This window comes from Paramormyrops kingsleyae, chromosome 16 (assembly GCF_048594095.1).
Source record: "Paramormyrops kingsleyae isolate MSU_618 chromosome 16, PKINGS_0.4, whole genome shotgun sequence".
Lineage (NCBI taxonomy): Eukaryota > Metazoa > Chordata > Actinopteri > Osteoglossiformes > Mormyridae > Paramormyrops > Paramormyrops kingsleyae.
The window spans coordinates 11569665-11696479 of NC_132812.1; the positions used below are offsets into that span (position 1 = coordinate 11569665).

At 43.4% G+C, this 126815-nt stretch overlaps 9 protein-coding genes and 3 long non-coding RNA genes across 15 annotated transcripts in view; 4 read left to right on the forward strand and 8 right to left on the reverse strand.

Moving 5' to 3' along the window:
- Nucleotides 1-4507, forward strand: part of wdr75 (WD repeat domain 75) — a 12410-nt gene extending 7903 nt beyond the window's left edge. Inside the window, exons 15-21 of the mRNA XM_072700572.1 lie at nt 1211-1305; nt 1413-1508; nt 2607-2776; nt 2937-2996; nt 3684-3830; nt 3938-4029; nt 4192-4507. Coding sequence (XP_072556673.1) covers nt 1211-1305; nt 1413-1508; nt 2607-2776; nt 2937-2996; nt 3684-3830; nt 3938-4029; nt 4192-4411 — 880 coding nt within the window. The 3' untranslated portion in view covers nt 4412-4507. The remainder of the gene's footprint in view (nt 1-1210; nt 1306-1412; nt 1509-2606; nt 2777-2936; nt 2997-3683; nt 3831-3937; nt 4030-4191) is intronic.
- A 3368-nt stretch (nt 4508-7875) lies between these two features.
- On the reverse strand, nt 7876-14323 carry slc40a1 (solute carrier family 40 member 1). Its single transcript, XM_023814846.2, has 8 exons — nt 14001-14323; nt 13832-13899; nt 13005-13164; nt 12754-12869; nt 12116-12242; nt 11268-11513; nt 10390-11043; nt 7876-10155 (listed from the first exon to the last, which is right to left on the reverse strand). The coding sequence occupies exons 1-8, from the start codon at nt 14032-14034 to the stop codon at nt 9842-9844; spliced, it is 1719 nt and encodes a 572-aa protein (XP_023670614.1). The 5' UTR covers nt 14035-14323; the 3' UTR covers nt 7876-9841.
- Nucleotides 14324-21956: 7633 nt separating this feature from the next.
- On the forward strand, nt 21957-30295 carry asnsd1 (asparagine synthetase domain containing 1). 3 transcript variants are annotated; one of them, XM_023814829.2, is made up of 7 exons: nt 21957-22254; nt 24084-24158; nt 24331-24384; nt 24564-24639; nt 24788-26284; nt 26422-26603; nt 27242-30295. In XM_023814829.2, exons 5-7 carry the CDS (start codon nt 24881-24883, stop codon nt 27486-27488), a joined length of 1833 nt encoding a protein of 610 aa, XP_023670597.1. In that variant the 5' UTR covers nt 21957-22254; nt 24084-24158; nt 24331-24384; nt 24564-24639; nt 24788-24880; the 3' UTR covers nt 27489-30295. The 3 variants fall into 3 exon arrangements, 2 of the variants coding, with proteins under 2 accessions (XP_023670597.1, XP_023670598.1); XM_023814830.2 differs by lacking the exon at nt 21957-22254 and adding an exon at nt 23465-23558; XR_011982858.1 differs by lacking the exon at nt 21957-22254 and having other exon boundaries at nt 24002-24158; nt 27242-28695; nt 29186-30295.
- On the reverse strand, nt 27051-32348 carry LOC111845419 (uncharacterized). Its single transcript, XM_023814833.2, has 8 exons — nt 31965-32348; nt 31459-31548; nt 31268-31347; nt 31053-31168; nt 30603-30700; nt 28156-28224; nt 28015-28073; nt 27051-27933 (listed from the first exon to the last, which is right to left on the reverse strand). The coding sequence occupies exons 1-8, from the start codon at nt 32196-32198 to the stop codon at nt 27813-27815; spliced, it is 867 nt and encodes a 288-aa protein (XP_023670601.2). The 5' UTR covers nt 32199-32348; the 3' UTR covers nt 27051-27812.
- adat3 (adenosine deaminase tRNA specific 3) lies at nt 32324-34531 on the forward strand. Its single transcript, XM_023814831.2, has one exon. It carries the CDS (start codon nt 33184-33186, stop codon nt 34240-34242), a length of 1059 nt encoding a protein of 352 aa, XP_023670599.1. The 5' UTR covers nt 32324-33183; the 3' UTR covers nt 34243-34531.
- On the reverse strand, nt 34495-38749 carry LOC111845420 (ORM1-like protein 1). The gene is made up of 4 exons (XM_023814834.2): nt 38613-38749; nt 37336-37517; nt 36381-36532; nt 34495-36082 (listed from the first exon to the last, which is right to left on the reverse strand). Exons 2-4 carry the CDS (start codon nt 37507-37509, stop codon nt 35947-35949), a joined length of 462 nt encoding a protein of 153 aa, XP_023670602.1. The 5' UTR covers nt 37510-37517; nt 38613-38749; the 3' UTR covers nt 34495-35946.
- Nucleotides 38750-51235: 12486 nt separating this feature from the next.
- LOC111845444 (uncharacterized) lies at nt 51236-57515 on the reverse strand. The gene is made up of 2 exons (XR_002838611.2): nt 57092-57515; nt 51236-51372 (listed from the first exon to the last, which is right to left on the reverse strand). It is a non-coding gene; the product is annotated as an uncharacterized lncRNA (long non-coding RNA).
- Nucleotides 57516-60789: 3274 nt separating this feature from the next.
- On the reverse strand, nt 60790-64194 carry mstnb (myostatin b). Its single transcript, XM_023814847.2, has 3 exons — nt 63700-64194; nt 62698-63068; nt 60790-62055 (listed from the first exon to the last, which is right to left on the reverse strand). Exons 1-3 carry the CDS (start codon nt 64064-64066, stop codon nt 61675-61677), a joined length of 1119 nt encoding a protein of 372 aa, XP_023670615.1. The 5' UTR covers nt 64067-64194; the 3' UTR covers nt 60790-61674.
- Nucleotides 64195-64222: 28 nt separating this feature from the next.
- c16h2orf88 (chromosome 16 C2orf88 homolog) lies at nt 64223-69232 on the forward strand. Its single transcript, XM_072700967.1, has one exon. It carries the CDS (start codon nt 68917-68919, stop codon nt 69187-69189), a length of 273 nt encoding a protein of 90 aa, XP_072557068.1. The 5' UTR covers nt 64223-68916; the 3' UTR covers nt 69190-69232.
- Nucleotides 69233-75122: 5890 nt separating this feature from the next.
- Nucleotides 75123-100820, reverse strand: hibch (3-hydroxyisobutyryl-CoA hydrolase). The gene is made up of 14 exons (XM_023814848.2): nt 100673-100820; nt 100258-100300; nt 99659-99790; nt 99471-99555; nt 99244-99324; nt 98694-98746; nt 91407-91485; nt 86249-86394; nt 84860-84946; nt 84028-84086; nt 81460-81541; nt 76352-76471; nt 76156-76189; nt 75123-75822 (listed from the first exon to the last, which is right to left on the reverse strand). The coding sequence occupies exons 1-14, from the start codon at nt 100699-100701 to the stop codon at nt 75707-75709; spliced, it is 1146 nt and encodes a 381-aa protein (XP_023670616.1). The 5' UTR covers nt 100702-100820; the 3' UTR covers nt 75123-75706.
- Nucleotides 100821-102880: 2060 nt separating this feature from the next.
- LOC111845393 (uncharacterized) lies at nt 102881-104817 on the reverse strand. Of its 2 annotated transcripts, none has more exons than XR_011982877.1 (4): nt 104737-104817; nt 103963-103996; nt 103426-103853; nt 102881-103334 (listed from the first exon to the last, which is right to left on the reverse strand). It is a non-coding gene; the product is annotated as an uncharacterized lncRNA (long non-coding RNA). The 2 variants fall into 2 exon arrangements; XR_011982876.1 differs by having other exon boundaries at nt 103426-103829; nt 104737-104807.
- A 10155-nt stretch (nt 104818-114972) lies between these two features.
- Nucleotides 114973-116439, reverse strand: LOC111845433 (uncharacterized). Its single transcript, XR_002838607.2, has 4 exons — nt 116368-116439; nt 115616-115649; nt 115237-115508; nt 114973-115145 (listed from the first exon to the last, which is right to left on the reverse strand). It is a non-coding gene; the product is annotated as an uncharacterized lncRNA (long non-coding RNA).
- Nucleotides 116440-126815: the final 10376 nt, after the last annotated feature.

Here is a 126815-nt window from a genome sequence, read left to right on the forward strand (position 1 = left end):
TGTGGGTTCTGAGCCCAGGGTTGCCTGTCATTTTAGGGGTTAGAGAGTCTTGTTCAAGCACCCAAAGGGAAGGTGGCATTTTCTGTCATGGATGGTGTTTCGATCACAGCTGCAGAGGCCTTGTCTGCTGAGCTCAAGCCTAATTACCAAAAATTTGGGGCTAACTTAAGTAATAGCTACAGTTTGAAATGAAACTGTAACAAAAGTTCTTTGTTTTTGTACTACTTAAAGGAGAGCAAGACTCACTTTTCTTGTTTAGCTCGCGGAGTTCCACAGTATTATTTTTCTGGTGTTGTTGCAACATGCCTCCCTTCGGGGCTATCTGAAATGAACTTTTGAAGGACTGTTTTACTAACATTAAGTGCACTTATGCTTTGGGCTGGTTCTCGCTCGATGCCTTTTGTGAGCCTGTCCGCATTTCCACCAATTTCAGAAAAGACCGGAACAGAAATGTTACGTAGGCGAAAGTGAAAGTAAAGGTTAATCTGTGTTTCGTTTTTTGTCTCCTTAAAGGCTCCCCATCTGAATGTGTGAGTCAGTTTATTCTCGCTTGCTGTTTATCACTGTCCTTTTAAGGATCGCGCAATAAAAGTCTGCTAAAAACTAAACTTTGCAGTCCGCCCCATGATCTCTTTGCCGCTCGAATGCCACAATATTTTATTTATTCAACCTGAGACATATTTATTCTTTATTATTAAATCTGGCCCGCAGATCAATCTCTCGTTTTTCACGGCATAAATAAAACGATGTAACATTATTACGCTAATAAGCTGGCAAGTTGTTTCACTGCTGCCACCGGTGATATCAGACAAAAACTATCTGCTATGGATTGAATTTTCATGCTGTGCAGAAGGTATGGAGGCAGTAGCCTGTCCCACTTTGCTGATGTTACGGTTTCAAATTCTGAGCCCAGCTTTTCTGTGGCGCTGCGCTCAAGCCGTTTCTTCTGGCCCAGGGCCATTTTTTTGCTGTGGAAATTAATGGAACCAGTGCTGCATTGGTGGAAACGCGGCGTTGAGGATTGGGGCTGAATCTTTAGAACATTACCTACACTTGCTTAAACATCTTGGGTGTTTATGTATGGCAGTCACAGGAGAGGGTTAGGTTATGCCACTTAAGTTCCTGGAATTTCGTGCACAGATCAGGTCCCCTGTACTAATCCTGCAAGATATGTCGCAAACACATGAAAACGTCTCCCTCAATCTCATAGGGACCTTTGCTTCGGAAGACTTGGCTGTTCAAAGTTCCTGCTCGGAACCACCACTGAAGGTGTCCTTTGCTGCTGGAACCTCCTCACCTGCTCTGGTAGGACCCCCCCCCCCCCTTTCCTGGCTCTGGCTGCTCAGCGGGGCTTGTGCAGACCCCTGTCCAGAAGGGCTGTCTCACATCAGTCCACCCGTTCTATTTCACAGTGGAGTGGAGCACCGCTCTAGACGTGATCCTTCTACAGTCTGACCCGCTGTCTGACAACATGGCTGCCTTCTCTGCCGCAGCAGGGAGCACAGACCGTGAGTCGGGGGGGTGGGGTCTTCTGCTTCTGCTTCTGCTTGCCTGGACGTCCAACACAGACCAGGATTCAGTTACCCTATTGGAATCGGCTGATTAAAACTCAAGATGTCGGCATCGGTCCGATGTGTCGATCTTGCTCAATAGTGCTGGCTGATATTTGAACTAGTTAATATTCAGCACCAGTTAACAGCACCAGAGCTGACGACATAACTGCTGAAATACTTGGGAAGCCTGCATTGGACGATCAGCCGGTTTCCGTAGCGGAGGATGGGGGATTCGCTCATTCCCCATCTAGAACCTCGCTACCGTCTCCCAAGTCGGCACTGCTTTGCTGATGAATAACTGACTGTGTTACATGATGTGGTCGCGACACACATGCATGAGATCCTGAGGAGTATATTTACTTTAATTTAACGAATTACGTTGTTTAAAAGCACTTTTACCAAAAGTAACAGAGTTGAGAGAGCAGGGTGAGATTGGGGGTTAAGGGCCTTGCTCCCGGACCCCTGCTCTGCCAACTCTGTTACTTCCATGTATGACCCGCTGCCTGCCTTCTGGTTGCCTGGTGATTGGAGGGAGCATTGGCACCGGCTTGTCATCTCCCCCCTGCTCCCCGTTTGTGTCTGAAATTTTACTGTATTTGACTCTCCCTGCCGGCCCCTGGAGGATGGGCTCCCCCTTTTGAGTCTGGTCCCTCCCAAGGTTTCTTCCTTCTGGGGAGTTTTTCCTTGCCACTGTCGCCTATGGCTTACTCACTGGGGGCTTTGGGTGGGGATGCTGTAAAGCGCTTTGAGACGATGTAATGTTGTGATAATGCGCTATACAAAAATAAATTTGTTGTTTGTAGCAGTGAAATCAGTCTGCCGACACTGGGATTTGAAACGGTGACCTTCCGATTACAGGCATAGGGTCCTGCCCTGCCCCACTCAGTAATGTCACCAGCATCTGTTTCACTGCAGATTTGTGGAGCTCAGAGGCCGACTGGGTGTCGGTATCTTTTCTTATTGGTTCCTCAACACATTGTATGTTTGTTTGTCCTACATGTGGTGTGTGAACCTTGATCGTTAATCGTTTAACCCCCCCCTCCCCCCAAACAGTGTTTGTGTTCAAGCCCAGCGAGCCACGCCCCCTGTATTCCCAGAAGGCCGTGAGCTCGGGGGTGGTGCGCCGCGCCGTCTTTGCCCCCCGCCAGGAGGCGCTGCAGAGCTGCGAGGAGAGTGCCCAGTGGCTGAACCGTTCAAGGCTGTACTTTCTCTCAGATAACATGGTGAGTCCGGATCGGGCCGGATCGGGCCGGGCTCGTGCTGCTCACACGTGCCCGATAATTGGTGTGGAACCGCAGAGGGAGCCTCTTCCGAAGAGGAACCGATGATTCCTCATTGTTTGTCACCAGGAGGGTAGTAACAGTTTCTTTTCTTCTATTTTAGGATCTGATGACATTCAGCATCAAGTCAGAGGAGGACAGAATCCTGGCATCAAGTAAACAGGTATCGCAAGTGCCTTTTCGCAGAAATGTCTTAAATAAAATGTTAATAATGACGATGCAATGCAGTTCAACTATAGCCTACTCCAGCCCAGTCCTTGCAGTCCTCAGACAGTCCATGTTTTTGCTCCCCCTCCTCTTCCTACCAGACGGGTCCTAACCTGGTCCTTAGAGACCTCCAGACAGTCTGAAAGGGTCTCCAAGGACTGGCTTAGGAAACACTGACCTACTCAACGCAAACATGCACAGCTTGCATATGAAAAAACTGGCTTTATTAATTTTTTATTCAAGTCTTTGCACTGCCGCCTGTCACTTCACCGCATATCGCACTCTGTTCATGGATATTTATGATTATGGTTCAATGTTTGTCATACCACGGCAGTGTTGTCTCTGATCTAATTGGTCAGAAGACCAATATCATCAGCCGTGCGTTTTAAAAACTTATGATGCACAGCTTGTTGTGCATTAACCTTTACTTGTTTGTTTTATCTCTCTATGCTTATGATTCCATTCCGCAGTCTTGAAGCTAGGCAACCAAGCATTTCACTGCACAGAGTATAGCTGTTTGACAAAACATTGATTGATTAATTGATTGATTGTGACCATCGGTGTTTGTTTGAGAGTGTGCTGATTAAACTTTTGGGTTTTCTCCATGTTCACTACCTACCCTGTTGCCCCTTACCATCTCCAGCTCGTCGTCGACGATAGCGTTGCCCTGACGCCCTTCTGCCTGTTGCTGGGGAAACACAGACAGGCACAGCGAAACGAGCAGGACCCCCTTTGCGAGCAGGTGGCAGCGAGGACCCAGCTGCCTCAGAGGTCGACGGCTGTCCGAGAGGTGCCTGTTTTATTTATTTATTTATTTTTTTTATCGTGACGTTGATGTTTTAAGCTTGTTTTAGGGGTCAGGCTGGGTTGCTGAGGCCACACTCTCTATCCTTTCAGCTCCTGCACACTCCTGCCCATGTCCTGCCGCCTGCCTCCCATCTCTGCACCATGTTTGTGAATTCCCTTCTCATTTCGAAACCCGGGGTCAGGTAAGCAACGGACGCCCATGTGGAATCGGCAGGGTGACAGCGTGTGCGGCCTCGATATCACATGCCTGGCCGCAACTCGTGCCCCGCCAGGCCACGTCCCTCAGCATGCTCCCTCAGCGTGTTCCGTACCAAAATATTTCTCACGGTCGTGTTGTTTGTCAGGGGGGCCCAGGAGTCCGAAGAAGAGGATATGGAGAGTGAGAAAGAGGAAGAGATGGGGGAGTCGGAGGAAGAGATGGAGTCGCGTGACGCTGCAGGTCGCCCCGCGATCCAGAACGAGGCGGCCGACGGGACGGCATCACTGTCCAAGAGCCAGGAGCGGGAGCTGCGGCAGATACGGAAAGCGGACTTTAGCTGGGTCAGCGCTGCACTGGACTGCTGAAAGTCAGGGGGGTGGAGGGGGGGTGTCTGTGTGTGTGTCTGTGTTTTTTATTGATTAGTGCCATGTAATAAAATATAACCTTCAGTTTTTTCCCCATCTGTTGTTGAATTCTCTGGACAGGGAATAACTGTGTCACCGCCAAAGATGCTTTCTCATTAACGTGATGATTTAAAAAGTATTTCACAGACTTTGCAGGCATGTTATATGGGGGAATATCTGGAACTGATCAAACTTTGGGACAAATTGCACCAATATGGAAGCAGTGCTGCCTTGTGATAGCACAGACAAGGCCAGTTTTGACTCCTGGTAGCACAGTAACTCAAAGTAATTGAAGGATCTTTTTCATTCTGTGCAGACGTACTCTATTGGCGACAAACTGCAAATTATCAAATTTTGGGATGAATTGCATCAAAATAGAAGCAGCATCACATAGTGATGGCAAAGAAAAGTGTCTCCTCGGACATTTATCCCGTTAGCGTGATAATTATTTGGGATCTGATGACATTCAGCATCAAGTCAAAGAAGCGCAATATCCTGGTGTCGAGTAAACGGGCATTTCCCTCATTACGAGTGCCGTTTCGCAAATGTCTTAAAATGTTAATCATGCGAGTCAAATCCTTAATGTGGACTTTCTAGGACTTGTGTGTGATCAGTGTTCCACTTCAGTGTTCCCCAGCCTGGCCGTTGGAAGCCCTTGTGGAGACTGTCAGTATTAATCAGATGTTTTCCAAGCTTAATACAGCTTCACAAATAAACATCACATGGATGATGAGCTACACCTGATTTTAAGGTCATCCTCTCCCCCAGCGTGACTGATGCCAGAGTTTCACCATTGAACATTGCATCAGGGGAAAAAACTGAAAAACAATCTTACATTTTGGGTGTAGGTTGGGGTACCATCTCTGGTATATTTGTACACTGCAGATTTTGTGATGTTTTTTTGCTGGGGGGATGGGGAGGGGGGGTGAAACAGGAAGCTGGTTTGTGTTGGTTCTCTCGCTGTGAAGCTGTTGGGAATCTGCAGCATGACTCAGCAGCATGACTCGGCATCCTTTTAAAGTGGGGATTTGATCTCTGCAGGACAGTAAATATTTTAACGTGGGAAGCAGCTTCCTGAAATCCTACCTTTATGTGTTCAAAATTTTATCTCGTGGAAGTTAGTCTTGGTGACCTGCATTTTGATAGGCTGATATTACACCCTCAGCTTGTAAGACTAGGTTCTGAAATGCTAGCCCTGTAATTATTACTTACAGGAAACAAATGGACAGGCCTTGGCTGGTCAATAGAGCTTAAGGGATTAATTAAATTCAATTCAGTTTGTTTTTATATTGCACCTTTCACAACACAGTAGCCCCAAGGCATTTGGCAAGAGTGTGTGGCAATACATTACTACACCATTTATGCAAAATGATGCACGTTAGTATTGAAATGAAAGTGCTCTTCTGTGATTTTCTTACATATTTTTTTTCAGTTTTAAGATTTAATGTTTGCTATACCAACATTGTGTGCCTGTGCATGCAAATCTTTTCAAAATTGACAGGAATGTCACTGGTATGTCAGCCTTAGACTTATCTGTCAGGCATGTAGAGCTGCCTCTGTTTTAGTGTGTCAAAGGTCACTCGACTGTGATTGGTCAGGGTGGCTCTCAGGCCTGGCTGCTGTTCGTTTAACCCCTAAATTGCAGGTGAGCCTGAAGCAGCCATTTCAGAGCTGAGCAACTTCAGCTAAATTATTTTTCGCATTAATTCAAAACCTTTAGGCTAGTGATCCCCAATTCAGTCCTCGGGGACCATGTTTTTGCTCCCTGCGAGCCACCTGGCAGATGGTCCATATTTTTGCTCCTTCCCAGCTCCCTACAGTGGCCTGTCTGTGGGTCCCCAAGGACTGGATTGGGAAATACAGCATTTATGGACTGAAACTAGCTTTTCAGTCTGATAAAGGTGAGTAATAAATCCCTATAAAAGATGGTAGGGTTTAAAAAGCCAAGTTTGTTTAGCTGTTCATTTACATTTTATTTAACAGATGCTTCTGCCCAAAGTGACCTACTTTTTTTTTTTTTTTTTTTAGAAAGCAGGGTCAAGGCAGTTTGTGGGGAAACTGGGGGTTAAGGGCCTTACCCAGGAGCCCAAAGATGGAATCTCACTGCTGACTACAGGACTTGAACTACTGACCTTCTGATCACAGGCCCGGCATCCTAACCCGCTGATCTGCATGCCTCCCCCCGGGGGAGTGGTCATGGTGGTTTGCATTACGCTATGTAACGGTCTGCCCCACCCGAATGGTTTGATGCATTTAATGTGATTCTCATATCCAACAGTAGCAGTATGAACCAAGTAACTAAAGCAAGGTTTTCCCCAATTCAGATCTATATGCATCAATCCAGTTGGCACAGAAGCCTCTAGTGGACCCATGTGGGTTGAAATGGACCAGGCACACGTACGCCTGGTGTGTGACAGCAGTCCTCTTTTTGCGCCCCTTTCCGGGTGTCTGGGTGGTTTTTCAAAAACCAACGGCTTGGCCTGGTTTAGCACTGCAACCTGTATGACCCAGTGTTGCAAGTTACAGTGAAGGAGCAGGCACCAGTTTTCAATATACAGCAGCCAGTCAATATCATTACAGCGTTTGCAAGGCTTGGGCACATGTTTACATGATATGCACAGCCCTATGTGTCACGCTGCTCACAAACTTCCGGAGATCGGCACATTGATACTTTATTTTTGTTTTCGTGCGAACGGTGAATCACGCCGTTTGCTTGAAGTTAAACAAACTTTAGCTTAACGTTTTGCAACTTTTGTTAAAAATGGCTTGTATACACATATATTGTGTCATCTGTATGTAGATTGCAAAGCAAGAATTAACTGAAGGGTTACCATTCGTCCAGGTTTCCCCGGACGTGAATTTTCATTTTACAGGGTGGTTAGGAAAAATGTATTAATATTAAGAGAAGTGCTATCTGATTGGTCAGTGAACAAAAAAACTCATTAATATTCTTATCCCTGAATACATTCTCTTTTTCATCTCACCAAATATGGGAACCCTAAGGGTGACCTGTTTATATAAAGGGTTATCCCACCACGCAGGGCTTAAGGTATAGGCTGTCCTAGGTTAAAGCCCTGGACCCCTAGAAAAAATCAGGGCCCCGCCACTGGAAGAATGAGAAAGTTATTAAAGGGGCTGCAGATTTATCTAATGGCACCCCATCGTTGCGTTGTTTTTTTAGCCTTTTTTGTTTCTCTTTTGGCTCATAAAATAGCTCCAGTGGCCCCTGGGTTAGTTAAATCGGCAACACCTGAGTGTCCATGCTGATATCAGTGTCAGCCTAGGGCCCTCGGATAAGCTCACCCACCCCTGCCACTGGGAGACGGTGTTGTGTACAGCAGTGGACCCGAACCTGGGACGTAAACCTAGGACCATCTGGTACCCACTGACAGAAACAGAACTTAACAGAACTTCTGCCACAACCGTTATAGCAGTTTATATCTTTATTACTTCACATAGAAAAAAAACATAGAAAAAAACATGCAGTAACTGTATATTCCCCAGTTCCTGTGGAGTGCTGGCAATCGTATATTGCAAAACATCATCAGTTACAATATAATGTTGTTACTATATAACGAACATTATATCCACCGGAACATAATTGCAGTTTTTCCTTACAGCTTTTTTTAAGATCATCATTGGCTTTTGGGTTTCAGACATTTATACTTACCAGTTTTACGAACACCACAAAACTAAACATGATGCTTTGAAATGAGAAACATATTTTAAGTTTTCAGCAATACAATTCCAATATATAAAAAGTTGTTCAAAATACAAATGTTTTCCTTAATCCTAAAACAAAAACTGATACCCACAGTTTTAGCACATTTACAGGTATAGTAAATTGTATTCGCTGGCTGAGTTTTGCTGGATTTAATGCATTATAAAAAAACACAGAGTGTCTCAATTAAAAGTGAGCTTGTCCCTGAACCACTCCAAGTGGAAAATTTTTGCATTCTGAAACCTTCTCTGGAGAATTTGCTTACTTTAATGCTGGTGTTTAACCATGACACACATTTCTGTGGGATCTGGATGAGGAATCTGAGGCATCAGCACAATTGCAAAGGGCAACCTGTTTAAATCCACGATCCAATGTAAACCCAACAGACTGGCAACCAGCTGTGAAGAAAAATATCACCTCTTGGCAATAAGACCTTCACATGCACTGTGAGTTGAGGCCAATACTAATAATGCTCTAACAAAATGCCACACACTGTGGGCCATGTCTCTCTAGCAGATGGGATGCCGAGGCCGCATTTTAAAGAGGACGTGTGTGTTTGTCGTAAGACCTTTGCTGGCCACAGCATGATGCACCTGAGCGCAGGCTGATGGGCTAAGTGCGTGTAGGTAGCTGTGAAAACCTCTAGCCTCATCCATTTTCTTTGGGGGGGGGAGCAGCCTTTTTCAGTGCAAAAATGGCTTTCTGCTTAACACAGTGCTGTGTGCGCATTTGGTGAATTTTGAATATGCACGGACCTAGAGTTGAAGCAGACAGTTAGCGACTACTAGCGCATATGCTGCGTATGCCTCAAGGTGACCCGCAATAGGGTACAACCACCTAAAGTGCTAGCTGAACAATCACAGGAGATTCACGAGCATTCTTGGAAGCACTGAACATCTGAGGAGTACGTCGAGACATATAACATTGCTTCTCACACACAGACTTCTGGAATGAATGCTTAGACAACATGTTGCTGGCTATTTTACAGAGGAATCCCACTTTGGTAACATAAAGAGCCTCTTGCATAGCTTTTCTGACAAATGTTTTTAACATGTACTTACTATAGAGCTAGACGATACAGGGACAATACTGATTATGAGTTCACAGCACATGTAGACACCTACAGATACATTTTTGTATATTTGCGTATAAACCCTAACAGCAGCTTATAAAAACGAGAACTTCTACTATGCTTATCTAGCGCAAACAAGTCTTGTAATGACACTAAAGCTTGTACTGAGACAGCTAAATAGCAAATAACCCAACGAGCTTCATAAACTGTTGCTACACGAATGACATAGTGGCTTGGGAAATGTCCTGTGGGGGCTCTTTGAAAAGCAGCTGATCTGATGAACATGGTGATGTGGTGTGAGTGGTAGTGAATTGCAGTGTTTCAGCTCCGAGCACCTTGACTAAGATCAACAGAAACGTCTGAGGGGGGTACAGAGCCGATCTGTGCACACCTGAGACTCCTCCATTTTTGTTTCGCGAGTTATGTGTCCATCCTCACGCCTGATACCGGCACACACACAATAGTAAGTGATAAAAGGCCAAGTGATTCATGAAGCGCCTATATTAAATGTACTCAGAGTAGCGAAGGCATCACTAAGAGCAGGTTTGGTAGGCTTGCTACACATCCTACGTCCGAGGCGCACCGTCAACTTGCCGGGCTACACCACAGAGGAAAGCGAAGGAATGTCTGCCTCTTTTTTCTGCTCCGCAGAGCACCGGAGGAAGAGCTGAGGGCCCAGGTTCTTGTAGGCAAACCAGAAGTACATCATGTGGCCCATGGCGACGAAGGAGAAGGAGATGATGACCAACAGGCCGAAAGCTTCTGGGTTCGGCGCCAGGATGACCATGATGAAGTGCAGCAGGTCGAGGAGGTAGTTCATGGAGTTCTGCACCCCGTTGATGATTCCTCGTTCGGACTCAATCACGTTTTCTTGGATCAGCTGGGTCACAGTTAGGTCAAAAGCCCAAAGACCTAAGGAAGGAGAATTAATGAGAAATTGTCCGTGATTCTTTTCAGCAGAAAGAATGCTTAGCTTCAACCATCTCGGCCATTAGTGGGAAAGACTTTTATTAGTGCCCCCCTAGAATTAATATAAAGATATCTCAAGTAACATTGATGAAACATATTTACACATGCTTCCCAAAATCTGTGCAAGCTATTACCTATTTTAAAGCTGCAATTGTTGAAACTTATCAAAATGCTTACCAACTCTAGCAGCAATGACCCCAGCAAAGAGAAGGCTGACAGACAAGTAGGACTCCACCTGCACCATCTCCTCCATTTCATGGACTGTGGTGGAGCCATTAGTCAGGCTCTGCATGCTGGTGGAGAGCATGGCCAGCGGGGTGGGGTTAGCCTCAGGCAAGGCACCCCCGTCCCCCATGAGTTGGCGGACCATCTCCTGGAATGGTGAGACGGTCAGGTCGAGGGGGCTTCCCGGCACGAACACAGAGACCACGCAGAGCAGGAGGCAGGAGAGCTGGGCCAAGCCTGAGAAGAAGCCTGTGCGGATCAGGCCGCACCACTTCCGGATCCAGGTGAAGGCCACCGTGCCGAAGATCCCGGAGATGGCAGATGCTCCCATCAGCAGGCTGAGTATGGCGCCATTGAGCCCCTGGGTGTAGGCATAGCCGGTAGTGATGCAGTCGAAGCCCAGGACAGTCATGTAGAGGAACGCCAGGGACATGCCAGCGAAGAAGATGGACTGGTTGTAGTAGGCCACCCAGCCATCCCGGAAAGTGCGGAAGGGCTCTGATATTTGGTATAAGCAGCCAGTTTTCTTTGTGGGATCCTTCTCAACCGCAGCTGTTTCAGTCATCAGCTGCGAGTCCTCAGACGGCTTCTGCCCACTGAGAGGATCTGTGAAAAGAAGAGGCCACTGTGAGCTCATAAACTGTATAAACACTCAATGCTCTACTGCATGTCGGCTGCTCAATGGCTGGGGAGTTCAGCCTGTAGGGGTCCTAAATTGACTTGAACTTATTTGTTCAACAAGCATCGTAGATTACAGAACTTTTCTGGCATGCCGTCTCTGGTTTCCTCGCCTTGCAAAGGAACGTATTTGGCGAGAGAGGTTGGGGTACCTTGCTGGTCCTGAAGGTGTTTAAGTTCCTGAGCCTCTTCTTTATGTCCCCCCTTCACAGCCAGCGCTGGGGTCTTCTGATAGACCTTCCAGAGCACAGTGTATTCAAGGCACATGGAGCAGAGGTTCCAACCAGAGATGAACCCGCAGCCGATGAAGTGGGACCCAAACGCCATGATCTGTCCCACAACCATGGGGGCCAGGATGTTGGTCAGTTGGTCGATGATCCTCACTGTGGCATTCATGTCTGAAAAAGGGAACCGTTCCATTTAAATGACATCCTCATTTTTGCAAACAAAAAAAGTATTTAATCAAGTAGAGGTTACTGTGCTCCACTCATATTAATAAACTGCTATTTGGTTTCTGGTTTGTGCTTATTTTTAGTAAATTTCACAGTGAAAATGCTCAGCTTCTCAACATTTTTGAGAGGCTCTATGTTTAACACAGTATTTGACCTCCAGGGTCAGAGGTGAATCCCCTGTGGGGTCAAATTCCCTCTCAGCTGAATATGGAAAGAAAAAATGGAAAGAGGCCAGAAACTGTCACTGCTCAGCTTTGCATATTTATTTACTTGTTTGCTTGTTGGTTTATTTTACATTTTCTGGGTAAGATTCCACACTTTCAAGGCAGATTATAAAATTTAAATCCTGTCAGTACCTTGAAGTATTACTGGAGATTATGACGGTTTAAATGGTTACCCTCAGAATTTACAAGTGTACATCTACAAATGTACTCTACTAGTTTACAGATGTAAACCTTTTCTTGCCCACTAGATCCCCATATCAGCCTACGGGCCCCCAGAGAAATTAATCCATCCTTGACAACACAAGAGAAATGATGGACGCTTACCTGCCAGTCTGCTCCGGTCCTCACCGGCCACCACCACCACCCAGTCTCTCTGGATCGTGATGGACATGGCCGTGCTAGCCAGGTTAGCTATATTGGCAATGGTGATGACCATGATATAGCACATTGTCTGTAAACATAGGTAAAGTGGGTTAAAAAGTGCATGTGCAACATTTAAAACATTATTTTGGATATCTGTGTATTTAAACATAATTTATTACCAATAACCCTTGGTATTGGCGGTTATCTGGAAAAACCACGACCACTTTCGAGCAACCACCTCTTAGTGAACTGTGACACATTTTACTTAGAAGCAGAACTACATCCCCCTCACTCACGTGACGGCCAGCGGCCGCGAATCTCGCTGACTTTGCGGATAAATACATCACTGAGGCTCACTCCTCGGTGTCCAAGGGAAAAACAAACTTTCACTAAAAGCTTCAGTGCAAGCTTGTGTTTTTTTTTCCCAAAACCCCTTTCTGCTGCTTGCTGATAATCACGTGTAGCGCGCAGCATGCAAACTAACGTCCGCGTGTGCTGGAAAGACTTTGTAACACTCCAGCACCTATACACATCAATCTGCGACAACACGTAGATTTCCATGGTGAAAAGATACAATTAAAAAAAAAAAAAAAACTTACAAGCAGCCAGCCATGGTACATTTGTCTGAGATCTTCTTTAAACTGGAACACCACCATCAAGAGAATGCCGCACAGAATTACGGAAGAGTTCTGGACGATAAGAGAAGTCTGGGCAACTGTCGGGAATTAAGAGAAATTTAACACGGATTAGCCAATTATCATACGCAATAGAACGCATATTAGAATATAGCTGCAAATATTAAGTTTATACAAACAGCGAGCCCATGAAGTGCGGCTATACAGTAACGGACCTTTGAGTCTGGGGTTCTTGTCCACCCAGTCACCGATAATGGCTCCGAGCAGCAATACGGATCCAGCCACAACCAGGCCGTAGACGGCCGTGAGAAGCAGGCTGTTACCGTACAGCTCAACCAAGAAGACAGCCACAGCAAAGTTCCACATACGGTCCCCCTAAAAGACAATAAGACCACCTTAAATATGATGCACATGATATTCTTTATTCAATATTTACTTATACTGTCATAGCCAGTTTTTGAAAAGATGTTACTCGGTATATGAGCTGCCTGTAGCATAATGGATATTACTAATTTTCCCCTCCAAATAATACAGCAGCAGCAGACAAATGCACAATGTGCGGAAATGGTGTGATAAAACGATAACGCGCATTTATCCAAACAAATTACACTTTGATTTGTCATTGTTTCATTGGGGCGTGTTAACATTGGTAGAAACCAAATCAACCCCGAGCCCACCGCCCCCGTAAACATACACGGTATTAACACGGCAATAAAAGCTGAAACCACATTTAAAGGTACAGTGTAGATAAACAATCCCAATCCCCCGCTAATACTGAACCGACAAAATTGTTAACACGGCGCATTCGACACAGTTTTACTGCATTCACACACAAGGTATATTCATGCAATTTCCATGCAATTACCGTTTCGAAAGATCCTACAGCTATACAGACAATGACAGCTCCTCCCTCCAATATTGATCGCAATAAAAATGCCAAAGCCATTAAGTCCGTTCTCAATACCCATTTGAAAAAGGTGAATAAAATGTATATTTTTATTTTATATCGAATTAAATGTTCGTTTACATTGTATCTACTTACCCATGTGGAAAGAGCGTGTCCGAGGTATATAAGAAACTTCGCCGAAGTAAAGAATTTGGCAGCTGATTCTGCCAAAGGCAAACACACCGATGAGACACTTCAAAAGAAAGATTTTAGATATTATTTATTAAAAAGACAACATCGTGTTTGTCTATAAGGTCATGCTTACCATAACTGCGTTTCTTTGATCCAGCGTTTTCCATATTTTTAAAATAATAACCTTAAGAATATTGTTTCTTTTTTTTTTTATCTGACGGCGGTTTTTCCCAGCGGACGTGCAAGCACTGATAATGTTTTCTGCAAATAAAAAACTAAAAAGACCTTCTCCTCCTTTCCAAACTTAGCTATCACTGTAGCTGAAGTTGGAAAGCAATATTTATTGAAAAAGGACTTTTTAGTCTTAATGCAAAGCAATAAAAATCCTGCTTGCGCAGGTCTACGCTCCCCGGCCCGACTACACTGTCGGCGGTATTTACGCCTTGTGGGGGTTTAGAGAGCTTCGGGAGGGGTTTTGGGTCACATGACTACGAATATTATAAGCATAGTGCATGTTTAACAAAGCCTTATTCCCAGTTAATATCGAGAATTGTACTACAAAAAAACACATTACGTCACATCTAAGTTTTGAAAAGGTGACCAGGATTACATTTGCAAGTGTGAACAGACGTATGATAGTAGTAAAATGTACGGTAAATAACAATGGAATCCAGTCTCCCTCATACTGTAATTACATAAAATGTAGCGCTTATATGGATTTGCATATGACACTGACTATTGAAAGACACAATTCATGAAATTATGTATAGTTTTAGTTACAACAGCAATCCCTTATAAATGAGTGAAATCGCCATTTATTACCCTATAATTAAGTATAATTCACTTAACATAATCCAGCAGCTGCTGTCCAGGAGATTTGAGTGATATAGTACTCATCATTTATAATCTTAAACACAGGTGGATCGGAGTTTACTTATTTTCAAGTCTCGTGAAGCCGCAGTAATGGTCCCGGAAGGCGGTGTTTAAATGAAACGAAGATTTTTTTTTTGCTGAGTAATGCAGTTGATGGTGCCACAGCAAACTTGTTAAATGATTCGTGCATGTAATTTTTCCTTTTGGGGTCCAAAAAATACACTGAATACACATATCCAATGTGTACTTTATACAGTGAAGTATGATTTTAGTACTGGTACCTAAGTTTCTCAATTTATTCTTTTAACTACGGCAAAAAATCTTTATCTTTTTTTCCCGCAAGTATCAAGGAAGGGACAAGAAGTTATTACTCGTACTAATTAAATGTGATGGATGGTAACACCAGTATCGTTCAGATAATAGCAAATGCACAATAAAGAACCAATATGTTAAAATAAGAAAAAAAAATAAAATAAATAAAATAAATAAATAAATAAATAAAGTCCGTGGACCTATAGGCGGGGTAAAATGGATTTCTTACATATCAATATGTTTGGCCGTCTGCTTTATAAACATTTCCACGAACGACCATGTGTCCATTCGTACATCCAGCTTTCAACCGCCTATCCTGATCAGAATCACGTGAATGACCACAAGTGTCTCTGGCAAATGTATAATGACAATAGGGTCACGGTTTATAAATATATCATAATTGTTGACATCCGTTTTGAAGTAGATGCGGTCAATCACAGCTACTATAATACATACTTTCTCTCAGGCAATCGTGATAGATCGATCTGTATGATGCAACAAAAGGTAGCCTAATGTTTAAGAAAATGAAAAAAAATTCACATTATTATTCTGACTGCTGAGATTGGGCTGGAGGGGTCTCTTTTGGCAGCTGCGGGTTTCTGAATCCCCCACGGGTCTCCGGGTTACTTTGAAAGAATTTCTTTTTTTTTCAGACATGAATGACTGTCGTTCGGGAGGAGGACAGCTCCCAGAATTTGTGGGCCAGTATCCAGCGATAGCATCCACCCCCATTCTTCTCCGTCGTTTATTGATTTTGCACTTGAAACAGCCAGGGGCAGCTTATCTGCAGTAGCGAAAACGGCAAGTGCATCGAAGCCAAAGAGCAGCTGCCCCAGACTCTTGGTTCACTGCAAGAATCCCGTTTGGCTTCAGAAACAGTGCAAATTCATTCAAATACAAGTGCAAATTCATTCAGACCTGGCGTAAAGCTCATTCATGATTTTTTTCTTCTCAAAATGAAGTTAAAAATAAAATATGCTTCAATAAAATCTCAGTTTCTGAAACACCAAACACTAGCCGAACCCAATATATTTTTTTTACGTTTTTACGTCTTTTAGCATCTCTTCTGCTTTTATTCTGTTGTATTGACCTTGTATTGATTTGTATTGATAGTCTGATCCCTTTGCCAAGCAGGAAACAGACCAGGCTATACCTCGGGAATCTGCGGCCACTTTTCCTTCTCTCCAAGCTCGCAAAGCCGGTGTGGCTGAGGCAGTTATCTCGGTGTAATCATCAGCGGTGTCTCACACCGGTCAATAACGCACAAAACACACGGTGTTTTGTGAAGCCTTGAGTAACAGCCGCATCCTGGCTGTTTTCTGTCAACACGCTTAAGTCATCCTATAATTAAAGGACTGTACTGATTTGTTTGGCTTGCTACTGTATTTTCACCAGATTAAGTATCATAACATGGATTTGTACATGCTTTTTTTCTGTGTTGGGTTTCGTACATAAAAGGCGCATTGTAAAGAAATACATCATTGATTACAATAGAATATAACATCTTTATTGTCGTTGCACAAGTACAACGAGATTCAGTTTGCAGCTTCCATACTCGATGCTATTAAAGACAATCAATTAAATAAAAAATAACAAAATAAGGCAAAATATCAGTAAAGTAGTAAATGATAAAACACAGCACCAGAACCAGTACAGTAGTGAAAATAGGAATTAAATAGAGTCTGAACGGTATGCACAGTACAAACAATATAAACAGTAAATAACAGAAGAACAGTGTAATGTACAGTATCACATGCAGTACTGAATGGTGCAAACAACATGTAAAGAAAGTATTAGTCCTTGTGCACTGAGGTTATTAGTTGCAGCAGTTGTCTGTCAGGCAGATTATGTGGGGAGCTCGGTGAGCTGATTCATGGCCTTTATAGGTCTCGGGAAAAAGTTATTCCTCAGTCTGGTGGTGCAGTTTAAAAAGTCTTTTAATGCCTGCCAGATGAAGGAGGTTGGAACAAATGATAGCAAAGGTGCGTGGAGACTTTACAGATGCTAAAAGCTTTCTTGAGGCATTGTGAGTTGTAGATGTCATCCAGGTCTCCCAATGGTCACCTGTGTGCTGGAGATGACCTGCTGAAGAGCATTCCTATCAGGTGCTGTGCAGTTATGGTACCACACAGAGATGCAGTTAGGATGTTCTCTGTGGAGCATCGGTAGAAAGTCACCAGTATCTGTCAAGGCAAACCAGCTTTCTTAAGTGTCCTCAGCAAAAACAACCATTACTGTGGTTTCTTGAGTGAAGTGGACTTAGTGAGGTCCTCCGAAATGTACTCGTCCTCCCGTGATCTTCCGAAGTTAATGATTAGCCCCTTGGTCTTTGCTGTGTTAAGGGACAGGTTGTTCTCTGAGCACCGGGTTCTGCACCTTTACTCTGCAGGCTGTTGGAGATCAGCCCTATCACCATTCTGTCATCTGCAAAATTAAGTTGCTGTTATTGGCAAATGCAGGGACACAATCGTGTGTGAAGAGGGAGCAGGAGGCTCAGTACATATCCTTGTGGTGTGCCAGTGCTTGGGGGGCAGTCTCACTACCTGAAGATGCTTTGACAGGAAGCTCAGGATCCAGTTGCACAGTGGTGAGCTGAGGCCTAACTGGTGCAGTGTGAAGGTGAGCTTGATGGGCATGACTATTAAAAACAGAGCCGTAGTCTAGAAATAGTATACCCACATTTGTGCCCTGTTTCCAGGTGAGTCAGGACAGTGTGAAGAGCCAGAGAGATGACATCCTCTGTGCAACTGTTAGCTCTGTTAGCAAACTGGTGTGAGTCCAGTGAGGCAGGGATGATGAGGAACGATCTTTCAAAGCACTTCATTATCGTTGGTGTGAGGACAACTGCACAACAGACATTCAGATTGCCAGTGGTAGTTGTTTTGGGCACTGGCCCTGTGATGGCTGACTTCAGGTCCTTGAGGACTGTTTCTAGAGATAGAGACAGGCTGAAGATCTTCGTAAATAGCTGTTCAGCACGATATTTAAGAAACCATCCTTTAACTAAGTACGGGCCTACAGGTTTGCCTTTTGTTCAGGGCGCGCTGTACATCCTGTGTGAGAACCGGCTCATCCTCTGTGGCTGGGATTCTTGCGCTCATCACTTAATCACATTGTTGTCCATCTGATTTAACAGAATACACACATTCAGATGGAGGATTTGAATCAGAAAATAATAAATCAATGCAGATTTATACGCCCTGATAAAATTAGGGAAATTGCATTAATTTCTAGTATCCTAGTAATTTGTAGTATAATTTTCTAATCACATTCACATTAAAGTGTATGTATTGTTTTTTTAACAAAAGATGTTTTGTTATTTTCCATTCTAAAAGTATTATAAAATAAGTGTATATTTTGAACTTCAAACTGATGTCTGCATAAAGTTTTGATTGTTTCTTTTTTGTTGTTTTTCTCTCCAGTTCTGTTAAAGCACTTTTGCCTCATTCTGCTTAGTCATTGAATTAAAGTATGTTGCTGAAATCAAGCTACATTTAAATCAGATATTAAGGCTCATCACTAACACAAAATTCCCAAACACAGGTAACAGACTGCGCTGTCATAGTCTGAAATAAATCATGCTGCTATTGTATGTGGTGAGTAATTCATCACAGCAAAAGGCTACTCATGTTTTAATCTCACAGGAGATACCTTTAAAAAAGTTTATGGAGTTCTGCATGTTACAATATAACACATAAAGTGCTCTGACTACTGGTCTTCATTTCTCTGTTATGTTGGCCTGAACTTGCTGGTTGTAATGGCATCACCTGCAGATGAACTTTAACTCATAACCACTTCGAGGATGAGTAACAAACGGTCTGTTGTCCTTGTCATAAATAAATTAATTGTTACTTAGGGAACAAATGCTGCCTTTTGCAGTCCTGAGTTCATGCTGTTGACACATTCTGTCTATGTCGAGGGCATATTATGCAAGAATATGGAGTGTGTGAACTGAAATCCCAAATCACGCGCCGATGAAATCCGTTCTTTAATAGATAGTAATCATTTTCACTATAAAATAACTTCCACCCATAATTAATTACGTCGGTAATATGCAAGCTGCCTCATCTGTCATATAGGTAGCTGTTTTTAATATCATAATGTTATGCTTGCTTGTTTTAGTCATTGCAATGCACTAAACAGAAAATAAAAGCACTTTGTGCAGCCCTTTGTAAAGCAGTAAGTTTGACTTTCTATTTATGCATGATTATTCATTGCTCTTTTGTACTGTGGTTCGGCTCTCTATTTTTATCCTATTTGTGGAAAATGGCAGCTACACTGTTGAGGGCCTTAGTATAATCCCTAGGTTACAGGAGCCGTAAAAACAGACTAGCAGCAGCTATTAGCGGCCTGTTTTTATCCAGATGGGGCTGCGTGTTCTAAGTCATGTGATTATGCCGGTGTCATATTTCTGCTGTGTCATGCATGCAGTCAGCTAACCAGTATTGAGGCCGCTTCCCCAGTAAGCTCCACTTACTTATATCTACATTAACCTCAAAATAATATGATATCATTTTCATAGCAGAAGTAGTCTTTCTATTCTACAACCTACCCTAATAATATAAAATACTACGCCTAATAATTTAATCACCATTCTTCACCTCATAAAGGACCAACTCTTTTATTCTGTGTGGGCAAAAAACAGTGAACTGTTTCAATAACGATAAATAATTTTCATTGCAATAATAAAAAAATGCCAGTTATTATCCTCCAGATTTGCATAGCTTCATAGCCGGTGCTAAGTACCAGTCAGCAGGGGTAAACAAGTGCCATGTGACAGTGGATTATCTTTTGAGGGACCGAGACAAACCGCAGGTGTGTTAAAGTCAATATGGACCCCTTGCACAGCTGAACTACAGTAAACACAGCTGGCTTGGAGCTGCTCCCAGGCCAGGTGAAGGACACAGCATCGGGCTGCATTGACCAGGAGCCACGTCTGAGCACTACGGACAGGAAGTACAGATATGGGGGGGTCATTCCTGCTGCACGCTGCATTTTCCTGTCCCCCATCAAACAGCTCAGCCTTGGTGTCCATTTACTGGATTTGTATTTTTCTTGATAAAAGAAAACTAATTTGGTTTCCAATTCTTAGAATTTAAGAATTTTACATTTTGCCAACATATTAAGACAGGAAACAGTCCAACATAGTAGGAAAGACCAGATGCAAGCTATACTGGGTAACAAGAGTCTCCATGTACGGTAAAAATTGTATCACAGTGGCATATATACAAAGGATTCCTTATTATGTGCAAGTTTTGCACTCAGTCAGGTGATTATACTTTTCCATTTTTTTTGGCAAGTAGAAGGGAAAAATCAACATTTGAAACAGTAGTTTAAGTGCCAAAGTCCCTGTATGTTGTAACTGTATAAACTACTGCCTTCAGGGCACCGGCATTTTGGTCGCACCTGTGCAAATGCAAAGCAGAACTTTTCACAGCAATGAAATGACCTTTATGAAACATCCACTGTTTGCAAGCAAGGTGCAGCCTAGAAGAACAGGCCCTGGTGATTAAGAGGCCTTCTGGAATTACAGGTGCTTGTGGTGCAGATCTTTCCTGCAGACATCACTGTCAGTGCAGTTGTAGCAGTTTTTAATCCCTGATAAGGCTGTAAACTGCTCTAGAAACAGTTCATTGCAATTGTTCCATCGAGGAATCTGGCTCAATTAATAATTTTGAAAATACTAAAAAGAAAGTCATGACAGAAGTTGAATTAAATGTTTCTTTAAAAGTTAAACTAAATAAATAAATAGTAATAAACTTTACCAGACTGTTGGGAAAGTTTATTACTATTTATTTATTTAGTTTAAATAAATCTGTACCCTAACTCTCAACTGATATTTGGAAAGAAATGTTCTGTTTGAAAACAATGAATGTTGGTTTTGTGGGTAGCTGTGGGTAAAATGACCTTCCGTGAGCAGAAATGTTTGACCATTAGCTGCTTTGAAACAACTGGCATGTAAATAATGGACCATCAGCAGAACAGTTCAGGTTTTGTTGTGCATTTTGGGAAAAATTAAACCGAGAGAGATGAACCCGAGGCTGGGATGTAAATACTCAAACCCCGCCCCCCCCCCCCCCACACACACAAACACTCAGCCCAAAGTTATGCCCCAAGGTTATAGTTGCTCTGTTTTCCCGCCACAAATCTGACATTTTTACATGCTTACATGCACAGTATATTTACACTATGCACAGTATATTTATTTATTCATTATTATCATGTGCATTTCACTAGTCATATTATGTGTAAGACTCTTTTTGGAGTCTCAGAAAAACATTATTTTGTTTCATTGTATGCCTGCATGTTTTGAAATGAAAATAAAGTTTGATTTGTCTTGACATGTTATTTTGGATCATATACTCAAAACATCATTAGTATGCTATACGTCATCCTGGTTATAGGAGGTCAGCAAAGAGTTCATTACTGTCACTTAAAATGGCTTCATGAACAAATAACAATATGGTTATTGACAATTGCATGTTTGTTTCTTTGAATTCCATTTGTTTGTAATTTTATTTTTTTTACTCTATGACAAAAGAAGTGATTTTTAAATATTATATATTACAGTTTCTTTAAATTTCTAAACAAAATGTAATTATCTAGTTGGAAAAAGTGTTTTATCTCTGAAGTGGTATTCAGTAGAACTAGTTTTACTAAGTGACTATTTAAAAACAATGGAGGCTACAGTATACATAAGGGTTAAACTTTATCTTTTCTGGTGGCTATGGATGGCTACAGGTAATCCATGATGTACGTAAACTGCCCTGTCAAACTTTGCATAAATCAAAATTTGCATAAACAGCAGAGCCCTGTTTTACAGTGCTCTGGATCCCCACGTGGTGGTCTGCTGCTGTGACGTCTGTTTGACCACGACAGACCACACCGTTCTGGAGAGGCCATGACACTTCGGATGGGACCATGACTGACGGAGCAGCCGGCTTGCTGAGCACCAGCCCCTCACAGCATTTCTTACTGCTTCTGTTTGGAAAATGAGTGCGACCCACACATGGAAGAAGCTGAAAGAGCAGAAAAAGCACCACCTTATAAGACAGCTGTGGAAAAATGACATGAAGAGATTTACCTCCAGCTTCATATCTCAAGCAGGCTGGTGCAAGAATACCCAATGAATACTGAATAAATACTGAATAATACCAAATGAATACCGAATGAATACCAAATGATATGTGGTCACCTGGTTGGTGAGTTTTATGCTTCATGCATTGACAATACAACTTGAGTCGCAATGGCTATGGTATAATGATTCTATGCTTGTAAATGTTCCTAAATAGTGTGACTAAACAACTGTATTTTTAATAAAAATTTAACAGAGTAGCATTATTTATTGCTATGAAGACCTCTATATCATATTGTATGTTAGTAATGTGATACTGAAACATGCAATGTCATTCCAACTGAATGAATATTTTATATTCCTTAATGTAGTTAACCTCCACGATTACAATTTTTTAAAATTCCCTTTGTATGCTCAAACAGAATCAGCATTAACTGTGACACACTTCAGTTTAATGGTGCCCTAAAGGGAGTGGAATATAATCTCAATCACCCTTATTCCAGCCAGTGATTTCAGGACTTTTCTGTTGTGCAGAGGGATTGTCATTTAAGCAGGCCGGCATGTCATGGACGCTCTCCTGCTTGTCATGTAGACAATAATGCTCAGTGACAGATGTATTGTACGTCGTTTGTACATAGAAGTAACTTTGGGCAGCGGAGGAGGGGCACTAGGAACTGTGTCGGATAGGAGTGAAGAGGTTTGTTGTGCCCCAGAGATCTGACTAAGGTCTAAGTAATGTAGTTCAACAGGCTGATGATGCTACAACTAGTTACAGCTGGTTAAATGGTGGGGCGGACACCATCTTGCTTTAAGTAATTCACTCATACATCTCACATACCTGAAACACTCCATACACCGGTGGTGATGGCTCTGCACGGCACTGTGAAATACAGCCACTTTCAGATGAAAGGAGAGTTTGTTCTATTTTCACTCCATCCAATGGTTGTAAACCAACTTTATTTATTTCTATTAGTTTCCCTTTGATGCTCTGCAAATGGTTTAGGAAGTTAGTAGCTTTAATGTTAAAGACTAAAATGGGTCATTTGCAGACTGCAGGAAGGATTTGGGGTAACACTAATAATCAGCTGTTATGCCCCATTCCCCATATTTTATGATTACTGGGCAAGAATTACATTTGTAGGAATGTGACAGATTACATAATATTACTTAACAATGACAGTGATAACTATTGGTGGTATAGAGACGATGACATTTATTTTAAATTTTAGACATATCATTGTGTCCAAGAACTGATGCAAAGTGCTGCCCTTTGCCTGCACAGGGTAAACGTTTGCTGATTGATTTTGTACAGTCTCATTTTCAGATACCTCCTATCTAGATGAACAAAACTGTGGGTCTTTGCCAGATGCTCATGACCAGCTCTACACTACTCTCTAGGAATGACGATCGGTTCTGCTCACCCCATTTCTTGTGAGCTATTCTGAGCCATATCTTGTTTTTGCCTTTCTTATTATTTATACTTCTTCTGTTATATTAGTGTTTACTCTCTTAAAGTATTCATACTTTTGAAGCTGGAGTTTTTCTATTTTCAATTTCTGTCAACCTAAAGCAGTATGTCAGCTTATAGATAGAGGGCATTGTCTGCACTTATCGTTTTCATTTAATTTCATTTCATTTTCATACCATGACGCCATCTAGTGGCAAAATGTAGTAAACTTATTTCTCCTATCAAAATCAGTATATCAAAATTACATTAAAATATTGCGAACACTTTTAAATTTCAGTGGCTATTCCAAAAACGTTTATATGGGGTTTCATACCGTACACCTGGCACTTCATAATAACGGCTTAATCGATTGATGCATATCTAGATTATACAAATATTCGCATTATTTCGAATAGCCGAGAGATGCAGGAAGTACGTCATCGGCAGGCGACAATTTGTTCAATTTGTTCACATTCAAACTGAACTGGCGTCTTTTATGTTTTTCCCAGGAGAAAATGTCTGCGAATCAACAAGAGAAAGATCTTTCTGCAAAGGGAGACTTAAAAGACGAACTTAATAAAAAGGTAAAATAGTACTGTGTTTAACATACCGAGACAAATTAAAACATACAAGGAAATGAATTTATGTTGTCATGCAAAGGACATTTCCTAACGTGTTTTCACTATCAGCACTGACGGAGTTATTATTTTTCACGATGTGTGCGAAGGAACTTGGCAAATCATGTTTTCTTTTTAGATTAAGGAACAGAAGGTCGTGGTTGATGAACTCTGCAATCTGAAGAAAAACAGGGTAATGATCACATTTTAGTTGTCTTTTTACTTAAAAACACTTATAAAAAGTAATTATGTTATTCGCAGATGAATCATTTGAAAGCGAAGTAAACTGCAGCAATGACGTTTATATGTTGTGTACGGTTATATAGGTGGGTATCGGGAGCCATAATGATTTGTTGTTCTTATGGTTCATAGAGGGTTTATGTACAGCAGCCCAACAGTAACATCTTCTTTTTGGCTGACAAAGCGGAGACACTAAGTACTTGCAGAAGTAAGTGAGACTGTTAAGTCTTAAAGCTGTTTTAACATTGCATCTTGTTAACATTTTTTAAACTTATTTTTTGTAGTTACATTTCAGCATTTAAATCAGTTTCGGTTTCCATTTATTGATGTAAACACTGCATGTTTTCCCTTTCCAGAAACACTGGACAATATGAAGAAAGAGTTCCAGGATTTATAAAAACATACAAAGTGGACCAAGACTAGTTAAGAGGAATGTAACGAATTTTAAAATGTGTGGTATTTGCTGTGCCGTGAACTTTTCCTCCTCTCATGTGTTAGAATCGAGACTGCTTCAGAATTTGACAAAGAGAGGGCCTCACTCAAGTAAGGAAGTAAGGAAAAGAGTGGGAGATGTGAGCTGTGAGTGCCTTTTCTCTGCTCATGTTCTTCACATGAGAGGCAAACTGACTCCTCAACCACTGGAAGATACAGACGGAAATGTCTTTCTCTGGAACGGAGAGGTGTTTGGTGGTCTGGACTTGGGATTTGAAGACAACGACACCGAATGTCTCTTCCATCATCTCTCCAGCTGTTCCAGCCCTGGAGATATTTTGTCTCTTCTGTCTAATGTACGAGGGCCATGGGCTTTTATTTACTACCAGGCAGCTAAACACTGCCTCTGGTTTGGCAGAGACTACTTTGGCCGGCGGAGTCTGCTTTGGCGATTTGGTCCGCGGGAGAAATTTGTGATTATAACATCTGTTGCGGCTTCTCTCAATGGGGCCAGTGATTCGCCGTGGCAGGAGGTTCCAGCATTTGGGGTTTACAAACTTGATTTAGGTGAAAATTCTCAACTGAGTTCTTTGAGGTTAGAGTTGTATCCGTGGATTTACCCAGGTGAAAAAACACCTTCAGTTGATGAGCTTAACTGGGAGAGTCTTGACAACTGTGTGTCTTTAGTGATGAATGATTCTGGGCTTTGTCTTGCTTCCCCCATAAGTCCAATGAACATGTCTGTGAGTCAGACCATCAGTGCTAATACGAACACCTTTGGCTCTCAGCCAACCATTGAAGACCTGGATGCATTCTTGACATGTGATCAGATGAAGAAGGTGGCTAGCCAGCTCATAGATGTTTTGAGCCGAGCTGTACAGTGGCGTGTGCAGTATCTTCCTTACGAAGATCCAGCTACATTGATGCCCAACGACAAAGCTGACGTCGCTATCCTCTTTTCCGGTGGAATCGACTCCATGATTCTGGCTTTGTTAGCCCATCGCCATGTCCCAAGTGGAAAACCAATCGATCTTTTGAATGTGGCTTTCAGACTCCAGGAGCCAAAGAGACAGAAAGGACCAACCAAGAAAATGAAGAACAAGAAGATGACACCGGATCAGGCCAATGATCTCGGCGAGCCCCTTCCGTCTGCGAGGTTCGACGTGCCTGACAGAATCACCGGCAGAGCTGGCCTGCAGGAGCTGTGTGCCCTAAGCTCAGACCGGAAGTGGAACTTTGTAGAAATCAATGTAACCCAGGAAGAGCTTCAAGACATGCGACAGAAACACATCTGTCACTTGGTGCATCCTTTGGAGACAGTGCTGGATGACAGCATTGGCTGCGCAGTGTGGTTTGCAGCCAGGGGGATTGGCTTCGTAAAGGACGGGATAGAGTACAGACCATTCACCTCCTCTGCAAAGGTATGTCATGGTGTCCACATATCTTGGTTCCTCTTTATTGTAGACCGATGTATAGTCGCAACATTTTGATACCGGTACATTGTGCCCACCAGTGTTCATACTCCTCTTAAGGATGCTATAAAACTGCTCTCCACTAGGTGGTTCTGACTGGTATCGGAGCAGACGAACAGCTGGCAGGGTACTCGCGACACCGGGTCCGATACAAGGCTGCTGGGCTTGAGGGCCTGGTCCAAGAGCTAGCTATGGAGCTTGGCAGAATATCATCCCGGAACCTTGGCAGGGACGACAGGATCATCGGGGACCACGGAAAGGAGGCCAGGTGAGTGCAAATGAAAGAAATAACATTGCTGCAATCAGGCACAATGCTTGTTGGAAAATAACATCATAAAACACTGTCTAGCCAGTTTGAATGTATTTGTCTTTTTGTCTCCTGTCACATGTTATTCTGTTATTCACAGAAAATAACATTTGCACACAATAGAGCCATATCTTCTGCTTTAGCAATTTCTTCTATTTTTTAATTATCCCATAAATACGTACCTCTGCAATTCCTAGTCATGTCTGCTTTGCTGTTCATGAGTGCATTTGTCTTTGTGTTGCCTTATTCTGTTAGGGGTTATATGTTGTTGACTGGACAGTGTGAATAAGAGATCCTATGTCAGTATTTGAACTGTTCTGCCAGGGCCCCCCTAGGTCCAGTGTATTTGTCCTGATACCCCCACACCAACGCAAACACACATACACACACAGACCTGGTGATTGTTGATTTTAGTTAAATTATTTTAATTTATTAGAGTTATATATTGTATGCAGGAATATAATATATTTTTAATATCTCTAAAGGTAGCAATTTCAAAATAGGTACTGGGGGGTACCTTCTCACCCCACTGGGAGGGAACCACACCCCACAGACATTTGAATCCTGTGTTGAGGGTGGTGAATGTCCTTTGGTTTCAGGTTCCCCTATCTGGATGAGGAGGTGGTCTCCTTCCTGAATGGCCTACCAGTGTGGGAGAAGGCAGAGCTCTCGCTCCCCCGGGGGCTGGGGGAGAAGCTGCTGCTGAGGCTGGCAGCCCGGCAGCTGGGGCTGTGTGCCTCAGCCATGCTGCCCAAGAGGGCCATGCAGTTCGGCTCCCGCATCGCCAAGCTAGAGAACAGCCACGAGAAGGCGTCCGACAAATGCAGTAGACTCTGTGCTACATGAGTCATTCCCTGGATACTTCACATTCAGAAACCTTTCATCATCAAATCGGTACCTATATTTTACTGATACGAGGGGGGGAAATGTTTTATGCTCGATTACTTTCCATTCATTATACCATTATGAATTTTCCTTTTGTTTCATCGATCATTAAAATAATTTTAAAATCGTGTACAATCATTTAAAGAAACGCAGCACGAACAGTTCAGCATCGCCACTTTGTAGGTTAGTGTAAAAGAGGCACAGAGTCTGTCCATCTTGCTGAACTGCGAAGCCTGTAGTGATCTGTGTACTACCTCAGTATCACGCCTGCTCTATGTGACGGCACTACTTCATGTATGACTTAACGTGAGAAAGCTTCTCTCTGAAAAAGGTGTCGCACTCCATGTAGGATGACAAGTTTCCCACGTCGAAGCGGCCAGATATATGATGGACCAAGACGGGTTTCCTGGAAAGATATGGGAGATCAAACTGTCAGGCAGGAAAAAGTTCCGCTGTAATAAGGAGTGTCATATTACAAAGTGCACACCTTAATAATAGCCATGACAGAAAGTTCCCCGGGGCGTCTTTTTCTTCAATAGGTGCCATCTGGTGAGCGAAACTGAGAATTACACTCCGTAACAAAGAGGGTAACATATCTGTAGTTGATAGACGTTTTAACACAGTTCACCTCCTTTTCGTGAAGGAACACGTCCAAAAGGGGAATGCTGGTCTTCGAGAACAAATAGAAGCAGGGACACTGCAGGGACAGTAAGGACAGTGTGGTTAAAAATACAATCACAAATGCATGCAGTATGTTGCTGTATCGAAGCATTACCACAGAAGCCCTGGTTTATAGCAGAAGTCTACACCAGGCTAAAGCCAGGGGATGTGGGCTTCAGGGCAGGTGCCCTTGTGGCCCTAAGGACAGCTAGATCTGCTCCGGGACAGACCGTCAGAACCACTGAAAGTGTTCTCTCTCACACACACACACAAAAATACATCCGTTTCCATGACAGTAAAAACAGTGTATGCCAAGACATACAGGCCCTTACAAATTACTGCCTATCTCACATACCACAGAGTGTAATACATCGCTCCTTGACAGGCTCAAGCAGGTCTTCGCCCAGTCTTATCTGTCAACAAGTCAGAGAAGACCACCTCTCCCAGCAGTGAACAAGCACTCCACCTGTCCACAGCATAAGTGAGGAACACTGTAAAGTGAACCCAGGTAAGGCTGCTGGTCCTGATAATATTCCAGGGTGGGATTTCAGGAACTCTGATCATGAGCTTGCAGTAACCAGAAAGAGCTCAACAAAGACCTCCCTGAATAATGGCATCTCAGTAGCGGTAACCATAAAAGATTACACTGATCCAAGGCATGTCAATTGCATCCACAATGTGAACTCAATACACATTTAGCATAGACCACAAATAACATTACAGGGAGGGGCAAATTCCAAAAGAATTTAAGACAAGTTCTTACTTATTAATCAGGCTTGTAAAGACAGTATTCAAAGGAAAAAACACTACACAGAATTACAAGAAAATATACAACAGTATAAAAGGAGTGGCAAAAAGATACACTTAGAGCTAATTTTTCACCAACAACCAACTTGCAAACAAACAACCAATTAAGGATCACTTTAAAATAATAATAAATACTACTGCCACATGCAGAAATACTCTGATGATACAGCTATTGTGGCATGTATCAAAAGTGGACAGGAGCAGGAATACAGGGACCTTGTGGAGGCCTTCAGGAACTGGTGCAGTAGAAGCTGCCTCCAGCTTAACACCAAAACCAAGGAGATGGTGGTGGATTTTAGAAGATCTAGGCCACCTCATCAGCCAGTTTCCATACAGGGGCAGGACATCGAGGTGGTGACCTCCTACAAATACCTGGGGGTCATATTGGACGATAAACTGGAATGGTCCCTAAATACAGATTTCCTTTACAAGAAGGGGCAGAGCTGCTGCTTCTTTCTGCGGAAGCTGAGGTCCTTTGACGTGTGTGATGACATGTTGCACATGTTTTATCACTCAATGGTAGCCACTGCCCTCCTTTATGCTGCTACATGTTGGGGGTAAAGACTGACAGATAAAAACACCAAGAGGCTGAACAAGCTGGTGAACAATGCCGGCTCAGTGCTGGGCAGGAGGCTGGACTCACTTAGAACAGTGGAAGAAAGGGCCACATTGAACAGATTGAAAGGTATAATGGACAACAGTGGACACCCCCTTCACAGCCTCATGGTTGGGCAGAGGAGCAGCAGTGGTAGTCGGCTCCTCTCACTGCGCTACAGAACTGAGCGGTTTAGGAGGTCCTTTGTCCCCATTGCAATTAGACTTTTTAATAGTGCTCTCTGACCTCATCCTCCCATTCCACCCCCTGTCGTTTATCTATTATAACTGTATTGTAACTAAAAGACTGTGTTATGTGTAATATGGATGTATTTTAGTATGTACTTTTTTTATTATTTTTGGAGGGGCTACTGGACATGTACATTTCCCCCTTGGGGATAAATAAAGTTTCTTTCTGTCTGTCTGTCTGTCTATCTATCTACCAGACAGCCAATAGGGCCCCCCTATCACTTTGGGCCCCCAGGATTCTGCCTAGGCATGTCTGTTCATTAATCCCATCCTGATTATGTTAATATATCTCAATACTTATATTTGGGTCATTCTGGTTTCATTGAACAAAAAGTTAAAAAATGTAACAGTAAAAAAATTATAGATCATAAGAAAATACTAGCATTTTTGCTATCCAGGGTGTTGAAATGGCACTATATATCAAAAAGGATTTTTTAAATAAAAACATTTCTGAGTTATGGTGAAATGCGTAATTTAGGTTCCAAATTTCATCAAAATCAAAAATGGTGATGCAAAAACTTTTCTGGAAATGTGTTGAATTATTATTGAATTATTGCTTTCTCGTTTGCATCATGACTGAAGAAAACAACCTTTCACCTCAGTGTATCACCCTGTGTATCTTATATCTGATGCTGACAAAAACATATTTTGGATTTGATAATTCATGTGGGAGACCTTACAGTCTATTTCTCAGCCGTTCACATTGGCCATGGACAAACCCATGATCAGCACTATGTGCCAAAATTTTATGTGGGAGAGACTTACGGCTCTGCGCGACTTAGTCTGGGACGGGAGCGGCTTCTCCTTCATATGACAAACCCGCTGGTCTCCATCCAGCTCCAGAATGCCATATTTGGTGGTTTCTGAGGGAAACAGGGCACCCTTTCTTACCAGGTATCTAAATTTAGTGTTAGTTATACACAACTATAAACTTGCATAAGCATTTACTGCTGCACTGACAATACAGTACCGATAAAATCACTGGTTGGCTGTACAAAGCATATCCAAAGTATAAAAATGTTTTACCAATGGTGGATGTCTTCAATCATCTGCTTTCCATATGCTAAATATGAACTGGAACTGAAATTACTAGCAAACCCTGTGATCCTGACCAAGTTCAAGGTTTTATTTGTTACCATGTTATTCGACCAGGATAAGCAATGTGAAATGACTTCTGATTGATCTGAAGTCATATTTTCCCGTTTTACTGCTCACCATCGTCTCTGCATGGATATGAAAGCACCAGATTACTGTCACTGCATCTCGCCTTCAGCCTTTTAAACTTGGTAGTGACCTCTAAAAGACTGAAGTCCTCCTTGAACAAAGTGTCCCTTAAAAAAAGAGAAAGACAGTCTTATGCATCACAAACGTATCTAACATCTAACAATTTCCGTCAAACAAAGTAACTTTTCATTAGCGTAAATACAAACCCTCCTATAACTAAAACGTCGTCTTCTATTTTGAAATGCTTGATCGCGAGTTGAAGGCAGGAAACGGCGCCAAGACGTTCCTGAAAAAGTCCAATATAAGGAGTAAAAATAACATAAGTCAACTGAAATGATTGTACTATACCCACAAATTATGCCGGCACGCACGTTTATGACTCCCATACAAGACTGACCTCGTTGTTTTCAGTCCCATCACTGAGGATCTTGACATTTGGAAAATTCCCTCTCCAGTCCTCAAATGTGTTATAGTAAAGGCTGTTAGTCTGTTGGAGTGAAGTGTGAAATATCCCCGTCAAAACGTGCATGCATTTTCCATGAATAAAATTTAAATGAAATGAAAACATCCATGCACGTCAACATTCTGCCATTGCAATGACACCACTGCTGGTGACTTAAACTGGAAACTAACGGGAAGACTTAATGCGTGGTGAAATGTATTCGGGGAACTTAATTTCTTATGAAATTCTTGGTGGGGGAGGGATAAGACAAACTACCATTCAATACTGGATATGTGCAATGTAAGAATAAAAATACGTGATAGGCTAAATCGTGAACAAGTAGTACAATATGGGAATGAAGTAGTTTTGTCGGACATTAGAATAAAAACAGTACAGTATGAAATATTGTAAAAGTGTAGGAAGTACATTGACTAGTAACGCGGATAGTAAAAGAGACTCACAACGACCACGATGGCGTCCACACAGCCAGACTCATTTAAAGCTTTAATCCAGTGTGATATTAAAGCAGCGTGTCCGATTGGAAGCAGAGGCTTGGGGATGCCAATGAGATGCTGGAACTTCCCAGTTGTATCATTTTCAATGTCTCTCTGTAGCCTTGTCCCGTACCCTGCAGCCAGGATAACAGCCTTCATACTAGCATTACAAAGAATGGCATCAACTCCACAGCAGATCATTAAAATATCTTCTAAAATATTCAATAAACAAAATACTCGTACAGGGAACTATACCCCGACTGCATTTCCTAACAATCGGGAAAGAATACACCCTCTATACTCTCTATAAACAAGGACTTTGGATACGTTATCTTTTTACGCATGCGCTATACTGCAAGCCCGAGACGTGACCAATTCGATGCAATGCCGCCACCTTATGTGTTGAACATGTGAAACGTCGGGGTGGAAGAATACTGATCTGAGATAAATATTCTGGTATATCATAAATTAGTAATATTTCTAAAGTGGGACATTTCGCGTACATTTGCATGAAAAAAACAGTAGTGTTCATTTAACATTCGCTTCACAGACTTTATATGACATGCTTTGGTCTTGTTGACTTGTCTGTTACACATAAACAACGCCCCAAATAAACTGGTAAACCTAAAACTAGTTCCGAATAGATTTCATAAATACGGGAAGGCTACTTGGTGTGTCTTTTATCTTAATCAGAATGCATATTATCGAGAATACATATAATTGTTATCATATTACTTTTACTAAATGTAGCGTAAGAAGAAAACGAGGGCAGAACTATCTGTATAATCGTTTGTTCATGCCGGAACTTCCTAATCGACGGAACCGAGTTGATGGCTTGGGAGTCGGATTCGGTTTAAGTAATTTCTGAGTAATATTTTCCCTCATCGTTAGTCTCAAGATTCCGTTATTTACCGTGTATGTAATGAACGACGTTGTTTGTTGGTCGTTTGTATAAATATAAAATTTACGTTTTACATTTCAAAGAACCGATAGTTTCCCATCTCGGTGTGATACCTGCTGGTAGTATTTTAATCGGTTAGTAACGTTCTTGTAAAGATCTGGGTTGCACTTTGTTACAGTTAAGCACGCGATTTTAAATTCCGTATTTTCCTCAGAATTGCTTTTTGAAACTTTGGAAAAGTCAGATCGGAATTTTATTATTGTTTTTTAAATTTGATTCACTTTAATGGAACCACAGTGCAAACGTAGAAAGGCAACGCAGGATGAACCCGTGTCTTGGGAAGTTTTGCCAGTCCTTTCAGACGAGCAGTCCCAGGATACGCAGTTGTTGGATGCTTACGCTGCGCCCATCATTAACAAGAGAGAAACATCTCGCCTCGTTAAGGAGCTGGCCACGATTTATCCCTTGACTGGTCTTCAGCACATCAAACGAGTGAGAGCATGTAAAGACAGTAGCACCCCACACCCTTTGGAGATTATTGTCTGTTTGGTAAGTGACTTACAAGAAAGCCACGGAGAGGTATCCATTTCAGATTTATCTTCTGGCAAATTTGATAGAAATGGTTTGGGGGAGCTGTTCTTGGTGAAAATACCAGCATGTCCTCCACTTACACGGCCTCAGTTTGAACTGGCCAGCAAACACTGGCCGACTTCCTTCCATGAAGATAAGCAAGTCACTGTGGCTCTTAAGGGACAGCTGTTTACTGCTGACCAAAAAGCAAAAATGCAGGAGTACATGCTAACTGCTATCACGGCAGCGAAAGCAGGACAGGCAGCAGGGATGGATTCTGTCGGCGCCGTCATTGTTGATCCACAAATGGACAGAGTTCTAGCTGTGGGACATGACTGCAGAGGAGGATCGCACCCCTTGCATCACGCTGTGATGGTCTGCATTGATCTTGTGGCTCGTGGCCAGGGGGGTGGAGCTTATGAGTACCAGTACCCCACCTGTCAGTTTTCTGCACCCAGTTCTTCACCCGGCTTGAGCATCAGGTGCCCCGTTGGCCTGGAGGTTAAAGATGAGGTGGATGAAGCAAAACAAAGTGGACTTCCCTATATCTGCACAGGGTATGAAGTGTATGTCACCCGAGAGCCCTGTGTGATGTGCGCCATGGCGCTGGTGCACTCCAGGATAAGCAGGGTGTTTTACGGAAGTGCTTCTGCCGATGGGGCTTTAGGAACCAGATACAAGATCCACACGCAGAAGGATCTGAACCACCATTTTGAAGTTTTTAAAGGCGTTCTGCAACAGGAGTGTGACGATCTCAACGGTATAGCATTTTAAATGGACTAGTTTTTTTTAATATTCAGATTTTAAAAAACATGTTTTATATGTCTTGATGGTTCTCCCCATCTATATGTTATTTTTAAAATGCTTTGCAGCCATATCTGTGCAGGTACTTTGAATTTCAGGGTTAAGTATAAACATGAAAAATATCTTAACAGTGATTGATGGAATTGGGTGCTAATTGGGATGCAACTGTGGAAAAGAGAACAAAAACATGACCAAATTTCAACAATAAATTGTAACCATTCCTAAAAACATAAATCATTTGTTTTAATGAAACACCAAATGAGATCTGGATATTTTCTTCTCAATTTCAATTGGTCTAGAAACAAAGTATGAGACAAATGCTACTGAAAATGGTGTCCGAGAAGCAGGTTGGTATTTACCCTCCAACCACAGCCTGATCAGACTGACCTGACTGTTGTTACGTAATGCTCACTCTGTCAGACCCTATAAATACATTGCACAAAGAGGAAAAAACATCTTTGCCTATGTTTTTAGTGAATATAATTATATTACACCAGTGTTTCTCAACCCAGTTTTTGCAGACCCACAGCGGTCCACATTTTTGCTCCCTCCCAGCTCCCAGTAGGAGAAATAACATAGACTGTCTGGGGGTCCTGGAGAGCTGGTTTCAGAAACACCACGTTAAACCACAAATTCATAGGCAGAGTGAAATCAACAGTTCAGATTAACTGGTACAAAATGAGATCAGAATTATTAAAAAAAAAAAAACTGAATTTGCTGTGCATCTTAATTGGTTAAGCCAAATAATATGGGTTTTAATTCAGTTAATGACTGGTAAATTAAAAACCTGCCAGCATGCAAAGCAAGATAGCTGTAAATGGTTGTCAGCTTCATTGAATAGAGAGAATATAAATAATTTAAAAAGATGGAAGTAGGTCTTAGGGACACAGCATGTTTTATTACGTCAGGCACATTAGGGGCTATTGGGGGAATTCCAATAACTAATCAAGGGGCAGAGGCTGTCACAAGGAGCTTATGTTAAAGGAAGTACTATCGGAAAATCAGGAACGTCGACTATGTTAATAAGCATCTATAATCAGTCACTGTGCTTCTTTCATTGAGCGCTCTTTTAACATGAATATTGCACATCTATATACACCAAAATGAGGTGGACTCTCAGAAATAAGTCCTTATTAACTGAAAAACAAATAACTCCTATCCCAAGGGCATGATCTGAAGTAATACTTTGCATTACCCACAGGACTTTTTCAGAAACCAGTAAATTAACATCCACCGATCAATGTAAAAATAATACATGCATGAGTTTGAGCGACAGGCCCTTGTTCTTAATAATCATACATCTGATAGCTTTTCTGACATTTTAAGGGGAATGGAGTACAAAGGATGATTCACTACAACAGAGAAACCTCAACTGAAAATATTCAAAAAGTTATTTTAAAAGTAGCTTTAAGTTAAAGACCCGGGCCTGCCCAGTCCAATGAGATTGAAAAAACAAAAAAACAAAATTAAATAGTTACATAAGTTAGCACTACACAGTTTCTTACAAAAACTCTCTGTGTCTCACAATGAAAGTGACAATTACCTATTGTTTACAAAAACTGCTTAGCAAACATTACTGCCGTACAAAGTTCAGCTATTTATCAGTTCATCTCGCCATGCACAACGTGACCAGTGATCTGGAATGCTGACTTGCAGAGGATCCCGGCTCCAGGTTCAATACTTATTAATCCCAAAGATGCGGACTCCGTGTAGCTGCGGTAACTTGGGGATGAGCACACTCAGCAGAGAAGAAGTGTTGATCACGAAGTGCACTGTGTCATACTTTGTGTAGAAACTGGCAAGGAAATATCTGGAGGGAATTTGAAAAAAGTTTCAATTAAAAATTGAAATGTTACACTTGACAACCATTTAGTCATTTTTCCTAATGCAACGAATGTTTTTATGTTTGTAATGTGCTATTTGCCTCATTTGTATGTCCCTTTGGGCAAAAGCATCTGCTAAGTAAAAATATATGTAAATAATTATAAAAGTAAACAAAGATTCCTCAAATTAACAAAGGCACAGCCATTTCTTGTGGCTCAATGATATTTATTTTTCGGCTTTTAAGATTATTTTTTCTTCTGTTAGACAGAAAATAAAAATCTTACAGGATTATTGGTGAGATGGTAAAGAACTTTCTGGAAGAGGTAAACTGCACACCGTAATCCAGCTGCTCCCAGTGCGTGAGCAGCCGTGCCTTTCCCTGGTCGGGAGTTTCAAAGGGAGTTCCTTTTACCGCATGCAGGAACAAGTACATTCCCTGTCAACGACGGATGAAGAGACGTCGATTATGCTCAAGCAGTTTCAATTTTAAAGTCACAGAATAAAGACTACCCATAAAGTAGTTCTTCCAGAGAACGTTTTCCATACTAAGCAAAGGTAAAGTAAGGTTTAAGATCTAAGCAACATAAAATGCGTTGTTCCTATTCCTAAAATGAATTAAATTGCAAAATTAGAAACATTTAAAATATACACCCACATTTACTGTAAATATCACAGTGCAGGAATTGTTTGCAAAGAGAGAGCACAGGGAAAAACCATGTGTAAATGCAACAAGCCTGATAAGACTATTATGAAATGTTTGTTTTAAAAAGCCGACTACCTCTTTCAGTATTTTTTAAAGGTTCAATCGCAAATTACGAATTTTACATACTGGAACATAATGTAAGCTGTTGAAAAAGACTCGTTTTTTGTATGTCACTGTAAAGAGAAAAACAATCGGAAAACCAGGCTGGCATTGTGCAGCAGGTTATGAAGTCCATCTTTTATAGCACACTTTGTGACTGATGTCATTGCGCTGACCTTGTTATTTACTCTAAGGAATACCGTCAACAATGAGATGGTAAAGTGCTGAGGAAACACCAATTGTTTCAGCGCCATCTGGTTTAAAGGTCTAAGTTTCTAAAGATATAAACAATGAGCGATCTGGGGCGCCAAAAAAAAATGGAATTTCAGTGTAAATATTAAGGTTTTCTATATAATCAAGAAATTGCCTTAATTATGATAATCTGCAGGAGCAGCTATATCTCAGAAACAAAACACTGTCCGTGGAGTGCCACTTACCAGATTGTGTATAACATTAGTGAGGGTCCAGACAACGGGAACAGTGAAGAAAGGGATACTGAGCAGGACTATGTGAAGCAAGCCGACTCCCAGCGCGTATGTAAGCCAGATGCCCCGGCTGTTCATGACGCGAGTATTGGGGTTCACCTCGCTGTGCGCTACGCCGACATTCATGATCAGGTCTAAAAGGAACAGGCATTTAAGCAAAATAAGCAAACCATTATTTATCTGCTAGAAATGCCCCTGCAATTTATTAGCAATGCAAGGCATAATTTAAAATGTCTTTCGTTCTTGTCCTTATATTGTAATGTATTGTATATCTTATTGCCCAATTGTCCCTCCAAGCACCTGCCCCCTCTCTTGCAAGTGCAGCATAAGAAATTCACCGTGTTCTTCCGAACACAAGTAATAATAAAACTTGAAACTTTTACACTGCGGGTTGTACTTGTGTCGAATTGCATGGTGCGGCTTCATGTGTCAGTATAAAGAGGTATCAGTTTAAAGACGCATAAATGTTAGTATAATGTCAGTAACATTTATGAATCGCCCTTTCCAGAAATTGCCAAAGGCGGTAAACAGAGACACCGTATTAGTTTCTAGGACGGTATTTACATAAAAAAAATAGTTCTGCCAAACTTTCAGCTGTGTGCTTATTATATTCTCAGTAATTAAACTTCAGGTGTTCTGACATCATCGATCGGGAATCTAAGGTGTAAAGTTGCATAATACTTTCTTAGATGTGGATAGCGCAAGAAATTACGCGCCGAAACATTTTATCATTCATGAATGAATGCGTTCAGGCATTACATTGCAGGTCCTTTCCCGGAATGTTTTCACTCTATTTTTAAAACATCACATACAATAAAAGTGGGAATTAAAATAATAACCACGTCTTATTGATTCATTATGCGAAGACCACTGCATTATTTGTACTTCAGGAAGAGGACGCTGCACGGCAGTGCTGAGTTACACTGAAAACATGTTTTTTGTGTTGTTTTCAAAAGCTAGTGTTAACGTACGCACTGACGCGTACAGACATACCGACCTTTCCTACCGCAGGCATTATCAGGGCTAATGCGTGTTTTACGAGGCTTTGACAGTTTGATAATATGAAGAATCGGTTCAAATATATTAACAATAAAGGGATCAGCTCGTCAAAGCGCAACATTGTCTTTTAGAGATATATCTAGGTCATCATCAAAATATTTATTAGCCAGTTAACAGGTAGTATTCTAATAGCATATTATTATAAGGATAAAAGTCTGCTTGTATAGTACCTTGATTAATATTGCGCAAACATGTAGCTGTTACTCCAGCGCTATCGGTGGCCCGACCGCCTCGTCCGCAGATGCGATTCTGTTGTTGATCAACTACTTTCTTCCCTCGAAGAATTCACGCTTGTCGGAAGTCGAGTGAGTGACGGGCGTGACTGATGTGCCGCTTAGCCAATCGGCGGGCGGAATAGCCTCGGACATTTCTCTGCTTCCGGAGTGCATGCCGTGGACATCCACGAACAATTCAGGGACTGTGTTGTTTGTAGTCCTTTTTGGAAATAGGGTAAATTTTAGACACCCAGTCGAGTTGCCTGTTTGTAAGGTGCACTAATTAAAAAAATAATCATATTAGACGCAATTATATCCAGCTGCAGCTACAGTTTGAAATGCAATATGCAAAGGATACAATATTAATAATTAATTCATAATTTTCATGCTAAATCTGTCTAGGTCATAGACAGCTTAACATAGAAGTGACCTAAATTGCTACAGAGTGATGTTGGGAAATCTAATAAACACATCTTCACAAGCTTCCATTGATCAGTTTGCCCCAATGAGGAGCAGCACCATTTAAATCTCATTGTATGTTGTTCAATGACTATAAAGGCTCATTCTGCTCTTGTTCTTCTTCTGTTATCTAAATAACAATGACTGATTCACTGTTGATTCACTGCTGCTTTGGAATGAGCCCAAAAGTACTTGAACCCGGATATTAGAAGAATCTGCCTGGTGAGGGACTGGAGTCTTGTCCAGAATTCTCCCCTTCACAAGGTGAATAACATGAAATTTTATTAACTTATTTAGGAAGTTGTTTGGTATATATAAACCCCAGACGTGATGGCAATAATAAGATTTAAGGACATTCAAGCTTTATGGTGGATCCTTTTTCTGGGGGAACAGGCTGCATCCACTGGCCTGGAGACCTTAACAATGTATGTAGTGGGGCAGTGGGTACTTTACATGATCTCCCCATCATAATCAGAAAAACTTTAATGATTCCTGGAGGGAAATCATTTTTGCTGAAGTTGTGCAACAATTCCACACTTACGACTGTGTAACCACACTCAGCTCAAATTCCTTCGTGAAATTTGCTGATGACATAGTAGTGTTTGACCTCATCTCCAACAATGTCGAGTCGGCCTACTTGAAGGAAGTGGAGAACCTGGAAAGGTGCTGCCAGCATAACAGTCTCCAGCTGAACATGAGTAAAATGAAGGAACTGATTGTGGACTACAGGAGGCAGCAGGGCTCCTACACATCTGTCAACATCAATGGAGCTACGGTGGAGAGGGTGAGCACCTTCAAATACCTCGGCATCCACCTACAGGAGGACCTCACCTGGTCCATACACGCACGTGCTCTGGTCAGCAAGGCGAGGCAGCGGCTCTACCATCTGAGGCAGCTGAGGAGGTTTAAGGTCTCTCCTGCTGTCCTTAAGGCCTTCTACTCGGCTGCCATAGAGAGCATCCTGACCATGAGCATCACATCGTAGTTCGGGAACTGTTCTGTTCAGGACCGAAAAGTCCTGCAGAGGGTGGTTAGAGTAGCTGAGCGCTGCACCAGACCTGCCTTGCCCTCCCTACAAGACATCTACACCAGCCACTGTAGAACTGTATAGTTCAATGGCCACTGGGAGGAAGGATCTCCAGTGGCGTTCAGTAATACACTAAATCGTTCCGAGTCTCTGGCTGAAGGCGCTCTTGTGTTGTTTGGGCAAAGAGCGGCAGATGTTGTCCAAGATGGAGAGGGATTTGGACAATGTCCTGCTCTCTGTCACCATCTGGAAAGAGTCAAACTCCACTCCCAAGACAGCTCCAGGCTTCTGAGTCTGCTGGCATCTGCCACCCTTAGGCTCTTTCCCCAAGAGAGCGTAGAAGATGGTGCTGGCTGCCACAGACTCATAAAACATCTTCAGCATAGTGCCACAGATGTTGAAGAATCAAAGCTTCCGCAGGAAGTAGAGTCTACTCTGGGTCTTCTTGTAAATGGCAGCAGAAGTTTTAGTACAGTCCAGTTTATTGTCCAGGTGGACACCCAGGTCTTAATATTCCTGAACTTGTTCCTTGGATGGAAAGGGGAGTACCAGGATTTCAGATCTCCTGAAGTCCACCAAGAGCCCCTTTGTTTTGCTGGTGTTGAGCTGTAAACATGCAGTGATATTTCTCACCACAAGGTGGGCACATTCCCTAGCTAAAAGTATTAAACGAACTCTGCTATGCTGTACTGTGCAACAACTCATATTTTATACATCAAGTCCTTTTCTCCTGTGATGTCACTACAATTTTTCATACAACTTATGGATTTTCTCTGTATGGGTTTTACTTGTTTTCCCAGAGTCACCTAAATTCATGTCTGTTGTTTTAATCATTTCTTAATTGTCGCTTACATCTACACTTCAATGATGACTGGCGTTAAAGTTTGTTATTAGGATTATAATGCAACAGCACTTCAAAAAGCATGCACGTCTAGTGGAACTGGTCAGTTTTAAACGTCAAATGCAATTTTGAAATAGACTTTCAGAGCCTTTTGGGTTAGTCTCTTCTTGACACTGCTGTAACTGGTTTCCAATGACTGGTCACTGATTGATTTTCACACACGTGATCTCCCTGCATACATCTGCGTGGATGTTTTAAGGTGCACATGCTACTGACCACGCGACACACCTACAGGTCATTTGCACTATCCTGCAGACAATTTGTACCCATCTGGGAGCATGACTCAGTGATTAGTTTAGTGTTTTTGCCTCTGATGCCAGCCACATGCAAAAGTGGAAAAAAGTTTGGAAGTAAGACAGGGAATGTGTCCTTTTCATTTAATTCATATGGAAATCTCCATGGGGGCAGCATTCCCCCCCACCCCCCACCCAATACATGCCATCAGCTCTCAGGGCTGTATCCTGTATCACGAACTTTGCATTTTGGCCTGTGTCAAGTTTCATAGCTTTTCCAAAAGCTGTTTACTCAAGTGCTCCTTACAGTGTCACAAAATTTGCCCGTTTTATTGCGGAGATGTTTGGCAGTTGGCGTCCCGTCAGAAATCAACACCCTGGATATATATCTGAGAGCCGGGCTGTCAGCGGTAGGCGTGGCCACAGGCGTGAAAATAGGTAGCCGCATTTTGCAGGAACGAGGGTTCCCGTACGTTAACAGGCTGTGCACTCTGGTGCACTCTAATTCATTCCTCATAGATATCATTATGGGTAAAATTTATATTATTATGTTATTCATTTAATCCGCTTCAATCCACCTCTCTGTCTTCAGTAACTGCTTATCTAGTTATGGTCCCTGCCACTCAGAGTCAATTCTGAGTAGCACGTGGCATAAGGCATGGTGTGGTCCATTCAGGATTGGTACAGGCCTTGCAGTCATGCCAGCTCACCTGGTGCCCTGAAGGAGACTCCTGCAAACATGCGAAGAACGCCTGACTCGAACCTCAGGCATGATGCAACGGCACAGCCTTTCCAGAGCAAAGTTAGCATGGGGCTCCGTGGCTGAGCTATTAGGTCATCAAGGACCCCTGATGCAGGGCTAAGGTTGCTCGTGTATGTGGCCCCTGGTGTTAAGAGCTTCGACAATGGGGAAGTCGGAAGTTTATTCCATTCCAGAGTTTGTTTGTCGGGAAGTTCCGGTGCTCTGCTCACAAACAGGTGAACTGAGGTCTGGTGCGAACCGGCGATGGTGTGACTGATTTTACTTCAGAGAATTTTTCCCAGCGAGTGGTGAGGACTTATCGACACGGAGGCATCTGCCCCCCCTCACCACCGCATGCAATCACACAGATGACTCTTATTTAACGGATTTTATTTTGGGACCGGAGGAACAAACTCGAACCCTTTAGCCATGTTGTTTCAGGCCATGTCCTGGCAGAGGGCCAGGGTGTCAGATCGCAGAGGGGCCCGGCGGCCCCCGAGTCCAGCTCTCTCTCTGGGGTGGGGGGGTCAGCGGAAGGCCACATTCTATAACTGCCAGATTAATTCCCATTCAGCACATTTACTTTTGGAATATCCCTTGTAAATCACTACGTCGCCCCCCTCAGGGCTACTCCGGATGTGTGGTTCCCAGTAGGCAATGAGTGAGGAGCTGAACATAGTGGCTGGGCCAGGAAATGCCAGGATACCATGTGTGCCTGGCGGTAGGGGCGCTATAAAGGAGGGGAGGTTAGGACAGTTTCAAAAGCCTCTGAGTGACAGGGGCCCTTTATAATTGGAACATAATTGGTTTTTCAGGTTGGGGGCCCAATATGAGATGCTTTAATGGGTCCCAAAATCTCTAGCGGTGCCTTTGCCAGTCCATCATCATCCACAGCAAGTGATGGTTCAAGGGTTTCTCTGGTGGTTTTAATCTTTGCTGCAGGGCTCAGTGACTGTGCCTCGCCACAGGGATCATTCATGGACATCTTTATCGATTTCTGTCTCGATTTCTGGCACAATTCCAGACGTGGCTTTTAAATTCTGTCTATTTGCTATGTTTTTTCAGAATGAAGCCGACGAACCCAAATAAACCAAACGGATGTCAGACAGTCAGGGTGATCGATTAGGGCTGTTTATGGCAGTCGTCTTCTGGAACCTTCCTCGCTCTCGTTTGTGTCACATGACTTGGGGATGGCCTTATCATGTCTCTTTCCACTCTCGCCGCATCACTGCCCTAACGGGGCCTGGCCCAACTGGCGTAAATCACGTCACAGCGATATTTGCCCTTTGCTACCCTTAGCACCCCGTCACACATCCTCCATCCTTTTGCTAAAGCTTAGCCATCACCGAATGCGGTCTGAGGAAAAATCCCAGCAGGGGAGGTCAATAAAAACAATGAGTATCATTTTAAGAGCTTCATTGGGGTTTGGTGTATCAATTAGATGCTTTGAGTTAAGTGATACGAAGAACGATCACATGACATCATCCATCTCCCTTGACCAATTGCCTGCAGCGACTGCCAAAACAAGAAACACAGAAACGAGGATCATGTCTGTGATTTCGGTCAGCTGAACAAACATCTCCAACAAATAAGTGCACCCTATACTAAATTCTGCAAATCCTAGATGCTGATATTTCTGTCTTTGGTTGATCCCAACAGCTTTAGCACAACAGAATGGCCCCATGAGATACATCTACACAGCATAATATTCCATTAGGTACCCTAAAATGACATTCTATCACATTTTTAAGGATACCTTAAACAGGGCCTGCTGTGGCAGCCTCATTCAGCCTGTTTCAGGGCTATATAATTGCACTTCATTGCGTTATAATTGCACTTCTTTCCACTGGTACTCTCGGAGGAGACCTGGGTCAGTTTTACAAGGGGTGAAATTGTGAAAAGATGTTGGCCTACTTTTTCTGTTACGTGAGCAGTAATATTGTGGCACGCTGCTGCCCAAGCGTCTCCAACACTTTGGCACGGAACAGCCTAGAATAACGGTCTATTCAGCGTCGCGTAATCCGGGACAAGATTCATTCGGGCTGCCGTAATTCGAAACAGCTCTGCCTACCATAAAATATATGTGACGTAAACGGCTAATGTGCTGTTTACAGTTCCAGAAACTGTAGAGTTCGTTGAGATCAACCAATTAAAATGTCCGGTAGCTTACCAGCTGCAAAGCTTGTTCGTTTAAAATCGCATGTCTCCAGCACACAATCCCAAGTGATCTGTGAAGTAATTTGGACCTGTTAGCCTCTCACTTGTGTTTACGAGGTGCTGCCAACAGAGACGGTCGTCACGACAGCATCGTTAGGAGATGACAAAGCCATTCTGATTGTGCACTGAAGATTTAATCACTCGCCAAAATGAGAATGCAGTGCGTGTTGTGTTTGCTTTCAATCCCACGTAAAGAGTTTCTCCTCTCTGGTGTGAACATAGGCGGTCCTGTTCAGCTCCCACAACATGAACATAATGTGCAATTAACCTGTTTGCCACACAGCCATTCCCCTCTCAGAAATGCACGAGATGCGTTAAAGAACAACAACTCGTAACAACAAATTGCTTTGTACATATTTGCAATTATTATTCTCCCAGATAGACAAGTAAAGTCTCTCACTTGGTTTCATTGCTTTACAAAGTTATGTACAAAAAACTCTTCATTCTAATTAAGTCAATCACTTCTCACAAATAAAATAATCATAACTCTGTAAATCCCCATACCACACTGAAATCAACTAACTTGACAAGTAAACACATGGACACACAAAAAAATCACAAAAGCTATTCCTTCTTTTTGCAGAGTTTGGTATTGTGCAAAAAGTAAAACCAAATCTATCCAAGATTTCATCCTTCAATACTGCCCTCCCCAAGCCCGAATCCCTGTCCAGACTTATAAAACACTTCATTACCCATAATCCCTACTTGATCGATTAAAGTTTGCCTTTTCAATTTTTCAGCACTTAACATTAAAAATCTACATGACAGCAAAAGAAAATGCAGAAATCCAGAAGACTTTCAGGTTTGAGCGACTCACCCAATAATGAGTTTAGCCATAGGGCACCTTGGGTCCTGGCATTCATGTGGATGTTACTTTGACATGTACCACCTACTTAAACATTGTTGCAGACCAAGTACACTCCTTCATGGCAATGGTATTCTCCAGTGGCCTCTATCAGCAGGATATTTTGCCCTGCCATGCTGCAAAAATTGTTCAGGAATGATTTGAGGAACATGAAAAAGGGTTGAATGTGTTGACTTGGCCTCAGAATTCCCCAGATCTCAATCCAATTAAGCATCTGTGGGATGTGCTGGACAAGCAAGTCCAATCCGTGGAGGTCCCAACTTGCAACTTACAGGACGTAAAAGATTTCCTGCTAACGTCTTGGTGCCACATATCATGGGACACCTTTAGAGGTCTTGTGGAGCCCATGCCTCAATGTGTCAGAGCAGTTTTGGCAGCAAAAGCCACAATATTAGGCAGGTGGGGTTAATGTTATGGCTGATCAGTGTATAAACTCTGTGCTCTTCAGCCTCTTTAAGTAGCCTGCCCTGTCTTAGACAGTACTTTGCTTGAATTACTTAATTTACTGTCGATGATTTCTGTGAAAATCACTATTAAAATGAAGGCTAGGGACTAGGGGCTTGCTTACCCACAGCATCTTTCATAATACGGTACATAATAACTATTAAGTATTAATTATTTTCATGAACATATTTTGTGTGTTAGGGCTGAACGATACTAGAAAAAGTTCATATTGCGATATGTAAAAATTTCAAATATAAATCCCCTGTTCATTGGACTTCAGTGTGCCTGACCTTGCTTCTGTGTCCCATGCTCACTCACCCCACACACGCACGTGACAAGCGTAGTGTTGTGGGTGGCACAGTGGCACGGTGGCACAGTATCTAGCACTGCCACTGCACAACGCCGCTATATGTGTGTGGAACATGCATTGCCTGATTTCCTCCTGCAGTCTCAAAACATGCTACTTAAGTGAACAGAAGTGCCTAAGCTGGTGTCCCATCCAGGGCTGGTTCCTACCTTGTGCCCATAGCTTCCGGCATGGGCTCTGGACCCTTGTGACCCTTAATGGGACAAGTGTGTACAGGAAATGGACAGATGGATGGGTATTATATGTACATATCGTATTTAAATGATTACTCGATTAATTGTCCAATTAATAAGTGAACTACTTGATTATTAAAATAATCAATAGTAACTGCCCAAGTAAGCACCATAAGATTGTGTAGCATGTCATGTTTAATATGTGTTATGTATGCACCCATAACTAATAATCTAAAGCAGGGGGGGGGGGGAATCTTATCCACAAAGGGCTGGTGTGTATGCAGGTTTTTGGGATAACCTTTAGGTCAGCTGTTCAAACCCAGGTGTGAGGACTCTTCAGCCAATCAGTCCTCTAATTAGTAATCTAATTAGGGAGTTGCAGGAAAAACCCGAATACACAGCGGCCCTTTCTGGATAAGATTGGCCACCCCTGTACTAATATACAATCTGCAATTACACAGTTTAGGGTTTGAGAAATGAGCTTAAAATGATTTGTTAAATTGCTGTTTTATTAGCAGAAAGCATGTGTGGAACAGGCCCCTCTACTGCAGGATCCTTCCCTCTCTGTCCTCCTCTCATCTGCTGATCTGACTCTTGCACCTGGGAAAACCCGAGGATTATTTGAGGACAAGTGGCTGTTTATTTATCTTACCTTGGCCAACAATGTTTCAGCCATGATGGTGGGGCTGAGAACACGAAGGCTGGGGGTGCTGGTGGGCATTCCACTGGGGGGGGGGGGGGTGGAGATTTATTAACTGTGTCCTGGGTTGAAGTAACTCTCACTTCTTTGTTAATGTTATTGTTTAGCAGTAGCAGTGTCTCTGTGACGTAGATTTTGCCAGATGTAGACTTGTATGCGTCTTGGGAAGTGTTGGTTTCATACATATATTTTCCACACCCCATGTCCTACGTAGGGGGGGGGGGGGGGACTGGAGCCTATTGTGGGGTTCTGAAGCAAGGCAGGGGGTAACCCTTGATGGGGCGCCAACCCATCGCAGGGGACACACACCATATTCCTCTGTGGGCAATTCGGTACTCCAATTATCTTTAGCATGTTTTTAGATTGGGGGGGGGGTAGGGTTTGTAGAACCTAGAGGATACTCCAGATGCCATGAGAAGAACACGCAAACTTTACATACGAAGAGCTGGGGCAAAGAATTTAATTCTGGGTTCCAGAAGTGTGATGCTACAGTGCTAACCACTGTGCCACAGTTCTGCCCCCACAGCCGTTTTCAGGGCGCCCCTTAGCGAATCTCTACGCTGTGTTGCTTAATGGGCACCTGGGCTCCACGCATGTTTTCATGTTCAGATAGAAGGCCGGTTAACAGCAGATGCCTGTCTGTTTGTAATGTCCCTCCCTGGATGCGAAGATGGAAAACCCTGGTCGAAGAACTTTCCAGATTTCACCCTCCATGACCATAATTTCCATGGGGTGTGATTACTTGGGCAGTAAAGGGGGGAACCTGCCACCTGTTCACATAAAATATGGGCTGGAAAATAGCTGTAGATATGAGCTATGTACTTTCCACACAAGTGCACCTGATTAGGTAACATGGGCAATATTTTCTGCTCTTAAAGGCTATTGTGCTTTGTGAACGGGTCCTGCTTCTTTGAATGTGCATCCTGGCTTGGAGCGTTGTCCTCATATGATGTTAGTTTTCTTAACACATTAACCGAATATGAATGTATAAATGATGCCGGTCTTGTTTATTAAGTGGGAAATGTGCATGAAAAAGCTATGTGTCTAGCAAGCCATGCTAACTGACTGCAGCTGTGACATGAAACAACATTGAGTCGATAGCCAGCACTTGGTTTTGTCACCATATTTTACAGCAATGTGTCGTAACCCTGATCAGTTGTGGAGTTACGAGCCTTCAGTCAATTGGTGACTTGAAACCTTATTGACGATATTTCGCTCGCATTTGTTGCCCATGGCAACATAAGGGCTTGACTCACTTTCTGATGCAGTGCTGACGCCTGTCTTGAGCTCCAAAGTCCTGACGACTAGCTGAAGGTTACCTTAGGTGGTTCATATGCGTGTGATGTCCTTATCAATGACACACACGAAGTGTAACACATGCAGATTCCACCAGGTTACCATGTTAATTGCTATAGTGTAGATTATTCATTGGATTATCCTTCAATTTTCACTTATAAGCATAGGAATATCCCCCATCCTGGTAGCTGGTGGTTTCTCTGTTTCTGTTGTTCTTGTTTTATTGTCTCTTGGAATCCGCTTGGTTTCACCACAGACATTTGAATGTAGTGTCTATTTCAGCAGTTATCTCTGCTTACCTGCTTCCACAATCCATTATTCATTGGAGGCCTAAAATAACTGAGTCTGAGTGAATGTCTAAGATCCAGTCTTCAATGTTTATGGACGTTTATGGCAGTTAGGATCTACGCAAATATTCTGTTACCTTAGAATTCACTCAGATGGGCTGCTGCACTGGCCAGAACCAATTACTAAACTTACGTGTTAAGGGAAATGAGTATTTTTGGATAACCGTGTCTCTTCGGAGTTGACGAGAAGGTACAAATATTCCATATCACATGGGGTTCCTGTATGACCTAGTTCTCTCAGCCCTGGCTTGTCACAAGCACGTTCCACATACCAGGTATGCCAGGCTCAGGTTCTGACTCTGAGCACAAATAACTGGACGTCGACCTGCTTGTGTGCTCATGTATGTCCCAACTCTGCATGCCTTTGGAACAAAGTGCTTTTCCATAAACAAAGTACCACAATTGGCTTCAAACGTATCGCACATTTACTGGATCATCCAAAGTCATGCTGGTTATAGCTTGCTGAATTAGCTCTTAATACTTGCGACTTGCTCGTCATGAAAATGAATGGTTTATGGAAGGTTGCTGCATCAGAATTCTGTAGACGTCCCAATAACACAGCTGGAAGCTCAGTTTTGGGGGTTTTTGTGAGGGACCTTAGTCCAGGTTTGCCTGAACCCAAATGCTCTCCCAGTTTTAACATTGCACGTTTTCCCTCTCTGCTTGGTGTGGACATGCCATTTGTAGCTTTTGTTATTTTCAGATTATTTTCATGCTATTTAAAATCTCTGGGACCATCTGATTCAATTTAACAAGGGTTGGATTCTATGTTATTAATGTCATAGCGGGCGGAAATTTAGAAATGTCAAACATCAGGGCCTAAAACAAAAGAATTAGGGTTAATTATTTCCGACAAAGTTGCTGTGTCAGTATTGAATGAGTAGCATATGAAAAAACAATTCGTCTAAGAAATTCCTAAGAAAGGTACTGGTCATATCGAATATTTTTATAAGTTAATCTTACAGTAAATTACACTATTGGCAGTATTAAAGAAAAGTGCATCCGGCTTAAGTTAAGCTCTGATGGTTGTTGTTCTGTCACCACTAAATATCACGTTTTACAACAAGCACTGATACATACATACAGATATATAAACATACATATGTATTATATAAACTATATTACGTGATGGAGGATTTGAAAGGCTTGCGTTAATTGACTTGAGGTGCATAATTCAGCGTTTGAATGTTTGGAAGCGCAAGTACAGCTCCCAGCTGCATAAGATAGAGGCTTTATCCTGTGCCATTGTTTTCCAGTGTTTTCCGGACAGAAGGAGGGGTTAGTAGATCTATTTTTTAGAAGAGCTTCCCTCTGAAGTTTCTTATGCTTGCCTCTGGCCAGTGATAATAAACATTTAGTGACATTTGCTCCATGGCCTCAGTTGACGTGTCCTTATTTTTCCTCTTTGCAATGTGGGCCGTAGCCTCCAGTGCCACCCCAGTGCAGGCTGGGAATTGCGGTGGTGCAGGTGTGAGTGGGTTTGATGGGGTTTTTTTGGCTCGCAGTTTGTACCTGGCGAGGCAGGAGTATGGTGATCAGTAAAATGGCGGCCCTTTGGGAAAGAGGCATTTGTGAAAGTAAATCTGTACCTTGGGCAAAATGAACCTGACTTCATGAGGAGCCTCTGTGATGGTTTTGCTAAATATCTGCAAGGACATGAATTTAAATTTTTCAGAATTTTAGCAACTGTAGTTTTGTTCGGGTATAACGGACATGCAGAAAAAGCATTGGATATAGCGGACTCACATATAACGGAATTTCGCTTATAACGGACAAACAATTTGGTCCCCAAGGCCTCTTTTAGGTGTAGTTTTGTTTGGCTATAACCGACACGCAGAAAAAGCATCGGATATAACGGACTATCATATAACGGAATTTCGCTTATAACGGACAAACAATTTGGTCCCCAGGGCCGCTTTTAGGTGTAGTTTTTTTTGGCTATAACCGACATGCAGAAAAATCATCAGATATAACGGACTAGCATATAACGGAATTTCGCTTATAACGGACAAACAATTTGGTCCCCAGGGCCACTTTTAGCTGTAGTTTTGTTCAGCTATAACGGACATGCAGCTCTGCCTACAAGGCGTGTGGCATGCCAGTGATATTCAGTGCAGATACGTAGTCGGGATTATTAATAGTCACGCATCTGGTCAGGTAAATTAAGTTGGATTACTACATGTACAATATAATAATCTATACCACAAGTGTCTCTGCTGGGGTGTGGCATGAGTAAATGGTGTCCTGTATATTGTGTTCTGGCCATACAGCAACTCTGGATATAACGGACTCTGGATATAACGGACTGTTTTGCCAGGTCCCTTGAAGTCCGTTATAACTGGATTTTACTGTATTGGGAGTATAGTTGTTTTTGGCAGCCTGTCTTAATTTTAGTTTTAGTCTAGTCTTTGTGTCAAGCTGTCATTTTAGTTATTATTAGTCTTAGTCACGTCCATACTCCTTTTAATCTAGGCAAGTTTCAGTTGACTAAAAGTCTGAGCATTTTAGTCATATTTTAGTCAGAATTATCCATGACTATTTTAGTCTAGTTTTAGTCAACAAAAACTGATGACATTTTAGTCTAGTTTTAGTCAATGAAATGTGTATTTTAGTCTCTTTATTTTAGTGATGCAATTCTATTTTACCTAGTCAATATAGTACAAGTACCTAGTAGAATAGACAAAAACAAAATTTTCTTTTAGTCAAACACATTTCACAATTAAAACAAGGTTCTTATTATTATATTATTGTTACCTTATAGACTCAAGAATACTCTGCATCCATTCCAGACACGGATGACGCTCTGATTTGAATTTATAACATATATTTTGCCAACCAAACATGTTTGAACTTAGAAGTACACACAAATTTAAATAAAATAAATAAATAAAATAATGTCCATCTTCTTGCGTGGGACTTGCTTCACTGAAGCTGTTTCTGGAATCTAGAACAGGAATAGATACAATGTCAGGACAGATGCAGCCTCTGGAAAATCTAACTGTTGTAAATATTAAGTAGCATAAATCCTTGCTATTAGGCCTATTTTGCCCTCAATGACTGAATTAAACTATTGGTTGTAATTTGGCTGTTTATTTTCAGCTACAATTGTTTAACAAAAAAAATAGGCCTCACAAGACCATAAGGGTTGCCAGTCAAAATGCATCATGCTCTGAATCATTCACGAACATCCTTTCCACAAGAACATTATTTCACAATTAGCAGGTATTTACATGAGCTGTAGCCAGAGCCTACCTCGACGTGGATGGTAACTAGCCTGGCAAGCCAGACCCGCGCACGATGTTCCGAAAAATGCTCTTTCAAGGTTTCAAACACTACCCCTTTCGACATATATCTAGTCACGCAGTAATGAAAGCTTGAAAGTTTAGATCGCCAGGATTCAAGACAACTGAGCTGTCGTTCTCAGTTTGCTACTTAGCTTTAGCTTGCTAAAATGCCTACATAGCTTCAAAGTGTTCCCTTTACCCACGTATTCTTATCAAACATCTTATCAGAAAGATGTTTTGTACAGATCGCCAAGTGTCCATGCTTATGAAATATAATATAATATAATTATTACTGCATAATAATAATAGCGCGATTAAACGAGAGAAAATAACATCTCGTCTCGTTTTCGTCAACGAAAATGAAGAAACATTTTAGTAGGCTATAGTTTTTATTTTGCAAACCAAATTTAGTCTCGTTTTTACTCGTTAACAATATTACACGATATATTTTGTTATAGTCATCGTCACATGACCAGCATTTGCAGCAGTTGCATCTTGTCTCGTCTCGTCTCCGTCACTTCAAAAAGGTCCGTTGACGAAGATATTTCGTCAAAAATTTCGTTGACTAAAACAACACTAAAATTTGGGAGCCGGACATGAACTACGGAATGATCAATCCGCCACTTCAAATTTCGGTTTGGGCACCGAATAGCCTACGTATCAGCATCGGGATATCAACCACGGTTTTTACTTGGTATCGGATCGAAAAGGATATCGATGGTAGCCTATCGCCCATGTCTAACAGCAGCTCCCTTTGGGAAAAATTTAAAACATAGATCCATTTATAGGTGATTGAGAAAATCCTTATAAAACCTAGTCTATATGTAGCGTAAACGCACCACATCATGTTATTTTAAATCATCCAGAATTATAAAGGTTTATAAGGTAGACGATTTGTTATGTCAGGATTTGTGTGTGCTAATGTTAGCGCTTCTTGGATACCTAACATATTAACAAATGTGAAAACTCCAGTGCTTACTCACTGGGACGATAACAGTGTTGTTTGAAATAACACAGGATAAAAAATATTTTGGTTATTTTGGCTGCAGAAACAATATCCTTCTCATGTTTTCCCCCGCTTGTTAAATACCCGATCGTGCAGCGTGTCGCCTTTTACGAAGTGCTCCGGGAATGTCGCTGCCTCCGACGTGATTTTGGACCTGCTGAGATGGCTCTGAGTGCCTGAGCGCATGCCAGCGATCTTCTCACGCCCCATCATTCCCGTGGGACACAACTTGAGTTGGCTGGTGAGAGGCTGAGCCGAAGGCTTTGTGATGAAAGGCGAGATGTGTGCTTTGAACGGCCTGGAGCTGTGGATGTGATATGTGCTGCCTCAGAACATGTGCCTCGCTTATGGGGTGATCACAGGAGGCCAGGCAACTAGCCCCTGACCAAAGCAAATCAAAGGAAAAAACCTAAGAATACCGAACTCTGCATTTGATTAGTTTTAAAGCACCATAAGTCTTATTGTCCTCCTATTCCTGTTTAACTGATTAACTGATGCTAGATTGCTGTAACTCTGTTCCATTACTGGATGGTAAGCGTCTGGCCTCACCACTCCAGGGATGGAAGTCTGATTCCTTTCTCTGCTCTGTGTGTGTTGATTTTGTTTGTTCTCGTGTCCTGCTGGGTACCCTGGTTTTCTCCCAAAGGCCAAATTTTCATGTGCATGTGCCCTGGAATGGACTGTCCGGGGGTGCATCCCTGCTTGGTGCTCTGGGCTGTCTTGGATAGGTTCCAGGCCATCTTGAGATCCTGACTAGAGGTAACTGTTTGAAAGTTAGATTTAGTGGTCTTTAAAAATGTACCCTGTGCTTATGCTACAATTAAACGTGTGTCATGTACAGGGTTGCTAACTTTGGTCAGCTGACTGGAGTGAGATTTTCAGTTCTAGACAAGTCTGCGCACACGCACATGCATTTACATGTATGTCACAGTTTTATTACCTTGTAAATAGTCTGTAGGGTTTGCAAACTACCCCAACGCTTTTGATGTAGCAAAGTTTAGGTTTAAAATAGAATAATATAGATTTGTAATAAATTTCTTCAGTGAGCATGAGAGTCTGAGTGTTATGCCAGATGCGTGATAGTTAGCAATCCTTTGTGTATCCAAGCTGTTACTACTGTAACTAGACTAGTGATTATACTCAATTATGGTTGTCAAATTGTCTTAGAGAAGATAGCTATGTCTTCAATGTAGGGCTGCGGCGATTAGTATGCGACGTTGTGAACGCTCAAAATTCGTCGACATCAATATTTTAAATCGACAAGTCGTTTTTTTATTATAATAAAATTAACTATATGATTTCTACAACTCTTCAATTCGTTATTACAAATGTTTTCCTATAATATCTCTGCATAATTATGGGAGTACTTCAAATGATCACAAAACAAAACGGTGGTTTTACGCTGTGAAAAGTACGAAGGCATCCCACTGCGCACTAGTTCTATGCACGAGCGCCCGAAGAGGAAACGCACCGGTGCAATTCTGGATGATAGCCAGACCATTGGAGTAGGCAAAACCACCCTAAGTGCTGTCTATTCATATTTATTAAATTTTCATTAGAACGGAGGGGGGAAATGGATGGATGGATGGATAGAACGGAGGGCTTTTTAGTATCTTTTGTCTTTGTAGCTGCTAAATACACTCATTATTAAAGCCATAAAGTTTCATACCTGCTACATTTGAATCTTCATTGTATAAGTGTTTGTGAAAAATTTTAGGCTAAAATCTGGGTTTATTCTACGTTGACTGATGGTGCCAGAGTGCAAGTTTGTGCACGTTGGACTTGCTGGGACCAGTGTTGGTATCGTAAACTAAAATTGAAGTGAAAATGGACAGAAAATAATTCATGAAATAAAGATGGAAACCATATTTACAAGAAAAAAAAAAAATCATGTTGGATTTTAATCAGCAGAAAGTGCTGCCACACAACCAACATCTTTTACCTTGTTTAACCACAGCATCTCCTCTTTTACAAGATGTGATATAAAAGTGCTAATTGCTTGTGTTGTACAGTATGTGGAGTGCTCCGCTACCCGAATTTATTAAGCTTTTGGGCATCATGATGTTTAGGCATACTACTAATCTGTTTATGGAATTGTAGGCGAAAATAAAGAAATAATGTGCGTATAGTGCTGAAAAGCAATGTCTAAATTATCTAAAGCCCTGCAATGACATAGCTTGTTGTTGTAAACTTAAATTAAATGGTCAAGATGATTTTCTTGAGGAAAATTAATCATTTAGATTAATCGACAAATCAATAAAATAGTCGACAGATTAATCTATAGAAAAATAGTTGCTAGTGGCAGCCCTACTTCAGTGTATGACTGTAAGCTGTCATCTGAACTTGGGTTTGTTCCTGAGGTTTGAAACTGTGTGGAAGGCAGTACAAGCAAGTGAGGATGAGATATGGCAAAAGAGCGATGCAGTGCAGTGCAGCAGTTTACAGTGTAGTGCAGCAGTTTACAGTGTAGTGCAGCAGTTTACAGTGTAGTGCAGCAGTTTGCTTATGCTGAAGCCCGGGGCTGTGAGGTGTTGAATCTGGCCTTCAACAGCCGCTGTCAAACTTGGAAGTAAAACCTAATATCGATCTCTGAACAGGAGCAGTTGAATCCCTGCAACTGCAGTTACTTATAGTTAGTTCAGTTACATTCCGTGTGGTTTTCCCATCAGTGAAATGGGAATGAAGGAAAAGCTGGCACTGAACTCAGGATGTTACATGTTACAACATCAGTTTTTGGTGAAATGCCTTTGTTTCAGAGTGGACCTAATTGCTGTATTTCACACTTTCATCATCAAACAAACAAATCTGTGGTTCCACTACCCCCCCCCCCCCCACATACACACACACATACACATTAGGTGTCAATATCTTTGTGGGGTTGTCCATTCATTTACAATCGCAGCTATGACATCCTTAACCCCTATACCCAGCCATAACCTTAACCATAAGTAACCAAACAAAATACAAGACATTTTATTTTTTTGATTAGAGTCACAGATTTTTATAAAATTGAGGACTGAAAAAAATTTCCCCACATGGTCAAAATAACAGGTGTTTATCACATTCTGGGGACATTTAGTCCCCACAATGTTATATATACATGACCACACATACTGTGACCCATGAATCGGTCTGCACAGCTATAGCTTAAGATCCAATCTGCTTTTTGTATATAATCAGTAGTTTGAAAATGTGACTGGGAGTTTTAAGGTATTTAGGCGGCTGCAGTCACACACTGTTTAGCTAGCAGTTTGTAGCCTTTTGTGCCAGTGAATGGCATCACTGCTGGCTTATGGAAAAGGGGCCTGAGAGTCCTGCCTTAATTATGGGTGAGTTGCTCAGCCGCCAACCACCCCACCGCCCAGTAGGGAGACCCCCCCCCCCCCCCCATCTTGGCACATGGTTCAGGTACTGACTTGCAGAGTTTTCTTATGTGGCTTTCGATCATGTCAGGTGTCAGATGCCATCGCGAAATGCATGCGGCAGGCCGAGTGCTTGAACCCAAGCCTAATAGGGGTTATAAATATAAGGCGATTGAGTGATGGGGCCGCTGGGGTCCTCGGGGCCCCGAGGCATTAGTGTACATGGGACAGCCTCGCCAGTGGAGCTTCCCGTGCTGGAGGCCAGGGACAGCGGACTTTTCGGGACCTTCTTTACGGTGGGCACCTGCAGGGCATATATGGCTGTGCAGGTTGTACGTTTCTTGTTTTCTTTTTTTGGGAAGTGTTCTGCCTCCACTCCTGAGTCAGTGATTGGGGGTGGGGGGGGCAGGGTAGGTGCCATTTGCATGCCAACCCAGACACCATCACCAACGCCACCAGGGCACTGATATCCCCTGAGTTTCTTTTGATGATTCTGTCAGTGCGCTGTGTGATGTCACTGGTCACGGGGATGATTGATGCCGTTGGAAAGGGGCGGGGCCCTATGTGTTGCCATGGTAAATGCCCATGGCAACACATCTCCCAATGTAAACAGCCGGGTTTCCCGTTTTTCCCCTTTTTCCCCACATGTATCTTTCTTTACGGCATCAAAAATAGCAGGAAGGTGAAGAGTATAACACTCATGACATTTCATTTTGATGAAGCTGTGAGCTGAGTAAAGTTACATGCTAGAATGTCTACGGTTTCTGCAAGAGACTGGAAGACCGTAATGTTGAATATACTGTATAAGTAGAAGATAAATTTTTTTTAAGGAAAATGTATAATAAAAATGCCAACATTAAAAAAAATGACCTTTTGCGTTTTCCCCCAGAGAAATTACAGAGTAGGTATTCTGAAGTGTGCATCCATAGTGAACCCAGTGTGGAGGATACATAACACATAATGAGTAAGTGACAGCATGAAGTGCAATCGCACGAGTCACAATCTGCTTACAGTAGATGTTAGATTGGATCCTCCAGAATGACCTCTGGCTGTGTATCTGTTGGTACCAAAGCCAGACCCGGCGCCGAACCCCGAGCCTCAATGCCGATGTAGCAGTCACGTGTCAGCGGGGGGGGGGCACACCTGAGCCCCGGGGACGATGCCGGGTGGGCATTGACGTTGGCAGTTCAGCATGTAGAGGGCTGTAAAATACAAACCCTCCTGGGTGATTTGAATGGCAGATGGTAAAATAAATCCGGGCTGACCTTTTTAACTGGCCGGTCACATGTTCAAAGACGATCGTGTGCTAATCCCCACTAATCATCTCGCCGTGTCGGCCGTGGCCATGCTGCCAGGAGCGTTGGCCTCTGTGGGCAGTGAACAGCCATGGCGCTTCGCCGGCGAGGTGATCCTGAGTGTGGGATGGATGGCCCCTGTAGGCTGGGGGCCCCGTACGGGATCTGAGGGGCCACGCCCACTGCCGTTCCTGTCACGGGGCGGGGGGCGTGAAAACCAAGCTGTGAGCAGTGGGATGACCTTTCCCTGCTCTAACTATAATATTATCATAAGATGATGTATTGAGTTGCAGCCTTCCTGACGGATTCACAGGAGGCTTGCACATTTAATTGGGGGGGGGGAGGGGTTCTAGGTATGAAACTGCACACATAGGAAATCAAATAAGGGTAGCTGGGACCCTGAGACCTCTATCGGTAGAGCATCAAACTGAGCATCAAATGAGGGTCTATGGTTCAAGTCCCGGTGTGGGTGTGGCTCTTTCATGAATTTCTCCTGGGATTGACAAAGTTCAATGTTGGTGGGGTTGTTGTTGAGCACTGTGCTGTGTTTTTATTGGTTTCACCATTACGCACTTAGTGTTCAGTGCGCGCTTAACACTGTGACTTTCCTCAGCGTGTTAACGCCCTCCCATAAACCGCAGGCCATCTGACGCAGTACATATCCGGGATTCCGGTGCGTGTTCCGACCCTCGCTCTCCGTGCTGCGCTGCCACGGGAGGGGGGTCCCGAAAACCACCTGTCAGCAGAGCCGCGTCGAGAATGGGGGCAGCAGCTGGCAGGGGCCGAAGGCACGAGAACGAGGGGGCGGCTGACGGTGCTCCTCCGTCATCCGGGTGGGAACGGATCCGCTTACACCCGTGCTGCTTCGCCTGGGATGAGATAGGAATCCAGCCACCCTAATGGGGGGAGGAAGATCTGCCCTGTGCCAGAAAAGGAAAGTGTTTGTGGGCAAAGCGGGCTAGTTTCATCTGGGAGCGTCAGGCCTGGTGCGATAGGGCGTCCTAAGCGATCCGTCACCTTTAAGATGCATGGGACAAACACTGAGATGAAATTTTGATCTTGTTGGTCATAATGCAATAAATAGTAACAAATAGAATATAGATGTATATAAGGCAGTCAAATATATTAAGACATGGACAAAAGACAAAAAGACACCGTTAAAAAGTACAGTTATGCAAATGAGCAATCAGTCATAGACACACATCGTTTCTCTACTGGATATGAATCTGTGGTATTATGCAATGGCACATTTTTAGAAGGCTTTCTCCAGTGAAAGCAAAACGTACCGCTCTGCGTGGTGAGACCTTGTGGCTTATTTCCGCAGGAAGACTCACTGTGCCAGAACATGAGGAATTAGGTCAGCTTCAGCGTCGCCGCTTGAGTCCGACATCCCTTTGCCCAGCCGTCATTCCCCCCCGCCCGCCTCGGAGCCAACTGCAGCTCTGTAGAAATTCAGACTTTTACAGTATATCTAGGATATATGTGTGTCCCTCTTCCAGCTGATTATTCTGGTCAGGATTATGGAGCGGGGAGCCTCTCCCAGGCATCATAGACAGGCGTACAACCTGGGCAGGATGCCTCATCACAGGGGAACATACACACACAAAATCATACACTATGGGCTGTTTAGAGATTAGTCTCACAATATGCCTCTGTACTGCAGAAGAATTTGCATATAATGAAGGATTTAAACCCCCAGCCATAGAGGCAACAGTGCTATCTACTGTCTATAGTGTGCGTGTAATATATACACTGCAAAGACAGTAGCATCAGCTTGGATGCCACCGAACCAGTTTTGGTTGAGATTACAGTAAATTTGTTTCAATTAGCAATACGCTGTTTATTGATTTACATTACATTGTCTTTTAAGTTTATATAAACCATTATTTCAATCTCAATTTATAATACATTTCTGAATATGTTAGTGGACTAACATTAGGTTTGTTGGGGGTGTTTGGGTAAGTGAGATGTAGTGTTTCTCTTCCAAAAGAAGCAGGATTCACCATCAACGCCTGAAAAGTGTCTAACTGTTGAGTCATCATTCTTTTCCAAATCATGAGAAGATCTTTTAAAATATTACTTAAAGGAGTTTTTAACCTCCCCACCCCACCATGATATTGGTATGGCCTGACCATATCATTGCTGTTGTGATGACATGAGGAAGCGGGAGGTTTCAGCAGTGCCAAACAACACAGCCTTTCCCAGTTCCCTTTGAGGAGCAGCTGACCTCCGTCAGTGTCGGCAGAAGTGCTCTGAGGACATGGGGGTTGTTGCCCTGACATGTGATCATTCCCACACCCTACCTTCCCCATGCTTGTTTCACAGTGTTCGTGTTTCTTTGTGACATTCACCTCGGTGAAAACTGGTAAAGTTGATAGCAGTCTGACAGTTTGAACAGAATGATGACATTCTGCTCTATTCAGGTCAGGGGTGACTTCCTCCACTCATGTTCACCCATTGAGAGATTACTGCATGCTCTTGCTAACTGTTGGCCTTTTCTTCATGATTGATGGGGTGTATCTCTTTCAATGAAGATCATCTTGGCATTGTGGACAAGGAGGAGTTGTATTCTATCCTTGAAAATCCAGCCTGGCCCGTCACTCAGGTAGTCACATGCTCCTTCCTGATTTCCCTGGGAATTTCTCCCCATCCGAATGTCCGGATACCACAGATATGGCAGCTCTGGAATCCACAACGGTGATAAATGCACATGGACTGGATCCCAACCACATCATCACCATTCCCATCATTCCATGGGAAATTCCGCAGAGACTTGTAGGGAACAAACATGTGCTTACTTTTGCAAGCTAGAATAAAATAATGTTTTTCCAGTCATAAATGCTTAAACTTCTCATGTGGCATAATTCAAGTTGCTTTTCTCAAGATGCCACTTGTCATCTGACTTGGTGCTATGTATAGGAATAAGAATTATGAGCTAGCTGTTTTGAGTGTTTTTCTTTCAAGGAACAGAATACGGTGAAGAACAGGCACACCTGGTTGATATGGCAGCCATCCAGCTCACAGCAAGAAAGGAACTGGCAATGACTAAGTACTTCTGCTGCCCTCTACTGGAGCCCTGAGGCACAGTCAGATACTCGCATCGATTTCTCTGCTTTCCAAACGATTAACTTTAAACTTCTTTTGAGGTCCAAGCCCATAAATCAGGCTAAATATAACATATCGATGATTTCCTTCCTAAAAGCTTCTATAATTTCAGTTAATTGCCTTATGAGGCATGGTTTTAAATAATCTGAGATTTCACATAAATGCTTGTCTGTTGCTCTTTTGCAGGCCCTATCTTCCATACTGTGATAGTCAGCTTAAGGATGTTGTAATGTCAGTATAATTTAAACAAGCACTTAAAGACTGAAATTTAATTCGGCTTCACATTGACACAACTTGTGGGATAAATAATAAAGTTAACCATAAAAGCAGGCACCTTTATTCATATAACATTTGTTATTATACAGAATTTTTTAGAACTATTTTTATTCTTATACATTTACCAGCAGTGGCTAAAAAAGGAGGCTAACAGAAAAAAAAACCCACACAGACAAAACGAAATAGCAAACGTATCAAAATCAGTTTTTACAACTTTTGTAGCAACCAATTCTCTCTATTGGTCTGCCATAGTGCAAACTGTATCGTTAAAAATACCCAGTCTGAACGTGCTTATAACAGTCATCGTCCTCCAGCGTCTCTTCCTGTATTGACGTGCTTCAATAGTGCCTCTGCGAGCTCTGCTGTCCAGTAACTCTGATTTACCAGAAAGTTTTCGGGTGAGCAGATAAAGCTATGGTTTGCAGGTGAGTTAGGGCGTCTCGTGTGCATGTTAATAGTTGGTGGCTTTCAGTTCGAGATCAAGCAGCCCCTTGGTTCACAGTTGCCGTGCTCTGAGCGAATGTAATGGGTCATCTCATTGGCTATTGTGTTCATAAGATGATGCATAAACAGATAAGCTATCAAAGCTGTTTTATGCTGGGGGGTGGAAACAAGCAAGAGTGTCCATGTTTGAGTAGGAGTGTGGGTTTGTCAGAAGGAACGGATCAGAGGTGTGACAGGAAGTGACACTGCCTTCCTGCCTTTTCCGCTCCCCTTAAACAGAGCTGCCCCTCCCCATATCATCTGGTTGGTCACTTTCTGCTCTGCGGCTGGGGGTCTGTCACTGCTACGCTGCTTCTATTGCACAGTGTGATCTTTGGGGGGGGAGGGTTAATTTAGGAAGCGCGCTGATAGGGGAAGTTGTTCAGGAGGCCTCGGGAGTCCGTGCCGGCGAAAGAGTGTCCCGGCTGCCAGTGCTCACGAGCAGCCGCAGCGGTCCACCACCATGGAGGGGATCTTGCCATAGATGATCTGCTCCTTCCTGTTGAAGTAGAGCATGTTGATGGGCGACATCTTGGTGGGGGTGCAGCAGGGGCCGGCGGTGCCGCGCGGGTTGGCCTTGTTCACCAGGTGCGTGTGCGGGTACTTCTGCAGGTGCATGTACTCGCACTCTCCAGAGCAGTAGTTGGCCTTGTATCGCTTGGGGGCGATGATCCAGTCCCAGCCGAAGTCCTCGAAGTCCACGGTGAGCGGGTAGCGGCAGCAGCGCGACTCCAGCGAGTTCTCATCGCACTCGAGGCCTGAGTCCCTCCTCGAACGCCGCGGGTTGTCGGAGATTTTTACCTCCATGAAAGGTTGCTAGGTGGGGGGGTGGATCACAAACATGGTATTACACACCGATACATCCTTAGTAAAGGTTTAAAGACTATGATTTAGCAATTTCTGCAGCTTGCGTCAACAAGTAAACGAAGATGTCCAATTTTTTACAGAGACCTATGCTAAGGGAAATTCAGTGTCTGTTTTGCACTCAGAGCATTTATATAATACTGTACAATTATATAAAAGCTATTAGTGTTAGTAGCACTTATAATGAGCACTTTCTGATTAACACTGCTAGTGTTTCACTGTTCTTTGTTGGTTTTTAATGGGAGGTATCGTTACAGTCAAAACGGGAAGGACACAAAAAAGTGTGCAGGATACGAGTACTGCTTCTAATTATCACAGCTGAAAACATCTGACTGGTATTAAAAACAAAATAGTGACCGCGACCTAACAGCAAAACAAAATCCGCGGGCCATTATGTACATATTGTGACGCAGAACCTTACCTGGAGAACAGCCGGTGCGGGTCAGGCTGTATGACGTTTGATTAAGCAAAGACATACGTCACAATAACTCATTCTGTAAGGCTTTCCAGTAACGGAGTGTACTGTAAGGGTCTTTCAAACATGGTAGCAGATATTAGGCGATTAGGGGAATTAAACATTAAAGAATCACTCACCAGTCCCTCTTCCCCAGATTCTGCAGATGTCACCGCTAAATCATTTCCCTTGGCGTCATATGCGTTTATTTCAATCCCCCAGTTAGTCTCCGGCTGCCTCAGCCACACTTGAAGAAGCTGCTTCACATCGATACTCTGCCAGGAGCTGGTCCCTGCGCTCACATCCACCTTCAGGGAACGGATCCGTATGTGCCTGCTGCCGTCCGCAAGCGGCTTCAGCCGCGATATTTGCAGGAACACGGTGGTTTCTTCATCTGCAGGTCGGAGGTGAACCCAGAGCTGCGCCTTCACGATGCGGTTTGGCTGAATCTTCGGACTGAAGGAGAAAAAGCAGCACTTCGGTTTGCGGTCCACCTGGACGGTGGGGTCGGCTGGAGGGGAAAAGTGATGTCAAATTACTGACGCGACTACGATTGTATCACCTGTAGATACAACACAGCCTCAATTTCTGTATAGCATAAGCTATACTGACCCTCCTTTCCAAAAAATATATTTCATGACTTGATAAAAAAAAAATTTGATTGTGCCAACCCAAGATGTAGGCTAATACACGAAACGCATTCTCTCATTATTAAGATTTAACGTTATAAATTTTGTTAAAGTAAACGACATTTTCATGTCGAGCTTACAAAAAAATATTTATTCCACAGCTGATTTCACAACAATTCGTGATATATATTACGCTTCATAGCAGCAAACATACGAACGTTTTCTGCGAGTAAAACATCCGCCACGGCTTATGCGTAACGTTGCCAAGTGGATGAAAGTCGGAATGTCATTAGATAGGCTACGCATTGTCGCTTTATATTAAATAAATTTTGGTTTTAGAAAAAAAAATGCATGACCAACGCTCAAAAGTACAGGTTCGTGATAATAATTTTCCAGAAACCATCCCACGGCACGAGGTATTACTTAATGGTGACTTTGGGGTGCCCAGAAATGGGTTTCGCAGAAGCCCCCAAACGAAGCAAATAGGTCAATGAAGGTATCGGGAATGCTTACGCTCCGTGGCCATCGCCATGATTGTCTCTGTGATGGCATGGTCATCATCGTCCTCTTCCATAATCTCATCTTTATTATCATCCCCAACCATGTCGTACTGGTCTAGGAGCTGCTGCAAAGGGGGTGCCTTTGGTAGGAGCTGTTTTACCACGTCCCGACTGATATTGGGAGCCTGTTTAAGGCGAAGCTTGCTCAGAATTTGGGACTTGATGGCATGTAGTCGCATGAGCTTACTGTGCTGCCTAAATTCACACGTTGAGCACTGCTCGATGTCATCCGAAGGCTGGTGCGCTGTGATATCCCCCTGACCCACCGGACCAAGCGCAAACAAGAAACTCAGGTAAAACAAAACCTGAGTCAGCTGCATGTCTCCAAAGCCGTCGCTAAAGGCTGTCCAGTGGATGTGTTTTTGGCGTTAAGACGCGCTGCTAAATTTATCTGGACTTTAAATCATGTGCCGCAGTAATAGGTATCATACAGTTATTCACCGGGGCTTTTTATACCACAACTTTGCCTTCTCTATTGTGTCGTCAAAATTCTATGATTGGCTGGGCTGGCAACAATGAATTTAGCAGTCAGACGTAAGATTCATTTCTGTGTCAAACCTTAAAGAGCTATGGCTTCGAAAAAAAAGTATTTTATGAGCCAACTGTGAAGCATAAATCAAATTAAAGACATCAGGGCGCTGATTATAATTTCCCGATTACTCGAACTATATTGATATCTTGATTAATTAAGCCAACAAGGATTGCTACAGTCAAAAAAGTTTAAATGTATGCCCTGAGTTTGCCACCAGACCGAGAATGTGTTTCTGAGACTAATTCCTGCGTTAAGAAATCAGTTACTGTGTTATGTCAATTTTATTTGTAAGTGGTTCAGAAAAATATGGGTTTTTTGCAAATTACTACTTACATATAGAATTATTTATACAATGTATTTTTTTTTACTTAAATCCTATTTAAGTATATACAACTTAAGTAAACAAAAGTAGCTTACAATTAACAGCATGACCTTTGTATATGATAATTTAGAAAAACAAATTTAACAAACGAATACCTGCCTGTTAACACAGTTTCTTTTATTCAGAAATGTGTTTAATAATAGCAGAGGAATGTTTTCCAGAGAAAAGCTGAATCCTGCCACCTGCCGATCACTTTTGAAATTGTAATTGCTTAAAAATACGTGAGGACGGGTGAAGTGATTTCACGGGTGAAAGCTATTCAACTATGTGAATTTAGTGTGCATCACACATGTTCAATAACAGTGCATACTTTGTTGAAATGAACGTGCTATTCACAGCTGGTCGGGCTTTTTCAGGAAGTACCATACACATTTGCTTTTAAACAGCTTAACAACTAAAAAAAAAGGCGATTTAAGCTTCATAGTAGTAGATACAGTGCGCGAACCTGGAAACCATTTTAACCAGCCATTGCAGATCGCATAACTCTTGGTTTTGGAACGTCCGCGAAACTCTTAACCATGTATACCAACTTGAAGTTATAAATAAACGCTCCTCTGAATTTTCTAACGCTAGGCTGTTCTTCTCAACTGGGACTTATAATTATTTGAACGAAGGAACTTTTATTATTGGTGGCCAAACAGTATTGAATGGTTTTATAACACTGAAAGAGAGTTTTTACTGCGCAAACAAATGTTTTCCGACTAGAGTACATGCACTACTATTTAATTATTCTGAAAATACCAAACATATTGTAATATGATTAATTGCCCGCTTATGTATTTCAAAATATAGTTATCAAAAAGCAATAAGGTTTTTGTTTTCTGAAAGTTTTATTTAGTACATAGGCCTATTTTAGCATGTTGGTAATGTGCTGACTGTATGTCAACTATCCGGGACTAAAATCCCCACAAGGAGCGGCTCAAAAATTACCACTGCAAAAGGAATGAGACTCATTCTTTGGCCGCTCCTAAATCTTGATAAACAAAAAAAATAAATTCCAGCACATGTGCTGGTACAAAGATTATTGCGTTAAGAAAACATTGTGTATAATTGTTTTATCGTGTAACAGTATAAACTACGTGAGAGAAAATATCCGTCAGTTCCTTCATTCACCCATTTATCCTCAACCTCTTGTGTAGCACGGTGTTGCGGAGGAGAGAATAACAATTTATTTATATAACACGTATACACAAAAAAGAGACTTTGTCGCCCTCCACTGACACGTTGATATACACAGGACTTGGGCCTCTGCTTACAAATCAACCAGTTACTTCTATTGAAGAGCTGTTGGACACGCGAACTGACACAGGCCCTGTACGTTCTGCATGTGTCTTTTTCTTATTTTGGTGTGTGTTGCTATACTGTATGTAAGCTTTTACCTAAGCTATCAAATGAATTCTGAGTCTACAAAAATGCAATTGTGCTGTCTCTGAAATATATTATTGTTGGTTTACTATTGATAAAACCCCAAGTCTTTGTTTACTTAATAAACTGGTAAATTAGCATTAATTAAACTGCAGTTGTATAGAAAACCTGTAGACATGCATTTTGGCATTTAATACAGTACTCCGAGTGATTACTCTGACTCTGAATTCAGTCGTCTAATTTACGTAAAAGTATTAGGAACAAAATAAAATACCTATGCAAGGGCATAATTTTGGGTTGAGCATTGCGGGGGGCACTAATTTAAGTGGGTCCAAAGGATTTTACTTAACCCATAGGCGCGTGGCCATAAATTTTCTGGGATTAGGCTAGTAACTATCGCTTCTTGGTTCAGACGTGAGCGCTTATCATCTAGGTTGACATTACATATTCCTGGCGCTAGAGGGGGGCATTGTGCAGGTGTATTGTACTTTATGGACGAATATAAGCGACACACACAGAAATGCAATGCCTTCATTATACCGTAGTTTGCCCAGTGCATATTTAAGCGGTCTTCAGTGTCTACAGCTCTTCAGTATTTAAAAAAAATACATGCCAGAAAAGCTGCGTGGATGATCGTAAAATAGATGATGCGTATACTATTATACTAATATAAGGATTTAACGCGGTATAATGAAAAAAGCATAGCCCTGACGTGATTCATGATTTTTGAGTTTTATTCAGATTTCACCATGTTGACTGGATCTCGAGCAACGTGGAGTCACCAGGGCTGTTCTGGATCCGGAGACTGAATGTCATTGGTCATGTAACAGTTTTTTGGGAATCTACCTTACACGAAAATTGTGTACTACTTTGACAGTGCAGGTAAGTTTCATCTGTATTCTTAAAATTATGCCTGTAAACGGGCTGTCAAGAGGACGTCTTTGCGGAGCACTTACCGCCCTGTGAACGCCCGGTACATGCAGGTAAGATCAGGGCGAAGGGGTTGTGCCTGGGTTCTTTTCAGCGTTTAGTAATGCCTGAACCCTTCATGGGATCCGGGGAAACATCGGAAAGGCTTTAATTTAAATGATCAAATGTGAAGTTGGGAGTCCTCCTTCAAAGTGAGTGGGTGTTTCATCATAACTACTGCTCTGTGAAACTCAAGAGAACGTATTTTACTTGGGCGTAACAATTAACTTTGGCGGATGTTTATTGAGAAGAGAGAAATTGCCACTAACGTTACAAGTTCACTTGGACAATTTATTCCCTATATGGACAAGACGGTAACGGCGCAAATAATTAGAATAAGCAGCATTTATTAATATCCGCGACATTATCGCTGATCGCTTTTTCGCTCACTGACCTTGAGTTTTTGCTTAAGGGTAACCAGCGTTTTATGCATTTCTTCTTCACGCACAAAAACAGTCGATCCTGATGGTCATTTTCGTGCTCTTTCCTCACGCAATAAATTGATATTTAATTCCTGAAGCTTACCCAGGCTTTGGCATGTTAGATGCATCTGATAAAATGACTCGGTGTAAATTTACAATGTATTTTAAGTGGCTTACATTATCCGATCCATAGCCGGTGATGTTGCGACAAGAAATGATCATATTGCAGTTGCCCGGCCATAACGGGATGTTAGTGGGAGTAGATCGCTGAAATGAACAAACAGCCACAGAAATCCACGCTAATGCATTTGGGCGTTTTTTTAATTGCTGATCACGGACGCATCTCATAATAATTAATCGCATATACTTTAACTCCATGCGCGCAGTACAATGTACAACACGACACTTCGGAAGGCTACAAAACAGCGTGAAGTACGTGGTGAGTCATTACCTAAAAGTTGATTTTGATAATGCTTATGAATAAACCCCCGCATTAATTTCAACGCATTATCGTGGCCACCGGCATAATCGCTTTGCAAAAATAGCAGTTCAAATGTATAAATCATGCCTGGTTTTAATTACAAGATGCTGGTGACGGACAAACAGAAAACGCACATAAACGGCTTTTTCGTCATCCGATACGTGGTACCAACATTAGCTGGGGAGGCAACTTCAGACTGAGCCGGATGTCCCTGTCATCTGCCTTGCCTTGTTAAAACACTCTGAACAGTTAGACAGGGGTAATGGGGATACTGAGAAATTGTCCAGAATCATAATACTGTTACTGAGGTGCCTGTACTGAACGTAAAGACCTGAGAACATTTGGACATCGGGTCTCTTGGGTAGGTCAGTCCTGGGTGCACCTGTTTCACCTTCAGAGGCAGGCGTGAGTCAACAGTAGGTGGTAAATGCCTTCATAATCCTCTGAATTAAAATTCAGAGTAGATCAAGGCAGCATGCACATGTCGCAGAACGGGAGCAGTGTGGACAGAGACATTGTTTATATATGTAGAGTTTACACATGATAGTGTAACCAGGAAGAAAAACCCTTTCTTTACTGGAGAGGCGGTTCATTCGGAAGATTCAGAGATTCAAGGAAAATGGGATTATGTATTCTCTCCAGTCAGCACCGGATCCAGTCCCGATTATGTCAGTTCTGGTGAATGCATCGATGTGCCAAGTGAGCCAGTAATGGGAGACGAGAGGCACGTTCCGTCCAAAGAGCTTGTATTTGGAGGAGGAACGCTGACACCCTGTCCTTGCTGTTTCTTCAGGCTGTGAGCAGATCCCGGAAACAGGCCCCCCGTCCAGCCAGGCGCTGTGGGAGCGGGAAGCGGCTACACGCCCAGCCCAGAGGAAGAGACTCTCTGCTGACTCTTCCGTTCGACTCTCGCCCTCTGGCCGCCGTCCCCCCGGCTGCCCGGCCCAGGCTGCGCCCTCCTTGCCACTGCCTGGGCCCCCTCCCCATCATCCTCCATCCAATGCAACATCATTTGCATTATGGGATGTGTCAAGTCGAAGCGCGCCAGTCAGACTTCCGGTGCCAACTCGGCGGCGAAGGCGGATGGCCGGCCGGAGAGCCAGGGCGGCGAGAAGGCAGTGCTGGTGAGTGCCGAAGTGGGACCGGGCCAGGACTCCCCGCGGGTCACCGCCGTCCTGCTGGACTACGCCGAGCGCCTGTCCGAGGACATCGTGTCACGTGCCATGCAGCAGTGGGCGGAACTGGACAGCCGCTACAGCGACATCCCCTACATCGAGTGTGACGTGCCATGAGACCAGGTGCCCTCCTGGTCACCCCCCCCCCCAAAAAAGCATCTACGAGGACCCTGGGAGGGGGGGGGGGGTCTGTTTCTCAAGTTAGCGTAATACACCAAGGTTTGCTCCATTGGGTTGCCTTCTGAGACCGTTTCGGTCCAGCTAGTTAGCATCATTAGCCCCGTGCCGATACCGGTGCTCTGGGTTATTGTCATACCCATTGTGTTTTCACTTGGTGTTCCACTACTCATTCCATGAAATTGGGGTTTGTCAAAAGGGAACCTTATGGCAGATAGCCTTCATGGGGTGGGGGAGGTCATCTGTGATAATGAATCCCTTTATAATTTATCATACCGGGTTATGGCCTGTACCAGTGCAGCCAGTGTGTGATGGGGAGGGTCTTTTCCTATGCTGGTCGTTCAGCACTGATGTGGGGGCGCCGGGGTCCAAGGGGGGGGTGCTCTTTCAGTAATGTGAATCTGCACTCATATGCCAGCATCCTGGTACCCAAAACCAGGCCCTTCCACAAGAGATATAAATAGCCATCTTCTGTCTGCTTGTCCGGGACAGGAGCGCCACCCCCCCACCCCACCTCACCGCACCCCCGCTGCTTCATCAGCCGGCCCAGACACGATGCTCCAGCCTCAAGGTAAACGGCCATGATTAATGGGCATCGCAGCGGACTAATAAGGTCCTTCTTCTCCCTGCTTATGCTGCCTATCTCCCGAGAGGCTCAGGTGACCAGCTGGAATCCCACGGCAACGCGGGATGTGAAAGCGATCGATCACTCGGCCCGGAAGCTCCTAATGAGCTGTGAGTTAAGGGTTTCGGTGGCAGACATGCTGTAACTCTGCCAGACGATAGTCTGTGCCAGTGCATACAAAGGTGGGGGATGGCGGGGGTTACTACGCTATGCCATGTTACTGGTATTACTGGGGGAATCAGTCTCCTCTCACTAAGTCAAAGCCAGTTATTGAAGTTTTTTATGTTCTTTTTGTCCCGTCTAGATTTATCCATAAAAAACCAAAATATTCTTTACTGCCATATCTTGGTTATAATCTGTAGCACAAAATACAATTCCCAAAGGTCTATGCGAGTGCCGGTGAGGGACTTTGGTTGCCTTGAAGGAGCTACTGTAGTTGCTTGTTAATTAAACTGCAGATTAGGGAGAATGTGCACAAGTGCAGATGTTCTGTAGAGCGTCCACGGTCTTGTGGTGAATTTCTCAAACTCTAGCACAAGCACGGTAACTTTCCTGCTTGGATCGTTTTGTACGGTGAGTGTGAACCTCAACACGGGCCGTTCTGAATTCATTTCAAAGGGGATTTTAGCATTGAAAAGATTTCGCCTTCTGTTTTGTTTATGATCTCGAGCCGTAGCACGGTACACCAGCCAATGCTTCAGCTGGGATGCATTTGATGCTGTGAGGCCTCCAGAGAGAGGTGCCATTAGCCAGCAGCAACGGTACGAAATGGCAGGTGTACATTCCAGCAGCATTTTGGAGGATGCTGTGATACTCTACTTTGCTTTCCTTTGAGTTGAACAGGATACGTTGTATGTCTCATAGGGTACATGCCATTCATTTTATTTGCTCTTAAGCAACAATGTATGTGTTGAATTGCATTGTCAACATTCAGCTCTTTTTCCCGCCAAACTGTTGACGTTACTGTTTCGAGGCCTTTGTGTACATATGGGGAGGGGCTACCTCGCAATACTGTGCTTTAACAAAATACTGACCAACTAAAAATATTCCTTAGCACGGAAAACAAGAAAAAAAGAACTGAATCAGCTTAATCCATGCTGATGGATAGATATTACAGAAAATAACTCACATAAACCAGGCTGTTTTTGGACCTACAAACATTTACAAACAGGGTTAATATATTACTATGACTTGAGACTTAAGTGATGTAATCATGACTCCTTTAACAAACACAGGATGATTTATTCTGTGTGATTACAGAGTACCATTGAAGAAGAGCCTGTGATTTTCCTTCCATGCTTTGAATTTCAGGTGTGCACTAAATATAAAGACTGACTGAATCCCTTTACAAAAAAACTGCTCTGAGAAATTATCCTCAGTGTGGATGTCACATTGAAGCCAATACTCTGATTCTTGAGAGCTCTGTTATTTTTATTATTATTATTAGGTTTAAATGATGATGTCAGGAAATAATGTGTTTACATTTCAGGATTAAAATTTTTTGTTGAATTTTTTAGACGTTTCTCACAATAATTCAGCTTCTGTTGTCATTGTCCAGTCAAAACAATAGTCACCCACAAAAAGGGGAAAAATGCTTCATCAATAAATACTAAATTATTTCCTTTCTTGTGTTTTTGTCAGTTCATTCATCCCGTTTCACGCTTATCTTCTGACGGATACAGATGAGGGAGACCTTTGGCCTGCTCTGCTATCTACACCAGGGGGTCGGGTTCTGCACCTGTTAGATCTTGGTGCTTTTTTTTTTTTTTTTATCAAAGTTGCAAGTCTGGCCAAGTTTAAATTACAGCAATTTTATGGGTGCTGAGTTTGCATTTTGACAAGGGCCAACTAGGAAGAAGGTTGGATCTACAAAAAAATTGCAGTCGATAACTTTATTACCACTGTGAATGAAGCTGTACTGAGAGAATAGAGGCGCGAACTGCTAAAATGTTAGCTGTATAAATCCATCCCATCCATCCATCTTCTGAAACCACTTGTCCTGTTCAGGGTTGTGGGGGTCTGGAGCCTACCCCAGACGCAATGGACGCAAGGCAGGGAACAACCCAGGATGGGGTGTCAACCCATCGCAGGGCACACTCACACACCATTCACTCACACACACACACACACCTATTAGCAATGTGGCAACTCCAGTTAGCCTCAGCATGTTTTTGGACCGGAGAGGGGGAAACTGGAGTTCCCAGAGGAAACCCCACAGCGACACAGGGAGAATAGCTGTATAAATCTATGTCATTAAAGAGCTTGGCTCTGCATATAAAATTGATTGGATCAAGAGAGCACAAAGGCTGAGGTCCTGAACAGTCAATTATAATTAATTTCCTTACCAGATTAATGTGGTTGCTGGTTACATGGTTGTTACAGAAAAACATACAGGGACAGGTGTTCCTTGGTGGAACAAAATGTCCCGAGATTATCAACAGAAGGCCCTTAAATGGTACCTCCTGTTAAATTGGAGCTTTTTTGAGAAGATAAATCATCTATCCATTTTCTGTAACCACTTCTCCTATTCAGGGTCTGGAGGCTATCCCGGAGCCTATCCCAGAGGCTACGAGCGCAAGGCAGGGAACAAACCAGGATCAGGTGCCAACCCATCACAGGCCACACACACACCATTCACTCACACACGCATACCTACGGCCAATTTGGTAACTCCAATTAGCCTCAGCATGTTTTTGGATGGACAGTGGGGGGGTGGGACCCCATGGCGACACGGGGAGAACATGCAAACTCCACACAGAGGGAGCCACAAACCCTGGTCCTAGAGGTCTGAGACAAAAATTCTAACCACTGCACCACTGTTCCATCCTCAGAGACGGTAAACAATACGCATGATATGTTTGGCTGGAGACAGCATGACCAGCAGTCTGCTCGTCTGCTCACTTGTTGGGCCTTCTGCACATGCTCTAGTGCCAACTTCCTATCCTAGTGTTTTACCGGCATCGAGAGCACTGTTGGGCCTGAAAAAATCTGGGACTTAGTCCCGGGTCTCAAACTGAGAGCACGGTTGTTGAAACATCTGAGCTAAACAAATCATACAGGGCTTCACGAAAGGAGACTGCACAATCTGGGGTCAGAGGATGCCTGTTTGATTGTAGGAATCATTCACAGGGTAGCAAACGCATGTAATTACACCTAGGAGAAACATGTCAATGGTCATGTTGTGAGGAGGGAATTCTGGGGGAAAGTGCATCTTCTCCATTTTTCATTATTCTGGTGACTGCAGCTGTCAGGCCAGATTTGTAGAGCCAGGTTTACCTGCCCGATTAAATTCCTAGCAGTCGACTGAGTGTGTAACCTGCTTTGCTGCATCGGAATGGCTTACAGAGGAATACAGTGGGAGCCTGACCTCAAGGAAGGCCACCTGAAGTCAAAGTGGGGGAGGCTGGAGGGATTTTTATGGGTGGTTAGGGTCGTCTTTTACTACTCAGCATTCTAACACTAACTGAGGGGGACCTGCTGTTTCAAAGTGGCGTTCTTATGGAAAAGGTTCACCTTGAACATACCAGCAACTTATGGAAGGAATTCACTAGTCCATCAGTGGGTTGGGAGACGAGGCGGCAGATCTGAGGATCTGATTAAAGCAGCGAGTCAACTCTGAGAACCCAGCTGTTTGGGAAGAGGGCAGACCAGGGCACGCATGCAAATGGCAGAGTGAGTGGGACAGGGGCAGGAATTGGGGCTTCCTTCGCTGCGGCACTCGGCACGGACCGGAACCAAAGCCGACCCACGCCACGAAATTAAATTAACACTGAGAGGTGCCTCACAGCACTCTGCAATCATAATAACGTGATAACCAATACATCGGGTGCATATTAAGAATGCACATCACGTAACTGTAAATTGTAAACTACCGATGTGTCTTTATTTAAATGTCAAAATAACACCTCTGAGATGGGAGACCAGCTTGGTCACATAAACTTCAGCTTTCAGTAACTGTTTACTGTACCTGACAAACGACTCATTACACTAAACCTTTCCATATGGGTTTGTGAGAATGTGACTGTTTATGCAAGTGTAATGAACGCTCGTCTCATTTGATTTGAGGGTGCTGGTATTTTTTTATTATTTAGCAGGGATTTCCAGCAAGTAACAACTAGTGAGAGAGAATAAGAAAGGGGGTGTGTGGCTCTATCCCGGTGATCTGAAGATTACCGGTTCAAATCACATGGCCAGCAGAGAATCATATCTTCTTTACCCCGAACTGCTCCTGTTAAGCTGTCTGATGCTCACTTTTACGTCGCATTGGACAAAAGTGTCGACTAAATAAATGTAATGGGGATACAATACTAAATAAAAATTATCTGTAGCTAAGGATCAATTTGTTTTAGCTTTGCAACACGTGTCCTTATTGAAAGAGGTACATGATAAGCCAGTAAAACCTTATAACCAATGCGATGATGCACCACACGATGTCCACACGCATGACACATAGTGCCACTGTTAATGAACATAAAAGTACACATTAGAAAAAGATGCGTCAATTAAGGGTTCTACAGTGTGACAAACAAATGACTACATCAAGTGATCATGTGATGGTATCTTTTTTTTTGTTTCCTGATAATATTCACAGCCACTGTTTACGTCCCAGCCTGGCTTGTTAAACGTGTTTATCAAAGCCTCCTCTCTGAGCTCAATACTGATCACTTCAGGATGCCTCTCACTGTATACCAGCAAGGTGCAATATGAGCACATTAATAAGGATCTATTTTCAGGACCAGCTCGACAATAAGACGCAGCAAACGTGTAGCTCAACAAAGAAATTTCAGTGATTTATAGAGAAGGACCAGTGACCACCAGGGATTTCCATGAGTTTAGAAATCTAGCCGTTGCTTAAAAAGGGTGTGAGTTTGTAAGCCGTATTTTTCCATCTAGACCTGATCGATATTCCCAGCTGTGCTCATTAAGCTGGACTCGACTTTTTGGCTTCTCAATGGCCATGTGACCCCGGGCCCAAAATAACTCGAACGACGGACGGACCTGATCCAGTCAGTTTAACGTAAACACGCCCCCAGATGTGAGAACTTACTAAGTAGTTGCATTCCTCCTCGGCTTTTAAAAGGCTGTTCTTACACTCAGGACTGTCTGTATACCACCAGTTAAAGACGTTCCCATTTTTTCAGCCTGGAAAATGTTCGGTGTTAATAGCAGGTTCTTTGACGCGTAGCAGACACAGCAGACTAGCGGTAATGAGCACACAGATATCAAACAGGAACCACGTGTGACACTCTGAAGGTTCTAGTGTTTATTTAGTCATGACTACACCGATCAATCACACACTTTCTGCAGATTTGTCTGTCTGTTTACTGCCTGTAGCAAACAATGCAGACACACACAGACCAACAACCGTCTACAATGTATATGGAAAAAGAACATCAATGGTAATACACTATGTTGGAACAACAGTGAACCCTCTCTGAACAGAGCCATACATATGTTATTTTAAAAAGCAAATTTACAATCTATCCATCCCTCTTCCCACATGCTAAGCTGCTTAATATTGAACTGGGTGCCTGCTGCCCCAGATACATAGATCTGGCATCTGCTCTGAACATTTTACATGCTAGAGCAGCAACAGAGGAGGACCGAGGGGGGCAGGGCCAATGAGGCCATAAAGGGGCGGGGCCGATGAGGCCATAAAGGGGTGGGGCCAATGAGGCCATAAAGGGGTGGGTCAAGAGAACTGAAGGGGCACACCTGGGGAGGACTGAAGGGGCATGGTCATTGAGGAGTGAAAGTTTGAGGCCGATGAGGTCACGAAGGGGTTGGTCAAGATGACTGAAGGGGCAGGACCCCCCTCCATAGCAAAACTGCTCAGAGCCTGAGGTCATGTTCCCCCAGAGGCGCGAAGCAGCCTTCCAGGAACTGCTCCGTGACGCCCTCCAGTGAGGCCGGCTGCCATCTGGGACTCTGGTCCCTGTCGACGAGCACTGCAGGGCACAGGGGTAGCGGAAGTGGGTTGTGACGGACATGTGCATGCCTTGTATCACCAGGGTCACACCAGGGCAGGGCGATTGGTCACGGGGACACAACCAGTCCATCCAAAACACCCACATAACCTTCAGCAGTCTTTCAAAAGGATCATTGTTTTTTTAAAACAGCCATTTAAAAGGACAGTTCATCAGTCTCTTACTTTTCTAATGTCTCAACATGAGATTAGTTTTTAATGGGTGAGTACCCAGATTATATTGCAGCTCAAGCCTTTAAGGGGGAATTTGTGCATCCAAACTTGTTAAAGTCAGTCGGAGAGCTACAAAGCTTACCCGCCCTCACTCCCTCGTAGAAGTCATTCCCTTTCTGGGGAAAAAAAAAACACACACACACACACACACACACCTTTAATCTCCGTGACAGCTAAACAGGTGAGTGTGTCTGTATGTGCTAAATTTAAACAATGGGACGGAGGAGCCCGAGCAGTTGTGCCCAGCGTGGTGACAGGAGCGGCGTTCTGTCACCTACCATGCAGGCCTGGCTCAGCCGGTACTCCATAACCAGCACCTCCTGCAGGCTCAGCGCTGCCCCTGTCTGCAGCTGCCGGAAGGTGATCTTCAGCGATGTCGGCGACATCTTACACAGCGTCTGTGGGATTGGGAGATGTTACGGGCCATGAGTATGCCAGCGTTCCGGCTGTCCGGACTCCGCGTCACGTTAACAGGCATCCGGAGTGAAGCAGAACAGGGAACTTCATGTTTTATTTGTCACAGCCACAAACATAAACTGTACCTCTGTGTAGTGAAATGCTTTTTCCACCTGCTGGATTGTGCTCAAAAGGAAATTCGCATTATATTATAAAAAAAGAGAAATAAACATAAGGTTAAAATAACAATAATAAAAATAGAAATAAAATTTTAAAATATAACTAAAATTAAAAATTTTATTATATCAGTAAGTATTTTATGTAGTTGCGTAAGTTTTAGCAGGAAGATGATAATTGGGAGTTGAGGAGTAGTGACTTCCATGAAAACAGAGGAAAATGACTGAGCTAAACACATTTAAAGCTGCCTTTCACACCCCTGACACCCACACTTAAGTAATTAAATAAAGGTCCCGGCTTCACTGGCTCCACTGAGAACGGGTCAGAACCAGGAGGCGACTGAGATTGACTTCAAAGTGAGTCTCATCTGCTCCGGTCCGGAGTGACCCCGGGAAACCCTCGGAAAGAACCGGTGTCGGTACATCTGGGCCCGTTTAGGCCTGGGGAAATGAGGCAGAAATGCCAATGGCCTGGAACAGGTCGATTTCAGCACCGCAACAGAAATTAGGAGAGCGGAAGGGTCGACCTCCCGAGTTTCCATTTCAGTTATGTTTTAGGTGACATTGTTGCTGTGTTTTTACTGCACCTGCGGGATCTTGAGAAGAATCAGAATGGATTGAGCTGAAAAGGGTGGGTGGGGCTAGAAAGAGAGTGAATGGGACCGTACCAAAGATGACAGCTTCCGACCTGGTGATGGAGGAAGCCATTGGAAGCAGGGAGGGAGGAGCGATCTGCCCGTGATCTACGGAAAGATGGGGTAGAGGCAGACCCACCACTGAATGGGAAGTGCAGTGGTACCTCAGAACTTGAATTTAATCCGTTCAGAACTCCGGATAGAATTCTAAAAAATTCGAGTTGTGATCGAATTTTCCCCATAAGAAATAATGTAAAACCAATTAATTGGTTCCCGGCCCCAAAAAAATTATACCTAAATATTTTTTTTTTAAACATCTAAACACAAAATGAACCAGATAAAACAAGAAGAGCATATACTGTACTAAACATATCTAAGCACATTTATCAAAACAGTAATTTTTAAAGTAAGAAAATAAATGTATCCAAACAATGTGTTCTGCCCCGATCGTCCACTCCTTCCGTGTGCCACACCCCCTCGTTAACCCCGTGTGGAATCCCCGTGTGATCAGCTGTTTCTGGTTGTTGTCATTAGTCCTCTGTATTTCATCCACGTTTCAGTTTGCTTCCCCAGTCCGGTCATTGTATTGTCCGTCTGCGTTTTGCCTGCCTTACCTGTAATTAAACCCCGTATTCCCTGATACCCTGATGTCTGCGCCTTTGTCTCCGTTCCGTCCCTGCTGGGCATGACAATATTATTATAATTAAATGTATTAATGGTTTATTATTAATATTAAAATAACGAATAAGAAATCTATTTTAAAATGTATTTTATTATATAATAATAATTACTGTTACTGTCTATTATTGTCTAAATGTATTTTTACTGTCTAAATATATGTATTCAGCTATTGTAAACATGCACGATGCTATCACAGCGAATGCGAGGCTGAGACTGAAGCGTTACGCTTTGTTTCCACTGAGAGACATGCCTTGAGATTCATTTCCTTGTACGTACAAGATATCTTAGGTCGGCGTTCACGGTTTGACTTCTGAGATTCAGATCGAGCTCTAGGTAATTTTTTTTCAAACTGGTTGGTTCGACTTTTAAGAAATTCGAGTTCTAATGAGTTTGAGAACTGAGGTACCACTGTATTTATGCTGATAATGTCTGCCTTCACACAACCGAGTGGGAGGGCAGGCAAGTGAGAAAACAACCAGGCCAAAGGCCAGTACAGCTTTATTAAGGAGTCACGTGACAGTTTCAGCCAATCAATATGCTTTCAGTTTGTCTTTCACGTGGCCGGGCTGCTTGTATGAGAGTATACAGGAAAATCAGCGAATATGGGAACATTTGGAATAACAACGAAAACCAATACAGGCAGAATACAAGAAGAAATACAAGACGAAAAGGTTTTCCCATAAGAAGGGTCATAACATACAAAGCAGCCATTCTCTCAGGGAGGTACAAATCATATCTGTCCTTAAAAACCACCCACCCACTTTCTCAGGATAAAATAAACAATGATAAAACCACACCAAGCCCACTTCTGGATAAGCAAAGTAATCGGAATTAGCGATATAAACAGAGATACACACTATCATTAGCTACAAATAATCTACAGGGACCGATCGTGCAGACCCATTACATCGTAATCAGCAGAGACTCTCCACTCCATGCTGACCATGTTTATACATGCCTCGCTTTGGGTGTGTGACATAAGCACCTTTGAACGGGCAAATATTTGGAGGGACCCATCTCAGCGCTGAAATTCTGTCCTATTCTGAAGTTAAACGCGGTGAATTAAGTTCAATAAGGTCTAATTCCATGGGAAAAACTCAAACCGTCATCCTGGAAATCCTGCAGCACTCTAACACACCAGAGCTTAAGCAAATCCACTACGGCCTTGCGGCAAAGCTGGTGAAGGTTTAACTGCGGTGCATTCCTGCCACAACAGCTGCCACAGCAAGCAGCAGGAACAAATGAACTAACAAATAAACAATCAAACAAACGGACGAACGGGCAAACAAACTAAAGAAAGGAATAAACAAACAAACGAACGAACAAAGAAATGAATGCACCCCCTCAGCGTGTCCCATTAAGCGGGAAGCGTCTGAATCATAGTCAGATATACAGAGTGGAGGTGAAGGGTCACAAAGGTGCGACTATGCCTGTAATTAGCAGGATTGATCCACCGATTATAACAAAGGAACCCATGGTTGGCAGAGTGATGTCACCCCCACCTGCTCCAGACAGCCTGGCTGACCCCACTCTCTGATCCTTACTTGTAGGTGACAGATAAATAAGTAGAACTTAATAATAATAATGTTAATAATATGTTAATAACAACATTGCAGAACTTGGAAAATCCCTGAGTCCATCCCAACAGAAGACAGATTGCCTGAAGTGTCCACTTCTGAGAATAAGGACATTCTCCGTGAAAAGCTGACTGACTTTTGGTGAGGTAGTGTTTACTTATTTTTCCATTAATATTTATTAGAGTTTAAACACTTATACTTCAACAGATCGATTACCAAAGGGCTGTCTTCCTCTGAAGTGGAGATGATCTAATTAACCTTTGCCCAAAACAAACAATTTTTTACAGATGACTCAAAGATACAAATGTGCCCGGCTTTTTAATATGGTGTCGCCTTTGTGATTATACCTCAGTTATGCTAGTTTGGTACTCTTATCTATGCACATTCAAATGGAAATTAATTTAATTTAGCTAAATGAATTTTGCTAAATGGCATTTGGTACAGCTGAGCTCACTATTGTAAACATTATTCTTTTATCCTTTAAGAAGAAACCCATAACATAATGTTGAAATTGTTTTAAAGTGTCTAGTAAGTATAGAATGCTAATTTCATTCTACTGTACATTATTCTTTTTGAGTTTGAATTATGAAAGCTCCTCCATGGATGCCTCAGGCTTTGCTCATACAGTAGCCCAAAATGTTGCAAATTGGCCAAAAGCTACTAAAAATGTGGGATTTGACATGGGTGTTAAATATTGGGATCATGGGGAGAGACTGGAGCAGGAGTCTGAGTGAAAAGATGAACTACAATCACCACTATAGACAAGCTATTTTTAATCGTCGCAGTGATGCACTTGTCAAGCCCTTGAAATTAAATTGGTCCAGTGTTTATACTTTGCTCTGCAACATACTCTACAGTCAACAAATGGCCATCAAAATTACATTCAATTACATATGCTATATTTGTATGTTATTTATTAAACATATGGGGAAAACACCTTAGTACTATGGCAACCAAGCAGCATCCAGTCACAGCAGGTCGGCTGATCCCTTGTCGCAGGTGAAAATGCCCCGAAATGCCGCAAGTTAACTGTCAGGTAGCACCACGCTACACGTGCAATTTAACAGCAAAAAATCACACCAGAAAGTGTGTCAAACATCTTGTTATTTCCGCTGCATTTTAGCTCGTCATCTTGCTGCCACAGAGCTCTACGACAACAGCGCAGGAGAAAGCAGACACCTGTACCCCAGAGCTGGAGATGAGGGCAGTCTGGCTAAAACAGGTAGCGGCACCCTGTGTGATCTTACACTTCAGTGGTAGAACACAGACCAGATCGCTGTCAATGCGCCCAATCAGACCACAGTGTTCTTAAAACCACCATCAATTTGGACATAATTACATCTTTTTCCACAGTCTGGTAACTGAGAAATCAATACTAAATCATTATTGTATGGATGGCTTTCAAGTCTCAAAATCAGGACTTTAAACTTGAATCTGGATTCTCAGTGTCTACTGTATTCTTGTAGGCTTTCATAATATAGTTTTTTGGCAGCTGCTTTTATCCAAAGTGACACGCAGCTGAGAAGGGGGTCAGACAGTCCCTGGGGCAGCTGTGGGTTCAGGGCCTTTGCTCAACGTAAAGTCACTCTGCAGGCCAGGGGATTTGAATCAGCGACATTCCCATCACAGGCACAGTGACCGAAAATGCTGAGCCACACATGCTGCACATTTTTTCCTGGCTAAATGAAAACACAGTCATGTGACCCATGTGAGCCCAGCCCTGACACACTGCCACCTGTGCTCTGATTACAGGAGCCCGGCATTAGCTAGGAGGGGGGTTTAGGCTCAGCCTGGGCAGAGGATACGAGGTCACTGGGGGTTCTCTGATTACCAAAGCGGTTCATTCCTTCTCAGTGGTGTGTGTGTGGGGGGGCGGTGGGGGGTTGGACAGGCCCCCCATTAAACAGACCCTGCCTCTCACCTCTGCCTGCTTCTGTGCAAATGCAGAGCCGTCCCGTCGCAGATTCTCCAGGATCCCCTCCACACTGCTGGCCTCGAACAGCCTGCAAACGTGACCAGTGGTGCTCCCGTGAGGACAATAGTTAAGGTGCACAGTGTTTTCAGTTGACAATTCGAATATGGACTGGGTTAGCAAATTAAAAACATGGGAGAAGTCAAGGAGAGAATGGAGGTTTCATCTGGCATGACAAAGGGGATAAAGAATGACTGACCTAGCATTTGGACAGGGAACGGACTGAATCAGAATCAATATAATAAATATTTGTTGTAAATCAGGCCGATTGCTTTCGGAATTACTTTCCTTCCTGAAGTCTGCTTCCTGGCAGAAGTCCCCTTCTTGTTTTAGGTCCCCTTCCTGTTATAGGTCCCTTTCCTTTATGAAGTCCACTTCCTGTGTGAGGTCCCCTTCCTTTCTGAGGTCCCTTTCCTTTATGAAGTCCACTTCCTGTCTGAGGTCCCCTTCCTTTCTGAGGTCCCTTTCCTTTATGAAGTCCACTTCCTGCCTGAGGTCCCCTTCCTTTCTGAGGTCCCTTTCCTTTATGAAGTCCACTTCCTGTCTGAGGTCCCTTTCCTTGTTGATGTCCCCTTCCATTTTGAAGTCCCCTTCCTGTCTGTGGTCCCCTTCCTTTCTGAAGTCCCCTTCCTGTCTGAGGTCCCCTTTCCTTCCTGAAGTCCACTTCCTGTCTGAAGTCCACTTCCTTTCTGATGTCCCCTTTCCTTCCTGAAGTTCACTTCCTGTCTGAAGTCCACTTCCTGTCTGAGGTCCCCTTCCTTTCTGAGGTCCCTTTCCTTCCTGAAGTCTGCTTCCTGGCAGAGGTCCCCTTCTTGTCTGAAGTTCCCTTTCCTGTCTGAAGCTCATCTCAGCCCAGGAGGTCACCATTCATATGCAAATTCACTCAGAGCAGCGATACACAGGACCTTCCTGAGGAGGCCATAAGTGATACGAAGGGTGGTAAGGAAACTGCCTTTCAATGCCCAGTGTAAGTCTGCACTGTACTGCAGTAATCAGTTTGCTGCTCAACAAATCCTCATTTTGATTAAATTTATATATAGTGAGAGACTGCAAGTGGACTCCTTACTCCTGTCCATATACAGAACCAAGGCTGCTAAGAGTCTACAGTGGATATTCAGGTTTCTCATTCTTCGAATCGGCCTAACAACACTGTAATTCAGCATTCTGGATGTCAAGTAACGTCAACATATAGATCACAAGAATTACAGTATATACATATACATACACACATGCACACACACACGATATACAACTGCACCACTACTATAAACACTGGCCCTTTGAAATACTGCACCCAGGATTGTATTTTACAGACATTCTCTAATACATCTTAAGATATTTTCAAACACTTCATAAACATTTCAGACTAAGCGTTCAGGACAGAGAAACAAAAATTTTACATTTGATTTATTTTGATATTTAGTAGCAATTTAATACTGCTAGATGTAATAAAATAATATATAAAATAATAATAAATAAAAACTGTTCAGAATCTGTTACCCTGAGGCTGCCTAAATGTAGTAAAACTGTGCAGTGGAAACCGATTCTGTGCCTCCTGAAGGTTCATTTTAAAATGTCTGTCCAGTTCTAGTAGAATCTTCTTATGGACATTCTCTGGCTCTGAAGAGATTCGAGTTTTGAAAGATGCACGTGTGGGATCCTGATGGCGATTGGCCTGAAGCTGTGCACGGGGTAAGTCCCTCGTGAGGCCACACCAGCTTTGCTAAATGACTAACACTCCTCCAGCTCAGTGGCAGAGCAGCCGGGGGCTGGCATCTTGATCCCAGCAGCGGGATCAATTCTATCGTCGTCGGCAGGGAGAGCGCGGGAGACGCAGGGGGGCGGAGCTGCCCGTGGCCCGTCGGTGTTTATTAGAGGCGGCAGGATGGGGGTGCTGGCGAGCACGCTTACGGTGTGAGGGCAGAGGGCCTGGCGTGCAAGCCGCGGTGACTCTGCAGTCTGCCTGTGGACGCTCCGCCACCGTCGCCACGCCCATCTCGTTATAGGAGATCTCTATGGACGCCCGTGTCTGTGTGCCGACTGTTCTCCAGACCACGACCTTCAGTGCAATCAGCCTGCTGGTCACATCTCCACAATTAAACAAAGCAAAGGGGATGCCGGCTTGACAGAGGCTGCTGCAAGCAGGGGGACGGGGGGGGGGGGGAGGGGATGGGTGTTGCTGGTGAGTCCAGATTCATTTCTAGGAAATGAGCGTCAGTTCCCGGGTACCTGGGCCTCATCACTTATCCCTCGCGTGCGTGCAAAGAAATAACCGATCGCCGATTTGCCTCTCCAATTTTGGGACTCGGTCCTAAATCGAGATTCTGCTTCCCTCGCAGATGCATCTCTCTCCCCATGCTCTCCCTGCACTGTACGTTTGGGTAAAACAAGCCCAGGGTCCAATCAATAGGGGCCTGAAACCTCTCAAATTCTGCTGATTAACCAGCTGCCCCTGGCTGGCGGACGCGGTGGGACCATGAGGCGAGGACAAGGGGTTCCAGAAGGGGGCACACTTACCTGTTGATGGCATCCAAGTGCTGAGTCAGGGAGAAGGGCTTGTCTCGGTCCAGACTGCTCTGTAGAGACATGGCACAGACCCTCAGCACAAACGTAGTCCACAGGCCGCCACCCACGTGCATAAAAAACTACTCTCCGCCACGGCCAACTGGAACAGAGAGCTAGCATATGGCTGCTCTTACCGAAGCTGACCTCCTGACTTCTGCAGCAGAGCTTGCTTTCTGTCGAGGCAGGTGAGCTGCAGGTAGGGTATTACCATCCCCCCACCCCTGTTATTAGTGATGACTGATGATAGCCGAGGCTAGTGTGCATCATTAAACCCCAACGGTATCTCAGCGCAACAAAAAAATCCACAGAGCCTCCCTTCTGGCCCGGCAGTTGCCCTGAACGCTCACTACTTGTCTGGGTCCAGGACCGGAGACTGTTCCAATGCTGTTCTACCCCGGCCTTGATGCGGCCCACTGGGGGTGGCATGTGGGCCAATAAGGACAATGAAAAAAACACACGGGGGTTGCACAATGTCAGGTCGTCGAGGAACCCATCGGACCCATGACAAAGATCTGCACTCTGGCGCCCCCTGTCTTTGCACTGAAATTTACGGGCTGCTAATGGTCAGCTATGGGTAGAGCCTAGGGTGGGGGTGGGGAGGCTGCCATAAAAGCTGTATTACAAAACGTGGAGCGTAAAGGAAAGCTGCAACCCTTTTACCATGCATATCTATTGGCTGCACACTGAACACAAGACCTTTTACCCAATAACATGTAATGGTTAAAGGCTCAGGGAATGTCGAGGAGCTTTCTCTTTCCAGGCCAGGGGCAGCATGGAGGCCTACCTGCTTCTGATAAGTGTCCAACATTGAACCAACGGCGTCAAAGGTTGGAGACTTCAGGTTCACAAGGTCTTTCTCCAGAGCTGCAAGCTATGGGAGGAACGTCAGATGTTATTCATCATTTAATGTCAGTTTCTATCATGGTGGCCCTGCCCTAGTGGCCTGTACCGCCTGGGATAGGCTCCAGGCCACAGCTGCAACCCTATACTGGATAAATGCTTGGGACATGGATGGATGGATGGATCGATCGATCTATGTATGAACTTCCTCAACTGAAGACCTAATAAGACCTAATTCTTAAAATTACTGTGAAATATAATCCATAATACATAAATTAATTGTGCTAATTAATACATTTACTTTCTTTTAAATTCCGTCTCATCTGCCAGAATTATTCAAAGGCCCCCCCCAATCACAGTAACAAACAGGGCTGTGCACCCTCCTCTATGATGTCAGTGGCCCAGATTTCCTCTAGGAAACAAAGAGCTTGAAATCAAGCATGTGATCAGAGCCTCAGCACTCAGGGGGAGCATCTGGTGTGGACCTGAGCCACTGCCAAACTGGACTATATAAAGTCAGCCTGCGATTATACACGCATCTTCATTATATACGCATCATCCTGATAAGTCACATGACACACTCTGCTATCACCCGATTAATGGATTCCCCCTCATTTAATAAGCATCCGGGTAATGTTTTGGTAGGTAGGTCATACCTGGTTTCCTGGTATTTGACAGTCACATCCACGCTGATTGGCCGCTTCATCCAGAATTTTATTACGAATGCAGATAGAGAGAGGCAACAACTGCCCCTATATCAGAGTCAAGGGGACACCGTACAGGTCTCCCATCCCAAAAATCCAGGGGTCTCCAGTTTCATGGCCACATGGAAGCAGCTCTCGATGCATCCTGTGAGGTCTACAGTGAACTACAGTGCCAAGTTCCCTGTCTATCAGCAAGGTGCCCCCCATCATGGGCTGAAATGTCACTGAGTTGCATCAGTTTCTGGCGCCTTCTATCCCGGCCTGGTTTGCACAAAGACGCAGCACTGGAGACTAAACGCCATCTAAGATCTACGTTTTCAAGGACTCATTCTCTGGCTGACTCCCGGGACAAGCTGGCACTTGGCCGGCGGTTTGACTTGTGACGGTGGGTGGGACCAGACCCAAGTGAACCAGCTGACCCTGAAAGCTGTGGATGCTATGGTGGCAGAGGGCGATTGGCGACACTGGAGTCCGGGGACAGGTAGTGTTGCCAGGCACCTGCAGACATGCTCGTTCACGGGGCCGGCGATGCGCTGACTCAGCCGTGTTCTCTCTGCTGCTGGCACACGCAAGCATGCGCTCCGGCTCCCCGCCCCCGTGCCCGCCCCCGTCCCCATGCCCGCCCCTACCTTCTGGGACTCCACGAAATGCGTGGCCACGCCTGCCCTCTGCACATCCCGCCCCTTGAGTCGAAAGCCAGTGAGGGCCAGGAAGAGGCCCAGCTTGCCCTGCAGCCTGGGTAGGAAGTAGCCACCGCCGACATCAGGAAACAGGCCTGCAGAGAGGAGGAGAGAGTGCGTGGTCGTCAACAGGGTCACATGATCAAAACACCTCCGCAGGAACCAATTGCGAGGTAAGGAGTTTGCTTTGAATGAAATGGTCTCGCGAGGCAGAACGTTAAACTAAGCCATTATATCACATGACCGACCAAGTGAAGGACCTGGTTAGTTATGTTTCATGGGAAATCACTGTGCTCTGGCTTTACAGGGTAGAGAGGCAAAGACCAAACTAAGAGAGTACAAACGCACCCGGACACATGGCAGGATGTGGCATAATGCCCTTTTAAAGGGGTGTTCTCCATTCTGCCCATGGCAAGGTGTCATGGCTGGTTCTTAAAACACTGAAGATTAAATAAGGTACGAGTTCAGAGCAGAGCAGAGCAGAAGGAATATTTAAATGACATTGTGCAAACCGGCATCAAAATCCATTTACAAAACCCAAATGTCAACCATTCATTGTTTTACAGCTTTTATGACGTCCTCGGTGTGACCACAGCAAAGGGGATCTTCACTGATTCAGGTAATCTCTCTTCTGTCATCATCTGGTCAACAAGTTCTGACTGATCCTTCAGAAAATTCAAGTACCTTTGATGGGATTTCATTTAAAATGCCTCACAAACATCACAATATGGAAGGCACTGCAGCCATTTTCTAGTGTGTAGGTTGCTTTTACCAAACTTGGGAGAATATACATTTTAGTGACAGTTTCAGACGCATACAGAGAATAATTTGAGAAGGACTGGAATGGATACAGCATTTAGCTAAATTAAAAATGACCACCAAACTCTGTCATTAGTCACATCCTTTTTATGCATCGCACCCAAGGTTTATTTAAAGGCCCATGAATGTAGGTCTCAGGCTAATGTATTAACGTTTGGAGCAGAAGAGTGGATTTTTATTAACTTGGATGCTCCCTGGTTATATATGTCATAAAACACTTCCCTTTGACCATTATAAAGGGTGTGTACTGATAAGACCAACTGGCTGAAATTAAGCAAGTCCAGAAGGCTATAGTGTGACATATTATGATCATGTTTTTCTCCAAATTTATACTGTTTAACACAGCAACTCACTATGTGTATCCCCATGGCAGCAGAGGTTTAACACTTAGAAATGTTGATACACAATGAGGTGGACTTGACAGCTTTACTTACAGGAAAATGATGGAAAAACACTGACCATGAACGAGGACAGGCTGCACTGTGGGACTTTAAAAGGCTGGAAGATGACCAGCGCTACCTCTGCAGCATGCCAAGCTATGTGGGTCTGTTAGGAGACACTGAATGTGTGGGCAAAAGCCATTATACAGCTCTGGAAAAAATTAAGAGACTATTCTATGTTTAAAAAAAATAGCATTTTTAAATCCGGGTTTAATCCTGGTTCTGCTGTCAGAAGGCTACACTGTGCGGCAGGCTGCTTCCAGGCTCTAAGTTTCTATGACAGCAGGACACAAGAACAACGTGAAGTAGGAGGCAATGGGATTGACCAGAGAACAGCCAGGTAGAGGGCGGAAGTGACTTTCTAATGCCAGTGATGACCGTTAACTTAACCGACAGTGAATCGTAGGATGACATCAGGTGACCTTCAAAAACAATGGGAAGCATTAAGTGCAGGTTTGAAGTGCACTGCTAGGACAATTTGTATCAGGATTCTAGAAGCAGGACTGAACTCCCATAAAGCTAGGAAGAAGCCCTTCATTAATGAGAAACAGAGAAGAACCAGGCTGCAGTTTGCAAAATATATATTATATAATATAAACAGAGAAATAAATGAAACAAAAAATTGTGCTGTTTTTTTCCAGAGCTGTATGTCATTTATATTAGTAATGTTCAGAAATGTTTAAACACAAATTATTTGGGACATTCTTCCAAATTAATTCACCTTAAAACCTCTTTCATGTTTTACTACATATGGGCCAACAGGGGGGTGACTCTCCCAAGACGGCTCCTCATGAAGCATAGCCCTGAAACCCAGACTACATGCAGCAAGGATTAAAGCTTGTGACCCCAATTCCAAACTCAAATGATAATACCATAAATGCAGATTGTGACCACAGATCAACCCACAGGCTTAATTCAGCAGTATGTGGTTTGATAGGCAAAAAAATCTCTTAATCCACGTGTCGAGGGTGGTCCAGGTCACCGAGGGAAGCTTTCCAGCTAAACAGACGGATCTGATAGATTTTAAGATGTAGTAAAGAAGACCTAAGACTTGATGAATCCGCTTTACTCAGCACACCAGCAATCTCTAGCACCGTCAATCCACTTGTCTACATGTGGCTCCACCTCCTCTTCTTTTAAAGAGTATATATTACCTTCACGGCAGTGTTCATATCTTCTGGAACCTTAAGTCCCATCTGCAATGCATAGTCAACTTAATAAATCGCTTGAAGTGGAGCATGTTCCATGCTGACCTTTAGTTTAGTTCACTACTGCATCGGTTAAGTAGCATCAGTTAAGCCTGGATGAAGGACCACTACTAGCTTAGACCAACTAGTTTCAGATGGAAAAGTAATTTAATTCAAGATGGACAAGAAAGACTCTCAAGCTCTATTTAGTTGAGATAACCGTCTCCCTCAAGCCCTTTCACACATTCTTCGTCTACAAAGACAAGGACTTTTGACTTGTTGAGGATCAACACAGATGCAAAGTGCAAGGTCCAGGTGGGAAACTAGGTAGATAGTTCACTTGTGCCCTTCCTCATGTTGTGCTTCTGTGGGCCTCTGTGCTGGAAACTACCCAGCTGCCAAGCTAAGCCCTTCTTGGGCAGAACCAGAGCCAAAGCAGGCAGGGAGCTCTGAAGGCCAATCATTGGTGTCACGCTGAGGATACAGGGAGGACTGCTATTCCTGGATGGTGTGAAGGATGTTGTCACCAACCCCATCTTTCCTGGGCTGATGAGCCACTAAGAGGGGGCTGACAGCACAGTGAGATTTAATTCTTGTTATTATTGGGTAAATGAAATAGAAATAAGCAAACTCAAAAGTAAACTTGCATGTGTTTCGGTAAGCACAATATTAATCACACGCTTGTACTTTTTATGTTGGATAACACAAGGATAGCATTCATTCACATGAAAAGTTTTGTGCAAAAGCACAGTGGGTCACAATAAAGGCACAATGAAGCTTTAAGAAATTACTTGCTAAAGCCCCAAGCTACAGGCCCAACCCTAATAACAAAAGCATTAGCAATGATAGCACAACAATAACAAAAAGCTCTCTCAGTGCTCGATTAGCAATGATAGCACGCCAATAACAAAAAGCTCTCTCAGTGCTCGATTAGCAATGATAGCACACCAATAACAAAAAGCTCTCTCAGTGCTGGATTAGCAATGATAGCACAACAATAACAAAAAGCTCTCTCAGTGCTGGATTAGCAATGATAGCACACCAATAACAAAAAGCTCTCTCAGTGCTCGATTAGCAATGATAGCACACCAATGACAAAAAGCTCTCTCAGTGCTGGATTAGCAATGATAGCACACCAATAACAAAAAGCTCTCTCAGTGCTCGATTAGCAATGATAGCACACCAATGACAAAAAGCTCTCTCAGTGCTTGATTAGCAATGATAGCACACCAATAACAAAAGCTCTCTCAGTGCTCGATTAGCAATGATAGCACGCCAATAACAAAAGCTCTCTCAGTGCTCGATTAGCAATGATAGCACACCAATGACAAAAAGCTCTCTCAGTGCTTGATTAGCAATGATAGCACACCAATAACAAAAGCTCTCTCAGTGCTCGATTAGCAATAGCACTCCAATGACAAAAAGCTCTCTCAGTGCTGGATTAGCAATGATAGCACACCAATGACAAAAAGCTCTCTCAGTGCTCGATTAGCAATGATAGCACACCAATAACAAAAGCTCTCTCAGTGCTCGATTAGCAATGATAGCACACCAATAACAAAACTTACCTTCATGCTAGAATAACATCAGTAGAACGATAACAAAAAGTACCTCTATGCTAGATTAACAGTGACAGCAGACCAAAAACAAAAGTTACTTCTGTGCTATAATTCCACATTAGCCCAATGCATCTGTATCACGTGTGATATACTCTAAATTTTTTTTTACAAACTGTGTTTTTTCACAGTTTTAATTAATGTACTTTTTTCCCCAATCTATATATATGGAAGTAGATTCAATATAAACAAACATAAACAATGCAAAACGTCTCCTGTGCTTATATACAGTACAATAATATGGCTTTATTATGGAAGCACTTTTGCACCATGAAGCTACGTTCTCCCTGCACACAGGATGTCTCAGTAAACAAGGGCAACGGACCAAAGGTGAGGCATGACCTTATGAGAGCAGACAGGAAGTGAGTACAGGCCCGATGAGCGTAAAGGACGGGCAGCTCAGCTGGATGGCTCCCAGGCTCCAGGTCAGCCGCTGCTGGCACGTAGCCAGCATTCCTTCCCGAGATTCCCGTCGCGCCCCTGGAACTCCTTCCAAATGGACGGCGTTTCGCTACCCGCAACACGCCTCTCTGATGTGCTTCCCTGCCGCTGGATGCGCTAACGCAAGTAACCGTGGTTTCACATTAATCAAGAAGAAGAGTGTGTTTTTGCCCACGTCCCCCCCCGGTGCTCGCTGGAAGGCAGAGGTGCTACTCCGGGTTGGTTGGGAAGCACAGGATCACACGTCAGATACCCGTGAACAAACATTCAGCTGAACTAAACTGGATTTATTTTTATTCTAAGGCTGGTGGCTGCAGGCTCACAGCTGCTAGCAGACGTTTGCTGAGACAGTGATGACCCTCAAAATGACTGAGGTTGGCTAGAACTTTCAGTTAAGCTGAGTAAACACTTTTTTAATGCCAAGTCTTCACATTAACAACAATTATTAATAAGTGATACGTGCAAACACAAAGACATATGCATGAACTGGCTAATGTCAGAACTGTGCCAAAAAGACATGGTCACCTGATCATATAAGACAAAGGTATTTTTTTTTTGCATGTCACTAGCTGTGAGTCAGTGGGATGGTGTCGGCTTTGCTTACCAATAGCAGTTTCCGGCATGGCAAATAGGGTCTTTTCTGTGGCCACCCGAAAGCGTCCGTGGACGGAGAGGCCAACACCCTGCAGCGGGAACATGTCATCAGTGTCGATCAATGGGCTGCATATAACAGATACTCAATACCGAACTTATTTATCAAGCCAGTAATGCTTTTACATTAGCAGGGCCTCAAAATACAATGTAAACAACAGAAAGATATAAAGTGGTACCTCAGAACTCGAATTTAATCCGTTCAGAACTCCGGATTGAATCCTAAAAAGTTCGAGTTGTGATCGAATTTTCCCCATAAGAAATAATGGAAAACCAATTAATTAATTGGTTCCCGGCCCCAAAAAATTACACCTAAATGTGTTTTTTTTTTTTTTAGCATTTAAACATAAAATGAACCGGATAAAACAAGAAGAGCATATACTGTACTAAACACATCGAAGCACATTTATCAAAACAGTAATTTGTAAAGTAAGAAAATAAATGTATCCCTGCAATGTGTAAAGTTAAAAAAAAACAATGTGTCCTGCCCCGATCGTCCACTCCTTCCGCGTGCCACGCCCCCTCGTTAACCCCATGTGGAATTAGTCCTCTGTATTTAGTCCGCGTTTCAGTTTGTTTCCCCAGCCCGGTTATTGTATTGTCCGTTCCCGTTTTGCCTGCCTTACCTGTAATTAAACCCCGTATTCCTCGATACCCTGACGTCTGCGCCTTTGTCTCCGTTCCGTCTCCGCTCGGCACAACAATATTATTATAATTAAATGTATGAATGGTTTATTATTAATATTACAATAATTAATAAGAAATCTTTATTTTTAAATGTATTTTATTATATAATAATTACTGTTACTGTCTGTCATTGTCTAAATGTATTTTTACTGTCTAAATATATGTATTCAGCGAGTGTAAAAATGCACGATGCTATCACAGCGAATGCGAGGCTGAGACTGAAACTTTACCCTTTGTTTCCGCTGAGAGACGTGCCGCGTGACTCATTTCCCCACGCATACAAGTTATCTTAGGTCGGAGTTTATGGTCCTCTTCTGAGATTCAGATCGAGCTCTAGGTAAAATTTTTTCGAACTGGTTGGTTCGACTTTTAAGAAATTCGAGTTCTAATGAGGTTGAGGACCGAAATACCACTGTACATATATCTGTTGACAGAATATGTTGCATTTTGCTTTTTCTTGCAATTATAGTAAAAAAAAAAAAAACACACAGGAGAAAAGACGTTTAAGGACTGTTGGACTGGTTCTAGTCCCATAGCTTGGATACTGTCCTGTTGCAGGTATAAGTAGGAACAGACCAAATAAAAACCACCAAGAATACTAAACAAGGATTCCCGGCCCTTCCTAAGATACAAGTATTAGCCACAGCACAACTGGTGAAACATGCTCTCTGCAGAGCCAAAACTTCCCTTAGCAACACAGGGTTAACTTCATACACAGGGTAGCATCACAGGGGAGTTTACAGCCGATCAGAGCCTTCCACAAAGGCCCAGTCCAGTGTAGTAGGGAGTTAAATGTAACCAAATATAACCAGTTATAGTACCAGGGAAACTTCAGTGAAACGCTTAAAGCAAACGACAGAGAGGCCAATAAATAAGGAGAACGTGAAGGTCACCCTTGATGGAAACCACTGCAATGAAGGAAGAAAAAAGCTGCTAGGCAGAGGATTGTGGGGAGAATCTCCATTCCTGAAGGAGAGCGCACGAATAATACCTTTGTAGCTGCGCCAGGCATGTAGGACACATGCTAAAGATTAATCTCTGCTTTCCAAGCAGGGATGCAGGAACGGATCACGGATGGAACGACTTAATTAAGACGAGTGACATCAGACACTTTAGGTGCCAGCCTGCTGAAAAACAGTAAGGAAGGTCAGAGGTGCCTGGATGATTTCCAAGCTGGGATGTGAGAAGACCTGAGTATGGATCCATCGTTAGCATTATAAAACATCTATACTACTGTCACGTCAAACCAATGCTTTACATTAACTGCAATGTCATAATGCATTCATTATGCATTCAGAGAACATTCATAAGAAGCATTTAAGTATGCCTTAATTAATATCCTAACATACCTTGACAGGTTAGGTATAATCATTTATGATTATATGATTAAAATGTTTGTTATTAATGTGTTCCGCGGCTGTTAAAGTATGTTAGGATGTTAAGGTATACTTACATGCTGCTTATGAATGTTCTATGAATGTATTATGAAAGCGTACTGCATATTCTATGAATGAATTATAAATACATTATGAAGGTGCAGTTCATGTAAAGTGCTACCAACCAATGATTATGTCGATACATGTAAAGGTCAATGTACTTCAGAAAAAAGGACGTTTTTCCCTTGTAGCGACGAACAAAGATTTCCTGCCATGACGCTTCTCTCTTTCCCTGACCAGCTCTGGTATCAGGGTTAAGTGGCGGGGGCCAAACTCCGCTCACTCCTTTGCAGCCCTGGGAGTGTTCTCTGAGGTCACCTTGGGGATATCCCACCACATCATTTCAAACACGGATACGGGATAACACAGACATGAGCGTCGACTGCACCCACTCTTAAACAGTGGATGACAGACATATTTCAGTTCTGATCTTCAATTTACATAATAATATAATAAGAAAATACATTACTTTTTGGTAGCTAGTACAGTGAAAGCCAAACCAAAGCCAGCAAAAGGTTAAAGGTCGCTTCAAGAGATCTTCCTTGGCTTTGACACTATATTACAAAGACATAGCAGGAGTGACAGAAGAGCCACATGCTCAGTTTGTCTTCAGACACCATGAAGAGGAGAAGGGTGGAGAAGACGTGTGTACACCGAAGAACTGAACACCAGATTCAGCAGGATGTCAGACGTATGCCAAGCACAGCGGTTCACTTAATAGTCACTGTTTAATCCACGGAGAAGTTCCTTAGTCTAATTTAGGGAAACATTTTAATGAGTCCCAATAAAATTCTTCATGTTGCACAATCTGGTTAAAGCTATGAAAACTCTGCAAGATATTTAGTAACCTGTAAAGATTTTCCTGCATGGAAAATAAGATGCCTGAAGCGTGAGCTCGTCTAAAGCAGAATATTGGACACCGTGACATGCCAAGGACCCATCCAAGAGACGCAAGCGGAAAAGGGAATTCCAGGCTGAGGGATGGAGGATACTTATCGGAAAGTAAAGGACAGGCCATATTTCACTGCCCATTCGTTATCGCTGGAGTTACATAAGAAGAACAGCAGGGAGCACGGCTGTGTTTGTCAATCACTAACATTAAGGTATGATAATCACTGGAAATACATGTGTACATTTATAATAAGCGGTGGAGATCCAGTGCCTTGGAGACATGAAGGGGAAAATTTTAGCAACAGAAAAACACAAAACTCAAATTTTCAACATTCATCCCCACTGGGACGCCCCTTCAGCACAAACCAGGGCATGGAATGAAACACAAATAATCATAAAATATTCCTAAAAATAAAATCATAACACACTTGTTATTCTGTAAAAAAAAAATGCGACTCATGTCAAGTTTTAAATACCAATTACCCCACAAAACATACAAACACACAATCAGTTGCAAGGTGAATTTTAAACAATACTGACATGGGTATGACAGGATTAGTGCAATGACTGAACTACAAGCTATTCTGTTCTCTGTGGCTATGCCTTAAGTAATAAGTAAACCCTTAATTTTACCAGATGACTCGTCACCACTTATTTTTAAACTAGCTGTTCAGTCTGGGAAGCTGCAACTCAAATCAGGGCAGAGTGTAAAGTCACCAAGTCACTTACAGCTTTTACTTTGACCTTGGCTCCCTGCCCTCTTGTCTGATAACCGCAGAACACTTGGATAACCTTGTTATTAATGGGGGGGAATGTCCTTCATGTCATCGTCTCCCAAAGATATTTATCACCATAGAATGGCTGCGTTGAAGCTGCCTGATCCTCATGTATCCTGTGGGTTGTATCATGGGTGATGTTCGGCTCAGCTGTATCTGTAATCGGAAGGTCACTGGTTCAAATCCCAGGGTTGGTGAGTGTTTCTACCGTAGTACCTATCGCGCAAGGCCCTTAACCCCCAACTACTCTAGGGACTGTCTGACCCAGCCTTCTCCATTTTATGCCATATTAAATGTATCTGAACCTTTCCTATACAGAGCCAGCCTGCTTCTCCACCCTGTCCATCGTCTCTGTTCATCTGGAGCCCTGATGTGACTCCTGAAGCAGGCAGGTGTCAAGCACGCTTACGGGGCCTTACGAGGAAATGACCATCTCTCCGAGGAAACGAATGCCAAGGGCCAGCAGCTGGGCCAGATTCCCGAAAGCGTGTTAGAATCTATTCCACCGAAAGCAGATCAGGCCCGGCATTTATGCTAACTGCACTACAAGGCACATTCATCTCACGGCCAGCACGATAAATGTAGCATCTGGCTTCGGGAAGATCTTCCAAATTATCAACAGTCGAATGTGGATTGTGGTTCCAATGTTTCCTCAGATGCTTCCTGTGAAGTGCTCTGGAACAATCGTACCATCACTGACCTCCATTAGGATCTTAGGAGATGTTACTAAGGACCTTCTACATGTTTATGTCATAAGCTTCGTCATTAATCACTGATTGCTATCTCAAATGAGCAACGGGTGGTTTTGTGGTTAAGGAAATTATACTCAAAACCCAGATGGGGCTGAAATACCATTCAAATGCATCTCTTAATCATCTCCTGCCATTTGTAAATGCATATCAAATATCAAGCAAGACGTACGTGCAAGCTCTCTTTAGCAAAGATCGAAAGCAAATTCATCTGAAACAAATTCCAGATACATGCGTTTAAGTCAGCTCAATCTTCAGACGGTTTTAATGTTTTTACAGGTAACTGTAAATGATTCACAGTCAACTCTTAAAAAAAGTCAGCTAAATATTAAGCCTGAATTGCCTCCATAAATATCAAGCTTTTTAAATGGGAAGGCCTGTATTTTTAAGCCACAAGTGCATTTGGATTAAAGAGTCCATCAGACTGAAACAAATTGAAGGAGATTTATTTGAGGCTCTGTGTAATCTAAGGGAAATGTGAGGCTGGAGCCAAAATATGTTGAAGCACCAGCAACGGCTCTGCTACCCTCACAGCTTCTGTCTTTGAATAGTGATTGATGAATTTTGCCCATGCAGGTTCACCCCTTTTTCCAGCACCGGAAAAAATGAACCTTACGATAAAATTTGTGTACAAGTGTGTGTGTGTGTGTGTGTTGGGGGGGCAGCTCTCTAACTTTAACCAAATACATTTATTTAGCACTTTTGTCCAAAGTGATGTGCGATTGAGAAGACAGGATCAGCCAGTCCCCAGAGCAACTGGGGGTTGAAGGACTTGCTTAAGGACCTAACAGTGACATCACTCTGCTGAACCTGAGATTCGAAACTGGTGACCTTCTAATCACAGACACAGCATCCTAACCCACTGAGCCATACACCACCCCTCACACAGATTCATCCTTACCAGTGATGGAAACATTGTATGGAGTGGTGGTCAGCAAGACATGAACAATTAAGCGATAATTAAGGTTTAGAGGATCTAGGAATCAAAGTCCCCCCCATAACCCAGCAGGGCTGGGTCTGACCTGACACAGGTATTCATCTGGCAGCCAGAATTACATTTAAGCACTCGGGGTGGGGGGTGGGGCTCACCATACTCTCCCTGCGGCAGAACACCCTCGTCTTGAACCCTTGTTTAGCAAACAAGTCAGTGGTAATTATCTTCTCCCATGAATTATGTATAAACCCGCCATTAAGCAAAGCACTGCTCGGCCTCGCACGCTTATCATCTGAAGGACGGGGCCAGCGGCCAGGCTCACGACGAGGGCCTCGGCCTAACAAAGATAGAGGGAAAGGCTGAGAAAGACACGGGGATGCGGGGGAAAGATACGGAAGGAGCCCACAGGACGTGTGAGGATCGGGCCGCTCGCAGACCCAGGGGAGGCCACGCTCCACAAAGGCTCTCTCCCAAAAAGCAGCACAGACCAGCAAAGTTAAGCAAGAAATCGCCAGCCTCGCCAGCTTGTCAGAAAACGTCATTCCCGCTTCAACAGACCCGGGCGGGCACACGGGGCACTGACGTAAGACACACCGCACGGGCCCAGCTCTCTACTATCTAGGAATGTTATCCACAGCAGGTGCGATAACGGCTTCCAAAGTCCAATCAGCTTTAGCTAGATGCCGGGGACATGGCGTTGGGCGGGTCGGCACCAGGACACGTCATGTATCACACGGGCTGGCCTGGACCAGCATTCAGGGGGATCTTCTCAGGCTACCCCTTTTTTTGGGCATCCCACCCCAACTCTGCGGATGGACAGAAGGCCAGATGACCATGGACGACACAGCCTGGGCGCTGAGCCACCTGGCCATCCCACATTTACCGGCCACGTCCTGCTGCTGTTTTACTGTATATTCTAACACCTGACCGCACCACGAGTGATCATGTGACATTTTCTTGTCTAAGAGCATGATTAGTATGATTAATAACTGACAGAACTGCAGTAACACTACAGTACAATCACTGTGTTACACTGTGTCACCACCACTCATTTACTACTTGTTTTGTGATTTCATGCCTTGTGTCATTTGTGTTATTTATTGGTTTGTGTTATTTATTGTCCATATGATTTGTCTCTGTTATCCTTATTGTCTGTGGCTGCTCTACACTGAAATTCATAAATGTACTATTAACTGACAGCTTGCAGGGGAAATGTAAGTATCTTCATGTAAAGTGCATGTAACAATAAACTTGATACTTGAGAACTGTTACCTCAAAAAACATGCAAGAAAATTCTATATACTGTTTGAGACTTCCCCTTTATCTGACCGCCCCTGGCAAATGACAACAAAAAACCAAAAAAACAGTGATGTCAGCATGTTTTGCTCATGTCATTGTATCAACTAACCAATAAAAAGCCATCTTGGATATTAATTCACAAATGGAACGAAAGCCAATAATGCAAAGCTCGATGCTGCCATCTGCTGGAAATCTGGAAAAATGCAATAAATAAAGTGTTTGAAAAGGCCTCAGGCATATCTAGTGGTTGAATCGGTCCGTTACAGCATTAGACCTACAACTTAACACCCAGCATAACCCAAAATTTGACTGGACTATTCCAGCTCAAAAACTAATCGCAGGAAACCACCGTTTTATGGCATCAATGGCAAAAAGCTAAAAATTCACATATAAAAGGCATCAACATTTGAGCTTAAGATTCAAAATTAACGTTCCAGAAAGGATTATGTAAACTGCAAAGATACTTACACCTCCCATTGTTATCCCATCAATCAAGGCAACATATGGTTTCTGGTATGTTCCTTTAAAGGGAAAAAATATGGATTAATTCAAAATAAATTATTAGTTCTTCCCAACATCAAATTGCAGACTTTAAAGTTACGTCTCAGCCAGTACAGTAGTCCTACTCCTTAAAAAACCCCTTCTGGCAGTGTTTATATACTGCCTTAAATCAGTGATTCTCGACCCGGTCCTCAGGGATCAGACAGTCCATGCTTTTGCTTCTGGTAGGGAGCAAAAGTGTGCTCTGTCTGGCAGGGAGCTGGGCGGGATGCAAAAATGATAACTGATTTTGAAAAATTAATTCAAGTAATTCAGACTGCCGGATAAAACTAGCTACAACGAGACTTCTACAACAATCATTTTCAGTCCATTTCAACAAGTCATACGTGAGCTGGTTGATGTTCTGGGGGCCCCCGAGGACCGGGTTGGGATACATGGAGCTAAAGGATAAATGGGAGCAGTATGGATGAGAGGATCCAACAACAAGCAGCATAAAGTGAAATGGATCACCACCCACCGATAGTGTTGTTTAATATGTATTCCTCACGGAAGAAGTCCTGGGCAAGACTGTCTCCAGATTTGCCTGCTTCAGTGACCGCTGGTGGGGGGGACACAATCAGCCCACTTTATTACACTGAGGACAACATCTATCAGGACACAAAAATTTATTTAAAAAGTAACATATAGGACCTGCACCGATAAGCCAACACAACTTGTCTTGATAAACTCCAAGTGAAATTTTACCTCTGATGTCTCCACCAGCACAAAAGGCTTTTTCTCCAGCCCCTTTAATAACCACGAGGTCGGTTTCCGAGTCCTTCTCCCAATTCTGTGCAGAAACAAACCAGAAAAGCTCAATCAGGAAGGCAGATGAGACGGACAGCCGATCGGAGGAGGAACCTGCTGGACCAGGGCCGGGTCTCCTGGCTCACCTTCAGCTGTGGGTATAGGTGCCTGATCATGGACAGGTTGAGGGCGTTCAGGGCCTTGGACCTGTTCAGGGTTATCACGCCGGCGGAGCCGACTCGCTCGAAGAGGACCTCGGATCCGGCCTGACTGGACATCTATGATGATCATGGGGGCAGCATGAGCCAATGGGTCATGAGGAACCATTTACACCACAGTTAGACATTGACAGTTTTCATCGCTCATAAAATAAACCAGCAGATGACAGCCATTTGAAGTTTAATGTCACAGGTGACAAAGGTAAGCCAGCTATCATATTACTGAAATCTATTCAAGTATGACGATGACACTGCATACTGCAAACAGCACAAAAGCTCCTGCCAACCTCTTCAATATTCCTCTAGAAGCATAGTTAGAATAACTGAATTACTTTGCTTTACACATGGCTGTACTATCAACTACTACGTTGAAGGCTAAACAAATTCACACCTTGTTACAACCCCAGTCCCAAAAATTATATTAAAGTAATACAAAAGAGAGCCTAAGCTTCGTCTGAAAACGTAAAGAGGAGCAAACTGCATTTGAACCAGTATCTGCATCCGCTTTATGTTGGAAGGGGTCTTACCAGATGATGCTGTAACGTTCGCAATCTGAACACTGATCTTAATCTAGAAAAGAGTTGTCAATAAATAAAAATAACCGAACAACAGACATGAAATACTGTATGTCATTATAAAATAACGGAAATCAATAATATATAAATGAGAAAGCGCATTTAGTGAAATTCACAAATATCCACTTAACGTCATATCAACTGGACATGCATGATGTGCATTGCAAAAATCTCAGACGCGATGTTTCAACACATGCTGAGACACTGTTCATGCAGAAATAGAATAGACATAACTAATTTTGCATGCTGCCTCCCTGAGCAGAAGAAATGCATAACAGTATTTTAAAAGAATCACTCTGCTTACGACGTGACACGTAGGTCATTCTTAAGTATCGATAGTAGAGCTTCACTGAGACTACACACCTACCTGCTACACTTCAGAATCGTTACTGACATTGTGATGGTACTTCGAGTTTATTTAGCGATTTCTTTATTTAGTAATGAACTTTCATTTGAACAGCACAAATTAGACTGCGCCGCCGGCCGCTCTCAGTACGTCAGGGGGCGTGTATGAGCGTCATTACGCACACGTGTATATGTCAGGACGCACACGGGATTGCGTCACAGAGATTGGAGAGTTCGCCATCTACTGGACAAAATGAGATGTCCGTGGTGTGGTGATTTTTGGAAGAACAGAAAAACAGTTCAAAACCCTGCTATTCACAATTTAGTATTTAATGGTGGAACAAAAGGTGGAAGATGATTCTCTTTGTATATGACATTCTTTGGAAAAGAAGGTCGTACTGTGAAAAAAGTTGGAGATTCCTGGTTTGGAACTACAAAATGGTATAGCGTACAAAAACAGACATGAAAGCTCATTTATTTGTTTCATATATTAGGGGGTTATTGTAAATGAAGTAGAGGTTCCATGGTGAATCGTTGTAGCCTCTTACCTTCAGACTTGGGAACAGAGGTGAAGCGACAGGACAAGAAATCGGTCTGTCAGTCACGTGTCTGCACTGTGACAAGCCCCCATTCGCCATTTTGAGTGTATCGCGGATGTAAACACATTTGGTTAACAAACTTAATATTTCATATTCGGTGTTTTTTCCACAAAAATGTAATATTTTATGCAACCAGTAATAAATAATTTTCACTACCAAAACACACTAGTAATTTAGGTGTTTAAGAAAGGAAATGAGTCAAGAACACCACAAAAATGTCGTTGCATGGACATATATTTTATTTTAAATATGACCAATAAAGTTACGTGACTAGCAGAATACAGGCTGAGATCCTCCCAGACATCATGTGAAACGTTAGAAACCGCACTTGCAAATGTTTCTAAATTTAAACTATAGTTGGGCATTGGTTTGTCAGGGCACAGCACACAGTGACAACCTTATCCAGCATTGTGGCTTATAATCCATGCGCGCGAATATACACATACGTGCACTAACAATGCAAACGGTACCGTTAACCTACGCTAGCAATAGCGTAGGTTAACGGTAATTTGTTTAAGTAATATTACTGAATATGCATTTTTTTGTCTTCTAAAGTTGGTATTTTCACATTGGTTAACCGTTAACCAATGTGAAAATACCAACTTTAGAAGACAAAAAATGCATATTCAGTAATATTACTTAAACAAATTACTTGCCTTTATGAAAATGCTGAGAGCAAACAGGCATGAACAGAGATATCGTGTTGAAAGTGATCTCCTTTCGTCTCACCGCTGCAACCCAGGCCACCCGACGCCTCTTCGTTACCTCTTCTGCCTGCTGTCCATATCCTCTTTTCCAAGTGGGAAACCGAAAAAATCTCATGTTGTTGTCCACCTTTCTGCCATTTCTACCATGTGATTTAGTATGACAGCTTTTCATACAGCACAAGTGTCCCATCGTACCAAAGATAATGCTGCACGCAAATACTCGCTCTTGAGTTGCATACACCCAAAATGGCGATTCCACCTCCAATACACTACGGCTATAGCGAGTGTGACGTCAGCTGACAAAGACCGATTGTCTGGGGTCCCCGAGGGCGGTGATTGCAACAACAATTGTGTGTATTGTATACTTTTTTGTGTATTGTTTTTCCACAAAAATGAAAAGAAAGGACTTATGTTTATTAAATTCTCTTTGTTGATAATTTTTTCATTTAGTTTCAGGGTCAGCACATACTGCAGCATATATATACATTCTTCTTGCCTAAGATACTGACAGCAATGCACTATGCACCGCTCCCTAGCCCTACTGGAACTTTTCTTCCACATTTGTACCCTCACCTGTTCCTGTATCTAGTACTGTGTAATTAGTAATGACCCACATCTGTCCCTTGTCATGTTATTTTTTTTATATTTTTCTCATTCTGTTCCTCAGTCAGTCATTGTGTTTGTTCCTGTATGTATTACTTGCTAGTGTTTCTGTACTTATTGAACATTCTTGAATAGTAACATAACAAGCTAAGAAACATGTAAGGTTACTAAAATACTAAGTCTAAATGCGAAGAACACACGCAATGCATATAAGTGTACTGCTGTAGGCTGTCATAATTTTAGCTGTCATCAAACATTGGGGTCTATGGTGTGTCTGAGACATGCTTTATTGTATACTTTCAATAATTGAATGAAAATTAATTTTCTTTCAAAATCTCTTTATTTTGTCAAAAAAGAACCATAAAGCTTTTGTTTGAGGAAAACACATTAAGCAAATAAAGCTGAGATAAGTTTTCATTTTTGTCTTCACAACAGAAACCCTGATGTCCATTAAATGATGTTTAGCTGTTAATAACTGTAATGCCCTGATCACAATATGGTAGCAGCCCCATAAATCACTATAAGTAAGAGGTTCAGTGGATCAGCCTGATACCAGTTTGACAACCACTGCAATAACACAGTTGCCTGTAAAAGACAAACGACAGAACAGTAAAATTCACTTCTAGGTTCAGTAAGAGGCTTTGTAATAAATCAAAGAGGTTAGAAGTATTAAAAGCAGAAGAGTTTCTGTGGATGGTCCCTGAGTTCAGCAGCCCCATCTGTTCTCTTGAGTTCCTCTTATGGTCTAGTCTGAGTCGCTGCCACTTCCGCAGTGCTACAGAAAAACACATCACATGACACATCACACACTGCCAGGGCTACTGCTGTTGCATTATAATCCCTGTACGGTCGAATTCCTGATGTACCTTGCCATGTTTCTTATGACCATGACCGTGACTGTGACCGTGACCATGACCATGACCATGACCGTGACCGTGACCGTGGCCGTGGCCGTGACCGTGATCATGGCCATGACCGTGATGGTGCCCATGTTCCCCTGGAGGAGGAGGGCCACAGGGGCCACCACCTGGATGGCATGAGGCAGGAGGACCACCTGTTGGGACACCCGGATAGCCGCCTGGTGAGAAACCTGAACATCCGCCTGGTGGGCCACCTGGATAGCCACCTGGTGGGGCACCTGGATAGCCACCTGGTGGGGCACCTGGATAGCCACCTGGTGGGCCACCTGGATAGCCACCTGGTGGGGCACCTGGACAGCCACCTGGTGGGGCACCTGGATAGCCACCTGGTGGGGCACCTGGATAGCCACCTGGTGGGGCACCTGGAAAGCCACCTGCAGGATTGCAAAACAAGGTCAGTGGCAAGGAAGTGAAACAGGCCTGATTTCTAAACTTTCAAAAAAAATTAAAACACTATAATAACTGACTGCAATTAAGAAATACCTTGATTATGACCAGACATGTTCAGATATGAAAGCTGAAAAGGGGAGAGAGAGAGAGCAGTCATTACCTCACAAACATGACGGGCTTCTTAGAGCACACAGGATCGTAACAGTGCGTGACAGATGGTAACCACTGCTAACCCTAGCCACTGTTTTTTCCTTCTTCCCTGTTTCCTCCATTATAATCCTTTGTACACATATTTTTAATAATGATGATAATCAATCGAAAATTGGTTTCTGTCAAGTTTAATAATAAGCAACAGTTATCAGTGTTGAGTCCTACGTGTATGACAGGAACAGCTGGGGTTTGTTTGAAAACTGCAAGTCCACCGCAAACACGTCCCACCCTAAAGTGTACCTTATGAGTGCTGCCCTCTTGTGGTTGAAACAGAACACCAGCGTGGTCAAACCAGTTTGGCCTGTTCACTGCTTTTAAAAACATTATTGTGAGCTTACGCTGACTCAGAATTGAAACCACTGCACCAATTCTGTAGATAGTAAAATACAGTAAATCTGAATTCCATTTTTTATTAAATAAATTTCCCAAAGGCCAAAGAGTAGTTTTACTCAAAGTGACCACAGAAAAGCAATCTTTAAACACTACACTGTACTCAACATACATTGAGTGAAACATAACAGCCAAGCCAGGTGCACAGTGATGCAAATCAGCTCACATTAGAAATGATTATTAAAAATGGTGGTTTCTCCTTTAAAGCCGGCAGCACTTTGAGCTCTGGGTAGATACACAGTGATACAGCAGAGACGGTGTACTTACAGCCTGCTAGCAGAGTGTGTCCACAGTGTTCCCCGCGGACAGAGCCTCTCTGGTGTTTATGAGCGTGGTGCCACTCCTGGCCACCCCCACATTCCTCCTGCGTGAAAGGTGGGGTTGCCACGAACATTCCGTGTTTCCATGACTACAGGCATTTTTGTCATTTACTATTGGTACGTTATCAATATAATTATCATTGTGTGGGTTTTCTGTTCTTCTTGTTATTGCTATTTGTCTGTTTAGTAGATGCTTTTATCGGAAGGGTGATGTTTCTTTAAACAAATGCAAATTCACTAACTTCACTAAAATTTGCAAATGATCGAGCCTCTGATTTAAATCTTCTCCTGGCACCCTCAACAACTTCTTGTTTTATCAGGCAGAACATGAATAACTGGATGTGATCACAGTTAACAAGTTTTACTAATGATGGTGCATAACAGCGACAGACCTCTGTCATAATCTGTTTTTCCTCCTCTACCCAATATCCCAGCAACGTTACATTCCAGAGCCATTATCGCCACCTATTGGTGTATGCAAAGAACACAACACATTCCCCCCGTACTTAAAAATATTACCACCCATGGAAATGACAGTATGCAACAGCACATGGTATAGTATAAATTGAAATGGCAGCAGAAATACTGTGAAAAGGTTAATACTTCCAAAATATCAACAACAATTCTCAGAATAACAATGTCAAAGCAGCAAGTGATTATTCCAACTGGCTGAAAATATAATTAAACTGTTAGAGCAAATAACCTGCAGGACTGTGTCATGTAGTCATTAAGCCAGCCCGGACGCCATTTCTTTTTTTGACACTTTTTAATTAAAATTCTTTTTACGCCTCCCTCAACTTGCTCTTTGTAGAGCAATATTATTAAAAAGTATAAAGTTCATGGACTATAGCCATGGGGTCAGAGTGCTGGATGTGAATGCAACAATTCGTGCCATGTTGTCTGGATGAATCTGAGTAAGGACACCACCTAGACCACAATCAGAAGCATCGCTTGAGACCACAGTCTCTGGGTTGAGCGATGCCATATCTGGACTGTCCACTAGTACATTTTTTACCTTTTGGAAACTGCGCTGTGTTGCCTCTGACCATTTGAACTCAGTGTCTTAGTGAATGCAAGTCCGCAGTGGCTCCACAACTGTAGCAAATTTAAGAGTGAATTTGTTATACCACAATAAAAAGGCCTAAATTTTTTAACTTGGCTGCATCAGTTGGAGCTGGGGCATGTAAGACGGCAGCAGTGTGATCCTCGTCAGGATGGATCCCATTCTCTGTCACTGTATGTCCAAGAAAGCGCAAGCTGGACCTGTTAAAGTGACATTTGGATATATTCAGCTGAATCCCTGCCTCTCATTGTAGAACAGCTTCTTGTGTCCAGTCTCATCATGTCGTGTGTCCCCAAATTATGACATTGTCCAGCAACATTCAGCAGACCCTTTAGAATTGTGGACAGCATCTTCTGGATTGTGGATGGAGTAGAGGCAAGTCCATATGGGACACAGCAAAATCTGAACAGTCCATCGTGAGTGATAAAAGCTGTCAGATTGCGACTTTGAACTAGAAGTAAGTGTTATCCAGATCAATGGTTCAGGACACTCTCGCTCCCAACAGCAGAGAGAGCATCTCATCAATGTGAGGCAGTGGAAAGCTGTCCATCCTCATACAGGTCCACACACATACGGATGGCCATCGACTGCTATAGGGAGACCCATGGGGAGGCATTGACTCTCTCAAGTATGCCCACTGTAACAAGACACTGAATCTCTGCAATCACAGCACTTCGAACAGACAGAGCTAAGCGGTGTGACTACTGGCGGACCGGTGGAACATCTGAGAGATTTTAACTTTATGGACAAACCCTTTTAACGCAGCCTAGAGCAGGCGGAACCAGCAGATCAGCAGACAGCACGGATGCACAGGTCACTGTGGCAGCTGGGCAGAACCGGATTCAACCATGAAGAGCAAAGTGGGGCACGTAGTGGCATTCCAGGACGCCGTGAGCGGTAAGCAGCCAAACACAGGGGTAGGAGCACAGGAGTATGTCACGTGTTTCACTGTGGGAGGCTGTAGGTGTTCTCCATTGAAGTGTCGGTTATAGAGGCATTTTAGTAGAACAGACACAGAGGAGTCTGAATTCTCAGTGCTGGTGCTGAGGCTGTTGCAGAATTAATATTAACTGTGCACTGGATTTTGTCAGATGCTGTATGTTCATGCAAGTAAAGAATTTGCACTTCAGGCAAGTCAAGTGCAGGTGCTGCCGATACAGCGTGCACAGGCTTTGCTCATTAGCTGCTTCGATCTGAGTAGCGATCGTAATGGTTCTGTTCAAAGTTAAATCTGGTTCCAGTAGTAGGAGCTCTCATATGTGCTGGTTAGCCACATTTTCCACCAATTGATCTTGAAGCATTTCATCTAGATTGGATACAAACTCATACATAGCCGCTAGATCTGTTATAGTGGAAACGTACTGCAGCACTGATTAACTGGAAGTTTGAGCGTGCTGTCAGAAAGCATGGCGCTCAGCCCCTACATTCCGACGCGGGGTGGAGTGAGCTGTTACAGCCGTAATAGCTGCTTCCATATATCAAAGTATAAAAGAGTCTCTGACCTTCCGTCTGTAGGCAATGTAGAAGAAGAGCAAGCTTCCATATATCTGGCCATTCCGCCGTAGACGTCACAATAACCAGCGAGTAGTTCTGGGACTTTTTCAGCCATGTATCTAAAAGCGGGGATGGCTCAAAAGGACATGGCAAAAATGTACTGCGAAACGGAGTTGAAGCGGCCATCATCCTTCGTTAGTGGGTAACAACCTCGTCATCAATTTTGTTGTATCAGGCCGAACTTGAATAACTGGACATGATCACGGTTAACAAGTTTTAATAAAGACGGTGCATGACAGTGACAGACCTCTGTTGTGATCCCTTTCTCCGCCTCTACCCCCGTATTCCAGTAACGTCACATTCCAGAACCATTACCGCCACCTTCTGCTGTATGCATTGATCACAACACTTCTCTAGAAAAAAAATACTATGGCAGAAATACATTATAAATCACTACGACCAAGTACTGGGTAAGCAGTTAAGAAAGATGGAGGGATAGTTTTGGGCCGACTAAGATGAATTGGGAGGAGAGAGAATATTAGGAAAAGTGTCTGATCTGTTTGATCGAACAAACATACACTCACCTAAAGGATTATTAGGAACACCTGTTCAATTTCTCATTAATGCAATTATCTAATCAACCAATCAAATGGCAGTTGCGTCAATGCATTTAGGGGTGTGGTCCTGGTCAAGACAATCTCCTGAACTCCAAACTGAATGTCAGAATGGGAAAGAAAGGTGATTTAAGCAATTTTGAGCGTGGCATGGTTGTTGGTGCCAGACGGCCGGTCTGAGTATTTCATAATCTGCTCAGTTACTGGGATTTTCACACACAACCATTTCTAGGGTTTACAAAGAATGGTGTGCAAAGGGAAAAACATCCAGTATGCGGCAGTCCTGTGGGCGAAAATGCCTTGTTGATGCTAGAGGTCAGAGGAGAACGGGCCGACTGATTCAAGCTGATAGAAGAGCAACTTTGACTGAAATAACCACTCGTTACAACCGAGGTACGCAGCAAAGCATTTGTGAAGCCACAACACGCACAACCTTGAGGCGGATGGGCTACAACAGCAGAAGACCCCACCGGGTACCACTCATCTCCACTACAAATAGGAAAAAGAGGCTACAATTTGCACGAGCTCACCAAAATTGGACAGTTGAAGACTGGAAAAATGTTGCCTGGTCTGATGAGTCTCGATTTCTGTTGAGACATTCAAATGGTAGAGTCAGAATTTGGCATAAACTGAATGAGAACATGGATCCATCATGCCTTGTTACCACTGTGCAGGCTGGTGGTGGTGGTGTAATGGTGTGGGGGATGTTTTCTTGGCACACTTTAGGCCCCTTAGTGCCAATTGGGCATCGTTTAAATGCCACGGCCTACCTGAGCATTGTTTCTGACCATGTCCATCCCTTTATGACCACCATGTACCCATCCTCTGATGGCTACTTCCAGCAGGATAATGCACCATGTCACAAAGCTCGAATCATTTCAAATTGGTTTCTTGAACATGACAATGAGTTCACTGTACTAAAATGGCCCCCAAAGTCACCAGATCTCAACCCAATAGAGCATCTTTGGGATGTGGTGGAACGGGAGCTTCGTGCCCTGGATGTGCATCCCTCAAATCTCCATCAACTGCAAGATGCTATCCTATCAATATGGGCCAACATTTCTAAAGAATGCTTTCAGCACCTTGTTGAATCAATGCCACGTAGATTTAAGGCAGTTCTGAAGGCGAAAGGGGGTCAAACACCGTATTAGTATGGTGTTCCTAATAATCCTTTAGGTGAGTGTGTATAAGCAGTCTTCAGTTCCAAGGATCTTGGGATGTGGGAATGCGGTCCTTAGGGAAGCTGGAAGCTCTGAGGTCAGAGGTTATGCTGCTGGATCGTTGTATGAGGTTGGTCATTCTGTCACACCAGGATGTAGGGAAGGATGGACAATTCATAAGGTGGCTTTTATTAGGAAACTAAACACAACTAACACAAGAAACCAAAGGACCATGAGGGGTCAAAACAAAGGCAGGAGGGTGAAACAAGAACTAACAAGGGTTGGGACTAAACATAGGGAATCTGGGGAACCACAGACAGAAGCTACAGTACTGAAATAAGTTTAAAATGTTCAAAATGTTGTAATTGACACTATAACTTATTTTGAAAGGTTCTCTAGTAAATACTGCCACCACCTTTTTCTAATTTCTTTGGGGAGTTCCAAACACATGAAACAATAATAGAGAAAAGAAATACTCTATTAATTTGGATAAACTGAATTGACAGTGCTGTCACTCTAGCTTCACAATCGCTTGTGGGATTGGAGTGCTGACATTTCAGGGACTCCCCATGCCTGCATTCCCACCTGCCTCTCCCTCCTACTATATGCTGCCATAGCCATATCTACCGGAGCTTGCACATTGCACTTCATATTGCACTCACCTAACTTTTGGCACTGCCTATAGTCTCCCCTACTTTGACTAATTGCATATTTTATTTCCCCTACTTCTCCGGGGGGGGGGGGGGGGGGAGCCCTCAATCTATCAAGATGTCCAGCACACCCTGCTACATGTGATGTCGCCTCTACCAATGAGGTCCGTGCATCCAGCTTGCCGTTCTGCCTGTGTCATCTTCCTTGTATGACCCGCTCCCTGCCTTCTGGTTGCCTGGCGATTGGAGGGAGCGGTGGCACCGGCTTGCCATCTCCCCCCTGCTCCCCGTTTGTGTCTGAAATTTACTGTATTTGACTCTCCCTGCCGGCCCCTGGAGGATGGGGCTCCCCCTTTGAGTCTGGTCCCTCCCAAGGTTTATTCCTTCTGGGGAGTTTTTCCTTGCCACTGTCGCCTATGGCTTACTCACTGGGGGCTTTGGGTGGGGATGCTGTAAAGCGCTTTGGGACGATGTAATGTTGTGATAATGCGCTATACAAAAATAAATTTGTTGTTGTTGTTGTAATGAATATATATGAGAGCTACAACCTATACTGGAGGGCAATACCAAAGCCCATGGGTGGCAACACCACACACATATATACATCTACAGTATACTACATCACAACCGAGGTAGGTGAACAATTAACACTACAAACTCTGATCAAAGGAATAAACGCTACACACTCTGTGTTGTTATCCCCTGTAACTCCTTCCACACCCTCTACACACACTGCCACTGCCCTCAGTTAAAAACTCATCAATTCAGATTCACACACACATTCATACACAAGTCGGACTTTTAAATGGACTGTTACTTCCCTGGAGGGAGGCAATACCGGCCTCCCTGTCCTCCACCAGAGAAGGGAGAGAATCCGTTCTGTTAACCCCCACCGACCACAAGCCACAGCATGAAGTATCAATACTCTCTGTGGCCAGCCCTAGCGACAAGACAAAGCCCTATCTGCTGCACATTTCCCCACCTCACACCTAACTGTCTTCACCCATGGCTGGTGTATCTGTGTTTTCTGCAGGTTACATTTTCGCAGTACAACAGGATGGCCAGCAACTCCTGCACACAGACACAGAGGACAGGGACAGACAAGCACCAACCCTGACACCCTGTCAAGTAATAAAGGCAGTTTTGGCCTTATCCTTTGGGCCCATTTCCACCTGCCAAGAACAGAGTGAAAACCCAGGATGCATTAACAAGACTAAGACTGTCTAAAGCAGTGGTGTGTTTGAGGCCAGCCTTAGGTTTGAGTGTTTGGTTTTCTGTTGTCTTGCACCGTAATTGATTATTGATTGGATTGCCCTCACCTGCTCCTGCTCAAACAAGAGGGTCTAGCTGCAGATGCCTGTAGAGTGGAGCTCCACTGGAAATACGTCACCTCCACAGGAAACATGTGATCTTTAAGGGCGTAAAGCATCTGGCTCCCTTCTGTGGGACTCCACTGTTCTGCTGGGGGATTTTAATGCTCATGTGGGTAAAACCTGGAAGGGTGCGATTTGGTGAGGAATGGCCTGCCCTATCAGAATCCAAGCAGCGATCAGTTATTGGAATTCTGTGCTAACCACAGTTTGTCCATAACGATCACCATGTTCGAACATAAGGGTGTTCATAAGTGCGCTTGGTACCTGAGCACCCTAGGCTGCAGTTTGATGATTGATTTTGTAATTGTGTCATGAGATCTGCATCCGTATGTTTTGGGCACTCGGGTGAAGAGAGGAGCTAAGCTGTCAACTGATCACCACCTGGTGGTGAGTTGGATCCGATGGCAGGGGAAGATGCCAGATAGACTGGGTAGACACAAACATATAGTGTGGGTATGCTGGCAGAGGCCCCTGTCTAGGAGATCTTTAATTCTCACCTCTGGCAGAACTTCTTCTCACTCCAAAGGGAGTCAGGGGACATGGAGCCTGTTCTGGGACTCCAATGCTGAGGTGGCAGTGTGGAGCTGTGGCTGTAAGGTTGTTGGTGTCTGTCATGGCGCCAATCCCTGAACTTATTGGTGGACACTAGCAGTAAAGGGAGCTGTCAGGCTGAAGAAGGAGTCCTCCCGAGTTTGTGGGGCTCCTGAAGCAGCTGACAGATATCAGCAGGCTAAGCGGAAACCGGCTTTGGTGGTTGCCGAAGTAAAACTTCACGTGTGGGAGGATTTTGGTGCAGCTATGGAGAAGGACTTTCTAATGGCCTTGAAAAGGTTTTGGTCTGGCAAACCACCAGGTGACTCGTGGGGGGTCAGGGCTTTACCCTTTTCAGCGGGGATGGAGAACTGTTGACCTCAACTGGGGATATAGTCAGACGGTGGAAGGAATATTTTGTGGATCTCCTGAATCCCACTGATGCACCTTCCTTGGAGGAAGCAGAGTTGGAAGACTCAGAGGGGAACTTGCCCATCTCTAGGGCTGAGGTCATTGAAGTAGTCAAAAAAACTCTTTGGTGTTAAGGCTCCGGGGATGGATGAGATTCGCCCTGAGTTCTTGAAAGCTCTTGATGTTGTTGGCCTGTCCTGGCTGACACACCTCTTCAACTGTCCCATTGGGGACAGTGCCTTTGGATCGGATGACTGGGGTGGTGGTCCTAATTTTTAAGAAAGGGGACTGGAGGATGTGTCCCAACTACAGGGGGATCACACTCCTCAGTCTCCATGTTAAGGTCTATGCTGGGGTACTGGAGAGGAGGATCCATCCGTTGATCCAGGACAAACAATGCGGATTCTGTCCCGGTTGCGGCACACTGGACCAGCTCTTCACCCTCACGAGGATACTGGAGGGTTCATGGGAGTTTGCCCAACCACTCTACATGTGCTTTATGGACTAGGAAAAGATATATGATCATGTCCCTCAGGGGGTCCTGTGGGGAGTGCTTCAGGAGTATGGGGTATGGGGTTCATTGTTGCAGGCTATCAGGTCCCTGTATAAATGGAGCGGGAGCTTGGTTTGCATTGGTAGCAGTAAGTCAGACTTGTTCCTAGTGGGTGTTGGATTGTGTCTGGGCTGCCCTTTGTCACTGATTCTGCTCATAATTTTTATGGACAGAATTTCTAGGCGTAGCCAAGGGGGGAAGGGGGTCCAGGTCAGGGGCCTCAGGATCGTGTCTTTGCTATTTACGGATGACATGGTCCTGTTGGTGTTGTCGGCCGGCAACCTGCAGCATGCACTGGGGCGATTTGCAGCTGAGTGTGGAGTGGCCGGGTTGTGGATCAGCACCTCCAAATCTGAGGCCATGGTTCTCGACCAGAAAAGGGTAGATTGCCCTCTCCTGGTGGGGGATGTTGCCCCAAGTGGACAAGTATAAGTGTCATGGGGGCTTGTTCATGATTAAGGGAAGAAGGGAGCGGGAGATTGATAGGCACCTTTCTGTTGTGGCGGAGAGGGAGCTGAGCTGAAACATGAAGCTTTCGATTTTCCATTCAAGCTACGTTCCTATCCTCATCTATGGTCATGAGCTCTGGGTATTGACCAAAAGAATGAGATTGCAGATACAAGCAGCAAAAATGAATTTCCTCTGTAGGGTGTCTGGGCACAGCCTTAGAAGGGTGAGGAGCTCAAGGATTCGGTAGAGGGGCGCTGCTTCTCTGCATCGAAAGGAGCCAGTTAGGGTGGTTTGGGCAATCGTCTAGCATGCCTCCTGGACGGCTCCCTGGGGAGGTAACAAACCAAGCCTGATACTTGTTTGTCTCAGCTCTTGTTCCTGCACTCGTGTTAACCAGTAGCTACCTTTTGTCTGCTCACTATGTATTTGAGTGTCATTAACATTGTGCCCTGCCTCCCTCTTTCCCCTAGATTTTTGATCCCCGAGATTGTGTTCATTTCTTGTTACTTTTCCTCTAAGTTTAATAAAACCATTTTGTTTGTCCTGATGCCTGCTCCTGCTTCCTGTGTTTTGCCCGTATATGACAGACAAATTACACTGTAGCTTAATCAGTACTGGGGTCCAGAGTTGGTGCATGTCTGTTTTAGCAGGGGAAGTCAAATATCCTGATAATGTTTCCTCCACATATTTGGGCAAAGAAACTTGTGAGATGGCTGAAAGTCATTCAGATACATAATTACCTGTGTATAAACTGGTATTATCACTATTGAGGTCTAGAGTTACTGTCTGCCAGGGAACAAACACCAAAAAGCAGCCCAAAAACCTGCAACCCGCAACCTCCTAATGTTTACACACAACTATATTTTCGAAAAAGGATAACGTGGGGGGAAGGAATTTCCTGGAACACCTGTTGCATGCAACGTTTCTGTAAATTAAGTTTGGTTTTCAGACGGAGCGCGGCATATGCTGCGTTTGCCATGGGGTTTGCGCTCAAAGCGTTGCACGCACTGCGCAAAAAGGAAGTGTGGTTCTCAAAACTCTCAGTTGCCATTTCGTTGTTACCCCAACCTGTTGATGTGTATTTCTGCCAGACCCGGCTTGTATGATCCTCGTGTGTGCCACGCCCCCTCATTACCTACGCGTGCTACCCGGACCTGTTTCCTGTTATTTCGGCTTGTCTTGTGTACTTATGTCCGTGTTCAAGTCTGTTTCCCCAGGTCTGTCATTGATGTTGTTCTCCTGTCTGCTTAGAATAAACCTGTTTCTTGTATCCTCGCCTGCCTGCCTTATTATTTCCCGATTCCTGCCTGCTTGCCAGACAGTGGACGTAACAATTTTGCATGCTAAGGAAGATTTTATGAGGTATTATGTGTAGAATTTTTTGGTAAAAAATGAATTTAATCTAATTTGGAATAAGGTTGTGATATAACAAAATGTGGGGAAAAAGTGAAGCGCTGTGAATACTTTTCGGATGAACTGTAGTTTTAGCTGTCATCAAACATTGGGGTCCATGGTGTCTCTGAGACAATGTTTAACTTTATACTTTCACTAATTAAATGTGTGTGGTTTCAGTTTTATGTTTCTTTCAAATACTCATTATTCTGTCACAGCAAAAATAAATATCTAATAAAGCTGTTGTTTGAGGAAGACACATTAAGCAGATAAAGTTGGGATGACAAGTTTTTTTTTCTTTCATTTTTATCTTCACAACAGAAACCCTGATATCCATTAAATGATGTTTAGCTGTTAATAACTGCAATGTCCTGATCACAATATGGTAGCAGCCCCTTAAATCACTATAAGAGGTTCAGTGGATCAGCCTGATACCAGTTTGACAACCACTGCAGTAATACAGTTGCCTGTAAAAGACAAACGACGGAACAGTTAAATTTACTTCTAGGTTTATTGAGAGGCTTTGTAATAAATCAAAGAGAAAGTGTTAGAAGTATTAAAAGCAGAATATTTTCTGTGGATGGTCCCTGAGTTAAGCAGCCCCATCTGTCCTCTTGAGGTCTTCTTACGGTCTAGTCTGAGTTGCTGCAGGAGCTTCTGGAATGCTACAGAAAAACATATCACATAACACATCACACACTGCCAGGGGTACGGCTGGTGCATTTTAATTCATATACTGTTGAATTCCTAATTTACCTTGTGCTATTTCTTAGAGGCGTGAGATGGACCATGACCATGACCATGACCATGACCGTGACCGTGACCATGACCGTGACCGTGTTCCTGGCCATGATCATGACCGTGACCGTGACCGTGTTCCTGGCCATGATCATGCGCAGGACCGTGGCAGTGATCCTGACCATGGCTGACACAGTCCCCAGGTTTCCCTGTAGGAGGAGGGACACTGGGGCCACTACCAGTTGGGCATGTGCCAGGAGGGCCACAGGGAGCACCACCTGGTGGGATACCTGCAGCATTGCAAAACAGGGTCAGTGGCAAAGAGGTGAAACAGCCCTGATTTCTAAACTTGACTTCGAAGAAAACACTACAAAGATTGACAGCCTTTAAGAATTACCTTGTTTTTGATTGGACATGTTCAGATGTGAAAGCTGAAAAGGGGGAGAGAGAGAGAGCAGTCATTACCTCACAAACATGATGGGATTCTCTGACAGCACACAATAGGATCGTAGCAGTGAGTGACAGATGCTAGACACTACTAACCCTAGCCACTCCCTTTTCCTTCTTACCTGTTTCCTCCATTATAATCATTTGTATGTCTCTCCTAATCTTGATAATCAATCAGAAATTGTTTAACAGTCAGTTTAACAGTAACGAACAGTTACCAGCTTAAAGTATTGCATGTGTGATGGGAAGAGCTGGAGTTCCTGTTTGAACACTGTCAGTCCGACTCAAACAGGTCCCACCATAAAGTGTACCTTATGAGTGCTGCCCGTTGAGTTTGATACGGAACACAAGCATGATGAAACCAGTTTGGCCTGTTCACTGCTTTTAAAGACATTATTTTGTGCTTCAGCTGACTATGGAAACCAGTGCAATCTGTAGACAGCAAAATGCAGTAAATCTGAACTTTGAATTTATTTTTTGTGAAACAAATTTGTCAAAGACTAGGAAGTCGTTTCACAGAAAAGCAATCTTTAAACACTACACTGTACTCAGCATACATTGAGTTAGACATATCAGCCAAGCCAGGTGCACAGTGATGCAAATCAGACTGCATTAGAAATGACTGTTAAAAAAGGCAGTTTCTCCTTTGAAGTCAGCAGCACATTGAGAAACACAGTGAAACAGCAGAGACGGTGTACTTACAGCCTGCTAGCAGAGTGTGTCTACAGCGATCCCTGCAGATTTCTCAGGGATGGAGGCTGCCTGGCATTTATGAGCGTGGTGCCACTCCTGGCCACGCCCACATTACTCCTGTGTGAGAGGAGGTGTTGCCATGCAACATTCTGTGTTTCCATAGCTACAGGCATTATTTTGTTTTCTAACAGCAGACATGCTTTTTTGCATGCTTCTCTTCACCAAGGTTATAATAGTTTTGGATTTTTCATTATAGTTTACTTTTATTTAGTTTTGACCTTTTTTCCCTCTAATTTAGTTAGTTTTAATTAGTTTTTAGAGCAGGTTTGCTAGTTTTAGTTAGTTTTAATTTTTTTCTAAATGCTTAGTTTTAGTTTAGTTTTTATTAGTTTTAGTATTAGTTTTCATTTTTTCATACTTTGGGTTATTTGTCAGGTGCAGGATTCAAAAAGATCAGTAAGTATTGTGTAATAAAACTCAACAAAGGAAACCATTTCAAAAAGTGTATTCAGTTACTTTTGAACAACCAACCATCCACAACAACCAACAGTCTACAAGATAGCAGCTTAAGTGCAAAATGTGTGTGATACTGTTTCTGATGTTGGATACAGGTAGTGTGCCTGGTACAAATCAAAATAGCCAATAGACTGAAGACACACATGAACATAAGAATATAAACCCATTCACGAGGCAAACGTCACATTTCTTGACAGCCAGGAGTCTCCGGGAGCTCAATCTGAGAAAAACATTAACAAACTCAAAAACCATTGCACAACAGGATTGTCTCAGCATGGAAACAAAGACTTCCCTCTCTCCGGCCACTTCCTCCAGCTCCTCTGGGGGAATCCCGAGGCATCCCCAGGCCAGCCGAGACATATAGTCTCTCCAGCGTGTCCTGGGTCTTCCCCGGGGGCTTGATGCTGATGTGCTTTGCTTTTCTATGTTAACCATACGTCCAATATTGTAAACAAAAAGGAAATGAAGTCTTGTGGTGTTCCTGCGTATTTACTAACCAGCAGCTGTTTGGTCGTCGGTGAAAGCAGTCCGTTATGGTTGTCTCCTCTTTCCCGGTGCTACCTGGCCGGGATGTTGCTTCTCTTTCGGGGGAGCTAATCAGAGAGGCTACTTGGTCAAGGTACTCGCGATTAGCCGTCTTACGCGAGCTTCTCAAGTGGACTTTCAGATTTGTGGGGGTTTTTCCCTTGAGAAGTATCCCACATATTTTGTCACCTGTTTCTACAATGCACCTGCTCTTATCTGTCTCGCTGTCAGTCAAAGAAATTCCAGATAGGACTCTGCCGCCTTCTCCCAACTTTTGTCGTCGCCATTTTTCCAGGTGACGCGGTGAGCAAAAGCCGACTGTAAACAAGAAGTGACGGACAGAGAGGTGCCGTACGGTGCTGCCAGCTCACGTAAAACTGCTAGAGCGAAATAAATCGACTTATAAATAAATTGACAAGGACGAAAACGAAGGACATTTCATCTATAATTTCAGTACGTTTTAGTTAGTTTTGTCAACGCACAATACAGTTATACTTAGTTATCGTTTTTTCTTTTAATTGTCGTTTTTATTTATTTCAGTTAATGAAAATGTTTTTTCAATTCTAGTTTTCGTAATTTCGTTCGTTTTCGTTGACGATAATAACCTTGCTCTTCACCAACCCCATCTTGCTCTCTAGAGCTTGGGGGTCAAACTGCAGGGTCGTCTGGAGCTGGGGGGAAGGGCCTTGCTCAAGGGCCCACAGACATGCAACTGTTCTGCTGAGGCTGGGGCTCAAACTGGCAGTCTACTGATCATAGGCACAGAGCCAACTGGGCAACACATCGCCTCCTCATTTACTATTGGTACGGTTATCTATATGATTATTATTGTGTGGGCTTTCTGTTCTTCTTGTTGCTATCTGTCTGTTTAGCAGATGCTTTTATCGGAAGGGTGATGTTTCTTTAAACAAAAGCAAAGTCACTAACCTCATTAAAATTTGCACATAAGCCTCTGGTACTGTATAGATCTTATCCTTGTAACCTCAACAACTTCTCTATGAAAAAGAAAGACACACCGTAGCAGAAATACATTATAAATCAGTATGACCCTGTACTGGGTCAGCGGTTAAGGAAGATGGATGGGTGGATCTCATAATTTTGGGTGACTAAGATGAACAGGGATTGTACAGAGTTCATACTGCTTATTGCTACATATTACTACAGATTCATCAGTATATCTTCTATAATGTCTCATCCAGTACAGGGTCACTCTGGAGATGGGCGGAGGAGGGGGGGCAGGTTGTATTTTTTCATTGCGGGGGGGCAGGTTGTATTTTGCCATTAGTGGATAAGAGGAAAAAGCTCTGATCTGTTTGGTCAAACAAACTTTATATGGCAATTTAATACATACAGTTATGAATAAAGATCCTGTTTAGCTTCCGGCTGTGCAATGCAAGTTATGTTCTTTATACAGTCGTCATTTAGGCGGTGTAACCGGTGTGGCCGCAACAGGCTCCGCCGTCCAGGGGGCCCCGCCCAAAAAGGATACATACCTAGATAATGATAACCCTAATAATGAATCAAATTTTTAGGCTAAATGTTAGGGGTGTAACAGTACACGTATTCATCATCAGTTTTTGTTCAGTACACACTATCAAATTAATGAATGCATTTACTGACACGGATGAAACCTAAATTCACAAGTAGATGTTGAACATGGAATCATGTTAACTGTGGCTGTGAGTTAACTTTCAGCTAAGGCTGGTTATACAGTCAGTCATAATTGGCAATTTGGGTTCCGCAATAAAATATACCTTTGTTGAAGAAAAGTAATCTTGATGGTACAGTGCGTAATTATATGCTAATTTCTAACCTTTCGTTTGTTGGTTGAATAATTGAGAAAGTTGTGTCGATCCAGTCAAGTGATTATCTTAACAGTAATAATCTCCATGTAGTGTTTGGCTTCATGTCTGGCTTTTGGGCAGTAGTGCTGTATCCCGTAGTACTGAAACCAGCTCTTCTTAAAGCCATAAGTGATTTATGGCTAAACAGACTCTCCATTCTTGTTCTTCTAGATCTCAGTGCTGCCTTTCACACAGTAGACCATGATATTCTGTTGTAACGGTTGCATACCTGTGTTGGCCTCTCTGGTATGGCCTTAGACTGATTCAGATCATATCTAAGTGGGCGTGAATATTGTGCTGCAGTTGATACCTATATCAAAAACCATCAAGCTATTACAGGGCTCAATCAAGCTATTACAATGCTACTGCTATTGAGTATAAGAAATAAACATACAATCAGCTTTCATCAGTATGCAGATGACACACAGCTATCTGTCTCTACCTTCTGATGCTCATGGGTCTATCCACTACCTGCTTGAATGCACAGATTACAAAAACTCATGGATATCACAAAACTCCAACTGAAAAAGGAAAAAACAGAGATGCATGTTAGTGAGAATGGAGTATAGAGGAAGGATACACTGGTGTACTTAGAATCAATGTATCTGAAAGCCAAACAACAAGATAGAAACCTACGTGTCCTTTTCATTGGTGACCTTAGCTTCAACAGCAATGTCTGCAAAACAGCATACTGTCAAATACTGATTTATGGGGCTGCTACCATATTGTGATCAGGACATTGCCGTTATTAACAGCTACAGTAAACATCATTTATTGGACAGCATGCTGCCAAAGTCTGGGGTATGTTGTCATACGTGTCACACCCCCCGGGGTGGAGCACACCAATTATGCTGCAATCAGCAATTTCATCCCTATTCGTCTTTGTACTCAGTATGAAGTATTGTTGCGCTCTATGAGCCATACTGAACATTCTAATCCTGTTTGTCGTTTCTCGTGTTCCTTACCCTCCCTGCCTGCTCCTGTCCTGCCTGATCCTGCCCTGCCTGTGCCTTCCTCTTCAACTGCCACGTGCCCCTCTGTCCTGTCCCGTGTTATCGACCCTCGTCCAATGTACTCTCATAGAACTTACCCTCCTTGCTTTCCACTTCTCTGAACCCATGACCCCGCTTGCCAATTCCACTTTGGGTTGCCTGTGATTCACAATAAACCCTCCTGTCTCCCGCATTTGGGTCTTCTGTTCTCTGTAAGCCTCTACCCTGATAATGTGTTGAATGTGACAAAACTGATACATGCTCAAGGAGAATATATTACAGTCCTGGCCAAAAGGTTTGAGAATGACACAAGTATTAGTTTTCACAAAGTTTGCTGCTTCAGTGTTTGTACATCATTTTGTCAGATGTTTCTATGGTATACTGAAGTACAAGCATTTAATAAGTGTCAAAGGATTTTATTGAGAATTACATTAAGTTTAGGGAAAGAGTCAGTATTTGCACTATTGGCCCTTCTTTTTCATGACCTCTGCAATTTTCCCTGGCATGCTGTCAATCAACTTTTGGGCCGAATCCTGACTGATGGCAGCCCATTCTTGCATAATTAATACTTAGGGTTTGTCAGAATTGTGGGTTTTTGTTTGTCCACCTGCCTCTTTAGGTTTGACCGCAAGTTCTCAATGGGATTAAGGTCTGGGGAGTTTCCTGGCCATGGACCCAAAATGTCGATGTTTTGTTCCCTGAGCCACTTGGTTATCACTTCTGCCTTATGGCACGGTGCTCCATCATGATGGAAAAGGTATTGCTCGTCACCAAACTGTTCTTGGATGGTTGGGAGAAGTTGCTCTCGGAGGATGTTTTGGTACCATTCTTTATTCATGGCTGTGCTCTTAGGCAAAATTGTGAGTGATTCCACTCCCTTGGCTGAGAAGCATCCCCACACATGAATGGTCTCACGATGTTTTACTGTTGGCATGACACAGGACTGATGGTAGCGCTCATCTTTTCTTCTCCAGACAATCTTTTTTTTCCAGATGCTTCAAACAAATCAGAAAGGGGATTCATCAGAGAAAATGGCTTTACCCCAGTCCCCAGTAGTCCAATCCCTGTACCTTTTGCAGAATATTAGTCTGTCCCTGATGTTTTTCTTGGAGAGAAGTGGCTTCTTTGCTGCTCTTCTTGACACCAGGCCACCCTCCAGAAGTCTGCACTCACACCCTCCTGCTGCCATTCCTGAGCAAACTCTGCACTGGTGATACTCTAATACCGCAGCTGAATCAACTTTAGGAGACGGTCCTGGTGCACGCTGGACTCTCTTGGGCGCCCTGAAGCCTTCTTCACAACAATTGAACTTCTGTCCTTGAAGCTCTTGATAATCCGATCAATGGTTGATTTAGGTGCCATCTTACTAGCAGCAATATCCTTGCCTGTGACGCCCTTTTTGTGCAAAGCAATGATGACTGCATGTGTTTCCTTGCAGGTAACCATGGTTAACAGAGGAAGAACAATGATTTCAAGCACCACCCTCCTTTAAAAGGTTAAAACATCCAGTCTGTTATTCTAACTCAGTCAGCATGACACAGTGATCTCCACCCTTGTCCTTGTCAACACTCTCACCTGTGTTAATGAGAGAATCACTGAAATGTCGTCAGCAGGTCTTTTCGTGGCAGGGCTGAAATGTAGTGGAAATGCATTTAAAAAATGGTTTTTGGGGATTAAGTTAATTTTCATGGCAAAGAGGGACTTTGCAATTAATTGCAATTCATCACTCTTCATAACATTCTGGAGTATATGCAAACTGCCATCATAAAAACTGAGGGAACAGACTTTGTGAAAATTAATATTTGCGTCATTCTCAAAACATTTGGCCACGGCTGTACAGTAATGTGCTCCTATCTAGTCTACCTAAGAAATCTGTTTCAAATCTACAACAGGTCCAGAAAGCCACTCCTGGCCGCCCCCACATACCTCCTGTGTGAAAGGCGGGGTTGCCATCAAACATTCCATGTTTCCATGACTACAGACATTATATTTTTGTTCACTACTTTTATGGTTATCGATGTAATTATTATTGTGTGGGTTTTCTGTTCTCCTTGATGTTGTTGATATTTGTCTGTTTAGCAGATGCTTTTATTGGAAGGTGACTTTGAGACCTGCCATGTCACATAGGGTGATCGTTCTCTAAACAAAAGCAACTTTACTAACTTCATTAAAAAATGCGCACATGAATGGCCCAGGAAGCACCCTCATACATTGTGGGCCGTATAGAGACAGCAGTTCGTCTAACCTCATGTTTTCAGAAACTTGAGTATTTGGAGATAATGCACACAACAGGAAGAACATTCCACATGTACAGGGGGCGGGGAGGGTGGGGGATTGGAGGACCCCAGGTTGTACTATGGCTTTAGAGGATATGTGGAAAAAGGTCTGAGGCAGGGTCTTTAGAGGCAGTCTTCAGTTACAAGGATCTTGGGATGTGGGGAATGTGGTCCTTGGGGAAGGTGGAAGCTCTGCTGCCAGAGATAACATCTCTGGATCATGTGAGGTTGGTCATTTTGTCATGCCAGGATGTAGGGAAGGTTGGACAATACATAAAGCAGCTTATAGACAAAGAACCTTTATTGGGGAACTAAACACAAGTAACACAAGAAACCAAAGGACCACAAGGAGTCAAAGCAAAGGCAGGAGGGTGAAAAGAACTAACAAGGGTTGGGACTAAACATAGGAAAACTGGGGAAATACTGACAGAAGCTACAGTACTAACACTTTGAGGGATCATGCAGGAGACTAACACACAGCACTAACATTAACAAGGACCGACAAAGGAACAGAACACAGGTGGGCACATATATACACGGATAATAAAGACTAGGAAATGGGACAGGTGTGAATCATTGACAACAAGCCAAACACTAGGAATTACAGTAAACAAATGACGGTAATCAGGAAAAAGAAGGGGAGGAGAAGGGATGGCCGACAGAGACTGGGAGTATGACAGGGACTGTTTGTGAGATTTTTATGGGTCTTGAGACGCTGAATAAAATTCGAACTTGTCGTGTGTCAAATTTTTTTCTACGTTTTAGAAACTGTTGTACTTTTTTTTTTTTACTTTGCAATAAAGTTGAGTAACCAAAGTTTATCATTTGTGGTATTAATGTCGGCATTGTTACTTCCTGCCAGCACTGAACAGCATTCACCAACAAATTTTTCATGCTAGAGGTCTCTGCCGAGGAGTTATTGAAATATACCGTCATGACTTGGTAGCTCCCCAGATCAGACCATTGATTTATTGATTTATTTATCTATTTGATTTTCAATGTGAAATAAGTTGATAGGAGTCGGATTACGTTTTCGGTTTATCGTGACAGAATAGGGCAAACTGTATAATGCGTTTATTCCTTTTAATTTGACCCGAATGCTATAGGATTAGCTAAATCCAGATGGTGGCGCCAAATTAATTGCACAGAGATTATTCTAATGTTGGGTTGTCGTAATTTTAAGAAGTTCTGTGCTAGCTAACAAGCTGACGAGAAAGCATGGACTCCTATGTTTTATTTAGAGGAAGCAAAAGAGTGACATTCAAGGATGAAGACATGACAGTCGACAAGATTTCAAGAATATTTCAGGTAATGTCAGCGAAACATTTGTTTATTTCTCTTTGGTTCTACAATTACCGTTAGCCAGCGATAACAAATATGATGGGAATGACCTGTGTGAGCTACAGTTGTCATACTGTGGAAGGACAGAAACTATCATTTTAATAAAGCTTTTGACAAAATTAAGTAATGAAGACCAAATAAAGCTATATCAAGGGTATATCTAGCTTTGTTCTTCATATATTCTGCCCTCAGCTTACATGTACAGTACACATTCGATCATTACATTGCTTGCCTAATATTTTACAACATATACTCTACGTTATATTCAGTATATAATCTTTTCCAGTAAGTCGTTGGGTAATTTACTAGCGATGGTACAAATGTGTTACTTGTGTGTTCTACATTCTTACTGTTTTCTGTGTTTTCTGTTTACCTGTTGCAGGTCAATTCACATTGGGGAGGTTAGGACTGGGATATTGGTGCCCACTCGAGTTGTAGTAGTGCGATTTACTGAGAGTGAAGCCACAGTCTCCCAAATAGCTGACAAAATCAATGAGGCCCTTGGGACAGCTGAACCAGTTGTACTAACAGACAACAAATGAAATGAAATTCTAGACTCCCAGGGGACCAGAGGTAAAAAAAAAAAAAAAAAGATACAGACAAAAAACATGAAAAAGTAGCACATTAGGATTTTGAATAACTGCATCAGAGGTATTAGCTGACAAATGTGTTGACTGCAACTTCAACACAGTATTCATCAATACTGTGCAAAAATATCTCAATGTCTCAGAACTCTTTCCTCTTAGTACCACTCTCAAAAAAGGGGGATAAAAAGACAGATTGAACAGTAAAATTAATATATGTCTAATCTATTTTAACACAGGGTCTTTATACTGGAAACAGAATTCCAGAAAGGTAAGGGGAGTCCTGCAAGCTGATTTTCGGGCTATGACACCAAATAGAGAAAGAACAAGGTGTGTTTTCCCAATAACAGTCAACTCTGCGGCTAGCCTGCATCACCACTTCAACATATCATAATTTATAACTTAATCTTTTTGTATAATCGGTTGTCTGGCAAATAGCAAATGTGTATCATGATGGTTTACTAGATCTGAATCAATTGTCATGCATACTATAGGTGAAGGCCGAAAAGTGGAGTGCAAATCTGCATTTGGGGCCATCTTAGTTCCAACCATCTCTGTTTGGTTCTCCTGATGCTCCTCAGCAGACAGGGGAACACTCCAGAGGGTCATTTCCACCACGCAGAAAATCACTGGCCACTTCCTTCCCTTGAGGACATTTACAGCTCTCACAGTCTCAGTAGAGCTACCAACATTCTTAGAGACTCATCTTACCCAGAGCATCACCCGTTTGAACTGTTGCCCTCTGGAAGGCACTACAGGGCCATCAAATCAAGAACAAACAGACTCAAAAACAGCTTTTATCCTAGAGCTATTACATAAATCAATTCAGCGCAACCTTGAACACTCTGCCCTTCATGTTAACATGTTTATGACTTCACCTATTCTTGTGGTGATGACCATAGCAGTACTTCGTGAGCTGTTTGCGGTATTTTCCCACTAGATGGTGCTTTCTGTTCAAAAAGGGCTCAAAACATGGCCAAAGCAAAGCAGGAGTGCCCTCTGGTGGGGTCACAGGGTACAGCGGATGGTTCATGAAGCCTATTAGAATACGTGATATTTCTTAATTACACTGCTGAAATGTGCAATATTTTTCATATTTATTGTGAAACTGAATCACAGGGAGTGGAATTCATAACACTTGTTCAAACATCTACTTTTGTCATTTGTCTATTTACATTTTTTTTTTTTTTACAATTTATACTCGTCTTATATTCAATTTTATATTCTGTTTACTTATGTTTTCTGTTTATTTTGTGTTCTTTCATCATCTTTCTGTATTTGTATCTTTGCTGTCTTTTTCTTTCTCACACTGACAAGGATCGTCTCACAAATGTCATTGTACCTTGGCATTAATTCATTCAGTCAAGTCCTACAAGCAGTACTACCATTTTCTGTAATTTCCCAGCAAACATCTATACCCAGCATTTAAAATCATAACCAGCTTGGACGACTTCGTCAGAATGAGTGGGCCCCTGTGGGTCAGGCTCAGGAAGCTTAGGCCGAGCAGCAGTAGGACGCTGTGGGCCAGGCTCAGGAAGCTTAGGCCGAGCAGCAGTGGGACGCTGTGGGCCAGGCTCAGGAAGCTCAGCCGGAGCAGCAGTGGGACGCTGTGGGCCAGGCTCAGGAAGCTCAGCCGGAGCAGCAGTGGGACGCTGTGGGCCAGGCTCAGGAAGCTTAGGCCGAGCAGCAGTGGGACGCTGTGGGCCAGGATCAGGAAGCTTAGCCGGAGCAGCAGTGGGACGCTGTGGGCCTGGCTCAGGAAGCTTAGCCGGAGCAGCAGTGGGACGCTGTGGGCCAGGCTCAGGAAGCTTAGCCGGAGCAGCAGTGGGACGCTGTGGGCCAGGCTCAGGAAGCTTAGCCGGAGCAGCAGTGGGACGCTGTGGGCCAGGCTCTAGGATCATGGTGTCATGCCCCGCTTGTCCGATCCTCCCGTGTGTCACACCCCCTCATCTACCCTGTGTGGATTCTCCATGTTCACCAGCTGTTTCCTGTTGCTGTTATTAGTTCAATGTATTTAGTCTGCGTTTCAGTTTGTTTACCCAGTCCAGTCATTAACATTACATACTGGAGTGTGTTACCCCACAAATAAATCCCTTTTGTGCGTATCCACGATTCCCTTCGCCTGCTTCCCTGTGCTGATTGTGACACATGACAGCAGCAACTTCCCCTGGTAAGGGCTCTGGATTTGCGGCGCCGGCAGTGTCCCCTTTGCAAGGCTCTTGGAGCACACAATGGGGAGCAGAGAGGACCCCTGTGGGTCAGACTCAGGAAGTTTGGATAGAGTAGGAGCAGATGGCTTCCTCTTGGATATGGAGCCCGGTGTGGCTCGCACAAGGGGTGAGGCAAACCCCATGTCTCCCTCTGGGACTACCGGGCCAA

Bases quoted from the DNA above. Each gene is read 5' to 3' on its own strand.
- c16h2orf88 (XM_072700967.1), top strand. From the start codon at position 68,917: ATGGGATGTGTCAAGTCGAAGCGCGCCAGTCAGACTTCCGGTGCCAAC.
- slc40a1 (XM_023814846.2), bottom strand. From the start codon at position 14,034: ATGGAAAACGCTGGATCAAAGAAACGCAGTTATG. The intron at 13,165-13,831 runs GTAAGTAGATAC...ATTGTCTTTTAG, and splicing joins GACACGCTCTTTCCACATGG to GGGGACCGTATGTGGAACTT. The intron at 11,514-12,115 runs GTAAGCGTCCAT...TCCCTTTTTCAG, and splicing joins GGACCGGAGCAGACTGGCAG to ACATGAATGCCACAGTGAGG.
- LOC111845419 (XM_023814833.2), bottom strand. From the start codon at position 32,198: ATGATCTGCTGTGGAGTTGATGCCATTCTTTGTAATGCTAGTATGAAG. The intron at 31,169-31,267 runs GTTTGTATTTAC...TCTTTTTTTAAG, and splicing joins GACGTTTTAGTTATAGGAGG to GGACACTTTGTTCAAGGAGG. The intron at 28,074-28,155 runs GTGAACTGTGTT...TTCGCTCACCAG, and splicing joins TGTTCCTTCACGAAAAGGAG to ATGGCACCTATTGAAGAAAA.
- LOC111845420 (XM_023814834.2), bottom strand. From the start codon at position 37,509: ATGAATGTCGGCGTAGCGCACAGCGAGGTGAACCCCAATACTCGCGTC. The intron at 36,533-37,335 runs GTAAGTGGCACT...CGTCGTTGACAG, and splicing joins CTAATGTTATACACAATCTG to GGAATGTACTTGTTCCTGCA. The intron at 36,083-36,380 runs GTAAGATTTTTA...AATTCCCTCCAG, and splicing joins ACCATCTCACCAATAATCCT to ATATTTCCTTGCCAGTTTCT.
- asnsd1 (XM_023814829.2), top strand. From the start codon at position 24,881: ATGTGTGGTATTTGCTGTGCCGTGAACTTTTCCTCCTCTCATGTGTTA. The intron at 26,285-26,421 runs GTATGTCATGGT...GCTCTCCACTAG, and splicing joins CATTCACCTCCTCTGCAAAG to GTGGTTCTGACTGGTATCGG. The intron at 26,604-27,241 runs GTGAGTGCAAAT...CTTTGGTTTCAG, and splicing joins GACCACGGAAAGGAGGCCAG to GTTCCCCTATCTGGATGAGG.
- mstnb (XM_023814847.2), bottom strand. From the start codon at position 64,066: ATGCAGCTGACTCAGGTTTTGTTTTACCTGAGTTTCTTGTTTGCGCTT. The intron at 63,069-63,699 runs GTAAGCATTCCC...TTTCCCCTCCAG, and splicing joins CATGGCGATGGCCACGGAGC to CCGACCCCACCGTCCAGGTG. The intron at 62,056-62,697 runs GTGAGTGATTCT...CCCCCCACCTAG, and splicing joins AATCTGGGGAAGAGGGACTG to CAACCTTTCATGGAGGTAAA.
- adat3 (XM_023814831.2), top strand. From the start codon at position 33,184: ATGGAACCACAGTGCAAACGTAGAAAGGCAACGCAGGATGAACCCGTG.
- hibch (XM_023814848.2), bottom strand. From the start codon at position 100,701: ATGTCAGTAACGATTCTGAAGTGTAGCAG. The intron at 98,747-99,243 runs GTGGGTGGTGAT...TTCCCTTTAAAG, and splicing joins CATATTAAACAACACTATCG to GAACATACCAGAAACCATAT. The intron at 76,472-81,459 runs GTGAGAGGCAGG...CCAATCCCACAG, and splicing joins TTGCACAGAAGCAGGCAGAG to ACGCTGTGTAAGATGTCGCC.